This window comes from Myxocyprinus asiaticus, chromosome 37, assembly GCF_019703515.2.
Source record: "Myxocyprinus asiaticus isolate MX2 ecotype Aquarium Trade chromosome 37, UBuf_Myxa_2, whole genome shotgun sequence".
NCBI lineage: Eukaryota > Metazoa > Chordata > Actinopteri > Cypriniformes > Catostomidae > Myxocyprinus > Myxocyprinus asiaticus.
In genome coordinates this window covers 35,999,616-36,143,794 of record NC_059380.1, presented here as the reverse complement: position 1 = coordinate 36,143,794, position 144,179 = coordinate 35,999,616, and the positions used below count along the sequence as shown (strand labels likewise).

At 37.1% G+C, this 144,179-nt stretch overlaps 5 protein-coding genes across 14 annotated transcripts; 4 read left to right on the top strand and 1 right to left on the bottom strand.

Moving 5' to 3' along the window:
• The first annotated feature begins 55,796 nt into the window (after positions 1 to 55,796).
• LOC127427910 (nuclear ubiquitous casein and cyclin-dependent kinase substrate 1-like) lies at positions 55,797 to 71,227 on the top strand. Of its 2 annotated transcripts, none has more exons than XM_051675842.1 (8): positions 55,797 to 56,071; positions 58,924 to 58,973; positions 60,938 to 61,034; positions 62,338 to 62,384; positions 62,464 to 62,619; positions 63,336 to 63,488; positions 66,319 to 66,471; positions 68,555 to 71,227. In XM_051675842.1, exons 1-8 carry the CDS (start codon positions 56,055 to 56,057, stop codon positions 68,791 to 68,793), a joined length of 912 nt encoding a protein of 303 aa, XP_051531802.1. In that variant the 5' UTR covers positions 55,797 to 56,054; the 3' UTR covers positions 68,794 to 71,227. The 2 variants fall into 2 exon arrangements, with proteins under 2 accessions (XP_051531802.1, XP_051531803.1); XM_051675843.1 differs by having other exon boundaries at positions 55,798 to 56,071; positions 62,467 to 62,619.
• Positions 71,228 to 78,775: 7,548 nt separating this feature from the next.
• LOC127427876 (solute carrier family 45 member 3-like) lies at positions 78,776 to 90,128 on the top strand. 5 transcript variants are annotated; one of them, XM_051675765.1, is made up of 6 exons: positions 78,776 to 78,912; positions 79,383 to 79,462; positions 81,797 to 81,994; positions 83,390 to 84,205; positions 87,040 to 87,170; positions 88,481 to 90,128. In XM_051675765.1, exons 3-6 carry the CDS (start codon positions 81,853 to 81,855, stop codon positions 88,916 to 88,918), a joined length of 1,527 nt encoding a protein of 508 aa, XP_051531725.1. In that variant the 5' UTR covers positions 78,776 to 78,912; positions 79,383 to 79,462; positions 81,797 to 81,852; the 3' UTR covers positions 88,919 to 90,128. The 5 variants fall into 5 exon arrangements, with proteins under 5 accessions (XP_051531725.1, XP_051531721.1, XP_051531723.1 ...); XM_051675761.1 differs by having other exon boundaries at positions 87,040 to 87,305; XM_051675763.1 differs by having other exon boundaries at positions 79,383 to 79,469; positions 87,040 to 87,305.
• Positions 90,129 to 93,068: 2,940 nt separating this feature from the next.
• On the top strand, positions 93,069 to 100,371 carry LOC127427898 (Krueppel-like factor 15). The gene is made up of 3 exons (XM_051675818.1): positions 93,069 to 93,209; positions 93,894 to 94,916; positions 97,596 to 100,371. The coding sequence occupies exons 2-3, from the start codon at positions 93,958 to 93,960 to the stop codon at positions 97,762 to 97,764; spliced, it is 1,128 nt and encodes a 375-aa protein (XP_051531778.1). The 5' UTR covers positions 93,069 to 93,209; positions 93,894 to 93,957; the 3' UTR covers positions 97,765 to 100,371.
• A 3,564-nt stretch (positions 100,372 to 103,935) lies between these two features.
• LOC127427882 (ETS domain-containing protein Elk-4-like) lies at positions 103,936 to 142,200 on the top strand. Of its 5 annotated transcripts, XM_051675780.1 has the most exons (7): positions 103,936 to 104,054; positions 104,248 to 106,965; positions 111,647 to 111,864; positions 119,351 to 120,058; positions 122,321 to 122,524; positions 123,596 to 123,712; positions 142,054 to 142,186. In XM_051675780.1, exons 3-7 carry the CDS (start codon positions 111,658 to 111,660, stop codon positions 142,159 to 142,161), a joined length of 1,344 nt encoding a protein of 447 aa, XP_051531740.1. In that variant the 5' UTR covers positions 103,936 to 104,054; positions 104,248 to 106,965; positions 111,647 to 111,657; the 3' UTR covers positions 142,162 to 142,186. The 5 variants fall into 5 exon arrangements, with proteins under 5 accessions (XP_051531740.1, XP_051531739.1, XP_051531735.1 ...); XM_051675779.1 differs by lacking the exon at positions 103,936 to 104,054 and having other exon boundaries at positions 104,127 to 106,965; XM_051675775.1 differs by lacking the exons at positions 103,936 to 104,054; positions 104,248 to 106,965 and adding an exon at positions 108,670 to 110,301.
• LOC127427936 (major facilitator superfamily domain-containing protein 4A-like) lies at positions 127,562 to 142,172 on the bottom strand. Its single transcript, XM_051675888.1, has 4 exons — positions 142,041 to 142,172; positions 133,818 to 133,888; positions 133,618 to 133,738; positions 127,562 to 132,037 (listed from the first exon to the last, which is right to left on the bottom strand). Exons 1-4 carry the CDS (start codon positions 142,075 to 142,077, stop codon positions 131,916 to 131,918), a joined length of 351 nt encoding a protein of 116 aa, XP_051531848.1. The 5' UTR covers positions 142,078 to 142,172; the 3' UTR covers positions 127,562 to 131,915.
• Positions 142,201 to 144,179: the final 1,979 nt, after the last annotated feature.

Sequence of the window (144,179 nt, the reverse complement as noted above, 5' to 3'; positions counted from 1 at the left end):
CTGTTCAGCATGGTTATTCAGAGACAGATTTTCTCATATCCATCCATTGGACTGGTTAATTTCAGTCAACTTGAAGGATGCATACTTTCATGTGCATATAGCCCCTCGCCACAGGCCATTCTTGAGATACGCCTTCAAAGGGGAATGCATATCAGTTCAAAGTCCTGCCTTTTTACTTGTCCCTGGTTGCATTTAGCACAATCCATGAAACAAGCGTGCATGCACAGGGATCTGCTGCTTACACATCTGGAGCATTTGGGCCTCAAAGTCAATTCGTCGAAAAGCACATTCGTGTCCATTCTGCAAGTTTCCTACTTGTGATTAAAACTCGATTTGGTGGCCATGTTGGCACATCTGACCAATTAACACACTAAATCTATCCTTCAGTGCTTGATGCCTTTCAAGCCTAAGGTAGCCCTACTGCCTTGACAGTTTCGGAGGGCTTTGGGTTTGATGGCTGCCGTAACATACAGCATGAGGCCTCTCCAATGTTGGGTCAACCCGAGAGTCCCTCACCACATGTGGTGACATGGTCGCTTATGTCTCCTAGAGTGGCAAGCTATGTGGAGAACGCCTGCATTTTATTAGAAGGAAGTGGCACTTGGCTAAGTGGCTGGACACAAAGTTGTCAAAATGGACATGTCCAATACAGGCTAGGGTGTTCTGTGTGCGATAGGTGCTCGAATTACATGACACATAAATCACCTAAATGTGCTTGCAATTGGCCCATCGAATTCTCCTCTGGAGCAAGTCATGTCTCCTATCGATATGTGTGAGGCACATCCCCAGGCACCTGAACTGTGTAGCAGGTTTACTCTTGCATCAGGAAGTCAGGCCAGGGGAATGGAAACTTCATCCTCAAACAGTTCAAAGGATTTGGGAGGCATTCAGGGAAGCCGAGGTGGACTCGTTTGCAGATAGAAGTTAAATCGCTCAAAAAACAAGTTTCTTGTGGTCTGTCCAAACCAAGAAGGACACTTCTGCTCCTTCCAGCCAATCCTGCTACTCCTCCAGGGCCATCTCTACTGCCAGTAACTCCCTGTTTTCAATGTTGTAGTTCATTTTGCCTGAGATAGCCAGTGGGAGAAGAATGCACATGGATGGTCTTTCCCATCATCTGGCATCCACTGAGACAGCACTGCCCCAACTCCCACTTCAGAAGCGTCAACCTCCACAATGAACTGTAGACTGGGGTTTGACAAGACCAGGATGGAAGCAGATGAAAAGTGACCCTTAAGCTCCTCAAAGGCAGACTGAGCTTGGCTGGACCACTGGAACCATATCTTGGTTGAGGTAAGGGCTGTGAATGGGGCAGTGACCTGGCTGTAGTTCCTCACAAACTGTCAATAAAAGTTTGCAAACCACAGAAAATGTTGCAGAGCATTATGGGAGTTGGGGACTAGGCCATTCAGCTACTCCCTTGACCTTAGCCGGGTCGATCCTGATCCCCTCTGCTGAGATGATATAACCCAGGAAGGGAACTGATGGGACATGGAAGGAGCACTTCTCCACCTTGACATAAAGTTGATTCTCCAACAGCAGTAGCAGGACTCGTCAGACATGCTGAACATGTCCCTGGAGAGGCCGGGAAAAGATGAGGATATCATCAATATAAACAAAAACGAAGTGGTTCACCATGTCTCTAAGCACGTCGCTGACCAATGCTTGGAAGATGGCAGGGGTGTTGTTAAGGCCGAAGGGCATGATGCAGTATTCAAAGTGCCCTGTAGGAGTGTTGAAAGCCGTCTTCCACTCATCGCCCTCCCTGATGCGGACCAGATGGTAAGCATTGAAGACATTCAACTTTGTGAAAATGGTTGCCCCCTGCAACAACGCAAAGGCAGATGTCATTAATGGTAACAGATATCTATTCTTTATGGTGATCTCATTGAGGACATGATAGTCAATGCAGGGGTGCAAAGAACCATCCTTCTTCTCCACAAAGAAGAATCCCAAACCGGCCAGAGATGAGGAAGTATGGATGAGACCAGCTGCTAGAGAATCCTTGATATGCAATTCAATGGCTTCATTCTCTGGAGCAGACAGGGAGTAAAGGCACCTTTTAGGCTGAGAAGTGCCCAGAAGCTAGTTTATAGTGCAGTCATATGGTCGATGGGGAGGCAGAAATGCGGCCCGGGACTTTGCATAGAACAAGATACTTAGGAGGGATCGAGATTGGTTCACCACATTCTTCCTGGGGGACAGAGAGAGGAGAGATGGCAGACACAGCTGAACCAAGACAGTGCTCATGGCAGAACTGACTCAAACCTATTACCAAATTTCTTGCCCAGTCTATGTGGGGGTTGTGCTGAACTAACCAGGTGTATTTCCTCAGTTAATTTGGGATGACTTAAAAGTCTTTAACACTAAAACTTATAGTTCATACAAAATCATTTTGTTTAACCATTGACCCAAAACATTTAGTTTACTAATTTTAACCACTAATAGTTCTAAACATAAATAACTAATATTGGCATTATATTCATAAATTTTCTATTATAGCATAATTTCATGTACAGCTGCTTTGAAACAATGCCTGTTGTGAAAAGCGCTTTACAAATAAATTTGACTTGACTTGACCAGGGATGACCAAGCACAATGGGGACAAAGGGAGAGTCTAACAGATAAAAAATATTTCTTCTTTGTGATTCCCCACAAGCAGGAGACTCATCGGTTTGGTGGCTTGGGAAATGCTGGCCAGCAGCTGCCCATTGAGAGCACTTGCTTCGATGGAATGATGGAGGTTGGACACAGGAACTCCCCACTTAGTAACAAGGGCTTCGTCGATGAAGTTCCCATCTGCTCCCGAGTCCACCAGTACAGAAAACTGGGGAATATTACCCACGAAACTGGACTGATTCTGGGAGAAGAGTGCACAGCACAGGGAAGTTACTGGCCCAAATTACGCTCACTAATCCCCCTGACCTACTGGTGAGCATTGTTGTTTAGTGGGCAAGTCACTGCCATATGACCAGCCTTGCCGAAGTACAAGCAGAGCCCTTGGGTGAGTCGGCATCATTTCACCTGCAAGGTTAGGTGGGCATGACCAATATGCATAGTCTCTGGGTCAGGTAGAGGATCAGAATCAGGTTGAGGTGACATAACATGCAGCTGACTGTCCTCCTACCAATGAGATGCTCTGGCACTCCGGCCCCAGGACCACTGAGAGTCTGTTGTCAACCCGGATGGCCAGGTCCATCAAAGCATCGAAATCAGAAGATAGGTTGTGAGTGTATACCTTGCCTTTGATGTCCTCTGCGAGTCAATGCCGAAAGGCATCGGTCAGAGCAAGAACATTCCACCCACAGGTTGCAGCCAGAGTGTGAAATTCTATAACAAAGTCAGACACAATGCGATTGCGTTGACGTAAACCCATGGTCTGCTAAGCTGCCTCTCTGCCATACACCGACTGGTCGAATACCTTACATATCTCATTAGAAAATGTCTGGAACTAATTGCAGAAGAGTGATTTGGCGTCCCAGATAGCAGTGGCCCCGTCCCTGGCTCATCCCGTGAGAAGGGTGATACCATAAGCCACCCAGGCCCCTTCGGAAGCAAATGTGGTGGGTTGTAAACTGAAAATCAAAGAACATTGGGGTAAAAATACCTTGCAGGTCTTTGGCTCACCAGAGTGGAGAGGAGGATGTGGGAAATTCCCTTGTGGTAGGATCTGCTCTTGCAACCTCGAGGCACAATCTGGCATCCCCAACTGGAGCTGTGGAAAGATCATATTTGGCCCTAAACATGGCTCGTCTGACACACTTGGGTTGTCGCAGCCAGTGCTCAAGACCTTATTATAGTCCAGGGCCCCCTCATCAAGGAAGCTGTATGCCTTAAAAGTGCAAATTTTCGCTGTGGCGACCCAGTACATAGCCCCATATAGACAATATTTTGCTTTTTGGAAAAGTGTTTGAAACCAGGACTTGATCCATCCACACTTAAAGTGCACGTTGCTGCCATAGTGACCGGCCATGACCCCTTGGGTGGTTTGTCTGTCGGCAAACACCCTATGGTCAGTAGGTTTCTGCATAGTGTGAGCCCCACTACTGACCCGGTCTGGGACTTAGCGCTAGTACTGAATGTTTTTACGGGTTCCCGTTTGTGCCACTAGAGGCAGTAAGCTTAGACATACAGTACTCTCTTTGAAGACTGTTCTGCTACTCGATTTGTAGTACTGGCCACCCTCTTTAGGGCTTAGGCTATTACCCTGCAAGCATTCTCTCCTCCTCACTTTGAGTTAGATGAGGCTAAGAGGTTCCACATGCTCTGCCCTTTGAGGGCATTATGCATTTACATTGACCAAACGAGTCAATTCAGGCTGTCTGAACATCTCTTTGACTGTTAATCTGTAATCTGCATTAAACTGTAATTAAATTGATGTACTGTCACAGGTGTGCATATATCGACTATTTTGTGGCTTTGAATGGGGCTCATTCGGTTAGATTTTAGAGGCTGAACTCTGTTTGATAATCAGTATTTGACATACGAAGTCACAAGTGACTGTTAAACACTGTGAGAGAATAGTTAGTCTTTTCACTGTGACTCTCTAGTGATATTCAGCTATAAATAAAACTGAAATGAGATTGCACAGCCCCCAGTGTAATCAGGAGGACACATTTCTGATAGCACAATAGAAATATACATGTGTCTGAGCCGATGCATTGTTAAAAAGGCTCTAATTCTGCTCACACACAATACACTGTACAAGGACAGATAACAGGATTAAGGCTAGTTGTGAGTAAACATGAAGTGTGTGACTGCTGCTGCCACTGCTGAGGACAGACTCTCACGAGACCTAGTTGCATGTCTGCATTTGTGTGTGTGTGTGTGTGTGTGTGTGTGTGTGTGTGTGTGTGTGTGTGTGTGAGAAAGAGAGAGAGAGAGAGAGAGAGAGAGAGAGAGAGAGTCATATGTTTGATAGGTGTACAGGCAAGACTGCCCGAAGACAAGAAAAATCTCAGGTGAGATCTCACTAATATCTCAGCTGTTACTCCTAGGGAGCAATGAGATTAATGGAAAGAAAATAGAGACTTTTAGTGTAATAACCTACAAGAGTTTCAGAAGAGGTCTTAACAATATTTCAATCTGAGCTCGGATTTACCAAGATAAAGTCTGCAATTAAAGGTCAGAGATTTCAATATGAACTCATACATTTCTCCATGAATTCTTCTATGACCAAATTATAAGGGCTATCACTGTAAAGCAAAATTAAACCCATAAAAATGTAAAACTGAACGATCTTACATTTTTAAGTAAAATTTTAAAGCATTTGGTAAGATAAATTCATTATATTATTCAACCATGTTGAATTTAATTACTAATTAAGAAAAGTGTGTTAAAACTCTAAATACTCGATAAAATCATGTGGAAATTACAGAAATTATTGTAATTATTGTGACGAGTGAAATGTGTGGAAATAAAGATGTTATAGTAGCTACATTTTTACAGTGTAACCTGTTTTAAAGTGTAATTTGGATAAATCAGAAATGAGATCTTTCTTATATCTCAGATGTTTCTACTAAAGAGCCAGGAGGTTAAATGGAAAGCAACTGGAAACTTTAAATGGCAAATTCATTAAACAGTTGGGCCACTTTTGTGTGTGGTATTTCAGTGCAAAAGTCTGCATCTTATTCACTAACCACCCACAATCTAGTTAAACCATGTGCAATCAGTACTGAAATTGTGCTGTGTCTTGAGTATTTAAATTAAGTCTTTGTATTCTATGTAAGTCATTCTATGTATATTAGGCTTCTTATAGATTGCGCTTCAAAAAATACCCAATGCAATTTACATCACGCTATTACTGCCAAATGAAAGCAGGCGTAAAAATGAATTTAATTGTATTTAATTTTATTTATCAGCAGTAATTCCTCAAATAATGATCAAATGAGGGAAAAGTGAATTGTATAACCTGGCACATATCCAGATGCACGGTGTATTCAAGTGCACTTTTGGCCTTTTAAAGAGATCCACAGTAGTGGAGTGGTGCTATTCAGTCCCGGCAGGTTGTGTTTGTGTCAAATTGTGTTCAGCAGTGATTTTGTGGAAGCGTTTGTGCTGTTGTATGATCTGCAAGATTCGTTTAAAGAATCGAGCGATTTTTGTTTATGTCTTGTGGCTATACTTTTGAAACAGTGAGTATTTTGATGTTTACGGCCTCATTCACTTCCATTGTAAGTGTCTCGCTATAACTGTAACGAGTGCTGGCTGCTGGAAATGGCAGTGATGAAGACGATGACGAAGGAGTGAAGAGAACCCAAGTGCAGTTTATTTACAAACGTGATAATCCATAAACCCTAACTAAAAAACGTGAACATAGAACATAGACTTGACATAACATGACTTGACCATAAGTGAGACTTGACTTGAACCAACCTTACATGCACATTCACATTCATTCAATACTTGACAAGGGACAGACATGGGAGAACATAAACCAATAATTAAACAGAACTCTAACAAGATAATTAAACAATAAACCAATGAACATGGAGGGAAAACATGAAATCACATGAAAAGGGAACAGGAACTAAACTTTTCAAAATAAAAGACAAGAATCAACAAAATACACATGACAATAACCTAGACTTTTTTTTTTTTTTTTAAGAAAAGGAGGGGACGGGGCCTGAGTAGCTCAGCGAGTATTGATGCTGACTACCACCCCTGGAGTCGCAAGTTCGAATCCAGGGTGTGCTGAATGACTTCAGCCAGGTCTCCTAAGCAACCAAATTGGCCCGGTTGCTAGGGAGGGTAGAGTCACATGGGGTAACCTCCTCGTGGTCACGATTAGTGGTTCTCGCTCTCAATGGGGCATGTGTTAAGTTGTGTGTGGATCGCGGTATCTCTCGCGGTGTCATGCACAACAAGCCACGTGATAAGATGCGCGGATTAACTGTCTCAGAAGCGGAGGCAACTGAGACTTGTCCTCCACCACCCGGACTGAGGTGAGGAACCACGCCACCACGAGGACCAACTAAGTAGTGGGAATTGGACATTCCAAATTGGGAGAAAAGGGGATATAAAAAGAAGAAAAAAAAAAGAAAAGCAGGGGACAAGTCGAAATTATTATTATTATTTATTTTTTTGTAATCAACAATATGCCACAAATGCTGTCAATTGAGCTTAACTTGTATTAAACCCGGTATATTCCTTTAATATAATTTTAAAGAGATTGCACTCACAACCAGCTATTTTTAGCCCATTAAATATTGTAGGAATGACATTACTGGAAAAATGTTTTCACTATATTCACTATAGATTTATATTCACTAATGCCTGGAAATTAAATATGTAAAATTTTCTGATACTGTACATACAGGTTTTCCATGGGAAACCTGTTCCAAGACCACATTATCTGAGCAATCCACATTAATATAATAGCTCTATTCGCTTACAGTACATCAATATTTGACCCATTTGTATGTATTATTTCACTTAAGGAATTTGAGAAGAAACATCTGAGACAAAATTGCTACTTATTAAATATAACAAAGAAGTCCATTTAGTCTCCTGAGATATGAAAAAGCTTTCCATGCAAAAAAAAAAAAAAAGAAAAAGAAAGAATTCCATGAGTATAGCTATTCATCCAATGTATGTACAGACTATATGAGTGTGTATGGTTGTCCTCAAAAGTAGATCAGTACATCAGGCTGGTAAAATGGCTCTGTCTAGCAGAACTGGAGTGAGAGTGGTGTGCATGTGTGTGTGCGTGCGTGCGTGCATGCAAGTGGCGTGAGGTATCGCAGGCTTACTGCTCTGTGCAGGGGCTTCCGTGACTTGCCCAGGAGCCCCCTGCTGCGAGGGAGACCGCATGCTCCATTCAACCGCATTAAAAAAGCATGAGCACCAGGCTCAGATGGGGACTGGGGCACATTGATGGATAATTGCCCCTTAAGTGCTGTACGCACGTACACTCAAGTGCCCTTCTAGATCTGTGTTACAACTGATGAAAACTTTTATCCCTTATCTATTCATGCAACAATCAAAACAATGGTAAACCTTCATGCCATACCCCAGTTCCACCATTTGCTGAGCTAGGCGTTGAACTAAAAAGATCACTGAATTTAAAATCGTCACAACCACAGTTTAAGGGAATGGTTCCATACAAGTTCTATTAAGGAATATTCCGGGTTCAAAGTTAAGCTCAATCAACAGCATTTGTGGCATAATGTTGATTACTATAGAATTTTTTTTTTTTCTCCCACCCACGGCCACACCTGCCTTCTTTTCTCCTGATAAAGTAGTCAGCAGTGTGATATTGATGTTTGGCATTTTTAGAGGTGTTTGCTGTTGCCTTCTGTACATTCATTATCTCCATCACTCCTCCTCCTCTGCACTCCTCAGAGTTATTTATGGATTCTTCCAGAAATTCTTTCCAGCATCTGACTGTCACAAGTGCATTTAGGAAACTAATAACCACCCTTTTTTGGGGGTTACTGACACACTTATATTTAACTCAGGTGTTGGTAAGATTTATGATGGAAATCCTTGTTTTAATATCACTGATGCAACCGAATGATTCACTTTTGAAATACTGGCAATGTTTGGAATGGAATATTAACTTGCTACTTACTGAAGTACTGTGCAGTGTTCACTGTAAATTAACAGCTTTTTTTATTGTTAGTGAAACAGTTGCATGATGCAATGATAAATGTTATACATACTATACAGTATACTGCAGAAATAGTAAGAGTAGAATGCTTTTCCGAACATAGCCACTGTCTCATAGTTAATCCCATATCGGCATGCAAACATTCGGCAGCAGGGACAGTACGGTTTCTGCACAGGAGCACTCAAAGGAAAGCAAACAACTTTTGGTGTGAGCCACCTTGCTTTCAGCATGAAATCAAAGTGACATGCAACACAGGAGTCTCGCACGTCAGTCCAACTTCACTAACTCTCTCTCTTTCCTACCCTTGAGAAGAATGTAGCTGGGATCATGAATGACTGAGCAGCTTCCTCAGAATTTCTCACCCGCTGTGTCCATTGAGTTTAACAGACATGCAATTTCAAGCAAATTCATCTGTGCCAGAAATGCAATGTACTGTTTTTATTATTAGCAAACTAAAGAAAAACTTCTTTCAAGTTTTTAAAAAAAACTTTCTTGTAGCTTTTTCAAATCTTGTGACAGCAAGTATTGTATTGGATATGCATCATTCTTATTTTCTTCAGAATATGTAAAAATGAATGCACGGATTTAGTGCGATTATTATATATATATATATATATATATATATATATATATATATATATATATATATATATATATATATATAGATAGATATATAGATATATAGATATATATATATAAACATTTCTTTTGGAATAAAAGTGCATATTTTCAAACCATCGGAGCAATTCGAGCTTGAAGTACACATAACTTTGTTTCTTACGAGCCATATCAGCAGGGGGCAGTCAGCGCGCCTCAACAAACCTCATAAGCAGCGCCGCCACAGAATAAGAGCTAGGATGCGATTTTGTAAGGTTTTAAGCATCCGTAGTACACATATGTACATAGACCGACAATATGATTAAAAATAATGCAAGAACATGTCCTGTGAGAACAGGACAGATTGACGAACTCAGCTGCAAAATGGATTGCTGTTGACTGTAAGATTATGTTTAATGATATGGAAATAAATAAATAAATATAAAAAATATATTGACTTCTTCACGTAACACAACAACATGATGTAAATTTCCAGGAAGCGCTATGGTAAGAAACCTCTTTAAGTTTTTTGATTGAAACCTATTTCGTTGTAAAGAGTAGCTTCTCTAGTTTCGTTTGATATGCCGCTTTAAAGCATCCATTCATTTTTCACACATCAGCGTGGAAAAAAAAAACGTTAGTTATGTTGAATATTTTTCAACAATAATACATCTGAGGGTCAATTTGCTTCATTTTAATGTACATTTTGTTCTATTTTATTTTGTTATCACTGTACAATACAGTACTATTCATTAACATTAGTAAATGCATTCCTATAAATTTACGGTGCATTTTCACATTGAGAATATCATGCAAAAGCTGAAAAATTTTGCTTTTAGAGACTTTATATGGTTTTAGGATGAAAATAATGTGCATTTTGAACTGTTCTGAGACCAGTGCAGACAGCACACTGGAGGTTAAGTCATTCACTAAACAGTGAGCAAGGGAGCAAGGGTGTATCCGATAGCTTTCTATGCAGGTAAGCGCATTCAATCCGTAAATCCGACTAAAAGTTCAGTTTCAGGCTGTAGATGATGTTTGGACCACTGAACATGTTTGGCAGGCATGGGACAATGATAATCAGAACATAACAAAATATTTATTTTATTTATTTTAACATGGTTGGCAGTGATTTGATGATGTTAGCCATTACTCTGTAATCTCTATAATGTCTAAAAACATGAAAAACCAACGCTCCAGGACACATAATTATTATGAAAGAAATCTGACTTTCTAATAGCTTGTTATTACTTACAATTTTACAACTTAGTCACACTGTCCAGATATGTGGACATAAATGTTTAGGAGAAGTATTCCCTCTAGAATTTGTATTTATTTATTTATTGCTTGTTTATTGGTGCTACTAGTTACAAATCAAAAAGGGAAATGGAAAATGCACACAGCAGTCACATGGGGATCTCAGGAGGACATATATATATATATGTGTGTAATTATTATGTATAATTTATATTGAATTATCTTTATTTGAGGGTATTTCTCAGCAAATATTGATATATTTATATATATGGTTAAATGCAATTAATTTGTTAAATTTGTTTGGCATGTCATGTAATTAATTTGATAATTTTCTACTAAAAATCTATGCCATGTCACTATTTACACCATTTACAAAAATAAATGAATAAAATAAAATAAAATAAAATAAAATAAAATAATGCATTCGATTTGATGATATGCAAGTACAAACACTTAAATATGCTGCTGTGGCAATTGTCATAATAAATGTTTATAATTTTATCCATCCATAAACTTATCAAGAAGAATACAATTCATTATTACTGACTGAGAACTATTTTAAATGCACGCACATCCTGATAAGCTTTCAGAATCTAATATATTTACTTCTGTGAAGCTTTCCAAGACAGCGAGTGAGTATGTAGCTGAAAGTTCATTCATGACCTCTTCATAATCCTTTAAAATGCTATCATTTAAAATGTTGGGGGCAATTCTTTGACCATGGCTAGGCAAACATATGTTTGAGATATGAAAGCAGTGCTTTGATTGGGCAATAAATATGCAAATAGACCTGGAGGGATATACTAATAACTGATTGGTTTGAAGATTGGACTTATCCACAATGACAGGATATTGTTGGTGGGAAATTGGATGCAGGAAGGGACACTAAACACAATGAGACTATTGACATTATTAGTATGTAGGGTGCACCACCACCACAACAAATGTCATTACCGAACACACTCTGACAGCTAATCATTCCACTATTCAGCAGTTACTGTCAAAGTAGTTGGAGAAAATAATTTCAAGACCAGTGAGTAATGATTAAATGATTTTAGTAATGTTTTGTTTTTGTTTTTAGGCAGAACTATGTACACAAATCTGAAAACACAACATTTTCTAAAATGAGATGGGATCTATGCATAGATCTTTCCATGGAACAAAAAAGGACAAGTGAATGGATGGTATGTTATAAAACTCTTAGCAAGAACCCAGATGAACATTTACACTGGCAGCCAAAAGTTTGGAATAATGTACAGATTTGGCATGAGGATGAGAAAATGATGAGAGAATTTTAATGGTGCATTCAAGTCATGTCAGAATGATCATATTTACGAGATTAGTGCAAATGAACAGCGCCAAAAAGTTGTGACTCTAGTGAGATTTTCTGAGATGGGGGCATGCTAATTTAAGAAGCATTGTAAGAATCAAGCAAATTGGTGACTGTACAGTTTAGATTGAATGTATTTTTTGTGCTACTGATTAAGAATAAAGCTTGCCAGAAATTAAAACTAATTTAGCTAGTTTATTTAGCTTGTGCAACAAAATAACATTGCCAGTATACGGTGCATCCGGAAAGTATTCACAGCGCTTCACTTTTTCCACATTTTGTTATGTTACAGCCTTATTCCAAAATGGATTAAATTCATTATTTTCCTCAAAATTCTACAAACAATACCCCATAATGACAACATGAAGTTTGTTTGAAATCTTTGCAAATTTATTAAAAATAAAAAACGAAAAAAATCACATGTACATAAGTATTCACAGCCTTTGCCATGACACTCAAAATTGAGCTCAGGTGCATCCTGTTTCCACTGATCATCCTTGAGATGTTTCTACAACTTGATTGGAGTCCACCTGTGGTAAATTCAGTTGATTGGACATGATTTGGAAAGGCACACACCTGCCTATATAAGGTCCCACAGTTAACAGTGCATGTCTGAGCACAAACCAAGCCAAGAAGTCCAAGGAATTGTCTGTAGACCTCCGAGACAGGATTGTATCGAGGCACAGATCTGGGGAAGGGTACAGAAACATTTCTGCAGCATCGAAGGTCCCAATGAGCACAGTGGCCTCCTTCATCCGTAAATGGAAGAAGTTTGGAACCACCAGGACTCTTCCTAGACCTGGCCGCCTGGCCAAACTGAGTGATCGGGGGAGAAGGGCCTTAGTCAGGGAGGTGACCAAGAACCCGATGGTCACTCTGACAGAGCTCCAGCATTTCTCTGTGGAGAGAGGAGAACCTTCCAGAAGAACAACCATCTCTGCAGCACTCCACCAATCAGGCCTGTATGGTAGAGTGGCCAGACAGAAGCCACTCCTCAGTAAAAGGCACATAACAGCCTGCCTGGAGTTTGCCAAAAGGCACCTGAAGGACTCCCAGACCATGAGAAACAAAGATTGAACTCTTTGGCCTGAATGGCAAGCGTCATGTCTGGAGGAAACCAGGCACCGCTCATCACCTGGCCAATACCATCCCTACAGTGAAGCATGGTGGTGGCAGCATCATGCTGTGGGGATGTTTTTCAGCGGCAGGAACTGGGAGACTAGTCAGGATTGAGGGAAAGATGAATGCAGCAATGTACAGAGACATCCTTGATGAAAACCTGCTCCAGAGTGCTCTGGACCTCAAACTGGGGCGAAGGTTCATCTTCCAACAGGACAACGACCCTAAGCACACAGCCAAGATAACAAAGGAGTGGCTCCGGGACAACTCTGTGAATGTCCTTGAGTGGCCCAGCCAGAGCCCAGACTTGAACCCAATTGAACATCTCTGGAGAGATCTGAAAATGGCTGTGCACCAACACTCCCCATCCAACCTGATGGAGCTTGAGAGGTCCTGCAAAGAAGAATAGGAGAAACTGCCCAAAAATAGGTATGCCAAGCTTGCAGCATCATACTCAAAGACTTGAGGTTATAATTGGTGCCAAAGGTGCCTCAACAAAGTATTGAGCAAAGGCTGTGAATACTTATGCACATGTGATTTTCATTTTTAATAAATTTGCAAAGATTTCAAACAGACTTCTTTCACGTTGTCATTATGGGGTATTGTTTGTAGAATTTTGAGGAAAATAATGAATTTAATCCATTTTGTAATAAGGCTGTAACAACAAAATGTGGAAAAAGTGAAGCGCTGTGAATACTTTCCGGATGCACTGTATGTGGCCAAACAAGAATGATAAAATAAGACAAATGCATGCCATTGCATTGGTGCTGAAAATGTTTCCTGCTTTTTCAGAAAGTGAAAAGATGAAAAATTTAGAATGAGGCCCATTCTGTCCAACTAAAATCCCTTGAACGCTCATTACATCGCAATTACAACTTCTGAACTTGTAAGTACGAACTTTCCAGGAGGACTTGAATGCAGTTGAAACCACAACATAACTGAAATAGTGTTTATATTGGCTATATGTTGAACATATGTGGATTAGACATATTATTGAGAGAGGGAAAAAAACAGTCCATAAAAGCTGGAACATTGAAGGAGGGTCCTGAGCCATTTTTAGTGAACAGAACAGAGACTTGTGGGTGGGCTCTTTTCATTTGGTCTAATAAGCAACCACCCAGAACACCCTAGCAACTGCAGAGCAATGTGCTACAAACACAGAAAACAACTTGCCATAGTAACAACCTGGCAAAAAAAAAAAAAAAAAACTGTGGATACTTGTCTTTTTGTTTTTTGTCTTCCCCAGTGGAGACAGATGACGGAACACGCATTATCTGGCCTGCACTTCCCTTGTGATTTTGATTCAGATTCGTGATTCACGAAACGAATCATTCAGACCGCTTTTTTAAACGTTTTGATCGATTCAAAGGAATCAACTTTAAAAGATTCTACTCAAATGATTTTTGACGAATCAGACATCACTATTGCCGATCCGCATGCAATCTACGTGCACAGCTATGTTATTTTTTGCGGTGCAGTAGCAAAAATAACAAAAAGTCTGGAGAAATTTATCGCAGTAAAAGTATCAGATTTCTCTTAAAAATGTAGTGATGTAAAAGTCCAAAGAAATATTTATTCTCAAGTAAAGTGCAAATATTACTTTGTACTTCGGTACTATACACCACTGCTAGCTAGTCATGACTGTTTCCCAAAACCTTAGTAATCATGTTGCACATCAGTCATTCAAACCACGTTGGTTTAACAATGTCATTAATGACGTTACGCAGGGGTTGGAGTAACAACTTCCGCAGAGATCAAATGAATGTCAAATTATAATAGTTCATTTACATGGACACCAGAAAGCTGTATATTGCAAGAAAGCTGTGTAAGACACGAAAGTGGCATTGTGCTGCAACAGTGGGGTTTCACTCTTACATCTGTATACACACATGTGCAATCTTCAAAAATCTATAAGAATGTCGCTTATGCATTTACATGGACACATAAGCCGCATTCTCCTGCATAAAACTTCGTGTGTTAAACCGCTTTGTCTTAATACCTTAGCCTCATACGACCCCGCATCCTCATGCATGGACATTGTGTTTTGTCTTTGCTATATGCTATGCAAAATTATATTTTACTTAAACCGACTGATCTGATCAGAACAGTCTGGGCTGTCAGTTAAGAGTTAAACTTCTGATCCACCAAAAAATGTGACAAAACAATATGTGCATTAAAACTACATCTGGTAAGAAACCTCATTAAGTTTTTACATTGAAAGTCTCTAGTTTCATCCGATATGCCGTTTTGAAATTTTTAGCCAATTATCGCGAAACGGCACATTGTTAAACACAATGACTACTTACAAGGACAATAGACCTTTTTTTTCCATAGAAATCCTATATTCACTATGCTTTATATGGAGTTAGGATGAAAATAAGGTGCATTTCAAACTGTTCTGAGACCAGTGCAGACAGACAACACACTGGAGGTTAAGTCATTCACTAAATAGGGTGCAAAGGAGCATCATACAGCTTTCTATGCAGCCAAGTGCATTCACTCCTAGTATTTGACCAAAAGTTCAGTTTCAGGCTGCAGATGATGTTTGAACCACTCAACATGGTTGGCAGACATGGAACAATGATAATCAGTACATAGATTCAGAATTTATAATGCTACATTTTATTATAACATGGTTGGCAATGATTGGACGATGCTGGCCATTACTTGTATCAGAGAACAATATGCTAATTTCTGATTGGTAAAATGATTCAGCATTGGCTATCACTTGTTTGTTTGACTATGCAAAGAGAAAACATTGAGATTTAGTTGCCAAAGTAGAAAAAAAAAAAAAAACATATTAACATAAAAGTCAAATCAAGTCAAATAATTTGTATTTAAACCATTTTTTATTTGCGCTTTTCCCAATATATCTTAGCAACTGTTGCCACTTTTTTCCAATGAAATTCTGGAAATAATGTATGTTAAGTGGTTTTAAGATGAACTTCATAGAAATTATCCCAAAATATGTTAAATGTTGTTGCCAGGTCACTTGTAACAGTGACACGGAGTGCCCAGAGAGGACACACACAGTGTATAACATAATCTAGGACTTCCTTTACAAAAATAGAGTTCTGCCACTCTGCCACAAAATTTGCCACAAAATTTGCCACTCATTTGCGACGAATCCCAAGCTCATTTGAATGTGAAAATAATTAATGGGAAATTTGAGGCAAGTTTGACAGAATTTTTTTTATTTATTTTTTTATAAGGGTAGGAATGTTAAAATACAGTACTTCTATACCAAGTCAATACTAAAATAAAAAAGATGTCCTGATACCAGTGTTTCTGCAGTACTGGTGGTACTGAGCACAGACTTAATTCAACATGCCCACTTTGTCTGACTGACACAAGACTGCTTTCAAATGCTCACACTTATATTTGACATATTTGGGAAAAAATGAATGCACAATTAATCTAATTAAAATCACGACAGGTCCTAGTGTGTCTATTAAACCACAAAAGGATGGAATTAAATGTAAAAAAAATACTGTCTGCATGTGCTGCACACTTTTCAGTGAATGTGTGAAGCCACTCATATGCTAAAATCACTGCATTAAGACCATCACACGTGCTATGGTTGTTGCCATATATGACAGAACAATGTGCTTATTCACTGTGAAGCATGTAGTGCTGTAGACTGTGTTTATATAATTTAATCACAGCATTTTGCACTTTAAAAATCACACTGGGTCACTTAAACAACTGCACATCAGGAGGTGTGCAGCTACCATCAAAAACACAAACTAAAAAGTAAAATAAAACCTAGATTCAACTTGCAACAGAAATATGTTACTGTATAGAAAAATGTCAAATTCAGAAATACTCAAACCAGCCCATCTGGCACCAAAAATCATCCATGTGATTATCTAATCAGCCAATCGTGTGGCAGCAGTGCAGTGCATAAAATCATGCAGATGTTCACATCAACCATCAGAATGGGGGAAAATGTGATTTCAGTGATTTGGATCGTAGCATGATTGTTGGTGCCAGACGGGCTGGTTTGAGTATTTCTGTAACTACTGATCTCCTGGGATTTTCACACACAACAGTCTCTAGAATTTACTCAGAATGGTGCCAAAAACAAAAAACATCCAGTGAGCAGAAGTTCTGTGGACAGAAATGCCTTGTTGATGAGAGAGGTCAACAGAGAATGGCCAGACTGGTTTGAACCGACAAAGTCTATGGTAACTCAGATAACCGCTCTGTACGGTTGTGGTGAGAAGAATATCATCTCAGAACGCTATTCTGTGGTGCGGGTTGGTGCTGTTTTGGCGGCACGAGGGGGACCTACACAAAATTAGGCAGGTGGTTTTAATGTTGTGGCTGATCGGTATATGAATTAGCTAAAAAGTATTTTGAGCTTGTTCTGATAAGGTAATCATTACTTTGTAGTTCATATTCCTATCTCTGAGGGGTTGAGAATACCCAGATGAGAGTAAAGCTCATTCCTGTGAATACGGCCGAAGTGAATCGTCCATCATCTGCCGTAATTAATTAGCATGTCTGTTTGCTCATGACTCAGTGAGAGCCGCCTGTACTCTCATACTAAAACCGTGAGAGGAAGAGTGATGTTAAGTACACACACTACAGAGGGACCCCTGTGATACCAGCGTTGACTGTTGAAGATTGTGCATCCGATTGTGATGGTCTTTAATTAACAGAATCTTGAAAATGAGAAGTGATTTTCCCTCATCTTCCCAGCTGTCATGAGAATATTGGCATAAATTCCTCCAGTGTTGTGCTGGATGTAAGGTGGTTTTGAAGACAAGAAATTCCAATATCTTGTCTTTCGAATGTTTGATGTGATTTTTGCACAAACCCAACAAAAACATCCAGATGGTCATTAGCCAAAGAAAGTTTTAAGAGGAAAGCCAAAGCATTAAGCAAAAAATTTAAAACAGACCGCAGCAACTGATCTAACAGAGCACCGATTTGTTTATATTCACTCTGTTAAAAAAGGATAGTTCACCCAAAAAATTAAAATTCTGTCATTATTTACTCACAAATGCAGATGCAAAAGTGTGAATGATATTTTAGAGCTATGGTGGAGGAGGTTTTTAATAAATAACAACTTAAATTTAAGTCTGTTCCTTACACAAAGCTATCATATGGCTTCAGAATACTTGATTAGTGCTTTTTTTTTTATTACATTTTTAACGCTTGACAGCCCCTGGTCACAATAAAAATATTAAGAAAATCTATAAATACAAATTTTAACTAGTCTAAGCCTTTAAAAAGCATAGGCCTAATTAATGAAGCCCTGATTATTTATGTTCATAACTTAAAGAAAACAAACATATATAACAGCCTGGAATTCTACCCAAACCTATTATCATAAACACAGATCATTCTGTTTTTAATTTTAATAGCCCTATTTAAATTGGCCTTGTTGGCATGTGTGGTAGCAGTATCGTTACAAGTGGCTAATCGATGCTTATTGGTGATAATGAGGCAAAGATGCTTGTATTCTTCAGTGCAGTGTTCAGAACGTGCGTGTGACATTAATTCCAGCTTTGTTTGAGTTGGAGTCTCTGCGGACCACATGCGAGGCCTCATCTTTTTATTTCATTTTTTTATTCATCAGCTTCTAATTAGATCAAATGAGAAGGATGTTAAACAATATTAATGATTAAGTCAAAAATAGACTGAGAGCATTTCATACCTGGGTCATTCCTACTATGAAGTACACTGTCATGCCCCATGAAATGTCTAACTATATCAGACAAAATATTAAAGATGAAATTATAGTTCTTTCTGCAGGGCTTGACATTAATATTTGGGGGGTTCAAAATGTTAACAGATGAAATCCTGAGAAAACCTTGCTTATAAAATATGCATATTAATAATAAATAATAATACAGTATATTTCCATATTATGTATATTATTAAAGATGCACTCAGTAATTTCTTTCCTCATTTAAAAATTTTTCCTTCTAAAGAAATGAATAGTAATATTGAAACTTCTAAAGAAATGAACAGTGATATTGAAACATGTGTATGAAATAATGACCACTCATGTGAGATGAAGAGTTCAGTCATATCAGTAACCTTATAAAAGCTCTTTTATTCTACACGGGGTGGGGGCACCCTCATGGGGGAAGCCATGTTAGGAACACATAACCAGCTGAATACTACTTGCATAATCTCAGTAACTGCCCAGTTATTTGACACTTTCATTCATGGATTAAATTAATCATGGCTTACTGTGCATAGTGAATTTCTACAATGGCATTGATAACTGAAAACTATTGATTTTGAATTATGCTGCATCCCCACCATTAGGTGTTTCTAATCCAATGTAAGTCACTTTGACATACTTCAAAAAATTACTGAATGCACCTTTAACATATAGTATTAATATTACTATATTATTGTTATTTGTGTATATTATTACATAGGCTACTTTTTAAAACAGACTAATTCACATTGCAGAAAAAAAATACCTTTACAAGTCAGCTCTAGAGATGGAGATGTACCGGTAACAAGTGTTTAAAAGTTTCTCTTCACCCCGCAGCTAGGTAGTTCTGTTAGCATTATACAAAGCATGTTTGCTATTTCTGCCTTTCTTGTCAAAGGTGCTGTATTATGAAGGAGCACCACAATATGAAATGCGGCAAAACTAGATTGCTCCAATGCAGTGTGCTTGTGATTTAGACAGTTTTGTTGATTATAAACGGAGGGATAGTTTTATTACTTCACATCAGTCGCTTATAGGGACACGATACAATGTCATTTGCATGTTGAATTAACAGGTTTATAGATCTGTAACAATGTGCTTCCTCACTGCGCATACTCACACTAAACTCAACAAGCGTTCAATGAGCTGCTGAAAGCTGCAAAAGAGAGAGGGAGAGTGAGGGGAGTGTGGAAGAGCTGATTTATTTGCATAGACTCTGGAATTACAGTTTGATACAAAGACAAGTTTATTGATTTGATTTGTTCATCTGTGTGGATTGGTTTAACAATTCTAAGCTACATGTTAAAGTAAACAAAAGTGCACAGTAATTTCCTGCATTATGAACATGAAACATGCGGGAACGATTAAACTGCGTGCAAGTTTCAATCATGCTACTTGTCCGGTTGGGCGAGTGAAATTCTCTTTTACTTGCCCCCTCAAAAATCCACTTGTCCCGGACAAGCGTTAATGGTGAGCCCTGATTTCGTTTGTAATAATTACGTGAACAATGGAATTCCCTTTTTGAATAAATTCACTAATTTGGCTTGAGTGGCCATTTTTGCAAAAAACTGGCAAGTTATCAAGTAATATGCCTGAGGCTTCATGTAAAAGTGCAAAAAAAAATTGCAGACACCACCTCTCAAACTCATGATGGGAGTTATAAAAAGTTAACTTGACGTGAAAATGTGCGCACCACCAAAGAAGGTCTACCCATTGCGTACACACTCTTTTGCTGGTGTATGTGGATTGGCCAAGTTATGAACTAAAAAGACTTATCCAGGGCTGTCGCCAGAACATATAGATTGGGGGAGGGGGCACACTTTCATGGGCACACTTTTTAAAATCTAATGCACAGAGAGACCAAAACAATGTCAACACCACAATACAAGACAACCCAGTCAGTAGTTATAATTGAAATAGACGTTTTATTATAAAACATTTCATAACACCAAAGCACCATACAAACAAAATAGTCCAGCCTACAACAATTAGAGTAAAGTAATAAATTACACCATAGCCTATTGGCATTTATGTAACATATAAGCCTACTGAGCCATTATAAGATAAGAATAAGACCTTATTTACGCTAGCGCCATCTTTAATGGGAATGGCAACGAGGCTTTGAAGGATATATGTACAGTCTCTTCAAAGGGCTGTACAACAGTTTAAAGTGTTTTTGGATCATTCTGTGGACAAAACATTGAAAAAAATATTTCCAAGAACATTCAGTAGACAAAGAACTCCAGACAACATGAGTTTTGGAAAATCAGATGTGATCAAGGAGCTTTATACAGCTTTAAACCATATGTGCCATTGAAGAGATGGTAAGTCTATCCCTCACAGCCTCATTGTCATTTCCATTAAAATCAAAGATGCCACTAGCGTGAATAAGGTCTATACACGTAGTAAACATGCATCCCCACATCAACAGCTCTTCAATTCAAACAACAATAAAAAAATAATATATATATATATATATATATATATATATATATATATATATATATATATATATATATATATGTATATAGCTGCAAGCAGCGATTAACGGGGTTCAAGCCTTTAAGGTCCTTTAAGTAAATATGTCAAAATATAAAGTATTTATTAGACCATCTGTTTGCAACTAAAACAATGATAAAGTGTCTTACTTTTCAGAAACATCAGGTTAGGTAGCACAGAGATATGGTATTTTGTACATTTCTGACTGTTACAGTGCCACCAAGAGGCAGAGGTACCCATTTTTTTTTCATGTGTCCTCAGACTGACCTTCTACATAAGTGTTTTAAATTTGGTGATGATATCTCATTCCATGCAAGAGATTTAACCATTTAAGAAAAAGTTGCCACCCCCACTTTGTACGTTTTTGACGCACTGTTGCAAAGATACATCGAAAGTTCAAACTTTTTTTGATAATTATTGAGATTGGGACTCCAGAGAACCTTTCTGCACTGTTTGGCACACAGCCTAGGACTAGTTCAGATAGCTGCTAAAAATTGATTGGTCAATAGCGGCCATGTTTTTTAAGATATGCGACTGTCCTCATAGAATGTGATGGCAACTTGGACAAAGACACTGCATGAAAAATGTAAAGTTGATTAGACCATAGTTAGAGCCCTTTTTAGATTTTTTTATTATTATAGTGCCACCAAGAGGCAGAGATCCACAATTTTTTGTGTGTCCTCAGAATGGCCCCATACATATTTGTACCAAATTTGATGATAAAATCTCATTCCGTTCAAGAGTTATAACCATTTTAGTAAAAGTGGCCACGCCCACTATGTACGTTTTGGCGTACCATTTGACGATAAATTAAAAGTTCAAAATTCCTTTGCTAACTTTTAATATTGGAACTCTGCTGAATCTTTCTGCACTGGTTTGGTTCCGATTGGAGAACGCCTAGGACTAGTTTGAAAAAGTATTTTTGTTAAATAATCTCAAATATTTAACGAACGATTTGATTCACACCAATGGTTCTTGAGGCAAAGTTGTTCAGAAAGAGGAGGCTATCATATGATATGAATAAAGTGTTTCTTTCTGAAAGACAGCCTTATCCACATCAATTTACATGCATTTAAAATGTGATAGTGCCTCCCGGTGGCCAATTTCTTTTCACATTTTGTGCAGACCTCTCAGGCCAAAAGACAAATAGGCCTTCCATGTTTCATTTCGACACATCTTTTTTAACCTTGTGAAATAGCTGCTAAAAGCTGATTGGTCAATGGTGGCCATGTTTTTCAAGATATGCGACTGTCCTCGTAGACCTTGATGGCACCTTGGACAAAGACACTGCATGCAAAATTTCGATCGGACCAATGGTTCCAGTTTTATTACTTTATTATTATTATAGCGCCACCAAGAGGAAGAGGCATGCATTAATTTGTGTGTCCTCAGAATGACCCCCTACATAAGTGTACCAAATTTGGTGTTAATTTCTCAATCCGTTCAAACGTTATAACCGTTTTAGTAAATGTGGCCACGGCCACTACGTAAGTTTTGCTGTACCATTTGACAATAAATTAAAAGTTAAAAATTCCTTTTATAACTTTTCATATTGAGAATCTTTCTGCACTGGTTCCAATCGGGTGAACGGCCTAGAACGAGTTATAGTGGGAAAACGAGGGGGCAGAGCTAAAATTGGCCGGAGCTTGAATGACGCAAGTAATCACTGGGAAATAGACATTTCTAGCCCTTACGGCCCAAGAGTTATGGCCAAAATGTGATTAAATAAAAATAAAACAATCACTATAACGCCACCTATGGGGCGACCTCCCCCTGACGATAGGTTATGACCGCTGTTGTTGATTATGCTTTGGAACAAGCCATTGGCTGTTGAATTAAAATAATTAATGAGGTAGGTCTGTGCAAGGTGTGGAGACTATTTGTGGATGCTATTAGTTGTCATTTACAAGTAATTTTGGGTTCAAATTCTGTTTCAAGTTCCGTTTAGTGTTAAATATGCAGTTTTATGGTTAATGACAATGTGTTAAATTTGGGTAGATCAGTGTTCCTTTGACTTAGGTTTGATACTGTTGCTGCAAAATGTTTACGCAGGTAGAAGCTAAGAGAGTATATGATGTTAAAAGTCTAATATATCAATTGACCATATCTTGTTTAAGGGGGCCACAATTTATCATTTGCGGGGCAACTGCCCTCTAATGCCCGCCCTTGACGACAGGCCTGGAATGATCACAAATTCTGCTTTTCATTTATACATCACATTTAGGATAGAAAAGTATGGCGTTAAGTAACTGTTATGCAGCTGATAAAAGGCTATATTAATTTTATGCAACTAATTGAAAATGCATTAAAATATAAGCTGTAAAAACGTTGTGTTGGTAATGTGCTGTGCTATTTATGGAAGACTTTCCCGTGGCATCATTTGGATTGAGCCTACTTTTAATGAAAGCAAGGATTTCTTGGCTCATGATATTTTCGATTTCCAAAGGGCATCCGCATGGAATTGTGTTTTAATACATAAATCACATTTCAGCTGGTTTGAAAGACAACATTCAAATAATTAGGGATGTCCCGATACCGAAACTGGTTGTTTAAATAATCAAGTTATAATGAATAAAGTTGAAGCGCCTGAGTGTTTAAAATTTACATTTAGTTAAATGTGTTTGAAAAGGTACTGCATAACAGGAATGACCATCCCATAGTTAAAGCCCACAACAATACTGGCTGTTGTAATAAACAGAAGGCGGTCATCATCTTGGATCTTGCTGTTCTGGACTTGAAGGACAGAGCTCTATTAAACAGAAGGACACAGCGGGGTGAGAAGTGTTTAGGAGCTGGGCAGATGTCAGGACAGAGGCTGGTTACTCTGATTCACTCTATTTCTACTGTGCTGAGCTCAGTATCAACTTTCTTGCTGTGTCTGTCAGAGTTTAATGGGATTTAACACTTTGTGAAAGTGTTGTGAAATGTTATAGGAGTAGCTCATCCAAAAATGGAAAATTCTGTCAAATTTACTCACCCTCATGTCGTCCAATCATGTATTTTCTTTCTTTATGGGACACAAAAAGGTATTTTGCTAAATGTATTGCCAGCTCTTTAAAAAAAAAAAAAAAAGAAGAAAGTGAAAGGAGATGAGGGCGTTGAGCTTTAAAAAAAATGACAAAAAAGCACCAACATATTCTACATTTAGTCTATACATTTAATTCCAAGTCTCCTGAAACCATATGATAGCATTGTATGAAGAACAGACCAAAATTTTAATTGTTATACTCTGAAAATCTTGTACTCTGGCGAAGCTCTTTTATAACAACTTTTATGACGTTTTTGAGCTCGACAGCTCCTCATCGCCATTAGACAATCGCCAGTATTCGGTAATATGGTATACCGCAATAATCAACATGCAGGGTTATGTTATCGTGGACACTTCAAAATGCCATGGCCGAAATACACTTTAAAATTCTTATCATGACTGGTAATAATTATTTATGGAGGGTCAATTTTATTATAATTTAAACAAATGTTTTATTATATTTATGAAGATTTAAAATGTAAACAATAGCAACAATACAAAAAAACCAAAACAAACAATGTGTAGGATAAGCATGGCTGAAGGAGGAATACATCCAACCTTTTATTTCCCTTTTAAAATGATAAACTAAAGTCTGAAGTTTTTAAATATTTAAGACATCATGACCACTTGATTATATATTTACTTTCAAATAATTATTTAAGGTTTATTTTATTTTTGTTTGTGTGTAATTATTCTGCTGTTCGTTTAGTTTATTAAATGTTATAAATGTTAAAGTTTAATTTTCATTGCTACATTCTATGTGATCTTTTAATTTAAAATGCAAATTTGTTGTTTAAAAAGCTATTTAACTTGTAATTAAAAACAACAACAAAGATTATTGTTTATTTTTCAACCAGTTTTGCAATGTATTTTCAATACCGTGTATGTAACAATACCACAATAATACCATATACTGCAATAAAAGCTTCAGGAATTATAACAATATAAAAATTTGATACTCATTGGCATTCACTTTATTGTATCGAAAAGAGCAGCATGAAGAAAGAAAGTAATATAAGGTTGGAACTTTTAAATTGGCAGCACATTCAGACCTCAATGATAAAGTTATTTTTGATTGCTTTAATAGCACAAATAATAAATGTGTTTCTGATATACTGTATGTCTACTTGTTTGATAGTATTACGCATAAAAAAACAAAGTAACAGTTCTGTTGGGTTTTCCAGGTCAACAGGCTTCAGATTTTGTCTGACATTGTTTTACAAGTGAAGCTGACAAGGAAATATTTGGTATGTGTGAATTTTAAGTGCGAGACAAATAATTAATGTATGGAGAAAATACAAGTTTTTCTCACCTAAGCGAGAGAGGGTGGTATAGCCAGAACGCTTATGGATGACCTGTCCATCACCAGCTCTGGTTGTCCCAAAGCATCCCTCAACTGCATAGAAAGCTGGTTTACCCCAGTTGTTTTATTTTATCTTTCCATATGGGTATCTCGGAGTGAGCATGAACCACCAAAGAAAATATTAAACCATCACCAACAAAGCCCATTAAAAAAGAAAGGGGGGGGGGGGGGTCTGCTGACAGAGCCTTGGGGGACAGTTTGTGGACAATGTTAAATCTATGTCTTCTTCCTTCTGTTCTCTTTTATGGCTGGTGCAAAATGCCACTGAGAACCTCATAACCTGCAGTTGAACCCGCAGTGCTATACAGACATGACAGCATCAACTAAAGCTTCCATCCTGGATCCTCTTCATCTCGGAGGTGTTTGAAACATAGCGGGAGAACAGTGCTCCTTTGACAACAGAGGGAAAAGAAGGCTACGAATATAAAAAGAAGAACCTTGACAAACCCATGAACTATTGATGCGACCTTTTTGTTTTCTGGATTTTATTTTTTGCTCCTAACACATTGGCATCTCAGTTTTGCATTTATTTATTTTTTATAGTCCTCCTTTGTGTCCTACATCTCTGGTGGGATTTCTTTAGTGAGAGTCACACTTTGATCATGGTTTTCCTTTATTCAAAGACAGAAACTAAGGAAGGAAAATTCATGTTGGAGTTTTGACAGAAACATTATAATGAGATACTAGAATGGATTTCACACATGGTAAGATGGGAGGAATAAAGATAACGTCAACTTTAAATAACAAATCTTTGGTAAATGTAAATCTAAACTCAAAGGAATTCTAGCACACCACAGGTATCATTCAGGAATCGGACCACACTGATCGTGCTTTACGTTTCACGCTGTAGATTCAAAAGAAGTGGCTCAAAAGAGTAATTCTTTCTGGTATCGGACTGCACTAGTCACACCGCAAGTTTTGTGTCGTAGATTAAAAAGAAACAGCTCAAAAGATTGATTAATTCGGGAACTGCACTACACTGGTCACGCTGTAGATTTCACACTTAAGATAAAAAAAAAACAGGCTCAAAAGAGTCATTTGTTTGGGAATTAGACTTCACTGGTCAAACCATATGTTTCACAGTGTAGATTCAAAAGAACAGGCTCAAAAAAGTCATTTGTTCGGGAATTGGACTACACTGGTTGTGCTGTATAATTCACGCTGTAGATTCAAAAGAAGCGGCTCAGAAGAGACATTCATTGGGGAAATCGGACAACACTGCTTGTACTGTATGTTTCGTGCTGTGGATTAAAAAGAAAAGGCTCAAGAGAGTCATTCATTGGGGAATCAGACTACACTCATCATGCCTCGGTTTCAAGCAGTAGATTTAAAAGATCTGACTCATAAGAATCATTCGTTTGGGAACCACACTGCACTGTCGCGGTGTATGTTTCACACTATAGTTTCAAAAGAACTGACTCAAAAGAGTCATTCGTTCTGTAACGGACTTCACTGGTCACACTGTATGTTTCACACTGTAGATTCAAAAGAACTGGCTCAAAAGAGTCATTAGTTCAGGAATTCGACTAAACTGGTCGCGCTGTATGTTTCTCACTGTAGATTCAAAAGATTAGGCTCAAAAGAGTCATTTGTTCAGGAATTGGACTGCACTGGTCGCGCTGTGTGTTTTGCGCTGTAGATTTAAAAGAACCGACTCATAAGAGTCATTCGTTCGGGAACGCAATTACACTGGTCACTCAGTAAGTTTCGCATAGTAGATTCAAAATTACAGGCTAAAAAGAGTAATTTGTTCTGGAATGGGACTACACTGGTCACACTGTATATTTTGCGCTGAGGATTCAAAAGAACCGGCTCAAAAGAGTCTTTTAGGAATTGGCCTACACTGGTTTTACTGTATGTTTTGCGCTGTACTGTTGATCAAGTAGCGGGGCAGTGCTGTTGCTGAATTGAGCAGCAGGTATGACTGCCAGAGTGTGTGAAAATTGCATGTTTGGGAACTGTTTACAGAACCAAAAATCATAAAAATCACACAGTTTCAGATTTTTTTTTATTTTTATTTTTTTAATTGAACCAGTTCTGAATAAGAATTGGTTCTCGGTTCCCAACCCTAGAGTTGAATATGCATGTTAAGCTGGGATAGAGAAAAGTATTTTAACATCTAAAAAAATTACACATTTCAGCTTTAATCATCTTCTCAGTGGTGTTGTTTTAGGAAATTCTTTGAAGATAAAAGCTACATTTAGCTCAGCCAACTGCACATCAAACTTCATTTATAGCATCCATGGTGTGACAAGCAGTTTTAAGCTAATCTGAGTCACGCTTATAAGATATTACCCCAGGCATAAGCTGTTACCAAGAAGTGCTTCACAAATGTATCTCATACTTTTCAGTTTTTTAATCGCCTCCCTATCTGTATAGACTTAATTTACTAGACTTATATATTTACTAGACTTTATATTAGATTTATTAAAACCCAATTTCAAGCGGCCTTATCCTTGCCTGACCTCTAGCACCTCTGCTTTGTCGCTTGCGTGGTGAGTGCGCATTTAAAACCACTGTGTATCCCATTGATATTTCCTGACCGGATCATCAAAACCTGCGCTCTGTTCACAGCGGTGTAGGGTGACACTTCCCCAGCAGGCTTGAAAGTCCATCTTGAGCCCCTTTGAACTGAGCCTGTGGGTACGAGAAGGCAGGTAACATTCATAATAGCTCCCTTGTGTGAGACCGGTGGTCCCGACAGCCTGGGAATCGATTAAAAGCCCTCACGGCCCCCTCTTCCTCCTCCCGGCTGGTGTAGGGGCTCAGCATGCAAGCTAATCCTTAAGAATGTGCAGGTAAATCAGAGGGGTCTATTGTTTTAGTTCTTTTAATACCATTTTTACAGCACTTGGAATGGCTGCTGCCATGTGCATTGGGAGTATAGACTGATCACATTCATATAAACGGAATTACATATTTTCCAAATGTGACCTTTGTGCCGTTTCTCTCAGAATTGTTCATTGTTGTTGCATTTTGTTTGATCTATCTGAGAAAGCTTAAGTGTGGCAGCACCATCCGTTCCCAGAGCTGTAGGCCAGTTTGTCATAGCTGGATTTGTCTCTTTGCCCCACCTGTGTTTGGCGTGAAAGGGTACATTGGTCAGAAATGCCAAAGTTTCTGACAAGCACCATCCCACATCAGACATCAGTTCAATTTTTTTCACTTTCCTATGGCACTACTGAAAACGTGTTGTGTGAGCGACCTCAGAGATATGGGTTCTGGTCCCGTGGAAACCAGAAAGGAATCACGTTCACATAATCAATGATGAGTGTAAATCGAAGGTTGCATTTTCCCTCTAAAATTACATTTTATTCCACTGATGGTTATGTTTAAGGTTGGGGTTTGGGTCAAGGGGTAGAGTTAATAAAATATGCCTTTCACTTTATTGTATTACATTTGGGTTAGAGATAAAGGGATAGTTCACCCAAAAATAAGAATTATCTCATCATTTTCTCACCCTCATGCCACCCCAGATGTTAATGGCTTTCTTTCTTCAGCATTCACAAACAAAGATTTTTGGAAAACATTTCAGCTCTGTAGGTCTATACAATGCAAGTGAATGGCGATCAGACATTTGTAACTCCAAAAATCACATAAAGGAAGCATAAAAGTAATCTATATGACTCCAGTGTTTAAATCTATATCTTCAGAAGCAATATAATAGGTGTGGGTGAGAAACAGATCAATATTTAAGTCCCTTTTTCCTCTAAATCTCCACTTTAACTTTCACTTTCAGACTTGAGGATCTTATGGATTACTTCTATGTTTCCGTTATGTGATTTTTGGAGCTACAAATGTCTGATCACCATTCACTTACATTGTATGGACATACAGAGCTGAGATGTTCATTTAAAAACCTTTGTTTGTGTTCTGCTGAAGAAAGAAAGTCATACTAGGACGGCATGAATGAGAGAATTTTCATTTTTGGGTGAACTATCCCTTTAACTAAAAATACAGCTCGCTTTTGGCGCCACTCTGTGGACAAACTGGGGGTCATGCGCGCTCATGCGTTTAACAACACTTCCAGCTTCGGCCACTAGGGGCGATGATTTTAATTTGGGTAAGCACAGACCGATTTCAGCAGAAGAGCTTTCAATCTACTGTTGCCGAATTCACAGTCAGGGCGTTTTCCAAACGGCAGTTTTGTGCTCTTGTAGGGCACTGCTGGAAGGAGACACCACTCGAAGGTTCGTTCCAAACAAAAGTATGAAAACATTTTTTTTTTTCATGAAGAGCAAGACTATTAGTGTAGGGTACATTCATAAAGTACTTTCATGCTCCCTTTAGAGTGCCCACAACAAGAGATCTGTCTTTTGAAGGGAGTAAGGCATAGGGATGATCACTTTCAATTGGAATTCGCCCTCAGTCTGGACTTTGTTGTTACAAGAGCCATACCCTACCAGTTGAGCTACAGAAACACGTTGAAATTCAACCAGTTGGACCTGTCTTCCCAACATGATGTTATTAGTATTTGTAAGTATATTTATCAGTTTTTGTATAAAGTTTTGTTCTAGCACATATACATTTTTACTTTTCGATAGACTGTTTCATAATGACATCTCCAATGTTAAAAGTAAAAGGCTTTACATGTTAAAATGCTAAAGGTTGAAAAAATCTAAATCGCTCCAAACAGCCTCAGCCACTTTCATTGGATTCATTGCATGTTGACTGAAAGGAAACATTAGATCTAAATATCAAATGCAACATGTTTTTTTTTTCTTTTCTTTTTTCTCCCCAGTTGGAATGCCTAATTCCCAATGCACACTAAGTCCTCGTGGTGGCGTAGTGACTCACCTCAATCTGGGTGGCGGAGGACGAATCTCAGTTGCCTCCGAGTCTGAGACCGTCAATCCACACATCTTATCATGTGGCTTGTTGAGCATGTTACCGCGGAGACATAGCACATGGAGGCTTCACGCCACCCACCGCGGCATCCACGCACAACTCACCACACACCCCACCGAGAGTGAGAACCACATTATAGTGACCACAAGGAGGCTACCCCATGTGACTCTACCCTTCCTAGCAACTGGGCCAATTTGGTTGCTTAGGTACCTGGCTGGAGTCACTCAGCACACCCTGGACTTGAACTCGCAATTCCAGGGGTGGTAGTCAGCATCTTTACTCACTGAGCTACCCAGGCCCCAGATGCAACATGTTCTTAATAAATATCACAATGTCTCTTCATGTGAATAGCTGAGATGATTTTAATTTAGAGCTTTGAAAATCTAAAGTGCTACATAATTAACTTATTTTAAAATACCTTACAATTCAAATTGTCTTACTATCAATACTCATTACACAGTTTCCCTAAACATGTTGTACACTGACTGCTTCGACGTGCAGTCTAAACACAAAGACAAAAAGTTTGGTACAGTTTCAGGGGAAAGAAACCAAGACGAAGCAATATTGATTTCATTGCTGTTATTATTGTGTTACAGTTTGTTAGATAACAGCTCTCTGCAGTCGTAAAATCTGCTGTATTTTTTTCCATTTTGTTCTCCGCCATGGGAGATTGGGAGACAAGATTACATCAATAACGACAACAACAGCGTCGTTTAGACTTTTCCAAACAAAGTCTAAACCTACATGCATCTCTCGTGCTGTCCCACGGTTCCATGGAGAACTTTGATGGCTCATTCCTTTTAATTTGGGGTCCTTGAGTGAAGGGAGACAACGTAATTGCTACATCATTTCAAAGGGCGACATGCGATCCGAGCCTGTTCGAGAGATGCCCGCAGAGCAGTTTCCTGCAATAGACAGGCGTGGATGCTGTAAATTCCCACTTTAATATCTGCTTTGTTTTTCTCTTGTAGAAAGCCCTCGGTAAGCCACCAAGGGCTACAATTATTCATTCTACTAGGTATTTATAGATGCTCTCCTGATCGGGGAGTAAACAGGAAGGGCTGAGCACTGATTAAAACATAGCCCAAAGTTGGCTTGCTGCAGGGATTCGGGGAAAGCGATAGAGCGTCTATATCCGGCCAATTGGAGTGGACGCATATGAAATCCCATAAGTGATGTGCTGTGAGGGGGAGCCAGAGGGCCTGGCATGCATTACGTGACTGGCATAGACCGATGCTTGAGTTGGCACTCTTTGGCTGTCGACTTTAAACTGAAATCGGCCCTGATATTCATTTCAGAGACAGTTGTAGAAACCAGTTCTCTTCTGTAGAGCTCGGTGGACATTTGATTTGGTTGATTTACTCATCTTCCATAAAAATGTCATGTATTTATGTTATACTATATTTGATAATATATTGAATAATCTTTATTTGGGGTCCTTTCTTATCAACTATTGATAAATGGAATTTATTGCGATTCGGCAGGTCATGTAATTCAGTTCTATGAAAAATAGTTTTGACTTCATGTCCAAGGGGTTGATTTTTATTCAAACGAAAAAAAAATTGGCCAGAAGTTTGGAATAATATACAGATTTTGCTCTTATAGAAAGAAATTGGTACTTTTATTCACCATAGTGGCATTCAACTGATCACAATGTATAGTCAGGATATTAATAATGTGAAAAATTACTAATACAATTTGAAAAAAAAAATTCAGATCTTCTTAAACAACTTCAAAGTGTTCTCATCAAAAAAATCCTCCATGTACTGCAATGACAGCTTTGCAGATCCTTGGCATTCTAGCTGTCAGTTTGTCCAGATACTCAGGTGACATTTCACCCCACACTTCCTGTAGCACTTATCATAGATGTGGCTGTCTTGTGGGGCACTTCTCACGTACCTTACAGTCTAGCTGATCCCACAAAGCTCAATGGGTTTAAGATTCATAACACTCTTTTCCAATTATCTGTTGTCCAATGTCTGTGTTTCTTTGCCCACTCAAACCATTTTTTTTTTTTTTTTCTATTTCAAAAGTGGCTTTTTCTTTGTAATTCTTCCCATAAGGCCTGCACCCCTGAGTCTTCTCTTTACTGTTGTACGTGAAACTGGTGTTGAGCGGGTAGAATTCAATGAAGCTGTCAGCTGAGGACATGTAGAGACTCTGATGTACTTATCCTCTTGTTTAGTTGCAAATATGGGCCTTCCACATCTCTTTCTGTCCTTGTTAGAGCTTTAGTGTACACCTTTGTATGAAATCTGCAGTTTTTTGGCAGTTTCAAGCATTGTATATCCTTCATTCCTCAAAACAATGATTGACTGATGAGTTTCTAGAAAAAGTTGTTTCTTTTTGCCTTTTTTGACCTAATATTGTCCTTAAGATATGCCACTCTATTGCATACTGTGGCAACTCAAAAACAAGCACAAAGACAATGTTAAACTTCATTTAATGAACCAAATAGCTTTCAGCAGTGTTTGATATAATGGCAAGTGATCTTCTTGTACCAAATTAGCAATTTAGCATGATTACTCAAGGATAAGGTGTTGGAGTGATGGCTGCTGGAAATGGGGCCTGTCTAGATTTGATCAAAAATGACTTTTTTCAAACAGTGATGGTGCTGTTTACATCAGTAATGTCCTGACTATACTTTGTTATCAGCTGAATGTTGCTTTGGTGAATTGAAGTACTAATTTCCCTCAGAAACAGCTAAATCTGTACATTATTCCAAATTATTGGATGCCAGTGTATATAAATCCTGCTATCGGTCTATGAGGAATTAGCTGACAAATAGCGCTTCCCTGTCTATCACTTTGGGCGATTTAAAAGAGCATGCTCATAAAATGTGACATCATCCATTGCAATGGGGTCAACTCTGCCTTACCCTTACATTAAGATTTCCTTAGTAAAACTTGCTCTTATCAGTTTTGTGAATAGCTTTAAGCAAAAACACTTAGCTAGGAACTTTGGAGAACTCCTAGTGGTAAGATAAAAATCTTTCTGAATATGAGCCCTAGTTTTTGCTTTTATTTAAAGAAAAAGAGGGATGAGTCGAAATTTATTTTTGAGGTTTTCAACATTATGCCACAAATGCTGTCGATTGAGCTTAACTTTATTGAACATGGAATTTTCCTTTAAAATTTTAATTTCCATCAGTGTCATTTCCACCACAGAATTCTATTACAGTTTTTCTCAATCGCTTTGGCTTTTTTTTGAAACAGTCTTAACATTCTCTAAACTGTAAGTGCAATGGTCACAACTGTTTTATGGGACATCACAACTCTATTGCATGTCTGCAAAATGTAGTAACTCACCCAAAACATTTAATTCATGCTTCAAAACCTAGTTATTGTGTAAGTAAATTGGCCAATGCCACCAAAATGAAAAGTTTTTTTGTCATGTGAGCCAAAATGTTTAGGTGTTTTATCACCATGGCAAACATCCCTGGAAATGTTTGTTATATACAAATTTCATTTTTGTTCTAAATTTTTGTTGACACTGACTGCTTGTTGTACTATACAAGAATGTCAGTTTTGCTATTGTGTATCACACTGAGATTTTTAGATACCGATTTCAACAGTAGGTAAAAGTTTACTGGGAAAAGTCAATCCTGAACAATACTGTAGTACACAGAAAAAGGATATGCACATTTGTATGTATACAGTAAATGTATTTTTGTAGCAATGTGTTACATGTAAACAGAAAATTCACATTTGCATGTCAATTTTTACACATTTCTTACATGTAAAGTCAATTATAGTGAACAGAAAATTGCCACAAAATGACATCCACAAAAAAGAAAAAAAAAAAAAACACAATAATGAAAAAACCTGCGGTAGTTCTGTAAAAAACAATAAATTGTACGCCTCACAGTATGTAACACTACAAGTTCCCATCTTCTTGGTGGACATCCTGTCGCTCTTGTTGGTCTGGCCAGAGATTTAGCAGACATGTCACAGTTATTTATGGAATATACATGTATGTCTGACAGATTCTGATAACTAGATAATTTTGCATGTGATGGCTCACACGATGAACGAATGTTTAGAAGTTGTGAAGATTATGACAGTTTCACTGAGAATCAACTCATCAGTTTTGATCAACAAGCCATGTGCATTTAGTTATTGTGCACATTGTAGACAATTGTGCATACTCTTTTGCACACATGTGCCAAAACACGTGCAATATGCTTAAATGAATAAGAAATTCAAATCTGGTGTGAACAAGAAACTAACTGTTCAGAGATTTTAATATATTGTTTTGAAAAAAAAATATTCTCATTCGAGAATTGAGCCAAAGCGATTGAGAAAAACTGTGAACACAATACAGAATTTGAGATGTGCTGGAAATTACACTGTGGTGGGAATTTTCATGACTTTCAGAAAAACAGTAATATAAATCTTCTGTGATGCATCGACATACAGTACACTGTTAGACATTGTTAGTAGCCCCCCAAAAAAATAGTGAGAAAAGTCTTTCTAGAAATCCAGTGTTAAAAGTCGCAAAGTTAGTCCTAGCACTTTTTGCCTGTCAAATTTGTCACAAGCTTCAAGTTTAAATCTGTCCAGAGTTAGGTTTTCATTTCATAGACAGTTGTAAAAACCACTTCTCTTCATTAGCGCCAGGTGGACCATCGGTTTGGTTGCAATATCACGGCAGACTAGGTTTCGATTGGTTTGACGAACAAGCCTCGAGAACTTCTCTAAAACAGAGAGATGTCATATTTGTCTTTAAGAATTATAACTGACTTTGCGAAAGTTTATTATCTGGTAGGAGCGCTCAAGAGAAGAGAGATGGGGGGAAAATGAAGGAAAAATATGGCAATGAAAATGATGTATGGGGCTTCAATCTGGGAGCCATGTGATACATCACTCTCAAGCTGTGCTCCTCAAATCTGTTTTAATGAAGTACACAGAGGAATCACAGCCAGATCTAATAGATTCGGGGGGAGATACGTCTGGCTTGTCTTCACAAATATGAGAAAGCGCAAAGCTGTATTGTTGCTCAGTATTAGTTCTTAAAAGAGCTATTAATACAAAAGCAGCAAGCGGCCATCGAGCACTGTTTTAACCCAGCAGATGCGGTGAGAATGCTAGAGTTGATTGATGCCATGTCATTTGTGGTTTGCTCAAGGTAAACTTCTCATTCCCTTTAGGAATATTAGAGTGAATAGATCCCATCCTATGAACAGGGTTGGGAGGGTTACTTTTAAAATGTATTCCACTACAGATTACAGAATACATGCTGTAAAATGTAATTTGTAACGTATTCCATTAGATTACTCAAGGTCAGTAATGTATTCTAGATACTTTAGATTACTTCTTCAGCACTGGTAGATTTTTTCACTTGTTTTGACTATAAAAACTCTGCCAGTACAGTAAGACAAAATACACGTTAAAAATACATTCTCTGAAAAACCTAAATATCTTATGCAGTGTTGTTTCTAAAACAAGATAAATCAAATTGATCTTGTTTTAAGGATTTTTCGATATTTTTACAGGAAAACAATACAACAATTATTGTCAAGACTACGATTTTTGCCCTAATATCAAAGGTCTTACTAGAAAAAAGAAATTATGATCCAACTTGAATTTTCTTGATAAAAAAATATGATCGTGCCTGGTAACGTGCATGTAAAATGACTAGAAATAGAAATATTTTACACAATCCATACGACTCCAGTGTTTAAATCAATATCTTCTAAAGCAATATGATAGTGTGGGTGAAAAATAGATCAATATTTAAGTCCCTTTCAAAACTGTAAATCTACACTTTCACTTTTACATTCAGCCATTGGTTGGGGCTGGTCAAAGGTGGACATTGATAGTAACAGAAGGACTTAAATACTGATCTGTTTCTCACCCACACTATCATATTCCTTCAGAAGATATGGATTTAACAACTGGAGTCATATGGATTACTTTTGTACTGCCTTTTAGACCTTCAAAGTTCTGGTCACCATTCACTCGCATTGTGAGATCCAACAGAGCTGAGATATTCTTCTAAAAATCTTAATTTGTGTTCTGCAGAAGAAAGAAAGTCATACACATCTGGGATGGGAGAATTGATGAGGAAAATTGGGACTGGAAAATGTTGCGAGCTAGATTAAATCTTACGTCACCCACATGAACAATTTAACTCAATGTGTCTGTGCAAGTGTGCTAAAAACCATAGGTTTTTCTATTTTAATGTTTTATTATTATTATTATTATTATTATTATTATTGTTGTTGTTGTTTAAAATTTTAAAGGGATAGTTTACCCAAAAATGAAAATTATCTCATCATTTACTCACCCTTATGCCACCCAGATATGTTTGACTTTCTTTCTTCTGCAAAACACAAATAAAGATTTTTAAAAGAATATCTCAACTCTGTTGGTCCTCACAATGCAAGTGAATGGTGACCAGAGCTTTGAAGTGCCAAATTAAGATTTGAAGTATTACTAACTCAAACAATCATGTACAGAACTGAGGTTGTGGGAAAATCCCTTGCACCTGAATAATTAAAGCATGTTTGTTTGTTCGAAAGGAACTTATGTGGGCATTTAATTACATGTTATTAAGAATTTGTTGAGAGAGATGTTAGGTTTTTTTAGTTTCATGTTAAGTCACCATTAGGGTGATTAATGTTCCGTAAGTGGTCAACTTGGATCCTGTTCAATCCATGTAATTTGTCCTTTGCGCATGTGAATATGCAAAGCTGAAGTACAGCTTTATGTGCTCTTCTATGAGGAATCAAGTTTAATGCCTGACCTCAGTTATTATTTTCTTTAGAGCCAAGTAAATTAAGTAGAAACTGTGACATAATTGTTAACTTGAAACAACTTGCTATTAGTTGCTATATCTTATTTGTGCGACATACATTTTTAAGTACGTTGAATGAACTGATATATTTGTGTATATCCAATAAAGGTTTTTTTAGTTGTGCTGACATAAAATGACCTTTTAGTTAAAAAGCATAATGCAAAAATGCTTCGTAAATCCAACACATAATGTTTTTCAGTGTACATGGTTACAGTGGTGGTTTGGATGAAATGATGGTCCCTCTCATTTAATAAAAAAATAATAAATCACTTTTGAGACATTTCAGCGCAAATACATAATTATCCAGATATACAGTATATAAAATATCATCAATAGCAGTGGTGTAGCCAGGGGTGGGCCAAATTAGACCCAGGCCCACCCAGAATATTCAATATTATTCTTTGACTTCAAATATGTTTTTGTAAAATAAAAAAAATAAAAAATAAAAAAAAGGCATACATTCTGATTTCTGAAAGTGTGAAAGAACTGTTTGAATGCACCACTTCCCGGTTATTAAGGAAACTTTGGTCAAAAAACTTTTTTTTGCCGAAAACATGGCCTATCCATTTTACCTGGCTACGCCCTTGATCAATAGGCTGAACAATATTGAGATATATTTTTGTAGCTTTATCAGTCAGCCCTACTAAATATGTAAACAATGCAATTAACCTTAAAATTACGCCACGCACATTGTCTGAACCATATGAGCAATTCTTTCATCTTTGATGCATCATAGATACTACACTCAAGCTGGAAAATATTTGCGAATGCTGTCAAGAAGTGCAAACATCCCAGGGTGACTCCAGTCCGACTTCCTAAGCAACCATTTGGCCCGGTTGCTAGGGTGGGTAGAGTCATGTTGGGTTAACCTCCTCGTGGTCGCTATAATGTGTGGTTCTCGCTCTCGGTGGGGCACGTGGTGAGTTGTGCATGGATGCTGCGGAGAATAGCGTGAGCCTCCATACACGCTTGTTCTCCGCGGTAACGCGCTCAACAAGCCACGTGATAAGATGTGCGGATTGACGGTCTCAGACGCGGAGGCAACTGAGATTCGTCCTCCTCCACACGGATTGAGGCGAGTCACTATGCCACCATGAGGACCTAGAGCGCATTGGGAATTGGGCATTCCAAACTGGGGAGAAAAGGGGAGAAAATCCCCCCCACCAAAAAAAAAAAATAGAAGGGCAAGCATCACTCAGGCTCTGATATGACAACATCTCATTTTATTTTATATTTAGCATCCCGCTCATCGACATCAGATTGAGTAACTGTCTGTGATATCTGTTTTAATTGCTGTAAATTAGCATCTGGCTGGAGCACACATGTGCGGGGGGCCGTTTGAAGACATGCCCAGTCTGGTGGCACACTAGGGCTGACGGACTGACAGCGAGGGGCTCTCTGAAATGCAAATGTAGGCGAGGGAAATATGATGGCCATCCGACATGGATGCACATTTTGACATTTAAATGGCAGCCGCTGTGACAGAGGTCGTTGGCTTGCTGACAGTGACATCACATGACCCCTAATCACCCTTCTGTATCCAATACTCTGCTCATCTCTTGCCTGTTAAATTGAAAATTGAAGTGTCTCACAGCGCATATTGGTGGATTAGTTATCACCTGAGTGGGAAACAACAACAAGGCAATTACAAGACCAGTAAAGGTGCTACCTTTATTGAGACAAATGTGAAAAATTGTAGGTGTCCTGGTATAGCATATATATTTAGTATTATTACAAGGGCTGTGAATTGATAACGAGATTTGCCGCTCCAGAATTGTTTAATCTTCAAACATTCTTCAGGAGCTGCTCTGAGTGTAGATCACTTCTACGATCTGAGATCATTTGTGAGCACAAAAATTAGATATAAAGAGCATTTGATGGCCATAATTTGCATGCACATATAATGCAAGCCATATGGTGGGGAAAAATGTATGCTGCAATAATTGCATACATTTTTTTAATGCGTTAAACAGTTCGCATTAATCTCAGAAATGATTGCTTTAATGTACATTGTTCGTCTGTACATTGCTCAGCAATTCACAATATGTACTCTGCTTTGCCGTTAGCGATACAAAGACAGACAAAATAATTAACCATCTGTGTCTAAAAAGATAAAAAAGTTATTCAATATTAACGTCTTGTTTACAAATAGATTTGTCTTGTTTTATCCATTAACCTCACTAAATTTTGCTAGATTTTTCTAAAAAATAAAAATAAAAATAAAAAATCATTTTGCTTGTTAAGTAAATGTATCTTGTTTTAAGGAAGTTTAGATATTTTTTTTACTGGAAAACAAGAAAGAAATACTGATTAAGAAAAAGATTGTTTTTGTTGTTGTTGTTGTTTTTTTTTTTGTTTGTTTGTTTTTTTTGCAATGGATGCTTGTGTTCTGCCCTTTCTGGTACTTTTTCATTTTCCAATTTGCATTTTTTCCTTTTGATTTGACTGCTTTCACCAGAATATTGGAGTGCAAATAGCAGTACTTTGCAATCCTAGTGACTTCGTTTTTGTTCCCCCTCAATAAAGCACTTGACATAATCTAATTAATCCTAGAATTAATATTTACAGGGAATGGTGCTGACCTAATGGCACATTAAAATGCATGTTAACAGCATTTTACACATGGTTCATTTCAATTAGTTTCAATAGTCTCAAGTAGCCTAGAATAAACCCTATACTGTATCCCTACAAACACAACAATAACATTTTATCTTTCGTCAGACGTAATGACAGTTTAATTGTCTAAGTAAATAACTTGTGTTTGTCCCGTGACACCTTGAGCACTTGAAGGTTTCGGCACTTTTTTTTTTCAAATCCTTAACTGACTTTTTGAATTTTTGTCTTATTTAAAAGGAGAAAAAGCAATTAACTGAGAAGAGGAGTGATATTACCTGTGTTGACATTGTTTATTTATCTGGCAGTGGCGGATTTAGGCATGGGCGACATGGGCAGTTGCCCAGGGCTGCATCTTGTGGGGGGGGCGGCACGAGGCACGAGGGGGTGGCACCACCACCCCCCTCCCCCCCACCGGTCAACAACTTAGGGGCGTTCTCATTTACAATCACCACCACCCCCTATCCGTCTGTCCATCTGACAGTCTGTCTGTCTGTCTGACTGTCTATCTGTCTGTCTGTCAGTGTGTACATCCATCCATCTAGCACTCTTTCTTTTCCATCCGTCCGTCCGTCTATCTATCTGCCTGTCTCTTTGTAAATCTATTTGTCTGTCTGTCTGTCTGTCTGTCTCTATCTATCTATCTGCCTGTCTGTCTGTACGTCCGTCCGTCCGTGCATCCGTCTAGCACTCTTTCTTTTCCGTCTGTCTGTCTGTCTATCTATCTATCATGTCTGTCTGTCTGTTGGTGTGTATGTAAGTCTGTCCATCTAGCACTCTTTCTTTTCCATCTGTCTGTCTGTCTATCTATCTATCTATCTATGTCTGTCTGTCTGTCTGATTGCAAAAATAGTACCTTCTATGATAACCAACTACATCTTTTTGAAAATGAACTATTTAAATGTCTTTTTAGACTGTTTTTGGTGAAAACAAAACTGTATTTTATTTGATTGTTTGCTGTGTGATTCTGACATTTTAAATTACGATTATTTGACACCTTAATTTTTACAACACTTAAGAAAAGCAACACTCAATGCTTTAGTTTTGATGCAGCCTGCTCTCTGAACCTCTCAGTTGGTGTGTTGTGTGTGTCGGCCATCACCCTGCTGTGTGTGAAGATCGTAGCTCAGCTGTGATTGAAACGTGTTATAGATCCACGGCAGCGCACAAAGAGCAATCAATACAGACAGTAAGAGGCTACACCTCTATCTGCCGATCTGACGGAGAGCTCGTGCTCACAATCCATACTCTACAAGCCAGGAAAACTTCAAGGTCGAAACACTTCACGAAAAACGCACATGGTCTATTTCTTTGAAGTACAGGCAAAAACTTACAAAGGAGACAGTTGATAGAATTGTTTCAGACAGTTGGTGAAAGTTGTTTTCATATGAAAGATTTTGAGTACCTCCCTAACCTGTGAAAAACCTGCACAACTTTTAAAAGTAAACCATGTGGGATATTGGGCAGTTAGCCATTATCAAAAATAAAACCTGACTTTTAACCAACTGGTAACAAGGTGATGTATGAAGTCAGTTCCCCACAAGTTCATACAGGTGTCCTAGCAGAGTAACCACAGGTGTATTTCAGCACATAAACTTTGGACATGTTCCACTAACGTTTGACAACCAGATTTAGCAAACTATTTTCTATTATACTATTTTGATCTATAAATCTATTTTAAACATTATATCTATTGTTTTATCATTTAAAACTTAACACAATCCTTTTTTTAAATGTTTTGCATGACAAGTAACATCTTTAAAATAAATGTCACATGGTTAGATTTTTTTGTCATTTAATGTAATGACATTTATACATTTTGGCATTTATAACCCTAGTGTTGTTGCAGACCTGAATGACGTTCTTTCTTATGTCGAACACAAAAGATTTTGGGCAGAATGTCAGCCTCAGTCACCATTCAATTTCATAATATGAAGAAAAAAAAAAAAATGCAGTGAAAGTGAATGACACTAACACTCTGCCTAAAATGTCCTCTTGTTTTCCACAAAGAAATAAAGTCATATGGGTTTGGAACAATAGGAGGGTGAGTAGATGATGACAGAAATTTCGTTTTTGGGTGAACTATCCCTTTAAGTGTCCAAATACCTTTGTTACCACTGTATATATGCCCATAAGTCACAGTTCCTTTTTACTATTAAAACATTTAACATTAAGAATTAAGTGAATTTGTGCAAAATATATATATATATAAATAAATAAAAATAAAACCTTTTTGAACTTCAGGCAATTACATGTCACAGGGGTTAATTTTTATTTAAACAAAAAGATTTAAAATACAGTTGTGCTCAAAAGTTTGCACACCCTGGCAGAAATTGTGACATTTTGGCATTGATTTTGAAAATATGACTGATCATATTTTATTTAAGAATAGTGATCATATGAAGCCATTTATTATCACATGGTTGTTTGGCTCCTATTTAAATCATAATGATAACAGAAATCATCCAAATGACCCTGATCAAAAGTTTACATACCCTTGAATGTTTGGACTTGTTACAGACACACAAGGTGACACACACAGGTTTAAATGGCAATTAAAGGTTAATTTCCCACACCTGTGGCTTATTAAATTGCGATTAGTGTTGGTGTATAAATAGTCAATGAGTTTGTTAGCTCTCATGTGGATGCACTGAGCAGGCTAGATACTGAGCCATGGGGAGCAGAAAAGAACTGTCAAAAGACCTGTGTAACAAGGTAATGGAACTATATAAAGATGGAAAAGGATATAAAAAGATATTCAAAGCCTTGAAAATGCCAGTCAGTACTGTTCAATCACTTATTAAGAAGTGTAAAATTCAGGGATCTCTTGATACCAAACCAAGGTCAGGTAGACCAAGAAAGATTTCAGCCACAACTGCCAGAAGAATTGTTCAGGACACAAAGAAAAACCCACAGGTAACCTCAAGAGAAATACAGACTGCTCTGGAAAAAGACGAAGGAGCACAATACTTGTTGACCCCTCTCCAAACATAGCGCTTATGGTTGTGACCATAAAGCTCTATTTTGGTCTCGTCACTCCAAATTACAGTGTACCAGAAGCTGTGAGGCGTGTCAAGGTGTTGTCGGGCATATTGTAACCAGGCTTTTTTGTGGCATTAGCGCAGTAAAGGCTTCTTTCTGGCAACTCGACCATGCAGGTCATTTTTTGTTCAAGTATCGTCGTATTGTGCTCCTTGCAATAACCACACCGTCTTTTTCCAGAGCAGTCTGTATTTCTCCTGAGGTTACCTGTGGGTTTTTCTTTGTATCCTGAACAATTCTTCTGGCAGTTGTGGCTGAAATCTTTCTTGGTCTACCTGACCATGGCTTGATATCAAGAGATCCCTGAATTTTCAACTTCTTAATAAGTGATTGAACAGTACTGACTGGCATTTTCAAGCCTTTTATATATCTTTTTATATCCTTTTCCATCTTTATAAATTTCCATTACCTTGTTACGCAAGTTTTTTGACAGTTCTTTTCTGCTCCCCATGGCTCAGTATCTAGCCTGCTCAGTGCATCCACGTGAGAGCTAACAAACTCATTGACTATTTATACACCAACACTAATCGCTATTTAAAAAGCCACAGGTGTGGGAAATTAACCTTTAATTGCCATTTAAACCTGTGTGTGTCACCTTGTGTGTCTGTAACAAGTCCAAACATTCAAGGGTATGTAAACTTTTGATCAGGGCCATTTGGGTGATTTCTGTTATCATTATGATTTAAAAAGGAGCCAAACAACTATGTGATGATAAATGGCTTCATATGATCACTATCCTTAAATAAAATACATTTTTTTTGCATGATCAGTCATATTTTCAAAATCAATGCCAAAATTTCACAATTTCTGCCAGGGTATGCAAGCTTTTGAGCACAACTGTATATATATATATATATATATATATATATGTCACATTAAAACTGACCTGAACATTTTTTTACCAGGCTTTCATTATTTATATTTGGTTCTTTTTTTTAAATGTCTTTTAAAGATTTGACTGTTGTAGCCTTGTCCCAGACCCAGACTTTTAATATTAAACAATGCAATTTCATTATAATAATAAAAACGTTTTTCCACATCATTTCCACCACACCAAACAAAGTTTCCCCTAATATTTTTTTTTTTTTTTTTTTTTTATAAAGTAGTCTATGGTTGGATAAAGTTAGTGTACTTCTTAACCAAGTCAACAAAAGTGTCAGTAAAGAGTATGCTTGAGATGTTTAAAAAAAAAAAAAAAGAAAGAAATTCTAATCAAGCTGTGATTTTGCCAAATCATGCAAAATGTGAACATATTATTTAATTGTGAGTATTAAGGATACATATAATGTTAGCTATTAAATAAGCCTTAGCAAGACAAGGCTAAGACTTATCTAAATGTGCCATGATCACATTATAGTGCTTACCTATTACATTTAATACACACACACACTCATTAAAGGAAAAGTTCACCCAAAAATGAAAATTCTCTCATCATTTACTCACCCTTATGCCATCCCAGATGTGTTTGACTTTCTTTCTTCTGCAAACACATACAAAGATTTTTAGAAGAATATCTCAGCTCTGTAGGTCCATACAAAGCAAGTGAATGGTGGTCAGAACATTGAAGCTCCAAAAAGCACATAAAGACAGCATAAAAGTAATCCATATCCACTCTGATGGTATAATCCAATTGCTTATAAGTGATCTAATCGATTTTAAGTGAGAACAGACCAAACTGTAATTCCTTTTTCAATGTTCATCTTGCCACTGCAGTCTCTAGGCACAATCATGATTTCAAGCTCGAATACACTTCCTAGTACTTGACGCATGTCAAAAAAACTAAAAGAAAAAGCCTCTTAACCCAAAGCATTTGTGATTTTGTTTGCCAAGACCATGGATGCTGTAAAGAATGATGGCAAACCTTGAACAAGAGTGCAGGAAAATACATTATAACGTGTTCCCCATCAAATTTATACTTGAATTCACAGCTTGAGCAGAAGTCAATATGAAACCGGAACGCTTCAGTGTCTACAGCGACCTCTACTGGAGGAGACTCCAATAACAGCATTCAAGCACTATTATGTCAAACACCCAACATCTCTATCATTCTCAGTCAGACAGTGAGAGATAGAGAGAACTAGACAGGGCAAGCAACACAAAGCAAGTGTTGCAGTGTGTTTCATTTGTGCCTAGCCGTAGGCGGCATCTAGGGCACAAAGCTGTGCTGATGAAAACTGCTTTGCAAACAGTGTAATAGATAAATAATTAGGTGGGTTGAAGTTGGGGTTAGTGTGGTCTTTGCCACCTCTACAGGGGCATCACAGTTTTTGATCACAGATTAACACATGGACGTCCTACGGCAAATACAGAGATGTCCTTTGGTGAAACAATCTTTGATATGATTGTTGGTTTGGTATTGATATGGTCGGTGACATGAAAGAATATTGAAAATGCTTGAGCATTTCATTAAAGGAATAGTTCACCCAAATATGAAAATTCTCTCATCATTTACTCACCCTCATGCCATCCCAGATGTGTATGATTTTCTGTTTTCTGCTGAACACAAACAAAGAGTTTTAGAAGAATATCTCAGCTCTGTAGGTCCATACAATGCTTACAAAATTTTTAAGCTCCAAAAATCACATAATGGCAGCATAAAGGTAATCAATACAAGTCCAGTAGTTAAATCCATATCTTCAGAAGCGAAATGAGGGGTGTGGGTGAGAAACAGATCAATATTTAAGTCCTTCTGTTACTATAAATTCTCCTCCCTGCCCAGTAGGTGGTGATATGCACAAAGAATATGAACTGCCAAAAAACAAAAGAAGAAATCAGTCCTCTCGTGAAAATGCATAGCAGGGCTGGTCGAAAGTGGAGATTTATAGTAAAAAAGAACTTAATATTGATCTGTTTCTCACCCACACCTATCATATCCCTTCTGAAGACATAGATTTAACTACTGGAGTTGAATAGATCACTTTTATGCTGTCTTTATGTCCTTTTTGGAGCTTCAAATTTCTGGCCACCATTCACTTGCATTGAATGGACCAACAGAGCTGAGATATTCTTCTAAAAATCTTTGTGTTCAGCAGAAGAAAAAAGTCACACATCTTGGATGGCATGAGGGTGAGTAAATAATGAGAGAATTACAATTTTGGGGTGAACTATTCCTTTAAGAATTTAGGTGAAAACCAAACAGGCCCAATTCTCATGACGGTGTCTAATTATCTGATCAACAGCAATAACAACAATTGGATCAAAGCTATTAAAGGAATAGTAGAGTGTGATGCATGTTCATTACGAGAATTTACGCTGTCTTTAACATTAAACAATACAAGATCTCTGATTAACATGCAACCTATTGTGAATGAGCTTCTCCCATAGCACTCATGAATGCGCAGTTTGAAATTTGAAGCACAGCATGAGCACCCTGATCTAAAGAGTTTTTTAGAGGTCTTAAAAAGAGCAGCACTTCTGCGGGATCGTTCCGAGCTCATTAAATTTCAGCTGTGTCTGTGTGCACGTCTGGGACGCAACTCGCAATTCTACGCAAGCAATGATTATTTAATCAAAAGAAGTCTGTTTCTAATTCAGAGTAAAAATGCAGAGGCACACCGTTCAACCCCGAACCCTCTTTTTCTCGTCGACATTCTTTTTCATCATACGGTTTGAAGCTTGATGTCTTAATTGAATATGTTTACAGAGAAGCAGACTCCCTTTCAATCTGGGTGACCCTGTTTAGCTGCAGAGGCGGCGTCCTCTACTTCACCCCAAAATCTCTCTTTCTCTCTCTCGCTGGCTGCCTGTTCTCGCTTTGATCCTCCTCTGCAGACACCAGAAGAGATGGCAGCTTCTCAACGACATATGTGCCACTGAGAGGGTGGAAAAAAGAGAGACTTTTTAACAGTTTTATCACCAGGTCAGATGCATGCTATTGCACATGCTCAGTGGCGTACGGGACACCCCCGGAGCCACCGTGGTGGGGCCCCGAACTTACAGTAGAGAGAAGTTGACACACTTTATTCACACATAAACATGTAAACACACCTGTGACTTTCTGAAGAGATGTTGAAAGATGACAAAACCTGACATAAACATAAACATTTTGAGTTGAGAAGAGCAGATTTTCCCAACAGTAGGCTGATGTTTATACGGACAAACAGTTATGGCATAATTCACCATCTCTTGTTTACCTGCATGAACATATGGAAAGAAATGCATTTCATTTGCCTTGCCAAGGAAGCAGCTTAAAAATGAGCTGATTTACATTCCGTAGATTGGGAACCCTTGAAATAAATATTCTCCAGATACCCTTTTGATGGCTTACTTTAGACATTTGAACAGACCCCTTACTCTAAATATTAAACATTGGGTGATGTGTCCAATCATGGAAGTAGATGGTGTCAGGTTGCTTAGCAGTTTCAGGTTACATTTAAATGAGCAGGTGCTTTGAAACCCTCTCTTCGGTGCAGTGCTGACCAGCATCTGCATTCTGAAAGCGGCAGAAATCCAGATGCAGCTCTGTCCTATCATTGAACTTCTGATAGGGCTCTCTACTCAGTGCTTTGGGGAGTTTATTCAAATAGGTTTCAGCTCCTTGCAGTCTACTTTACACATAAACACACACATTCACACACAGGCAGGGGATTTTGAATTTTAAGATGTACTTATTTACAATCTCAGAAAGACTATTCTTGTGCAAGAACCCTACAGAAAAAGAGCAGACTTGGGGTAGAATGAGGGCAGTCCCCAGCACACTCGCTCCAAGCCAAAAAGAAGTTGAAAACAGCTGATCCTTTAAGGCCCCTGCACACTTCCTACAAAATTGAAGAACAAATGGGTTTGACGTCATTTAGAACTAAATCTGGCCAAAAGGAAGATGTTTTTCAGTTCGTTTCGCTGGTTCGTAACAGCTTGCCAGGGCGAACTTTAGGAAAACTGGCTGCTAAACACCTTACTGCCATTGATCCACGTCATCGGTAGGTGTGACCTGGAGCTTCACCTACTTTGAGGCCTACAGCTAATTCCCATTCAGTCAGTTAAGATCAGTCAACATGAACAAACTGGCGTGCAGTTATTAGCGAGCTGGTGCAAACTTACCTACATCTGTACGATCATTCATGTAGAGACATTTTCGAAGAACATGTCATGCAAAAAATAAATAAATAAATAAATAAATTTAATTGGTCTACAAAGGAACTAAATCTACTCAAATTCTCTCAAGTACCCATTCACTCATGTGCCATCTGCTGCCAAAAGCCATTCACACATCTGCCCAAAGTAAGACATGCCTATCATAATTTTTTTGTCTGTATTCTACCCATTAACACTCTTTTATACCCCTGTCTTTGCAGTAGTATCAGTGTCCTCATAAATTACAATAACAGTGTAATCGCCGCATATTATGGCCATGTATAGTTGGTTAGCGCATTAGCGCAATGAATGCACCGGGTAAACATTACAAATTACACATTATCCACTGCATTTATATTACTTTAAACCATCATCGAGTGGTTAAAACAGTTTCTTTTACTGATCTCATGTGAATTCAGCTCATAGAATGAGGAATGAAGTCACTGATAACACATTTTAATGTCATATTAGTTGATGTTTTACATGTAATCTTGAGCGTCCTCATATTTAAATGTACCTTGTGGCAGAATGATCTGCCCCTCCGGCTCGTCATCGTCGCCCCGCCCCTTAGGGCCGCCCTTCAGCCAGGCTCACGATGGGAGTTGGGCAGGAGAGCAAGAAGAGGTGCGTAATTAATAAGCCTCATTCTGACAGCGGTGAATAATGCTTCATCTTCGCTGTCTTTAAAATGCAAAGCGCACCTCTTCTCGGGGAGCCGGCTTCAAATCTTCATGTGTGCACACTGGCATCCTCGCACGCCCACGACCAGAGCTGGGAGGGTTTGGGCGAGATGATGCGCCGCCGGACCCGCTCCTCAGACCCCCCGGGCCGATTAGATGAGTCGCCGGGGGAGAACTGCACACGTCGTGGCTGACGGGCTAGAGGCCGGGCTGCTTTCCCCTCTCACCTGCCACGGGCCTGTCAGGCCACCAAGGACGCCGCCGCCCCTCGCGCTGTGGACCCTGGAGGGGAGCGTGTGTGGCCGACAGACCCAGCTCATGCCTGGGCCATTCCAAAGACACTACCCCGCCCTTCACGGAGCCCTGTCTCACTGCCAGGATGCCAGATTCCCCCTTTGTTATGAACACTATTCCCTCTGGAAACTTTATTATCCCATTTATGGACATTTTACTTTTATTATTTCCAATAAATGCCTCTCCGAGGTTTGACGCCACACCCATTATGTCTGTCTCTTGCTCACCCCGCCACCTCTAAATGCCTCCCCCAGCGGTGTGGTTGGTGTCTGAATGTTCGCAAACAGTATGTCGTTGCTCAGCTGTTTTGAACGAAGAACTTCGCTGTGAGTGTGCTGGGGCCTTTACAATGAGAGGACAGCAGGGAAAAGCAAGAATGTTTTTCTTATTATTAATAATGTCTTTCTGATGAAGCATGTCAGGTTAAAATATCACACCAACTGGCTCAAAATCGTAACTCATATTGATAAATCTTATAACCCATTAGGTCTAAATGATGGATTTCTCTTTTGACATAAACACTCTTTTGAATTGTGCATCTATCAACTTATCGAAATATGCATATATAGGAGAATAAATAAAAAATAAAAAAACATGTTCAGGTCATTTTCACCCCAATATCAAAATAATTGTAAAGTATAAATATAAAGTATAAAAGAAAGCCTATTTTTAGGATAATTAAGATTAAGCTTTAGAGATAAACAATTGAGCAAATCTTTTTTTTTATTACTGTAACAGTTGACATCTATGATATGATATAAATTATATGATATAAATGTATTAATACTATATATACTTCAAATAAAAAAATATATATTATTATTTATTTATTTGTTCATTTATAAAAATTTTTTTTTTTTTTTTTTTTTTACATGACAGTACTGAGAATGAGATTTCATGCATGAGATCCAGCATGATCACACGGGAAGTCGGAATGTTGCTTCCAAATGATCCAGTACCCTGACATTGGCCCCATTATGCTGAGTTACTGACAAGCGGCATCTACCGCTATCATCAGACATTTTTGTATCGGTTCAAGTTTGTTTACCTTCTCCAGTGGCACGACCAGAACACCCGGGTTACTTTCCTTTGCTTTTTGTGTGAAATATAACCTGGACATGTTCTTGACGAGTTTTGTCAAACTCACTTATAGATATACTGTAGCACACATGTATCTAACACACTTTTCACACTAACAGTATTAAAATAAAATGAAGAGTCCTTGTATGGACTGAATATACTGTAAATGTTAATTGCTAATTGCAAGAAGCTTCTAGAATTTTTTCTCAGATTTGCTTTTCACAGATTGCTTTAATCCTTAAAATAATTGCTTTCCGTGATCATCCCCAAAAACATTCTTTAACATTTACGCAAAGTAACGTTGGGTTTTAATCTGCAGTAAACTCCAGATGGCTCGCAGTAGGACTTTGAAACCAACAAGAAGAAATGGCTGAAAAATTAAGGACCATGGAGCTTCAACACCCTGCACAGCAACTTATTTAAATTAGAACAAAGGCATTTCAGGATGAAACATTCCACTCAGCCAGAGGACATTTTAATGCTGGAATATACTCAATGCTAATGCCTTTGAAGAGAGAGGTTTTAAGGGATTCTTAAACTGTATTGAAGGGTTTAAAAACTTCCACACAGTAAGATAAAATCTTTAAATTATTAAATCTTCAAAATTTTCATTTCTAGCAGTCAACTGCAAAAAGAAGGCAAGTTTATAAGGTTTATTATGTACTATGGCTAAAAAAAGGAATACCATTAAATCTGTTCAATTGGATAAAAAATTTAATCTTAAAGGTCCCAATGTCAAGTTCTCAATGTCAAAGAGATGTTCTACAGGAGCGTAAACTTGATGTTTAACTTTTAATAACTAGTTTGTCTTCAATTTTGCATACTTCAGAGTAACCATGGTGTGTATTTTGATTGGATCCACAGTGTTTAGTTTCTGGTTTCTTTACTGACTGGCTTTCTTACTGTTTATTCTAAAGTGGTTCAAAAAATTTAAAGTATTCACTTCAAAATAACATTGGTACACTATATGCCATGTTTTAGAGGACAAACAACTTATTGCAGTGGCATACAGCATAAGGTTCTGAGTTCATGAGAAGTACGTAAAAACCAACATGATCACACAGGAAGTCGGCATGTTGCTTCAGAGATTTCCAGATCAGCCACATTATGCAGACTCACTGACTAGAGCCATCTCCCATCCAAGATTTTTGCATCAGCTCCAGTGTGTTTTTCTTCCCTTGTGGCATGACTGGAAACGTGTTGCGTCAACAGCATGGGAGACCCAGGTTCGTATCTCGCGTTGAAACCAGGAAGTAATCGCAGTCCCATATTCAGTGATAAACATGATTCAGAGGTTGCATTTTTCTCTCTAACATTACATTTTTACTCCACTGATGGTTAGGTTTAGGTTTGTGGTTTGTGTTTGGGGGGGGGGGGGGGGTACAGTTTATAAAATATGCATTCCTCTTCACTATTTTACAGTCTGTACAGCTGAAAACAACTCACTTTTGGCTCCCCTCTTCTTGGATGGAAAATTGAGCTAACGCATGCCAATACACCCAGGCCACTGGGGGCAGTGTTTCGCATTTTGGTAAGCACAGAAAATTTTAGCTAAAGAAATGTTAACCTACTGGTTACAATTTCATTGAGATCAGTCTGGTAAAAACAGTGGCCCCAAAAAGTATTTAGCCACTTAGGCCACTCTTAAAGATGTCCATATTCCAAACCAATTGGCATCTGCAAACAAATGATTTCATTTTTTTTAAATGAAATTTTTTGAGCCATTTTTGCAGTTACATAAAGGAGCACTCAGTAACTCTTTGAATATGTCGTCATGGACTTACACTGACACCTATAGGCGTGGATGCAGCATCATTCAAAAGCAATAGTTTTCAGTTACCAATGCCATTGTAGAGATTCACTATTCACAGTCATGTTCAATTTTATCCATGAGTGAAAGTGTCCAATAACAGGGCCGTTACTGAGATTAAAGCCGAAAGTATACTTCGGTTTTGACGCGAACGCCTAGCATCCGCATACAGTTGAACGCTAGCCATTTGACTGTACGTGCATACAAAGGTGGTTGGAGCATGCACGCTACGACTGCCATGAGATACTGGACTATTTCTCTTCAGGAGTTTAGACCCATAAAGATGTCTTTATATTTTTTCAGACTTGAGTTATACAAATGCAGGTATCTCCTGACCTCCCCACACACATGCTCTTGATGTGCATATCTACTGTTGTTGTTTCTGCCTTCATCTTCTGATGTTTGCCCTTACAAAAATGTAGAGTTCTGACAAACTTGCAGCAAGTTTGCGGCAAGTTTGCAGCATTATTAAACTCTTCGCGATGAACGAAGAAGGAAACTCTTCATTGTCGCCAAAGGTTTGCTACCACTACCGGTGAAGAGCTGCAGACTTCCTGCAAGCATTTGCGGCAAATTGAAAGCTCATTTGCATGTGAAAATAATGAGTGGCAAGTTTGCAGAAAGTTTGATAGAACTCATATAAAGCGACAATTATATTTTCTTTTAGTGCTTCTTCGTGACAGCAACAGCTCAGTTGTGAGTGTTGTCACCTTGTGGACCAACTAATTAGTGCAAATAATTCTAGGCGCGTACACATTCTGTGTGTTCAGAGTACGCGCGGTTAGAAAATTTAGTGCCGTACTCGAGCACTCTGCTGATGACAGAAATTGCATCGCGCATCCTGTACGCCGACACCTAGCATTCATGTCAACCGAAGTATACTTTGGGCCTATGTGAGTAGTAATCGGCTGGTCATGTGATTCTAGCATGGGATATGAAATAAAACAGCTTTTGGTTACTGATAAGACTGGAGCCTTCGTGTTATGTGAGTGCTCATGATTTTATACATAAGTTTCAAAATTGCAATTAATTTCTTTAAAAGTATTTTTTTTTTTTTTTTAAATAAATAAAAAATCATATAAATAAGGAAAACAAAAATATTAAGTGCACCTTTAAACTAACTGGTGTTAGGGTGATTTTGAATGGACTTCATACAAGTCAGTTCCCCTCAAGTTCACACAGGTGTCCTAGCACAGTAACCACATCTGAAGTTCATCACATCAACTATGAACATGTTCCACTTAAATTTGACAACCAGAAAGAGTTCAAATACACTTCTGTGTTTATTTTGAACAGTATATCTATTGTTTTATCATTTACCAACCATAAACCAACAAACTTTTTCTTTTGCTAGAACGTATTGCAAACTTTCTTTAAACAAAATGCCACATGGTACGATATTTTGTGATCTAATGCAATGCCATTCAGACATTTTTAAGTGTGGCTTAAGTGTCCAAATACTTTTTGGCACTGACATGCACAGAACGGAAGCTGCAGGGGCGCAAGCCCCTGCCCCTTTCCTTCACAAATCTAAAGGTGCCCTTCACAAATTTATAGGTGCCCTTTCATGCAGAGGTGCCTTTAAGAGCGCTGAAATTTAAGTGGAGGCGTCTACAGCACATCACTGATTTTTGGGACCACTGTAGACTTGTTGCAAATGTGCCCAGGTTAATGGATGCTGACTACCACACACAAAGCCCACATAGAAGTTAAACACAGTCAGTCAGCCCCAACATGATCAAAGTGGGCTCAGTTTGCACAGGAACAGCAGCAGTTTTGCATGCAATGCACGTTCCATTTGAAACACGAAGACGGTGCTATGTAGGCTATACTATAAGAACACAAAGAAAAAACATAACATAACAGCTCTGTTATTAAAGTGATCAAAGTAGCCTAATAAGACTGGATAAAAACATGCAAACTGTGCCGTTGCAGTGCCATGCTGCCCTCTTGTGTCCCTTTACAACCTTCGCAATTTTAAAGTTCTAGAAAAATATTAAAAAGCATTGGAGTGAGCACATTTACATGTTGCAGACAGGGTGTGCAATACTGTGGCACTTGATGTCTACCGAGGTGAATCTCACAAAACACATTCAGGTCATATTTCACCATAGAATCAAAAGAAATAATATGTTACATAATGAAAATGAAGATTATTTTTATGACCATTAAGACTGTTTGCATTATGACATTACTTTTGTGACAGTTGAACAGGTTTTCCTCCAAAATTCTCATTACTGTATCACATAAATGCATCCAGGCGTTTTACTTTTGAGTTTTTTGTAATTCCAATTATTCTCAATGGTTGTTCTCATTATATTCAGAGTAATATTTGTTTTACCATATTTTATAATAAAATGTGATATATATATATATATATATATATATATATATATATATATATATATATATATATATATATATATATATATTATATGATTGAATGATTTAAATGAGCATAAACTAATAGCAGTACAACAACAAATACTGCCATGATGTATAAATACATTACAGTATAAATCATAAGAATAAGATGTTTTGCATTATACTTTATTCAAATTAATGTCATAATGCCAAAACATTATAAAAAATAAATAAATACAAATTTTATAAAAAATAATAATAATAATAAATAAAAAAATGTGTATATTAAAATATTTATTTAAATCCTAAAAATAATGTCCTTTTTACGCAAAGTACAATTTATAATTGATTTCTTTTGATTTTGTGGGTGAAATATGACCTGGACATGGTTTAGCAAGGTTTCACAAGATTCACCCAGCATTTACATTTTACCGGTGGGTTCTAACAACCTCACGTAACAGAAACTATTGCACTAATTGCACTATTTTGAACTTTGTTCATAAACTGTAAGCGATTATAATTAATGTGGTCCGATGTGACAGTCTGTGAGAGCATTTTTAACATGTCCTACTTTTTTGCATCAGCGAATTTAAGATGTGATTTCTGAGTGCATTCCAAGGAGAGAAGTGAGTGGTTGCTGTGGCAACAGATGACATACATCCAAATAAACACAAGCAATATGATAAGAATGACCCTTGATAGTAGCAGACTTCCAATGCAGAAAATCATACAGTGATCATTTTGGAGATTATAGAACGTCAAAGCTATGCAAACACTGATGGATGGGCAAATAAATAAATAAAAAATCAAAAGGATGAGAACCTTACCTGGTTGCCATGGAAACGTACCTTCTCCTCACTTCAATAACTGCTGAGCCGGGAGGATTCCAGAGTCTGCAGCGAAAGACTGGGGGAATAAAGAGAAAGAAATCTGTTTTCCAAGAACAAGAATAAAGGAAAAGACCTACACAGTCACAAGTGATGTGATGTGTGCTTTCAAATGCTTTCATGTGGTTTTAAGTGATTAAGCTTCTAAACAACATGCACTGCATTGCCTGTGATGGAATACAAGATGCCTTCCATTCATGTTATTCAGGAGACTGAATGTCAAGTAGCCTACACTGTTATATACATTATTTTCCATCACAACAGAAATTGTAATTATGATTATTCTAACTTTATTAGAATATAGACATAAAAGATGAAATATTTACATTGCATGCATATTAATATTATAGATAATAATGTGTGAATACAAATAATAGTATGTATTAAAGTAATGTACTATTACTATCATTATATTTGTAATAATATTAAAGATTTCAGTGCAAGCCAGCTAAAATTAATACTTGTGGGGGGCATTTTTCATGCCTTTTTCTATTCTCTCATTTATTTAATCTGCATGTTCTTTTATATAAGCCTGATTTCAAAAGAAACAACAACAAAAAGTTATTTTGCACTCAAACTGGGACATGTTACATATCGTAAGGGCCTCTTTTTGTTTCCGAGCCATGCTTTTCAACCTATCCGCAAACGAGGGGGAGGGTAATTGCTTTGGGCGGACTAGTTTTGATGGACAACCGCAACGTCCAATCCCAGATCACATCATCTTTCAAACTGACCAATAGCGTCACTCTCTGGGCAAATCTTGCCGCTGAGACAGAAAAATGGGAGGAGTTTTTACCCAATCCCCGCCTACTTGCCCAATAGTTAGGTTGCGCAAAGGCTGCAGTTTCAGTTTGTTTCATTCACCATTTTGAGTAGCTGAAGGTAAAATTTAAACTAAAAAACATTCGTAGAGCACGAGCACTTCCCGTATTTTTTTAATTCCTACCACTGGGAGAGGGCGTTGTTTTCGCGACGTCACCAATATCTTCCCTTGTATTTTAAAAGACCACATTTTATTTGCATTTCCCCTGCTTTTTCTTTTGCTCTCTTACAATTTTAACCTCTACAGTATTCCTGCAAAATGGCAAGACCAGTGAGGTACGTGGGTTTACATTCTTCCTGCTTTCGCGCTGCGTTGCATGCACACTAGAGCTACTAGGCTTCACGCATGTGCTGTGCATGCTTAGATATGGGATACAATAGCTTTATTTCTTAGCTTTTTGTTGTCGTTTGTGGATGCATGTTGCTTTCGTTGTCTTTCCCATTGGCGAGGGCTACCTATGTCTTTTTTTCTTTTATTTAAATGGCTGTAATGTGCACGTTTCCAATGTGCATCAGCCAGGATTCTGCTGTGATCTTTCTCATGCATCACACACATATGTCAAAGAATATATATATATATTGATTGTTTGAGAATAACCAAAAGGCTTCACATGTTAGCCACTGAGAATATGGCCTCCCATTCATCCTCGCCAATGCTTTAGGAGGGGTCATAAAATCCCACACTGGAGGCGCTCATTGGCCCATACAAGTGATTTTGCATCGTTTAATACCGATCCAGACAGGCAAATATATTCGCACATCCCACAACACACCTTCTGATGGTGCGGAAATAAAATACTGCGACATTTGTTTGTTTATCTTTCAGGGAAACGCATATTTTTTAGGTAGCGTTAAATTAACACGACGCATGTGACGTTGGAAGGGGGCGGGGTAGGACGAAGCGACCACACCCCCGGTTTAAAGTGTAAATCAAATTTGGCGCACGTTTTGACATAAATTAAATTAACAGACCAGTATGTGATATTTGGGTTATATTTTGGTTACAGGAATCACTGAGGGTTGAACATAAAGCGATATAATGTGTGAATATGGTCGCGGGCCTTCGTCATGTATTGACTGTACAGAGAAATGTGGCACGCGGCCCTTATGATCAATCACCATGGAAACCGTAGAGTTAGTTGAATTATATACTACATTTATTTGTTACTTTATTTAAACTGTTATAATTTGGTAGCAATAACAAATGTTACATTACTAATTTAAATAAATAAATGGTCAGAAAGATTATGAAACTATGGCTTATATTTGTAAGGGGCAAGGCGCATTGTTCCTTCCCATAAGTACTAGGTTGTTAATAATCTAAAATTAACCCTTTTGCGTCAATTAAAAAAAAAGTTACTCAGAGGTCCTTAGAGGACAGAAATGTCCGCGTCAAAAACTGCCATAATAATACTATATATTGATATTATTTTCCACTTTCAATGAGTACATTTTTTTAACCAACATCAGTCTTGATCATAATTACCAAATATTCATCCATTTTCAGGATTTTAACACTTTAAATGCCAGTTTGTTTATATAATGCACACCACACACAAAAATTTATTATTTTCCATATGCTAAATGCTAAGGGGATTTTTTTTGTTTTTGTTTTTTGATTATCACAGTTTGGTATATGTCAGTGATTAGCAACAACATTGATTTTGATGCATTATTATTTTTTGTGCAGTGTCAGATAAACACTCAGGTCCTTAGAGGACAAAAATGTCTGCGTTAAAAAACTGCCATAAAAATAGTATGCAAATACTATTATATAATATAATAATAGTATATTAATATGTATTCATATATAATTTTTCACTTTCTCTGATCTAGATTTTTTAATCAACATCAGTCCGGATCATAACTACCAAATATTCATTCATTTTCAGGATTTTAACCCTTTAAATGCTAGTTTGTTTACATAATGCCACTGTTGTTTTTTTACACACAAATTTCTCAATACACACATGCAAAACACACTCTGACATCCATACCAACACACCCACACAATTTTAGCTGCATCATTTATTCAGTTGTCCTGCAGTGCTCTATAATACAGCAAATAGTAAATAGGAAAAAAGCATGTATTTGCTCCATAGGCTAAACATGAGAAAAATGGTGCCATCTGGTGGAAAATATAAAATAAAATAAAAATATTTGAAGCCAGGGCTTCAAATTCACGATTTTATGCTTTAATGGCACTGGGATCAAATATTGCTGTTTTAATGGGTTTCAATGGGGACATTTTTGTCCTTGAGGTCCTGAGTGTAACTATTTTGTGTACACAGTGTATTATAGATGTATTATAGGAACTGAGGTTAAAATATCAAAATTTCCCCAAAAATACACACCTTTGGCAAAATGTATGCCGTTGGCATCAACACAGCCAAAATGATCGAAAAAAACAAAAATGTCCCGAAGGTCGCACAAGGGTTAAAAAAAGTCTAATTTTTCTTTGCACACAGTAGTTTATCTTGACCATACCATTTTCTTATAGGCCACCAGTTACCATGGAACAAATATTACCATTGTACTATAAATACCATTGCCAGTTAACAAAATACAATGGTACTACCATGCTTTTTGAGCATATATTGATGTACGTAAGGTATTGTAAGTACCCAGGATATATCGAAGCATCATTGTATTACCATCTTATACCATCTCAATACTTTTTTGTAAAGGTTAACTGTGTTTACCATGGTTACACTTCTTAATGCTTCATTATTTTTATGTTCTCTAACACGTTTGATTTTTTTGTTTTTGATTGAAGACTAAGTGTTGTAGTTTATATCCTCAAAAAGTCCAACTTGTGATCCTTCTAATTTCTTAAAGTAGCTTGTGGTTTTTCACGCATCATTCTAGCCAGAGTGGTTAAATAGGACAAGACTGCTGTATTAATGAAACTCTCATTGAAGTGCTTATTGAAGAACTGTTTAACAACCATTAATTCAAGTAAACATAATGAAGCGAGATGTGTTAAATGAGCTTTCGTTTCCTGAAGAAACGCCGACCGTCTTCTGATGTTCTTTAAGCTCTTGAAACACAAATCAACATCACAAGCACAACTGCATCACAAATGTAATGTTTGACACTGTTGTTACATTGTTTTGTCTCTCTTACAGAAACAGAAAGGTGGTGAATTACTCCCAGTTTAACGAATCTGACGATGCAGGTAAAACTCAGCAGTTAGAAACATTTAAATATGTGTCAATACGTCTTGCAAGTTCGTTTAATTTTCGGTAACATTTCCATTTCAGAAATGCACACACTGGGTGTTATTCATGAGACACAAGCAGAATAAATTGTGTAAATTGTCCTATTAAAATCAATGGGACAATTTACCAGGGTTTCTACGGTCATGGAAAACCTGGAAATGACCAGTCATTTTTAAAGTGTAGTGATGTCCCAATTGTGAGTGAATTGTTCTTTAGAGTCAGTTCTATTCAACTTATTAGTCAAAACAGTTCACAAATGGGTCTAAGTGATTCATTTGCAGGTTGTTCTGGATCAGAATGATTTAAGAAAAAATAAAAACTACAGTAATCACAAATGCCTGCAAGAGTCATGGAAATTCATTGGTCTAAAGGTGTGTGAACCCCGATTTCGGCAAGAATGGCATTATTGATGATTAGCACGCAAATTCTGCTGTCATTTCATAAATAAGACCCATTGGGTGAATCTCTCGAAAGACTATCAAGAGCAAGTTTGGTTTATTTTTCTCCTGCAGATTCACAAATCACATTCCCATTACTGTAATGCAATAAGTAACCAGACCAAGTACAAATAAGGGAGGATACATCATAGTAGTATTTGTTGTACTGATGTTAACTGATATTGTGTCTGGATGAAAAAGCATGTTTTACAGTAATGAGAGACATTTTTTGCATTATGGTGATGATAATTTCAGGAGATAATGTGCTAAATTGACAAATGTCTCAATGGGAAAAATCTTAAAGGAATAGTTCACCCAAAAATGAATATTCTCTCATCAGTTACTCACCCTCATGCCATCCCAGATGTGACTTACTTTCTTCTGCAGAACACACACAAAGATTTTTAGAAGAATATCTCAGCAGGTCCTCACAATGCAAGTGAATTGTGACCAGAACTTTGAAGCTTCAAAAAGCATATATTGGCAGCATAAATGTAATCCATTCGACTCCAATGGTTAAATCCAAATATTTAGAAGTGATATGATAGGTCTGGGTGAGAAACAGATACATTTTTAAGTCCTTTTATTCTATAAATCTCCACTTTCAAACAGCCCTCACCAGAGGACAGAGTTCTTTTTTCTTTTTTTTGCCGATTCGTTGTGCTTATCACCACCTACTGGGCAGGAGAAAGAAAAGAAAGAAGGGAGGGATTAAAGAAAGAGAAAAATTAATGAATCATATCTGCACAACAGCACAGTAGGTGGCGATGTGCAGGAATAATGAGAATCGCCAAAAAACAAAAGAAGAAGAACTCAGTCCTTTGGTGAAGCCCAGGAGGGCTGGTCGGGAGCGGAGATTGATAGTAAAAAAGGACTTGAATATTGACTAGTTTCTCACCCATGCCTATTGTATCTCTTTTGAAACATTCTGCTTAAAGGTATAGTTATATATATTCTCCTCCCTGCCCAGTAGGTGGCGATAAGCACGAAGAATGCGAATCAGCAAAAACAAAAGAAAAGGATTGTGACATTGGATATTGATAGTAAAAAAAAAAGGACTTAAATATTTATCTGTTTCTCACCCAAATCTATCATAGTGCTTCAGAAGATATAGATTTAGCCACTGGAGTCATATGCATTACTTTACTGCTGCCTTTATGTGCTTTTGGAGCTTCAAAGTTTTGGTCACAATTCACTTGCATTGTATTGACTTAACTGGGATGGTATGAGGGTGAGTACATGATGAATTCTAATTTTTGGTTGAACTATTCCTTTACTGGTCCAATATAGGCTTCATTTTCATTATGCAAAATAATCATCTTTTGATTTTAGGCTTATTAATGAGAGATTTCAGAGAAAGATTCACCCTATTATTACATTTTACAGGTCAACTTGGTGACCTTTCATAGACTGTTTTGTTTGAAGATACTCTGATTGTGCAGTTTTGTATTTCATTGTTTGGTCCATCTCGTTTCTGTCTCTAGATGAGGACTATGGGAAAGACAGGGAAACTGTAAAGAAGGTCCGTGCTCCCCCTCGTGAAGTCAAGCACAAGAAGCCCAAGAACTCAAAGGATGACAGGCAAGAATCCCTTCAATTTCAGAACTGTGGTGTAAAACTTTATATTTATATGATATATTATAAATATATAGGAAGTAATGCATTTTATATGATTTAATTTAGATTAAATGGTGTATGGATTAATCCCATAAAAACATATTTAGGTTATACTTTAGCCAGTTTCTCCCCCAGATTTTTTTTTGGGGTGGGGGGTGTAATGAGATTTGGGTCACAATGCAAAAAAAAAACAACTTAATTCTACTAAAAAAATAGGCTTAATTTACTTTCATAGAAAAGACAGAAATAATAAATGATTTGTTCTTAAAGGAATCGTTCACCCAAAAATGAAATGCTCCCATCATTCACTCGCCCTCATGCCATCCCAGATGTATATTCTGTTCTTTTGCAGAACACAAAGATTTTTAGAAGAATATCTCCGCTCTGTAGGTCCATTCAGTGTAAGTGAATGGTGACCAAAGCTATGAAGCTCCAAAAAGCACATAAAGGCAGCATAAAATTAAACCATAAGACTCCAGTGGTTTAATCCATGTCTTCTGAAGAGATCCAATTTTGGGTCAGAACAGACCAAAATGTAACTCCTTTTTCACTTTACATCTTGACATCAGCGGTCACCTTGGCGATCATGATTATAAGCTCGATTACACTACCTATAGTGCCATCTACTGCTCTGCACATGCGTCAGGCACTAGGAAGTGTAATCGAGCTTGAAGTCATGATCGTGCCGAGAGACTGCAATGGCAAGATTTACAGTGAAAAAGGAGATACATTTTGGTCTGTTCTCACCCGAAACCGATTAGATCGCTTCAGAAGACATGGATTAAACTACTGCAGTCTTATGGATTACATTTATGTTGTCTTTATGTGATTTTTGTAGCTTCAAAGTTTTGGCCACCATTCACTTCCATTATGAGGAGCTGAGATATTCTTCTAAAAATCTTTATTTGTGTTCTGCAGAAGAAAGAAATTCTGACACATCTGAGATGACATGAGGGTGAATAAATGAGAGAATTTTCATTTTTGGGTGAACTATCACCTAAAGCTAATTTAATTTCTTGTTTCTTTCTTTTATTAAAGGGGTGAAATATCACCCGGACATGTTCTTGACAGGTTTCATGAGATTTCACCCATATGTGTTTGTGGCTCAAGGATTAGTTCATCTTTTTGAGATACATTTCCTTCTTATGACCCACATACGTGTTGGTGGTTAACTAGGAAATAAATCTCATGCACAATGGTGTTCTTTTGACTAGATCAATCTGACATTTCTGATGGCCTACAATTGAGTCTACCTCTTGTTTTGCAGTGAGGATTCAGATGACAAACTCTCCAAATCCAAAAATGATTCTGCAGGTAACTGTGACTGTTTCATTGAAATCTGACTCATAAAGATGCATAAAAGATGATTCAGTTCTAATGTTATGTTGTCTAGTAGATGACTTGGGTAGTGATGAAGACAACAACTTTGGAAAGGAGGAAGAGGATGAAGATGGAGGAAGTGACTATGATGATAAAAAGGGCAAAAAGGCAAAGAAAGCAAAGGTGGAGAAGCCGGGCAAACGGTCACTGAAGAGGAAACGAGGTGGAGGTAAGCAACAACAAAAAATTGTCACCCTGACTTTTGACCATCAACATTAAAGGGAAAAATCTGTCACCGTTTACTCGCCCTCATGTTGTTCCAAACCCTTATCTTTCTTGCTTTTTGTAACACAGAAGGAGATATTAAAGCAATATTTAACTAGCAAATGAAAATTCGCTCATCATTTACTCACCCTCATGTCGTTTAATATGTGTATGACTTTTCTTCGGCTGAACACAAACGAAGATTTTTAGAAAAAAATATCTGTAGGTCCACACATTGCAATTGAATGGTGGCCAGAACTTTGAAGCACATAAAGGCAGCATAAAAGTAATCATGAGACTCTAGTGGTTAAATCCATGTCTTCAGAAGTGATATGATAGGTGTGGATGAGAAACAGATCAACATTTAAGTCCTTTTTTACTATCAATCCCCACTTTCATATTCTTCTTTTTTCGTTTTTGGTGATTCACATTCTTCATGCATATCGCCACCTACTGGGCAGGGAGAATTTATAGAACTATCCTTTCAAGCCAGATGTTAGTCTGTCATAATTTCTGTTCATTGTATGGAAAAAGGATGCAATGAAAGTGAATAGTGACTGAGACAATCATTCTGGCTAACATCTCCTTTTGTTTTCTTTTGAAGAAGAAAGTCATACGGGTTTAGCTAACTGTTCGGGTGCATGTTGTTGAAATTGTATGTGTTTGACATTTTCTCTGCAGATGACAGTGATGATGATAAAGAAGTGAGCAGGAAACCTAGACAGGTGAGGCAGGCTGCATCGAAGGCTGTGTCCAAACAGAGAGAAATCCTGCTGGGAGATGGAGGCAGTGAGGATGAGGAAAAAGATGAGGAAGAACAGCCGTTCATGGACCGTAAGTGTGCAGCTTTAACTGTAAACATGTATAAAAAAAATAAAATCCTAGCAACTTGGACTGGGTATTGATACAGATTTCGATTCCAGCTCATATGGGTATATTTAAATTATAATGTCCGTTTTGCTTACATAGAAAATAAATTCTCTCTCAGCTAATGCTGGGGGACCTTCTAACTCGGTACATTATGAAAATATTAATCTTTACATTTTTATTTTAGCATTATTTTTTCATCATTTTGCTCACATCTTAGCGTTTTAAAAATGTACATATTCCATGTATTCCATATTGCAGACTATATTTTAGATGTTTATTGTTTACATGTGTAATTTTTACTATTTAAAAGTATTTACTAAAACTGAATTAATTATAACATTTTAACTAATTAAAGTTTTTAAACCAAGTTTTCTGTGGTTAATCATGGTACATGGTACATTTACATATAATCATATATTTACTTTATTTTTTGTCTTAACGAACTTGCAAGAAATTGGTTAATAATCGTTTATATTCATTTAAATATAAACATGTTAAAATGTTTTTTTTTTTGTTTTGTTTTTGTTTTTTTTTTTGTGGCGGACAGTGTTAGACATTTTTACTGGCATAAATCTTTGAATTAAGTATACTGTAATATATGTGTATATCCCATAATATCAGTGGACATGCAATAATTAAAAGTTGGGCAAAATCTTCTGCTGTTTTCCAGTGGACTTTTTTTAATAATAAAATCAAATGAGCAGATTCATTTCATATCAAAATGTATTGGCAAGAGAAACTTCAGTGTGCATTGCCAATGCATTACTAGATACATACAGATATAAAACATATTGAATGCTTAAGTTTAATTTGCTGAAGCTTAAAATCTTAAAACTATTATTTTCTCTGGCTGCTGTTCAGTCTCTATCATGCACACGCTGAGTCTCTCGCGCACAGTTTCACTTTTGACAGTGGTTCAGATGAAAGTGAGTGAGCTTTTTAGGGTGATGCGTAGAGTTATGGCAGCTTGTCTATCTCTCCCATGCCTGGTTCACTGCTTGCGGGTGAAGTCTCCATTCTCTGTACAGTAAATCCGCTCCTGTGTTTATTATGCCCGGGACATGCGTCACATGTAATAAGCGTGCACTGCTCTACACATCAGTATCTGTGCTAGAATGTGCTGTCGAGTCAAGCATGTACCTCCTGGAAATGTGTGTATATATCAATTTTAGCCACAGGTACAGGGGAAAACATTAGTAAAGTTTCAGAAAGTGAAAAAAAAAAAAATGGATACTGCATTAATTGTTAATTTACTTTTACACGTTAAACATCAACTATTAAACGCATGAATGAACATGTTACATTTTCCAGCCCTAGCATTTACATTGATTTGTTGAGCACATGCTAAAACGGTACTGTTTCTTCGAGAATAGCGGCAGTTCAGCGAGTCTCTCATGGTGAGTGAAATCTGAACATTTACCAGCCAGGGGCTAATGACAGACATTTTTAGTCGCATAGCGCAAAATGTTTGTTCACATGCTAAAGACCCCTTTAGATGAGAAGCACACACATCTGAAGCTATTTTATTTAATGTAATCCACTAAAACAACAGACAATTTTTCTCTAAATGTTGCGTTTGTGTTTAGATTAAATTTCACCTACATCTGGGAGAAACAGGGCACCGGTTTGGTTCGCACTTTCTTTGTCTTTTATAACTTTGTTGCGCTGTAATATCATGCAGTAACACACTGACATAGTGATTGATGTGTGTCGCCATGAAATCAGAGACCCTTGAAATCCGAACACAAGTACTGCTCCACAAATCCTTTTTTTAATAATAACTGATTCAAAATCATGTCTTGAAGCATTGGAGGCTACTAAAACTGATCACCCAACAGTCGTGAAGATTTTAATCAAACTGTCATCTCTTGAAGCAAAGAGTTTTAATATTATTTTCTGCTGGGTACCTAGACACTCAGGAATCTCTGGTAATGAACAAGCATACAGAGCTGCCAGAGAAGCACTATCTACTGAACCAGTAAAATGCCCTATACCTTCCACAGATCTGAAACCAACTCTGAATGTATATATCAAAAACAAATGGCAGTCGGAGTGGGATCAATGTTTAAACAACAAATTATGGGAAATAAATCTTGTTGTTGGAACAGGATGTGTTCCCTTTTAATAATCGCTGGGATCAAGTCATTTACACACGATGCCGGATAGGACATACAAGACTCGCACACCAATTTTTACTATCAGGAGAAAATTCACCAAAGTGCTCATCTTGTCATAACCCACTATCCATTAAACATATTTTACTGGACTGTCATACCTCTACACATCTGAGGAACCTGTATTATTCAGTTGATACTTTTCAAAAGGTTTTTAATCAAGTGTATCCAAATTTAGTTTTACGGTTTTTAGGAAAAATGAATCTTAAACACCTTATTTAACTCTATATTTTTAAATAACTAAACCTGGCATGACGTAAAAAATGAAAGAAACAAACAAACATCCGAACACAAGTGGTCACAGGGATGCATTTAAGTGATGGGTGTAAACAGTGATGTTTCTCGCCTGACCACATGTGATCGGATCACCCAAGATGCATCTTAATACCAGGTGTAAATTGTAGAGGGTTGACTAAAAGAGTGATCTTGGGATTTAAGAATCAATCCCGAAAAAATCATTCAAATGAAGATCACTATGCATCTGAAATCGATATTTTTACCCAGCCCTATTAGCAACACCCTGACAACCACCCACAACATCTCAACACCTTTTGCATGGGCAAAGAACCAATCACATTTTCTTCAGGAAACGGTAATATCTACCACTTTCTCTGTTGCAGAAGAATCAGGCAGCGATGAAGACTTTATGGTCGATGACGATGATGACAGTGACTACGGACGCTCCAAAAAGAAAGGCAAAAAAGTTATTCAAAAAGGAAGGAAAGTGGAGAAGAAAGAAAAGAAGTCTCCTAAACCCCGGCTAAAGGCCACAGGTAGCCACTGGCACTTTTAAGATAAGGAGTTACAGTGTCCCCAAAAAGTTATTGAACACTTAAAAGAGCACTCAGTAATTGTTTCCCCATTAAAAAAAGTTTTACTCCTAAAGAAATGAATTGTAATTTTGAAACATATAAAATTATGACCACTCACATGAGATGAGGACTGTAGTCATATCAGTAACCTTATAAAAGTGGTTTTATATGGTGGCTCTCATGGTGGCTGCCGTTTTAGAATCACATGACCAGCTGAATACTACTTGCTTAATCTCAGTAACCGTCTTGTTATTGGACACTTTCACTCTTGGATTAAATTAATCATGGTTGATTGTGAATAGTGAATTTCTACAATGGCATCTGTAACTGAAACTATTGATTTTGAATGATGCTGCATCCACACCACAAGGTGTCACTGTAAGTCCAAGATGACGCCAACAAAAAGTTACTGAGTGCAACTTTAAGTCACACTTAAAATGTCTGGATGTCATTGCATTGGAAAACAACGTACTTAACCTAGCAGCTCTGCAAACAAATGATTCTGGAACTTTTCTCAAAACTTCACTTTTCTGAGCCATTTTTGCATTAAAGGAATATTCCGGGTTGAATACAAGTTAAGCTCAATCGACAGCATTTGTGGCATAATATTGATTACCACAAAAAATATGTATGTATTTTGACTTGACCCTTCTTTTCTTTAAAAAACACAAAAATCAGGGTTACAGTGAGGTTATTGGCAGGGATGTAAACTACACACCTTTTGGCTAAAGTCACCTTTTTTTTAAGCTGATTTGCCCAAATTGCATGGAACAATTTTCTGCATTTTACTTACTAAAATAGTTTGAGACGGGTACTTTTAAGTGTAAAAACTTAAAGCTTTAAATATAACAAGCAAATCAACTGAAAATATACCCCTGGAACACCTGTAATAACTTTCTCACCTTTTTTACATCTCATGAGTTGCATCCCTGGTGTGAATAATTACTTTTATTTCATTATGTTGCTCACAACAACAAAAAAAATGTATGGCTTTAGAATATTTAATTGGAATATAGTGCATGAGTCTTATAGACTACTTTTATGGTATATGAAGAAAAAAAAAATCTAAATTTTCATTCTGTGGAAAAGAGCGTTGAAATTGTGCAAATATCTCCTTTTGTGTTCCACGGCTGAAAGTCATACGTGGTTAAAACGACTGTATAAGAATGGTTCAAATATTTTAATAGCCCAAAAATGAAAATTTTCTCATCATTTACTCACCCTGATGCCATTCCAGATGTGTGTGACTTTCTTCAGCTGAACACAAGATTTTTAGAAGAATATTTCAGCTCTGTAGCTCCATACAATGTAAGTGAATGGTGACCAAACTTTGAAGCTCCAAAAAGCACATAAAGGCATCATAAAAGTAATCCATTCGACTTCAGTGGTTTAATCAGTGTCTACAGTAGTGATCCAGTAAGTTTTGGGTGAGAACAGACCAAAATATTAATCATTTTTCACTTTACATTTTGCCATTGCAGTCTCTAGACACGATGATGAGTTCAAGCTTGATTCCGCTTTCAAGTGCTTGACGCATGCACAGAGCGCTAGATGGCGCTAGGAAGTGTAATCTATCTTGCAATCATGATCATCAAGGAGACTGCTAATCTCACGATTTATAGTGAAAAAGGAGCTATATATTTTGGTCTGTTCTCATTCAAAACCGATTGGATAACTTCAGTAGACATGGATTAAACCACTGGAGTTTTATGGATCAGTTTTATGCTGCCTTTATGCTTTTTTTTGAGCTTCAAAGTTTTGGTCACCATTCACGTGCATTGTATAGACCAACAGAGTTGAAAAATTCTATAAAAAAAAAAATCTTCATTTGTGTTCTGCAAAAGAAAGTCATACACATCTGGGATGGCATGAGGGTGAGTAAATGATGATAATTTTTATCTTTGGTTGAAATATTTTTGAAACTTTACACTTTTGTTTGACAAATTTTACTTCAGTTTTATGTAAAAGCCTTGCACAGATCCACTATATCAATAGTAGTACAGTCTTTTAAACAGCCTTGCATATTTGTTTGTTTGTTTGTCAGTGAACCCCAGCCCTGCAAAAGGTAAAGGGAAAGGTCGCCCCAGTGCAGCTAAAGCGCTGGAGAAATCCTCGCCCAAAGATGACGAAGAACCCGAGAGCCCTCTGGAAGATGAGGAAGAAGATGAGATGGAGAAGAAAGAGTCTCCTCCCAAAAAGACAAAGGAAGACGCCCCTGAGGATGAGGAAGATGAAGAGGAAGAAGATGGCTCAGAAGAGGAGGCTCCATCTGGGGAAGATTAGCCATGTTATTAATGACTTCCCCTGCTTCTCTTTCCCTTTACACTATTTCCTATTTTGTTTTTTTTTTTTATTCCAAGGTTTGTTTGTTTTTGTTTCTTTTAGTGTTTGTTGTGGCCTGGCACAATGGTTTGAACGTTTTTTTTTCTCCTTGCCTATAATTTCCATATCGCAAAGGACATTTTCCCAGAACTTGTGAGCATATATATCTCTATATATTATTGAGTAAAATGTGTCTGAGTCTGTTTATTTATGGGTATGAAATCCCAAGGGAAGCCCGATTTTCCAACCAGTAGGTTAGGCGCTCACCCAGGGAAATAACATGATAGTTTTCTTTGAAAAACTTTGTCAGCCTTTGCGCAAAAGCTCATATTTTTTTTTTATGACATGTATAAAGCTTAAAGTTCACTCTGTCATGTTGTGACCAATCATTGGGCTGGAAACACGAATTTGTGTTTGAATTGTTCGTGAAACCATTTTTAAGTAATTCGTTGCTGTCAATTCAATGTGGCAATTACAGAACAATGCATCTCATTCATGAAACTCAAGCAGAGCAAATATCTGTGTAAATCTTTCATAATGCCGTTCTTGCATAAATTGCATAAAATCATTTTCTGTGTAAATTGTTCGTAAAACCGTCAATTTTGCGTAACCGTGGATTTACGAACAATTTGCGCAGAGATTCGTTTTGCTTATGTTTTATGAACCAGGCCCATTGTTACATAAAATGTCGTATTCAATTTGTTCATCAAACCATTCTTATGTATAAAAAATAATAATAATATTTTGGAACCTTATTATGAACTATTTCTACAGAATTTTTTTCATGCATGATGCCCAATGAGTTTGCTGTGTCGTGACTTCTCTAGAAAGACATTTGTTAGACAATTTTTTTTTTTTTTTTTCTGTTATTAGTGGCCAGGGTGCTCTCTTATCCCAGTACTCAAGTCATTTTGTATTTATTCAATATGCGCTACTAGCTTTTTATTTTTATTTTTTAAACGCAGATCAACCGCCGAAGATGGAAAAACGCATCTACACCAAGAACTAAATTCATGTTTGGAGAATTACTTTCACCATATTATCATATTTTATTTTATTTTTCCCAAAGGTTTGGTTTTTATTTCTGGAAATGAAAGGTAAAACTTTTTAATTTTACCTTTTAAAGAAACTCGATTTGTGAAGTTTGAACTGTACCATTATGCATTTTGACGTTTCATAGGAATATTCCAGGTTCAGAACAAGTTTAGCTTGTGGCATGCTGTAGATTACCACAAAATGATTTGAATCTGAAACTCAGTTTGTTAAAATATGCATCAATAGTTAGCACCTATAAGTCAGTGGGGCAAGCGCACAACGGTTGCCCCATAAACTTCCATTGTAAGTGTTCGAACACACTTTGGTTTTTACAAACTGAGCTATGAATCAAAATAGTTTTTGGTGTTAATCAACACCATGCCGCAGATACCCTTGATAAAGCTTAACTTGTGTTAAACCCAGAAATGTTCTTTTAGGAATTTAGATTTGTTTGCAATTGTATTGCATTTTTCTTTGTCCACTAGATAATCTCGTATAAAGGCTGCAGTACGAATGCTTTCATCTCTTTTGTCAGAGAAGGCCTGAATGAGCGTGCTGAACCCGGTCCTTTAAACAGTTGATCGTACCGTCAGGAAATGTGAATCTAATCTGAAGTCGTGCACATTGTTGCTGCCCTACAAAGACTTTTTTTTTTTATATATATATATATAAAGTTAAACGTTACAAACCAGTGCTAGCTTTAACACATACCTAATTTGTCCGGAGATTGTATTGCAGAATGTCGGGGAAGGTCTTTCATTTAGCAAATTACGTAAATATTGTCGCTATGTACGCCCCGGATCAATTGTATTTGTCAGGACAGAGGCATATTTGCACTGTGACGATGGAGAAGAACTGTACTATTCATACCTTATGTGTGTTTGCTCGTAAAATATATTTCTGTTGCTGCTTGTTTTTTAGTTTCAGACACATATATGATGTATATCCCATGATGCATTAAAGGGGCTTTTCTGTCTGCAGTGCATAAATTGCATCCTGATATGGTTCGATCTTTCTGCCAGGCATCTCTGAATATTTTCCACTCGTGCTGTCTAAATTGGTTTTTAACCTTGCAGTCCAAAAACACGTATGAATGTTTTGTCTTTTGTGCTTTTACATTTGATTTTAAATTGGTTTCTTCTTTTTTTTTTTTCCCTCCTCAGATTTTTTTGTAATGTTTGTTTTTTTAAGAAAAGAAATAAAATGTATCTTCATTTTAATGACAAACTTTGTATGTCTTTTTCTGCGAAAGACTGTGCCTAGAACTCCATCTTTGTTATGTCTTACCTTTAAGCTCTTATGGTGAGATTGCATCATTTTTCACAGCTGGTAATTCCAATAAATCAGTAATCAAATATGATACCATAACTATTTGTTTTTAATCAAATTGATGTTCCTGGTTACATATTAGTCAGTTTAGTGGTCATATACTGTAATTCCACATTTGAGAGAACTGTTTTAACATCATAAAGTGATGACATTATTGAATCACTTACTTACAAAGTTTTAGCAGGTGCTTCCTCAATAAGTACATGCTTGTCCGACTCATATTTGTTAACTGGAAAACAGGCTTTTGTCATACTTTTTCCATCTCTTTTATGAATTGCACTGTTCTTTTCATATTCAAGAAATTGATGCTCCTATAAAATGCTGTCCCAGATAGGCTCTGCATGCAATGATGTCGTATAATAGTAATAATAGGTTCTCTAGCAGATGCAGGCTTTTTTTTTTTTTTTTTTTAACACCATTCTACCTGATTGGTTGTGATTCTCACATTTAATTTATGCATTACCACAGTATATAAACAGTTGTTATTGTAGGCCTAGCATTCACACACCTGGTGTCACTGTTTTCACATTTCAAAACTGGCTTAGTGCAAGTCGGTGACTTAAATATTTTGTATATACAGTACCATTAAACTGATATTATACACCTTTCAAAAATGCACTATGGTAACCATAGTTTTTCAGCCAAAATAGAAATACGACAATTGTTGCTACTACAATAAAACTAAGGTAAATTGGTATAAGCCACATCATTCCTTCATTCATTAAAAATAAAAGGCTAATAATAATAAAAGATTAGGAACGCTTATTAAACGGTTTGAAGGAGATTCTATATCAACAACAACAATGGTCTGTTGTAGTCATATATAGTTGAAAATGAACTTATTTTAGGAAAAGACAGCTTCTTGCTGTCATGGTGTACTGAAAGCGAAAGTTTAGTAAATTGAAAAATATCTTTTTATATTAATGAATTAATAGGTTTGATCAGGGGCGTAGATTCCAGGGAGGATGGGGGGAAGGTAATATTTATTATTAAAAAAAATATTAATAATACAATTTGTGTGTGTGTGTATATATATACACTATATTGCCAAAAGTATTCGCTCACCCATCCAAAGAATTGAATTCAGGTGTTCCAATCACTTCCATGGCCACAGGTGTATAAAATGAAGCACCTAGGCATGCAGACTGCTTCTACAAACATTTGTGAAAGAATGGGCCGCTCTCAGGAGCTCAGTGAATTCCAGCGTGGTACTGTGATAGGATGCCACCTGTGTAACAAGTCCAGTCGTGAAATTTCCTCGCTACTAAATATTCCACAGTCAACTGTCAGTGGTATTAAAACAAAGTGGAAGCGATTGGGAATGACAGCAACTCAGCCACGAAGTGGTAGGCCACGTAAAATGACAGAGCGGGGTCAGCGGATGCTGAGGCGCATAGTGCGCGGAGTTCGCCAACTTTCTGCAGAGTCAATCGCTACAGACCTCCAAAGTTCATGTGGCCTTCAGATTAGCTCAAGAACAGTGCGTAGAGAGCTTCATGGAATGGGTTTCCATGGCCGAGCAGCTGCATCCAAGCCATACATCACCAAGTGCAATGCAAAGCGTCGGATGCAGTGGTGTAAAGCACGCCGCCACTGGACTCTAGAGCAGCGGAGACGCGTTCTCTGGAGTGACGAATCACGCTTCTCCATCTGGCAATCTGATGGACGAGTCTGGGTTTGGTGGTTGCCAGGAGAACGGTACTTGTCTGACTGCATTGTGCCAACTGTGAAGTTTGGTGGAGGGGGATTATGGTGTGGGGTTGTTTTTCAGGAGCTGGGCTTGGCCCCTTAGTTCCAGTGAAAGGAACTCTGAATGCTTCAGCATACCAAGAGATTTTGGACAATTCCATGCTCCCAACTTTGTGGGAACAGTTTGGGGATGGCCCCTTCCTGTTCCAACATGACTGCGCACCAGTGCACAAAGCAAGGTCCATAAAGACATGGATGAGCGAGTTTGGTGTGGAAGAACTTGACTGGCCTGCACAGAGTCCTGACCTCAACCCGATAGAGCACCTTTGGGATGAATTAGAGCGAAGACTGTGAGCCAGGCCTTCTCGTCCAACATCAGTGTCTGACCTCACAAATGCACTTCTGGAAGAATGGTCAAAAATTCCCATAAACACACTCCTAAACCTTGTGGAAAGCCTTCCCAGAAGAGTTGAAGCTGTTATAGCTGCAAAGGATGGGCCGACGTCATATTAAACCCTATGGATTAAGAATGGGATGTCACTTAAGTTCATATGCGTCTAAAGGCAGATGAGCGAATACTTTTGGCAATATAGTGTATATATATATATACAGTATCTATATATATACATATACAGGGTTGGGGAGTAATGGAATACATGTAACGGGATTACGCATTTAAAATACAAACTATAAGTAACTGTTTTCCACTACAGTTACAATTTAAATCATTGGTAATTAGAATACAGTAACATTCAAAAAGTATTTTGATTACTGAAGAGATTACTTTGCATTTTATTGTCATTTGTTTCATTTAATATTTAGTCCTTTCAGTTGGAAAACATTTATACACAAATGATGTGATCCAAAGTGCATTTGAACAGCGGTAAAACACTTTCTTATGATGTGTTACATTCATACGAGCAGACAGAGAAGTACATTTGAAGTAAGTTTGGAGCAGAAGAAATAGAAATAAACCTTGTGTAAATTGTCAGCTTTACGCTAAGCTAAAATGCTATTTCTAGCCATTTTACATGCACGTTACCAGGCACGATCATATTTTTTTATCAAGAAAATTCACGTTGGGTCATAATTTCTTTTTTTCTAGTAAGACCTTTGATATTAGGGCAAAAAACATATTTTTGATAATAATTTTTGTATTGTTTTCTTGTAAAAAAATATCTAAAAAATCATTCAAACAAGATCCATTAGATTTATCTTGTTTTAGAAACAACACAGCATAAGATATTTAGGTTTTTCAGAGAATGTATTTTTAATATGTGTGTTTTGTCTTACTATACTGGCAGAGTTTTTATAGTCAAAACAAGTGAAAAAATCTACCAGTGCTGAAGAAGTAATACAAAGTATTTAGAATATGTTACTGACTTTGAGTAATCTATCAGAATATGTTACAATATATATATATATATTTAAACATTATTAAACTCAGCGTAATACAGTTTATATTGTTTGTCATTGATTTTTTACTTTCAATATACTTTGTTACTGTATGTACTGTATGTTTTGTTTCATTAGCCAAGATATTTTTTCTAAATAAACTGTTATTAGATTGGTTCTAATAGCAAAAAGATCTCTAAGACTCGTGTAAACTTTCACTGAAACAAACACCTTCCAAATATAATTAAGTTTAAAGTGTTATTTTTCACATATGCATTTTTTTTTTTTTTTTATTCCATCCCAACCCACATGGGATAAATATGTAAATATATCACCACCACTTCCACAGTTCATTTTGTTTGGATGATAAGATTTTAATCAAATGTCTCAGCTACACTTCATTGATGCTTCATTGTTTGGTATTGTAATTTGAGAAAAGACCTATATATTTTGGAATGAGTTCTCGAAAGGAAATGTTCCACTTCTTCATTATTTGTCATTATTTCCCTGTTCTTATCCTTTGATAACCATATTTTCGCATAAAAGGTGAGCAGTTCACATGACATTTTGAGCAGTGATAGCAGAGTTGTGAAATTAGATTTTCCACAACATGTTTTTAATTCTTGTATAAATACTTTATAAGTTTACACCACTTGCTTACTGTAATTTTCCTTACCAGACTCAGTTTTGTTTGTTGTGTTTCCTATTATCATTAATTGTTATTCTACTTAGATTCTCATAGATTCTCTGTATCACATTAAAAGAATTGTCATGCAAATAATGTGCAAAAAATCTTATAAATCCTAAATATCAGTGTGGGGATTAGTCAAATAAAAATAGCGACACTAAAAACATAATTACGTAATTACAACTTAATTCAGTAGTGTAACAGTAGTTCAGCTATTTTCACAATAGCTTTTCCAGTAAGGAGCTATATTTTCAGACAAGTAAATGTTGAAGTGTCACAAAATGTTACATTTGTCACACTGTATTGTGAACGCAACAATGGAGCCAAGGGAGCAATCAAACACACTCACCTAACAGTCTCTCGCTCTCTCATGTTCTCTCTCATTTAGCGATGAATCTGTGACAGTTCATGTAAATAAACATGTTAAAATAAACGATTCCCTTACATTTCGCATTGGGAATTCTGATTCAATTTAGTGAGCCAGATCTTTTGAATGGTTAATGTAAAATAATTAATTGATTCACTTGAGCAGCACAGAGCCTTAAATGAATTGCCTTCTTTTCTGAAGCAACATATTTAGTGTATTGCTGCTGTTTATCAATATATTTTGATTCAGTTATATTAAATAAGATGTTTTCTAGTTTGTTAATGTATATTATGTACAAACTTATGTTCAATTTATCATGTCACTGATGACACAATGTTTAACTCTTACAAAAATTGACCATGGTTCCCTTTCAAGTCTGTCATTTCGATGTTGCGTCAGTAGCTGACGTTATGGAAAGCACCGCCCAAGAGTGACGATCTTTGATACACTTTAGAATCACGGCAATTTTATTGGCAGGTAGTGCTTCACTCCCAGCCCCCTATGTGCACATCTTCGTGAGCATAAAAGGCGGAGCATGGTGCTCATCTGATCAGAAATTTTTCCTTCAGGGTCGCAGTATCATCTTTCGTACTCCAAGCGGCCAAGACTTCACTTCACCGTTGATACTGCACAGCTTCAGTAAGTGGATTATTTTCTACTTCCCTGTTGTGCTTCAATGGAAATTGTATCTTTTTTCACTAAGCGTTTGAAATGCTAATGCCTTGTGATTGTGTTGTGTGTTTTACCGTAAAAGCACATAAAAGAGCCGTTTGCATCACGTCTTTTTCAAGATGGCATTTCGCAAATGTTTACACAAGCATGATAACGAAGCAATAAATCTGACAGGCACAAGTGCTGCTTTATAAGCGCTGCTTGTTGAAACCAATTGCGTTTTCTGTGAATACATGAAACTCAAGACGTTTGCTCTCGGCTTGCTTTCATTCTGAAGGAGGAGCTTCCGAGGAACCGCATAAGGGAGGTGAGTGAGGATGGGAAGAGCAAGGAGATTTGAGGAGAATTTGTCACCGGCCCAGCATTGCGTGCCTCCTCTCCTCCATATCAAGCGGCTTCTCCCATTCAGTGCAAGCGCTGTGGTTGCCTGCGCAGATCCCACACTGACAGTGCTCGCAAAGATTGATTGGGTTTATTGTGGGCACATGAAAACCGAAGCTGCTCCCCTCTCCTCCAGCCAGACTCCTTCTGTGGCTTTCAAGGGACCTCAAGAGGGAGGCGCGCAAGGACAGGATATAGAGCAAGGAGAGTTTAATGATGATTTGCCACCTCATTTTAATGGCATCCTCTCTGCCATAACAGTGCAAGATGCTCCGATTTTGCACTCAGAGGTACAATGCCTCCTCACCAAGATGTGATGAGTAATGTGCCAGTGTGCAGAAAGTCTTCTACATCCACTATAAAGAGACCTGTGCAGCCAATATTTAACTTCTTGAAGGGGCGTTTGTATGCAGGACTCACTCCATTCATGCTCAAAGAGTATGTCACTGTTGTAGCGACTGGCCACTACCTTCTTGGTGGTTTGGTCACACCCCTCAGGGCTCAGGTAGTTACCTTACAAGCTTTCTCTCCTCCTCCATTTGCATCTGACAAGGCACAGAAGCTGCACATGCTCTGCCCTGTGAGGGCACTCCGCATGTACATTGACTGTGCGAGTCAAACAAGGCTGACAGATCAGCTTTTTGTATGCTTTGGAGGTTACTCAAAAGGCCTAGCCATCTCCAAGCAAAGAATTTCTCACTGGGTTGTGGATGCCATTGCACATGCTTATGAATCGCAAGGCATTCAATGTCCTATGGGAGTTTAAGCTCATTCTACTAGGAACATGACCTCCTCCTGGGCGTGGTCTAAAGACATGTCCTTGGAAGACATCTGCCTGGTTACGGGCTGAGATTCCCCTAACACTTTTGCCAGGTTTAATAACTTGGAAGTCTCATCCTTCTCTTGCCATGCTCTTACTGCGAAGGAGGATTAATTCTTCAATGTTCACTACCATACTAGCAAGTGCATTGTTTTTTGACTATTGGTCTCTCGTGTCTTTTTAGCATTACTAGCAGCTAAACTAATGTTAATGTCCTACTACCCTTTTTGCTAGTGGCATTATGTTAACTGACAGTCATTGGAGGTCTTCCTCACCACTGGGTGAAAGGACATAATTTGCAGTGCTTCACTACCTGGTTTGGCTGGTGTCACTGCCACAATTCTACCTTACTGTATATGGTCACTTTTATCCTCCCCTTCCCTATTAGCAATACGAAGGGGAGGTTCTGTCAATGCCTTTAACTACCCTACTGGCTAGTAAGCATTGCTAATGTGTGGGGATCAGTAGCACACTGTGATGGTAAATGATTCCCATAGTGTCAGCAACTGACGCAGCATCAAATTGACTGAACTGAAAAGGAACGTTACAGTTACGACTGTAACCCTGATTCCCTGAATGGACGGAACGAGACGCTGCATAAGCTGGGCGCACTACTGATTACTTGATGCAAAAGTTTCGAGAGATGCGAACTCTTGCTTACAGTCAAAAATCTTGATCAGATGAGCACCGTGCTCTAACTTATATGTTCATGGTGATGTGCGCATTGGGGAAACACTATCTGGCAACAAAATTGGCCTGATTCTAAAGGGCTTGGTCACTCCTGGATCGTCACTCCTGGGTGGAGCTTCCCATAGCATCAGCAACTGATGAAGCGTCTCATTCCCTCCTTTCAGGGAACCAGGGTTGCAGTAGTAACCATACAGTTTAACCATAGTAATATTGTAATAACCATGACTTTAGTAACCATGTTTTTTTGGCTGAAACCATTGTTTTGATACAATTAACCATGGTTTACTACAGCAATACAGTAGCATCCATATAGTGACCATGATTCTCTCGTTGAAATAATGTAGTAGCCATGACTGTAGCAACCATGGTTAATTTTGTTTTGTAAAAGTGAAGCTTGACTGTAGTCTAACTACTTAAATTTATGAGATGCTTGTAACTTGAAAACCTACAGTTTCAAAGTAGCTTTCCCATCACTGCTTTAAAATGAACTTAATGTTCTTAATGTTCTTTATGAAAACTATTTCTTTCTTTATTTGGGAGTTACATATGACCCAGACATGTTCATATATCCATGTTTCCATTGATCATGGTATAAATATTGGTGGCATTGTACTTGCTTGTTTTGATTATTGGAGGGCTTACCTCCCCTCCACCCCATATATATACTTGAATGGAATTATCTATTGCAGGAAAAAAGTAGACACTTTTTGTTACATACTACAGGACTTAAGCAACACAGTTTGACTTAAACTCATAATTGTATATGCAACAAACTCTCTAAGAATGTAGAATGGCTAGCATTGTATTTATGATGTGGCTTTATGGTCGTGTGTGTTCACACTGTTTTCCCTCCCACTTCCTGACATGCTATTGTAAACCGCTCCTCAAAGCTGTACTGATATCAGTACTGCAGTTTGTAAACGTTCACATTGGAATCAAGAAAGACAATACCTAGCCACAAAAGAGGATTATTGAGATTTGACTTCATAACGTACTTTCATAAGGAAGTAAAATGTATGTATTAAAAAAATTTTTTTTACCGTTTACAGTACTTCTAAATCGTATGTTTTTTTTTTAATATAACATTGTATTACATATGACAACTACTGGACCTATATCTGATGGTAAAACCATAAAGTTATAAAATGTTCATTGTCTTTGTACAACTGATATTGATTGATATTGGTGATAGATATTGGTGCATTAAATGTCATGTCCTTTGTATTTCTGTTAGTTAATACAGTTGATAAATGTTTGTGATTATTTCTATTTCTTCACTAATAAGAGAATTGCTTTAATACTTAACTGCACATGGTATTAAATATTTAACTGTATGAATAGCTTAACTATAAAAGTTACTTAATAAATAACTGTTTAAATAGGTAAATTTACATATATTACTTGGGTTTTCTATAAATAATAAAATAAACAGAAGGTTCAGTGACAGATTTTTAATGGTTTCACACTTCTTAAATTTATCTTAGTATAGGTGTAGTCGTACACCATCAGATTTTCAGTGCCTTTAGGATTCGCTGCCGTACTTGAAGTGCCAACGTCGTCTCAGGTAAGATGTGAGTGCTTTTACCTGTCATAGACCTCTGTTATGTACAACACAGGATATGCTTAAGACTTTTTAATTTTAAGCAAGACATGTGCCAAATGCATTGAGTTGACAAGAAAATAAAAGAATGCCACACCTACATTCAAATGAATTTGTGCATGTTGCATCTAAAGATATGCCTGCTTCCTTCCTTGTAAGCTCTCAACATGCTGCTTCAAAGGGAAGTTAGCAGTTACAGTCATCATAAAAGTTCACAAGAAAAAATTCTGAACTTAAGTGACCTCACAGTATTTCTATACAAAATGTAAATTGTAGGATTATAAATTAAATAAGCTTTGCAAAATATGCAAATAATATAGGTAGTAGAATCTTTAAGGGGAATCACACAAAAACATGAACAATTAAACACATTTCCCACTAAATTATCATTTCCATAATGTGTGTATGGTCAGATATTTTACTTTTGAGATCTTTGTAATTCCCATTATTCTTTATGGTAATTCTAATATGATTCCCACTGCTGTAATACAGTTTTATTTTATTTTTTACAGTGATTGATTAATAAATTAATTTGCGAAATGGTACAATATATTAAATATTTTAGATTTACGCATTTTATTCCATAACAAAATTCAATTAAATTGAATTGCGTAAACTTTAACAAAATTACAAAATATATATTATTTTAAGTTTATTAATAAAAATGTGTTTAATATTCAATTTGATGGAATTATGTTAATAAATTAAAATGAGTAAATTTTAAAAATAGGCTAACATATGTTTTTAGTTAGTTCACCCAAAAATGTTAATTTTGTCAATATTTACTCACTCCCTTGTTGTTCCAAGCCTAAATTACTTTCTTTCTGCTATGGGACAAAAAAGGAGATATTAGGTAGAATCACAGCCTCAGTCACCATTCATTTTCTTTTATTTTGGGGTGAAAAATGAACCTGCCATTTTCTTGACGGGTTTCATGTGATTCACCTATTGAGTGAAATGTGAGATTTACTGTTTACTAAATGGACTCAATTTAAAAGGGTGGCATTCCAATGTTTCTGTTATTCACATCAATGTGGACTTTCGAGAATCTCAAGTTTCTCCAACGAATGGAAAATGAAAATATGCAGTTATTGAGTTACTTAAACAGGAAGTAACTAAAGAGAACAACTTAAATTTCCTTCCAGAAAGTCATGACTAGATTGTTGTAGGTTACTAGAAATCACAAGCAATGCAAAAACTGAAACTGGCGAGGCAAAGAAATTGCACACACCTTGGGAAAATAATTTGTCTCATATAGTGTTTGTTTGTTTTTGTTATTTAAATTTTGATAAAAAGCAAGATAGATTGTTTTCAAGGCTATAGGTTTGATTCCCAGGCAATGCACATACTGATCAAATGTATAGCTTGAGTGCATTTAAAGTTGCTTTGGATAAAAACATCTGCCAGTTGCATAAATGCAAATGTGTTAAATTCACAATCTATGAAAAACCTTGCTTTATTAGATTTGCCGTGATTGCATTTGGGCCCAACATAGAAGAAAGCAAGATCATTGATCTTTGTCTCTCTTTAAAGTCAAAGATCATCAGTAGAGTGAAAATCATTATTACTTTATATGTACAGAACAAACAGAGTATGTGTGTTTTTGCCATCTGTTCTGTGTTGAATAAAGGGGTTTCATATTCTGTACTCACACACCCTGGTTCTCAAGGGTCACAATCACACACTTAAAAGTCAGAATCAGCAAGTTTAGGTTGGTTTACATCCTTGTGTAATGATTCAAATTAGACCCTTTTATAAAAGGGAAATGTGGGCGCATACATTCACAATTAATGTAAAATAGTGTATTGCTGTATATGCCACTAAAATGTGTTGCTGTTGCTCAACAAGTAAAGAATTAACCTAGTAATGGCAAGGTCATGGGTTTGATTCCAGGGAATGCACTCACTGGATAGGCAGGGTTGGGGAGTAACGGAATACATGGAATGAGATTACGTATTTAAAATACAAAATATAAGTAACTGTTTTCCACTACAGTTACAATTTAAATCATTTAAGTCTTACTGTACTGGCAGAGTTTTTATAGTCAAAACAAGTGAAAAAATCTACCAGTGCTGAAGAAGTAATCCAAAGTATTTAGAATATGTTACTGACTTTTAGTAATCTATCAGAATATGTTACAAATTACATTTTACAGCATGTATTCTGTAATCTGTAGTGGAATACATTTCAAAAGTAACCCTCCCAACCCTGTGGATAGGCATAGTGATGGATATATGCATCAATACTGAGAGTATTCAAGAAGGTGGAATGACTAAACAAATACTTTCACCTTTACAGAGGACAGAGCAAAGGAGAAAGAGAGAAGAAGAGATGAAAGAGTGAAGAATCTGGACATGCATGGCAAGATCTCACAGTTGTTCTTGATTAATGCATTAACGTGTGGCCTGGAGGTATGCCTGGCTGCTGGGACCATCTACATCCCTCCAATGCTGCTGGAGGCAGGGGTAGAGGAGCGTTTCATGACCATGGTGCTGGGTAAGTAATTGGGCTGATATTATGAACTTTTATTATTGGTGTTTGCTGTGATGCTATGGTTGTTGCTATTCATGAAGATGAATGACAGGCCTACCTCAGATCATGCACCGGCCATATCTAGCCACCAGAATATCACAGGGACACAAAAAAATCATGGAAGAATTAGCGGGCCCAGCTCCGACTTTGTGGTAGCGAGTTTTGCATGGGCAAACACCACCATATTTTCTAAAGAAAATAGTGTTAAATGTTTTGTTGGCGTGGCCTATTGATCATAGGGTTAGATCTGGGTTGGTAATCATAAAGTTTGCAGGCTGGGGTTTCAAGTTTCACACAGCGAAATTATGTGAGAGTTGTGTCAAGTGACAAAATGTGTGACTTGCTCTATCATTTTGAGTCACTTTGACACAGAAACACATTTTAGGGTTTATGCTCTAAAGCAATAATGAAAGCATTACAATTATTATAACACACATAATCACAACAACGGTTTGGGGTGGAAACATAATAACTGGATAAGTTAGGTTTGTCAAGACAAACTTTGATGTTGGCTTAACAAAGCCTCATCTGAAAGTTTTAACTAGTTTTAAAGTATTATGGTTACATAGATATTACAGTACAACAAACAGATAGCTAATTAGCTACTGTAAATAGTCAGACAGACTGATAGACATACAGACAGATATGAATATCTGATAGATAGATGGATGGATGGATGGATGGATGGATAGATAGATAGATAGATAGATAGATAGATAGATAGATAGATAGATAGATAGATAGATTGACTGATTGATTGATTGATTGATTATCCACACTAGAACAGCATTTTCCTCTACCGAAAATGGAGACTTTCGAAAACTCTCTCCATAGCTGCGTACTTCGGAAAACGATGACGTTAGAAAAATGTGTGCTATGTCTTTTCTCACTGATCGGTATACAGTTTTCCAGTAGTGAGTAATCAAATATCTCATAGAACTACATTGATAAAATGTTCAAACAGGCCAAGACTAAAGTCCATCTGTCAAAAATTCAAATGTAAACAAACCCACATATGGCACTTAAGTTTTGTCCCTTAAGTTGCTCTCCCTATCTTTGTATAGAAATCCAATTCCTCAGTGATCAACAACTTTGGTTGTTACCTCCAAAATAAATATGCTGGAATAGAACATTTGACCTGATCCATCATTCTGAGTCAATTTGACCCAGAAACACATTTTGAGTTTTATGATATCTAATAAAGTTAAAAGCAAAGTCTTGGTTTTCTAACAATATAATTAAGCCAACATACTGTTATTCTACAGACTTGGTTTAAGGTTTTCCCAAAATCTCTAAACCTGTTTTGCATACTAGTATGTATTTTCATAAATGTTCTACCATTTTAATCTTTTTATTCAGGTGTGGGACCCGTGCTGGGGTTGATCTTTGTTCCTTTAATTGGCTCGGCAAGTGATAGTTTGAGAAGTAAATATGGCCGCCGCCGACCCTTCATCTGGGCATTGTGCATAGGTGTCCTTCTTGGACTATTGATCATCCCTCAGACGTCCACCCTTGTCACCCTATTTACAACACAAGAATGCCATTGGTTGGAGGTCCCACTACTGGTTCTTGCCATCTGCTTGATGGAATTCTGCGGCCAGGCCTGCTTCTCCCCTTTGGAGGCCCTGTTATCAGATCTCTTCCCTGGAGAAGATGAGAGCCGCAAGGCCTTCTCTGTGTACTCCCTAATGCTCAGCCTGGGTGGATGTGTGGGCTACCTGCTACCCGCAGTTGACTGGACCACTTTGGATGCTGTGGTCTACCTGGGTGGTCAAGAGGCCTTCATTTACATTGTGCTTACCTTTGTCTTTCTTGCTTGTTTGATGAGTACAACCTTTATCTCTGAAGAGCACACTGGAGGAGAAAGGGTCAGAGAAGTCGAGGACTCCAGAAAGCCTGCAAACCCTAGGACTTGTTGGAATGCCTGTGCAACGTTCCCCAGAGTTCTTTTCTGCCGAAGAACACTCTCTACCATCCTGTCTGTGCTTCCTCGGCTCTACACGCTCTGCAGTCGAATGCCAAAAGTCATTGCAAGGCTGTTCGTTGCTGAGCTGTGCAGTTGGATGGCTCTTATGTCCTTTATGCTGTTCTACACAGACTTCATTGGAGAAGGATTGTATAAAGGGGTGCCCAGTGCAGAGCCTGGATCCCTAGGAAGGATACGCTATGACGAAGGTGTGGTTTAATAATACTGTATACACGTAAAAATGTACTGTACATATTTATACCTATTTTTAAGATTTAGGCATTTTAATTGTATAACAACTTTCCACCAATCTTGAACTGAATAATAATGTACATATTATGAATTGAGAGTACACGTGAATTATTTCATTTTAAATTAATATGGACTATTAAAACAATACAGTTTCGCAAATGGCAAAGCAACTACATTTTATACTTAGCAAAGTTAAGCATATTTATAAATCTAATTTTAACCATATTTTTAAATATTTGCATTGAAAAGTGATAATTCTGAAGCAAATGATCAGTGTTGGGGAACGTGTTACTTCTAAATAAAAGTCACTATTCATTTTTCAAAATATCTGTAGCTCAACTGGTTTAGCATGATGCTAGCAAAGGCAAGGTCATGGGTTTCGATTCCCTGGGTTGCAAATTGGCCGAAGTTTAGACATCTCTTGTCCGAGGGCCAAACATCCCGTATACAAGGCATTGTGTCCCACACTGAAGCGGCAAAATGCTCAAGGGGGACCACTTGGTGGGTAGATGTGGGCAGGGCCGGAGTGGGATTCATATTCAGCCCGGGATGTCATGTCCAAATCAGCCCACACCCAAAAGGGGGGTTGGAGGTGAAGATAATAACAATAAAACAAGATCACAGCAAAAATATGCAATATATGTAATTACTTGAAAATTATTGAAGCTCTCCATGTCATTATACCACATACAGCATTCACTAAGATTTTCACTTTGTCATAAGACATCATTGTATGTGTTGTAAAAATAAGTGAATGTTAAAGGGATATTTGATCATTTCCTCACCCTCATGCCATCCCAGGTGTGTATGACTTTCTTTTGCAGAACATGAATGAAGATGTTTAGAAGAACTGTTGGTCTATTCAATGCAAGTATGAGAAGCAGTGAGAAGCAGGTCAATAATTAAGTCATTTTTTACTATAAATCTCCACTTTCACTTTCATAAGCACTCTTCTCTCTTAAGAGTTCTTCTTCTGTTTTTGGTGAGTTACATAAGCATATCGCCCCCTACTGGGCAGGGAGGAGAATTTATAGTAAAAAAAAAAACGTAAATATTGATCTGTTTCTCACCCACACCTATCATATCGCTTCTGAAGACATAGATTACACTACTGGAGTTGTATGGATTACTTTTATGCTGCATTTATGTGATTTTTGTACCTTGTGAGTTCTGATCATCATTCACTTGCACTGAAAGGACCAACAGAACTGAGAATTTTTTCTAATTAGCTTAATTTGTGTTCAGCAGAAGAAAGAAAGTCATACACATCTGGGATGGCAAGAGGGTGAGTAAATGATGAGAGAAATTTCATTTTTTGGTAAACTCATTTATTTTAAAGACTATCTAGGCATATAATAACACTATAGAACTGTAAATGTTTATAACTCTTTCAAGATGTACAGGCTCACACTTTAAATGGTCAGTGCTTTGTATTTTAGATAATTAAAATAGCAACAGATCCATTGAAACAATTAAGTTTGGGTGATTGTTTTTACATTTTTACATGCCATTCAAAAACGTTTCATTTTATAATGATAAGAGTGAAATAAAAGACTGAAAATAACACATTTGTACTTTTCTTTTACTTGGAATGTAAATGTTCACGACAAAGGCAAAATGGTTACTGTCTCTTTAAGAGGGTTTTATCGCATGATACAACATTGAAGGCACTCTGTGCAGTTTGTTTAATTGACTTTAATCTTTTGAGAGCTGTAAAGTCCCATTATTTTCGTACCGTGATGTGCTGTTGCATCTGTATTCATTTACTTGAAGTATTCTGTTATTTTGTGACAAAAAATAATTTTGCTATTATCATTCTGCACTGCTAAGGAAGAGGATTTCAGAGATTAATTGATTGAGACTGTGAGACTGCAGTCAGTATTAAACTTGTATGATCTTGTACCTGAAGCACGTTCATCCATTCAGCTATTAGTAGCCTATCTGTTCTCGATGGATCTTCCGTGATCCTGTGGCAATTGTTATGCGCCATATGATAAAAGTTTGTCAATCAACATACGGACCTAACCTGCCCAATTTTTGACCAGCCCAGCGGGAATTCTCCCGATCTTCCCTATTGCCACTCCGGCCCTGGATGTGGGTCCCCGTCCCATACTGAGGAGCTCAAAATGCTCAAGCATTGCATATTCGCATGCTGAAATGTTGACAACATTACAGGATATGCAAATGCTGATAAAATGTATATATCTTGAATGCACTGTAAGTTGCTTTAGACAAAAACATCAGCAAAATTAATAAATATGAATACATTGTTACTTTATATGGAAGCAAAAATGTAAGTTACTTTGCATTACTTTATCTCGCCATCAGTTGGCTAAGGCTTTGTCTTGTAAAAAACGGTATGCTATGTTTGGATTTCAGGGTTTTTTTTTTTTTTTTTTTTTTAATACATTTTATTTGAAATTATATTTATTTATTTATTTATTTTTTGCTGTAGACAAATGTTGGTTCCCATAGTTTCCTTGCAATAACTATACCCCTGTATAAACATCATACCACTTGATATATAGCTTAATTATACTGGGAGTGAGCAATCTAGCTTTGACACGTTTCGTGCAGTATACAGTGTGTGACAACATTATTGGGATGAGAGAGGTGTTAAATTGTAACATATCAGTGAACTAGAAAAGTAACTAAAGTTGCTTATTTGAAAATATCCAGGTACTATAATGTAAAAACATATTAATTTAGTTTGGGAACGTATACCCCCAACCCTTCTGGTGATCATTTGTTGAAGCTTATAACAGGAATGTGTGCCTCTTTGTCACTCCAGGTGTACGAATGGCAAGTCTGGGACTTTTTCTGCAATGTGTGACATCTGTGGTCTTCTCGTTGGTTATGGAGCGTATGGTGTTGCGGGTTGGTGCTAGAAAGCTGTATCTGAGCAGCATGGTACTCCTTGCAGTGAGTACAGCTATCATGACTGTCTCTCACAACATTACATTAGTCACCATTATGGCTGCTGCTACAGGATACACCTTCTGCACCCTGCAGATTCTGCCCTACACGCTAACATGCCTTTACCACTCAAATACACAGGTAATGGGTTTAATTGCACCTACAATTAATGCTCACATATCTTACACGGTGTCCAGACAAAGTGTGAAATGACAAAATGACAAGTGATAAATTCAGTTTCTTCCATGTTTAGAAATGGTAGTCGTAATGAATTTTTTAGGGCTGTTGAATAAATGCGTTAATTTAGGGCGACTATTTGGTTTGAAAAGGCGCGTTGCCTTAGCAGCTGGAGCGCTGACTGCCCCCTGCTGCATCAAGGTGGTGCATCAAGCTTGAATTGCTTTAATAGTAGAGACATTATTTAATACAGAATCTATGAGCAGGACGAGGGCATGATTAATTGCGTGCATTTTTTTGCGCATATATATTTTTTAAATATAATCAACTGCACTAAATTAATGCTTTAAATCGACAGCCCTAGTTTTTTAGGTTAAAGTTTCATTTTATGACAACAAAACTGTTCCATGGCTCTGCTGAATATTGGTGCAGGAATCACTGTCAGAGTCTTTTTGTTCTGTCCAAATCGGTGAAGGAGTGCAGAACTTTAACCCATTAAGTATTCATGGAATGGAACTTCCTTTTTCTTTTTCTTTTTTTTTTTTATTAAGAACTGGTTCTTCATCCCAGACCTATTCATGTTAAGTTTTTTTTTTTTTTTTTGTTCTAACCAGCCATGATCACAACAAGCAACATTCGTGTTCAGTCCCTTGGTATTTAATTCTGTTGTGTCATGCTGGTTGGCCTTGCCAACAGTGAAATCTCATCGTTACAAAATCCTGCACCATAGCTGTAAATTAAACATCAACTGTTCCGAATGGCTGTGTCGATTTTGTTGCATCACACACATTTTTGCTTAAGGACAACAAATTACTTGAACAAATTACTGAAATGAATTGCTTGAAACGTGTCACTTCATGTCTGATTAGTCCACAGTATTATAATCAAAAATAGTTCATTAACCAAAATAAATAAATAAATAAGAAAATAATAAACTTTTAACTTATATGTATGTGTGTGTGTGTGTGTGTGTGTGTGTATATATATATATATATATATATATATATATATATATATATATATATATATATATACACTTTATATTATGAATATTGTTTTAATCGTTTTTTTTTTTTGTTTTTTTTTTTGCTTAAGCATCCTCAACAACTCTAAAACAAACATTTTTACTTACTTTTCAGGTGTATTTTTCCAGTGACAAATGCAAACTTTATATCAGTGGGAAGGATCTGCTGTTGGTCAAATCTGCCGACATACAGTCCTTGACCAAGCCGAAAAGGACCAATGGGTGCGTCAGTGGCTACCCTGGTGGCCCGCCCAAAACGATACCCTTCCAAAATAATTTACCAACCTCAAAACCACTTAATCTGCATGTGTCTTTCTCCATTGAGTCACAACCCACACAACCCCCAGCCCTCAGAGGCATGGGTACAGACATAGCCATATTGGACAGTGCCTACCTGCTGTCTCAGGTAGTGCCTTCTCTTTTCATGGGCTCCATTGTGCAGCTCTTTCACAGTGTAACTGCATACATGGCCTGTGCGTCTTTGCTGAGTGTGGTGGCTGTGTATTTCTCCACTAAAATTGTCTTCGAAAAGACCGATATGGACACAAGTTGACTGTAATGTCACCTAGAGACAAGGACTCTGGATTGTGACAAGAAACTTAAAAGGCCATAGAAGGCTTAAAAAATTTAAAAGGCATCTGATTCTGTTTTAAGTGATGTTTGAATGTTTTAGTGTACTGTATTTTAATATATTTGGAAAGATTGATGGTGATGTGTCACTTTGCAAGTACTTAATTTTAAAAAGCATTGCTTGTAAAATATTAAGTAAAAATGTGGCCTTACAGTAAATGTAAAAGGGTGTTGCATTATCATTGTTAATAATAGTTCAAAATGCATTTGACAAAATGATGGTTATCTAACCTCTAGTGTCTTATTTCCATGTGGCCATAAGCAATATTGAACAATTTTATATCCTTCAAGAACAGCAATTACACAAATTACGATGAAAGTATTAATTGATTTGTGTCTGATGAACTCTGCAAGTGCAGAAGAGTAAAACATGTTAATATGTATAACACATATTACTGTCAGATAAACCTGTTTACTCTAACATGTTTATGAAATTATCAAGGCAAACCTATAAGAAGAGTGATGTTTACATATCTGGTTCATAGATTATTCATTGCCTAAAGAGTACATCAAATCTTAAGATTAGCTGGTTATGCTTCTCTTTATCATGGCTTTTGCTTAATTTATTGGAAAAACAGGACTGGACTTTCTTAGATGTCTCAATAATTTCTCTATGCATTTAATTTCAAGTATCTTGATTAAGTTATTCTGTCATTTTATTGTATTTCAATTGCATCTTTACTATTTGTTTTGGTTCTAAGAGATAAAGTTGCTTTTAAAATAGCAACGTTATCTAAATGATAAAAGCTATCTGCAACACAATTATAGTGTTAGTTTGAAGTTCCTGATTATTGTTCTTTATGGTAAACTGGCTATACATGTAATTGCATACTACCATACCACTGCTATGCAGTATTGTGTGCAGTATCCAAATTTTCTTTTATACATTTGCCATAATGCAATATTCTTAACTTGACCTTCCTTTTACGTCGCTATGTTTGGAATGGAATACTACAGTTTACTACTATGTCAGTACTGTGCAGTATACTACACACATTTTTTTAATAATAAGTGGAACAGCATGCATTATGCAACAATAAATATTTAAACAGTAATATATGATATTGTTGTGACATGACCACCATGTTGCGAGTAATCATCAACTTGGAAATTACGGTTGTTTTGCATTTTTAATGTTTATGTAAAGTGTCTTAACTTTTTAGTTGTTTGATCAAATAATGAATAAAAAAATGTTTTTTAAACATATTTCACAGCAGACATTACTTTGTTCATTCATCACACTGGAAATGGACCATTAAGTCGATCATATGGGTAATATAGTCATATGGCCATTTGTTCCACACATACAGAACATTTTCAAAATTTGCACAGTATACTTATAATATACTGCAGATATAGTGTGGGTGTTTGCAAATCTGAACATACAGGTGCATCTCAAATTAAAATGTTGTGGAAGAGTTCATTTATTTCAGTAATTCAACTCAAATTGTGAAACTCGTGTATTAAATAAATTCAGTGCACACAGACTGAAGTAGTTTAAGTCTTTGGTTCTTTTAATTGTGATGATTTTGGCTCACATTTAACAAAAACCCACCAATTCACTATCTCAGAAAATTAGAATACATCATAAGACCAATAAAAAAAAACATTTTTAGTGAATTTTTGGCCTTCTGGAAAGTATATTCATTTACTGTATATGTACTCAGTACTTGGTAGGGGCTCCTTTTGCTTTAATTACTGCCTCAATTCGGCGTGGCATGGAGGTGATCAGTTTGTGGCACTGCCGAGGTGGTATGGAAGCCCAGGTTTCTTTGACAGTGGCCTTCAGCTCATCTGCATTTTTTGGTCTCTTGTTTCTCATTTTCCTCTTGACAATACCCCATAGAGTCTCTATGGGGTTCAGGTCTGGTGAGTTTGCTGGCCAGTCAAGCACACCAACACCATGGTCATTTAACCAACTTTTGGTGCTTTTGGCAGTGTGGGCAGGTGCCAAATCCTGCTGGAAAATGAAATCAGCATCTTTAAAAAGCTGGTCAGCAGAAGGAAGCATGAGGTGCTCCAAAATTTCTTGGTAAACGGGTGCAGTGACTTTGGTTTTCAAAAAACACAATGGACCAACACCAGCAGATGACATTGCACCCCAAATCATCACAGACTGTGGAAACTTAACACTGGACTTCAAGCAACTTGGGCTATGAGCTTCTCCACCCTTCCTCCAGACTCTAGGACCTTGGTTTCCAAATGAAATACAAAACTTGCTCTCATCTGAAAAGAGGACTTTGGAACACTGGGCAACAGTCCAGTTCTTCTTCTCCTTAGCCCAGGTAAGACACCTCTGACATTGTCTGTGGTTCAGGAGTGGCTTAACAAGAGGAATACGACAACTGTAGCCAAATTCCTTGACACGTCTGTGTGTGGTGGCTCTTGATGCCTTGACCCCAGCCTCAGTCCATTCCTTGTGAAGTTCACCCAAATTCTTGAATCGATTTTGCTTGACAATCCTCATAAGGCTGCGGTTCTCTTGGTTGGTTGTGCATCTTTTTCTTCCACACTTTTTCCTTCCACTCAACTTTCTGTTAACATGCTTGGATACAGCACTCTGTGAACAGCCAGCTTCTTTGGCAATGAATGTTTGTGGCTTACCCTCCTTGTGAAGGGTGTCAATGATTGTCTTCTGGACAACTGTCAGATCAGCAGTCTTCCCCATGATTGTGTAGCCTAGTGAACCAAACTGAGAGACCATTTTGAAGGCTCAGGAAACCTTTGCAGGTGTTTTGAGTTGATTAGCTGATTGGCATGTCACCATATTCTAATTTTTTGAGATAGTGAATTGGTGGGTTTTTGTTAAATGTGAGCCAAAATCATCACAATTAAAAGAACCAAAGACTTAAACTACTTCAGTCTGTGTGCATTGAATTTATTTAATACACGAGTTTCACAATTTGAGTTGAATTACTGAAATAAATGAACTTTTCCACGACATTCTAATTTACTGAGATGCACCTGTAGGCTAGTCTGTCTGGGGGATCAGAAGGTTCTTTCTCAGCTACTGCCATCTTGTGGTTATATAACAGCTGTTTTCATTTATGCAGTTATTGCCAAAACAGCTAGATTTACACCCACATATGCTCATTCATTGATTTAGTTGTTAATTCATTTATTGTTTATTATAACAATTGTTTCTACTCTAGTCTCTTCAGATTTCTAAATGTAGTCTAGCATGTTGCTGTGTTTTGCCCAACCATATGGTGTTTTGACCATTTTATCATACATTATTCCATTTTTGAATGAATGACTAACTAGTCTTGAAACTGACACTACTAGTCAAAATTTATAAAAGTTTAAAAGACACACCAATTCCTTTTTTATAACTATTTTCCATATTTTAGAATAATACTAAAGCCATCAAAACTATGCAATAACAAAAATGGAAGAATGGGAATTATGCAGTGACCAAAATGTTAAACAAATGAAAACTAATATTTATATTTGATAAATTTATAAATCTTATGTTTTAGCTTCTTCAAAGTCGCCAAGCTTTGAATAGATCACATCTCTCCAACGTATCCATTTCGATCAATAAATAATAAAAATAAAGAAGATAATAATAATAATAATAATAATAATAATACTTTTGAATTTTATTTTAAATAGGCCCAATTTATATTTGTTAACAAATCACAACATTTAAGCATACGACTTGGATACGACTGGAAACAGTTTTAAAGATACAAATTCAGTCAAATGTGTCCAAACTTTTTTTTCTATGTGAATCACAATAAAATTGTTTAATTTTTTTTAATGTATTTTTTTATCTTAAATGTGTCTATTAAATAAATAATTATTACAATTATTTATATTTACACTTTTAAATATTACTCCCGCTACGCCTGCATTAAAATATGCCATAGTGGCACTGGCACTGCAGAAACGCATGGTGGTGATCTGTCTTACTCTCGTTTGGATGTTTTTCCAGTCCTTATAAATAATTCATTACTCTTTTTACTCCAACCACTCACGTACCTAGTTTTGGGGCGAGCCCCTGTCCGCGCCACCAATCAGAGGCGAGGAATCGGATCCGTGCCCTCGAGTGCATTGCGATGCGTGTCATGTGACAGGCATCGCTGAAAAATGCCAACATGGATCCGTGGCAAGGACGATGTTCTTCCCAAAAATAACAGCGAAAGGGACATCGGGACTCAACCTATGTCGCAAATCCACACTTTGGACGTTTCAATCCATATTAACGCGAGGTAATGAGACATAAATATACAAATGTAATTGTTGGCAGGCCTGTTTTCCTGCCCCGCTGACGCACTTTTCTCAAACACATGTCTTGTGCCTCGTGCATATGCACGGTGTAGTTGAGAATTGGTGTAATAGATAGGCAGTTTCTTTTCGGGTCTTTGATCGTGTAGTTTTCCGATGCATACTGTATAAGTATGCACCGAAGTCTGTAGTGTTTTATGTTGTGATGTTTTTCTTTTCAAACAGCCCCTCCCCTTTTTAGCCCATAAAACTCAGTGGGTTAATCTCTGCAAGCATGGCAATGTTTCTAATGGTTATTGGTATTGTGTATGCACATGTTGTCTTAAAGTATTTGGATACTTATGGCACACTTGTGAAAATGCATTTCCATTGCATTAGATATAAACACAATATTCAAAGCAAGTGGCATATACAAACAAACGGGGGGGGGGGGGGGGGGGTGCTTAATTGTTATGCAAAAAAGATGAATGGTGACTGGTACAAAATAAGTTTAATTTTCTGTATGCAAAGAAAATGTTCTACTTTTATGATTTTGGGGTGAAACCTGGAAATATTTTCATGAGATGCACTTTTAAGTGTGGCTAAAATGTCCAAATACTTTTTGGTGCCACTGTTCAATACTGTTTTTCCTAACTTTTCCCATTTCTTACTGTCATTCTTTTTTGCAGTGTTTACAAACCGTGGTGCTCATTGGTGACACCTTCACCCTTCCTCTGATCTGCACACCAACAAATGGTCTCCATAAGTGACAAAGCGGTGGCCACTGCTAATGAATCGTTTGCGGACCACGCCCTGGCCACCGTGCCCTTCCTTGAGGTGGGTGGTAGCGAGAGCAGCGAGCGGGGCAGCTCCATTTCATGCTCCAGTCCTGAAACCGGAGACGCTGGAGCTCAGCTCAGCTTCAGCCCAGGCGAGGAAGATGAGGAGGAAGGGCCGCTGCAAATTTATTTAGACTCAACTGAGGACTTGTTGGTCCAGCTGCCCAAGCTGCCCGATTTTATATCGGAGCTCCACAGCTCCTTCTCTCCAACCCTGGAGGACATTGAGGAGTTCCTGATGGAGAAGATGGAGCTGGTGAAAGATGTTCCTCCAAGTCCAGAAGAACAGGCAAATGACGAAGAGCCTCCAGTACAACCGTCTTCCCCTAGTGAGCACAGTGATGCAGGGCAGAAATCAATTACTCCAACACCTCCTGCGACTCAGAGTGTTACCGCCACACCGAGTGCTGCTCCAGTGCTTGTTGGTGCTCCATTGGTGCTTCAGTTGCAGCCTCTCCAGATAAGCCACGCCCTTCCGCCGCCAGACGCTCAAAGTGGCGTGACTAACGGGATCCAATTGGCCCACCTGGTGCTTGGTGTCCAAGGGGCACAGAACATTACCCTACTTTCACCACAGGTGCCCTCGACAACTCTCCTCCCCATCGTGGGTGAGGCCATGAACCAAGACCAAAAGTATGTGAAGATCGCCCCCCTGCCGATCACAGTCAGAGCAGTTGGAATCGCTGGCACGGGCCTGATCAAAGCCATCACACCACGTCCATCCAGGTCCTCCACAGAAACCCTGAGGGTACATAAGTGCTCTCACCCAGGGTGTGAGAAGATGTACACCAAGAGCAGCCACCTGAAAGCTCATTTCCGCAGGCATACGGGTGAGAAGCCATACCTGTGCAGCTGGCCAGACTGTGGGTGGAGGTAAGGAGCGTTGATACTATAATTTATTAATACTTGAAAGTCAAAAGTGTGTCATTAATAACTAGGGATATCCTAATAAATTTTTTTTGAGAACGAGTACAAGTATGATACTTCATTTTTGGCATTCGTCGATACCTGTTTTGTTTTTATTTTATTTTTTTTTCTGAATTCTGTATCAACAGTTTAGTTACATTTTATCATCAAATTGTTGTCTAAATAAATACATTCATTAAACTTAAATTAAATGAAAATATAACAATTAATTTTCAACATAATATTGTAAAATTTTTATGAAATGAAATGCTTTTATACAGAACCTCACAGCACAATTCAAAATACAACATTGGAGTTATGTTTTGTCAAATAAAGTGCTGCATAACAGTGCATCACAGATGTGAGATATTGCTTAAATATAATACTACTGATTTATTATTATTATTATTATTAGTTGTAGATATTACATTCTATATTTCATAACTGTACTGTAGTGATCTATTTTGTACTTTGTTCCCTTTAAATTGAGCTTTTATTTTGGCAGAGCTTTTATTTTGAAGTGTTTCTGTGTTGTTATGACAGTAGCTTCTCAATACGGAAAAGCCAGTTGCTACTCGCTATGTTACTCAAAGTGATTATTAAACCACAAAAGGCTGCTATTTAATTAAATAAATATGTGTTCTGTATGCCTCGCGCTGCAAAGTAAATTAGTGTTCTGCTCAATGTCATCTGCTACAAACAGAGCGCGTAATGCTCATGATGGTATTTTCCTTGTATGAGTCAAGGATCTCTAAATTGTACGAGCACTTTGTGTGTTTAAGTCTGTACAACAACGGCTCTATGCACTGCACATCCTAACTATATATTTATCGTTAGCTCAACTTTTTCAGTTAAATAAGGACATAACGCAATTTAATTTGTGCGCTGAATATTTACGGAATGACATTCGTTTGTGAGATGGTATCTTTTTTTGGTAAAATGTCTCAAGGGAATGCATTCAAGATTTCCATAAAAATGTCAATTTTCTATAAAATGTGCTTGAAGTGGTAAAAATTTTATGGATATTATTTATACGTGGGCTGGAAGAAATGTGACATTGCAAAGCATATTCTGCCATTTTTCTTAAAATAAATTACGCAGTAGTAGTAACGTGGTTAAAAACTGCAGAGACTATAAATGCTTATTTGATGGTGATTATAACTGATAAAATCAGTGTAAGTGAATAGAACTGTTCCTAAAGTTTCTACAAATTTAATATTTAAAGATTTGGATAAGGAAAAAAGTGTTTTATACATTCTCTCTAAGTTCCTTCTGTTACTACTTTAAATTCTGTTAAAACAATGTTTTACCATCTTTTTGGATCATTTCTGTACAATTAATTTAATTTCAAACACACAGGACTAATAGTCTTATGGTGCGTTCACATCATGTCAGAAATACAGTAAGAGACTCCAACTTGTGAGAATCATTTGCATGTTGGAATTACCGTAATTACGGGATTCTGACTTGTAACAGTAATTCCGACTTGTGAAAATCATTCACTCTGTCGAAATTACAGTAATTACGAGATTCCGACTTGTAAAAATTGTTCACGTCATGTCGGAAATACTGTAATGACGAGATCCCAAATTTTAAAAACCGTTTACGTCATGTTGGAATTACGAGATTCTGAAAACATTCACCTCATGTCGCAATTATGGTAATTAGGCAATTCTGACGTGTTAAATCATTTACATCATGTCGGAATCACCGTATTTACGAGATTCCGACTTGTAAAAACCGCTCGCATCATGTCGGAATTACCATGATTATAAAATTCCGACTTCCAAAAACGTTCATGTCATTACGGAAATACTGTATTTACGAGATTCCAACTTGTAAAAACTGTTCATGTCTTTGTAAAACTCGTAATTGCAAGTTGTAAACTCAGAACTCCTTAAAGCTACAATGTAAAAAAAAAAAAAAAAGAACCAAAATGGTAGCATCCAGAGGCGGACTGGCCATCAGGATTATCGGGGGACCAGCCGGGAAACGGGACCGCGATACGCCAAAGTGGGCTGCGATATGATGAAGGGTGCTGCGTAACGGTGCCGCGATATGCAGAAGGGGACAGTGAAACACAATAGCCACCACACCCCCGGTCGACAACTTGACATCGCAAGCACCCATTCCCCCTACTCCTACCCCCGCTCGACAAATTTTCTCCAGGACTGATTTTTGTTCCCAGTCCGCCCCTGGTAGCATCCTCAACAGTTAAAGGTTGTTTACAAATTTCTGTTTGATGCAATTTTATATTAGCAACTGTTACGTGAAGCACTTTCTTTTGTACATTTTGCAAGAACATGTAGAGGTGAATTAATGAAGTGATTCATTATTTTACTGTAATCAACAACAAATAATTTCCGATGTCCGAGGACGTGAATAGCACTAAGTAGAATCTCCCAGTTGGTATCTCATAATTACTGTAATTCTGACATGATGTGAACATAGCATGAAGTTAGAAAAAGTGTAAAGGCTGATAATATGGGGCGTGGCAATAGTTGTGAAGAGAGGATTGATCAGTAACATTTTTAAGGCGGGCTTAGGGAAGGGTAGTGTGCAAATTAACATCAAAGACTGTAGTTGTGTCCTAAATTAATAAAACAAACAAGAGTTTCTGATGTGTGTGTGTTCTACGCTTTAAAGGTTCTCTCGCTCTGATGAGCTCTCTCGCCATCGGCGCTCTCACTCGGGAGTCAAGCCTTACGAGTGCACAATGTGCGACAAAAAGTTCGCCAGGAGCGACCACCTATCTAAACACACCAAGGTGCACCGTGGTCCACGTGCTGGCAGACTGGTCCGGACAAACGTCTGACCCTTGGATCCTCTAACAGACATGGAATCTCTTGATCAATCAAGTTTTCGAGAGAAAGCTATGATATCGAAACAAGCTCACAAGCTGTAACCCTCCGCCTTCATTTTTGTCTCTCTTTCCTCCCCCACTTTTTTATAGTTTATCCAGATGTTTGTTTTTCTTGGTGCTGCAGTCAGCAAACTTGAAACTCAGGGATGTGATTGTTAAGCTCAGAGAAGATTTCTGACTTTTTGGTGGGCTAAAGTCAGGCTCATGTTTAATTTCATCACATTTTCATCCATTATTTGTCTAAAGCTACAGGTTTAGCTGCAGCAGATTATGGGATTTGTTTTATTGCCTTTAAATAGAGGTTACAGAAAGTGTGGAGATTTAACGGGCAATATGGAATATAATTAGAGAAAAAGAGTGTCTTGTACATTTTGTGAATATTATGTTATAGGTCTAACCAGGTGAACATCCAAACAGAGTTTAATATTTTTAGTTGGCTCTAGTGTCTTAAATAAAGCAAAAATGCTGCAGAATTTCCCTTCCTTTTAAATTAAATGGAGAAAATATGCACTATGATTTAGGCTATGATAATATGGATTATCATATCAAATATGGGTGTCATTATTGAGTCTTTTGAAACAATCAAGAAATGCTCAGGTCATATTTCACCCCAAAATTTAAAAATAAAAAGACATTTAGCATCAATTACATTAATTGAAGCCTATTTTAGGACCATTATATATTTTTTGTATTGTTTTTATAAAAATGTAACATGGCTTAGATGAACATTTTGGGGGGGGGATAATTACTGTAATGTAATGCAAAAATATGATTCTGTTATTGTTCTTGTTACTACTACTAAATAATTATTTAGATTGTAAAGTACATTTGTAAAGTGTAATTATAAGTATATACACTCGCAGCCAAAAGTTTGGAATAATGTATAAATTTAGCTTTTATTCACCAAAGTGGCATTCAACTGATCACAATGTATAGTCAGGACATTAATAACGTGAAAAATTACTATTACAATTTGAAAAAAAAAATGTTCAGAACTTCTTAAACTACTTCAAAGAGTTCTCATCAAAAAATCCTCCATGTGCAGCAATGACCGCTTTGCAGATCCTTGGCATTCTAGCTGTCAGTTTGTCCAGATACTCAGGTGACATTTCACCCCACACTTCCTGTAGCACTTGCCATAGATGTGTCTGTCTTGTCGGGCACTTCTCACGCACCTTACAGTCTAGCTGATCCCACAAAAGCTCAATGGGGTTAAGATCCAGAACACTCTTTTCCAATTATCTCTTGTCCAATGTCTGTGTTTCTTTGCCCACTCTAACCTTTTCTTTTTGTTTTTCTTTTTCAAAAGTGGCTTTTTCTTTGCAATTCTTCCCATAAGGCCTGCACCCCTGAGTCTTCTCTTTACTGTTATACATGAAACTGGTGTTGAGCGGATAGAATTCAATGAAGCTGTCAGCTGAGGACATGTGAGGCGTCTATTTCTCAAACTAGAGACTCTGATGTACTTATCCTCTTGTTTAGTTGTACATATGGCCTTCCACATCTCTTTCTGTCCTTGTTAGAGCCAGTTGTCCTTTGTCTTTGAAGACTGTAGTGTGCACCTTTATATTAAATCTGCAGTTTTTTGGCAATTTCAAGCATTGTATAGCCTTCATTCCTCAAAACAATGATTGACTGATGAGTTTCTAGAGAAAGTTGTTTCTTTTTTGCCATTTTTGACCCATTGTTGACCTTAAGACATGCCAATCTATTGCATACTGTGGCAACTCAAAAACAAACACAAAGACAATGTTAAGCTTCATTTAATGAACCAAATAGCTTTCAGCAGTGTTTGATATAATGGCAAGTGATTTTCTAGTACCAAATTAGCAATTTAGCATGATTACTCAAGGATAAGGTGTTGGAGTGATGTCTGCTGGAAATGGGGCCTGTCTAGATTTGATCAAAAATGACTTTTTTCAAACAGTGATGGTGCTGTTTTTTACATCAGTAATGTCCTGACTATACTTTGTGATCAGTTGAATGCCACTTTGGTGAATTAAAGCACCAATTTCCTTCCGAAACAACAAAATCTGTACATTATTCCAAACTTTTGGCCGCCAGTGTATCATCATAGTATTTGTTGAACTGAATTTAAATTAGCTGATCTAAAAGTAAAAACAATATATAATTGTGTCAATATAACATTACGATGCAGAAATGCTTAACTGTCTTTAAGCAAAATATAATTTATATAATTTCATTCTATTAATTATTGACATTTTGTTTAAATAAAGATTTTTGCTTTAATGAAAACTTAGTATACAGTATGTAAGGGTTGTTTCAGAATATAAATATCATAAAAATCTCATTCTCAATACTGTAACCTGAAAAATGTTTTTTTTTTTCTGTAAATCTAATTATTAAATGATTATTTCAGTTGTAAAGTACATTTGTAGAGTACAATTGTATATATTATCTACTTCACGGTAGTATTTGTTGCATTGAATTTATCATTATTTTTATTTAAAAAAAACAAGTTAATTATTTTTTATTACTGTATTAGTTTTTATTTTATTTTTTATTATTGTAATTAAATTTTTTTTGCATTACAATAATGAGTAGGCTATAAGATTTATTCACATACCGGTAATGAGAATTTTGAGGGAAGTGTACTTAATTTCACAAAGCCAAACATTTTAATGGTCCTAAAAATAGGCTATAAAATATCATAAAATATTTATATGAATATTTGGTGTTATATATATAACCTGGACATTTCTTTATTTGATTTATTATAGCCTATAACACTATTAAATTACTCTCATGGAATACAGCTCTTTTGAATGAGTTGTTACTTAATGAAAGTTTAGGTCCAATGCAATTGTTTTTTAGACGTCACATTATTTATGTTTTTACTTTTTTAGTCCCCACCCCCCTTCCCCTCGCAAACCCAATCACAATCAGGAATTTACTTGGCCCAATCACATCCCTGCGCTAGCTGAAAGGTATTTGTGCATCAAGTTGCTTTCCACGTTTTCTTGTGCCTCATCTCTCTCAGTCTGTTGAGAGTGAATGCCAAACCAGAATCCCGCCTGTTTATGGGACTATGGATACTTATGGACATGGATGGATATTGCGGATAATAATGTAATGGATAACATCACTACATGTAAGAATAAACTAGTGTACTGTTAAACATATAAGCTAGAAACAGTTTTCTCTAAGATCTGTAATCACACAAAGAAAATTGTTTCCTTTATGTTGTCGTAATGTGCTTTGCATTAGATCAATGCATTTTCTACTTAGTGACGTCACAGCTGATAAGCTAAAATCGCTGGGGACAGGTGAACTTGTCACAAAAAAAACTGGCAGCTGATCGCTTCCTGACGAAATGAAGCTATCTGGACATCATATAACAGATACGTCATTGAAGACTTGTACTTCTTTTTCCATGGGACTATGGTCAAGTTCCAATTTGAGTAGGTTCAGATTAATCTACCACATGGAGGTGAATTTTCTGTTTCCTGTTGAACTCTTGACATCATGCTGCCTTTTTACTTCTGGTCTTAAAGGGATAGTTGAAGATTCTGTCATCATTTGCGCACCCTCATATTGTTCCAAACCTTGCCTCACTAATTTAAGTGCCCCAGTAACATTGTTTTACTGTATTTTTTGGTTAGTTTCTGTAAAATTCAGTTTAAAATTATCCAAACACACAGGACATAGTCCTTCCATAGAATTATCATAATTATGAGATTCCGACTTGTAAAAATCATTCACATCTTGTCGGAATTACTGTAATTATGAGATTCTGATTTATAAAAACCATTCACGCCATGTCAGAATTCACATAATTTCAAGATTTCGATTTCCCCCCCCCCGCCCCCTTTTCACCCAATTTGGAATGCCCAATTCCCAATGCGCTTTTAAGTCCTCATGGTCGCGTAGTGATTCACCTCAATCCGGGTGGCGGAGGACGAATCTCAGTTGCCTCTGCGTCTGAAACCGTCAACCCGTGCATCTTATCACGTAGCTTGTTGAGTGCGTTGCCACGGAGACATCCACCGCGGCATCCACGCTCAACTCACCACGCGCCCCACCGAGAACGAACCACATTATAGCGACCACGAGGAGGTTACCCCATGTGACTCTACCCTCCCTAGCAACCGGGCCAATTTGGTTGCTTAGGAGACCTGGCTGGAGTCACTCAGCACACCCTGGGATTCAAACTAGCAAACTCCAGGGGTGGTAGCCAGCGTCTTTTGCCACTGAGCTACCCAGGCCCCCAATAAGATTCCGACTTTTAAAACCTGTTCACATCATGTTGGAATTAACATACTGTAAGTACGAGATTCCGATTTGTAAAAAACTTTCACGTTATCAATATATTATGATTTGCGAGATTATGATTTGTAAAAACCATTCACATCATGCTGGAATAACCTAAATAACGAGATTTCAACTTGTAAAAACTTCACGTCATGTCGGAATTACTGTCATGTCGGAATTACTGTCATGTCGAAATTAACATAATTACGAGATTCCAACTTGTAAAAACCATTAAAGGAATAGTTCACCCAAAAATGAAAATTTGCTGATAATTTACTCACCCTCAGGCCATCCAAGGTGTATCTGAGTTTCTTTCTACATCAAAACAGAATTTAAGACTTTTAGGATTTCATTTCAGGCCTCCTCCTCTAAACAATGCAAGTGAATGTACTCCATTTTTTGACAGTCCAAAATGCATATTTAGGGTGCATCAATATAATCCACACGACTCCAGTCGACAAATAAAGGTCTGAACCCAAACGGTTGATTATTTTTAGAAACAAAACAATACTTGTATACTTTTTAACTACAAATGTTCACTTCCGTACATCTCTGTGACGTGCGCTCATGAGAGGGATGACGTAAGCACGTTGATAAAGTCACGCGTCATGTGGAGGAGGAGTCAGGAAACGCGTCATTGTTTACATTGTTTTTTTTTTAATTATTATTATTTGGATAAATTGTTAAATTGTTTTTAAATAGTTTTGGACTGTTTTGGTTCCTGACTCCTCCACCTTGGATGGCCTGAGGGTGAGTAAATTATCAGCAAATTTTCATTTTTGGGTGAACTATTCCTTTAAAGTCTTCGTAGAACTCATAATTAGAAACTTAGAATTCTATGGGTTCCCCAACTTGGTTGTCATGACATCATGTAAAAAAAATAAAAAAATAAAATGGAATCAGACATAACTCATTTCGTTCCAAACCTATATCAATTTTGTTTCTCCTGTGGAACATAAGAGGTGAATCTTTGAAGTATAATTTAAAAAATAAAATTGACCACTTATAAACCACAAAAGACAGAGAGTCATTCAGGTTTGAAACAACATGGAGGTGAGTAAATGATGACAAAATATTCATTTTTGCATGAACTATTACTTTAAGTTTAACTACTATATGCATTATGTTCTGCTTTCTTTGCAGCTCTATTTTCTTATTCATGTACGCTTCCACAGATTATTGGGTTCTCTACATACTTAATATTTGGAATCAATAATACTCGAAGGTTTGTAGCTGTTAGATATCTGAGTGATCAAGTAGGTTCATCATCCTTTATCACACCAAGAGCACTCTGATTTACAGTGTTTGAACTAGTACTGTCACGTACTCATGTTTTTATATGCTATTTTTCCTTGTTCTCTTTATTGAAGAGATCTGTCTTTTTTTTTTCTTTTTTTTTTTTTAATGAAAAGGGCTCATCCTTGATTCTCTGCTGCCACCCTCATCTTAATAAATTTTTTTTTTTTTTTTTTTTTTTATTAGTTCCTGTACATGCAACATCATGTTAATGCATTAACAGTTTTCATTTACCAGCCCATCCAACTATAGCTGCTGTCATACGCTGGTCAAATTTAGGTTCTATTTTGGAATAACTGAAAAATGCTATTTTCCTATGTAAGAAAATAAAGTTAAAAAAAAAAAATACAATCATTTCAAAAGCTGTGATATGTCACATGTTCAGTTTAAATACAAATTGTTTGGCATGCTATATTCTCATGCCATTTGGCCCGCAAAAATCTAATTTACAGTAATGTACTTACAGCTGGAATAAATGTTTAAATACGCACTGTTTTGAAGTGTATAGCCACAAAACTTTATCCTTGTTATCCATTCTAACATGAGACAAATGTGATGTATTCATTTACTAACTTTGTGTAAAGTTATATCCAAATTCTCAACTCCTGTCATGACCATGTAAATACTGCAACTTTCACAGGCACATGCACAGGGATACCAGAGTCCATCTGCAGGTATAGATCTCAACAGTTGTGTTCCAGATGTAAAAATCCTATTCATTTTTTCCATAGACGAATACATTTTTAACAGTATATTTATAAACCTTTAAAGACAGACCTACCATGAGCTCTGAGGTTGTTAATCAATGGTATATACTTCTGTTAAAGTCATCAGTCCAATTAATTTCAACTTTAACATGTTTAATAGCGGAATTTCTGGTGAAGAACTACACTACCCATGATCTAAGAGAATGGTCCGCCAGTCATAGAATCGCAGCTAACAAAGCACGGCAAACAAGCGCTGCAGAAGCCGCCCACTCGCATGACGTGCTGTAAGTGGTGAAATTGAGTCGGTCTTCCTACATTCTCAAACTTCATATACATTTGCATTTATCTGAATATTTTGCAATAAAATTAAAAAATATATTGTTTACAACTTTAAATCAATTATTGTTTTTTTTTTTTTTATTTGATCACATGATTCGCAATGCTTCATGTGAACTACATCATTGTAGTTCATGTTCTCATGAAAGACGTTAACACAGTCCTTTGTCACAGACCATTGTCGTCTTGTCCTACTGTATTTATAATTTTTTGCTTCAAATCAAAATTTGCAATGTTGTGATTCACCTCGAAGCTGGTTGTTTTCCTTCATGGCTTAGAACTCTTATGTAGGGTTTTATGAAATCCCAGTGGAAGAAATGAATAGGAAAAATACTTTCAGAATCAGAACCAAATCAGCTGAAATGTGGGTGCTGGCACTGTTGCACTCTATTAATGTATAACCTGAAGTTAATTCGCCTAGAAAAGTATCCCACCACTAAAAGTTTGGCAGAACTGTAAAATGTTTAGACAACTTTACAGCTCCAATAACACACATTTTTGAACAGAAAATGTATATCAGGCATTAAACTAGGAATGCTTTACCCCATGTACTTGCATTGCATGTGCACTAGTATAAATGCAATTTTTATTTTTTACCATCTGGAATACAAATTTGTCTGTTAATGGGCAACACAAATGCTGTCAATTGAACTTGTTTCTAATTCTAAAATTGTCCTTAAATTGCCCTGCACCATTTTGGAGTTGTATGGGCAATTTAATTGATATTTTTATTAATAAGAAGTGATCAGAGGTCAAGTTTGAATCAATGTACGTAGAATGCAATTATTCCCCGACAAATGATTATTGTTAATATTAGAACACATTTTTGGCAAATAACCGTATACAAACGTTCCACGAAATGTTCCAGCAAAAGCGTCCTCTTCCACAGGAATGCTTGGCCTTCTGCATTTTTTTTTTTTTTTTTTTTATGTATTTCCGCAGTGTAGGAATCTGTTTGGAAGACGTGGTCACACAATACTGAAATTACTCTTTTATTCTGCCACTCTTAATATGAATGAGACCATTATAAATATATGCATGAATAAATGGAGGTGGTGCCCTGAGGGTGTGGCAATGGGGTTTAAATGTAATGTTTTGTGAATATTATTGTTATGCATAAATAGAACTGCACATTTTTGTCTTCTGATATCTTATTGGGTTCTTCTGAAGGTGTGTTTGGTCATAGGAACTTGGTAATGTTGTACTGTACAGAAATATGAGAAAATTAATGAGCCATTTCACACAACCACATTTACCACCTTTAAAATATTGTTATTTGACACCTACTGTCTGTATCTATTTATCTGTCTGTCTGTCTGATGTATCGATCTATCTGTCTGTCTGATGGATCTATCTGTCTGTCTGTCTGATGGCTCTGTCTGTCTATCTATCTGTCTGATGGCTCTGTCTGTCTGTCTGTCTATCTGCTTGTTTGATGGCTCTATCTGTCTGATGGATCTACTATCTATCTATCTGTCTGTCTGATGGATCTCTGTCTGTCTGATGGCTCTGTCTGTCTGATCTATCTGTCTGTCTGTCTGATGGCTCTGTCTGTCTATCTGTCTGATGGATCTATCTATCTATCTGTCTGTCTGTCTGATGGCTCTGTCTGTCTGTCTATCTGTCTGATGGATCTATCTATCTGTCTGTCTAATGGCTCTGTCTGTCTGTCTGTCTATCTATCTGTCTGTCTGTCTGATGGCTCTGTCTGTCTGTCTATCTATCTGTCTGTCTGATGGCTCTGTCTGTCTATCTGTTTGATGGCTCTGTCTGTCTGTCTATTTATTTGTCTATCTGTCTGATGGATCTATCTATCTGTCTGTCTGTCTGATGGCTCTGTCTGTCTGATCTATCTATCTATCTATCTATCACAGTAATTGTACTTAATATGTACTGGTTCTTTAAACAATTTAATAGACAGTAATAAAAAAGCATCCTATACTTGATTATTTGTGGCATGGAATGAGACAGGCACACATGCTTTACATGCTTTAACTATATTTCACTGTCTCGAGTTCATCTCTCATGAGCTGCAGAACTTTCATATGGAGGATACTAACGCTTCAACCATCTCAAACGGACTGGACCTCATTTATTACACATCTGTGAACTCTCACTTATTATTATTAAGTGTTTGTATGCTCTGTCAGAGTGAAAGTGTTCTAATCTGGTGGTCTTGATGCGTGTTGCTTCCTGTTTTATGTTTTTGTGGCTGCAGCTAAAAATAAGAGTACTTGAGATGGAGAGACAGTTACCTGTGCGTTTCCTTTGTCTTTTTCTCTGCCTCTTTTAGTCGTTTTCGTTTGTAAATACAACAGAAAACCGCGTTAAATCCGCGATTTAAATCAACTCGTGTTAGCTCAATGAGTCCGAACTTTGCTAAGACTCTGTTAGCTAGCAGGCTAGTACGCTAAGCTAGCGGGCCACCACATATTTTAACACGATGTAAGCATACGGGGTTCTGCATTCTGTATTTTGTTTTGTTGTTTTTTGCTTTAATTGGTCGCAAAATTGCCTCAGGAGAACACAAAGCCTCTCTCAGGTGAGTTTGACAGACAGCTCTATGCTAATGTGCTAAACCTAAGTTCTAACAAAACAGTTTGCAGTTTTCATTTGTTGGGCATTCAGGCTTGTTTTTACTTTATTAGTATAACAGAGGAATTTGTGGACGGAAAAGAATCGTGAATGATGTACTCTGACCCGTCTGCACGATTAAAATGTGGTCGAATTGACGTGGAGGTCTTGCATTAGCAGCCATAAACAACCCTATAAAAATGCTGCAATTCATTCTAATAATTAAACATCAACTTTGGACTTTAGAAAGACATACTTGTTTCCTTAAATATTAACGCACAACTACAAATATTCTGATGTGAGTATAAGGGTTCTTTTATTAAATATTTAGTAGGCAACTCATTTTTATCGTTCTACCAAGCTTTGATTTTATAATATGCTGGTTTGATACAGTATACTCTTATTTAAGATGATAGATAAGGAGTATAAGTCATTTTTTTACTAGATTTAGTCTTAAACACTGGAGTTAGAGATTTAACTAGTGTCATATTAATGAACAGCAGCATGCAACATCCCACAGTTTTGAACTACAAGAGAAATTATAAGATAGTCAAGATGATAATTTAAGGCCAAGAACTTTCAGGTACACTGGCGGCCAAAAGTTTGGAATAATGTATAGATTTTGCTCTTATGGAAAGAAATTGTTACTTTTATTGACCAAAGTGGCATTCAACTGATAACAATGTATAGTTAGGACATTAATAATGTGAAAAATCACTACCCCACGCTTCCTGTAGCACTTGCCATAGGTGTGGCTGTCTTGTCGGGCAGTTCTCACGCACCTTACAGTCTAGCTGATCCCACAAAAGCTCAATGGGGTTAAGATCCATTACACTCTTTTCCAATTATCTCTTGTCCAATGTCTGTGTTTCTTTGCCCACTCTAACCTTTTCTTTTTGTTTTTCTTTTTCAAAAGTGGCTTTTTCTTTGCAGTTCTTCCCATAAGGCCTGCACCCCTGAATCTTCTCTTTACTGTTGTACATGAAACTGGTGTTGAGCGGGTAGAATTCAATGAAGCTGTCAGCTGAGGACATGTGAGGTGTCTATTTCTCAAACTAGAGACTCTGATGTACTTATCCTCTTGTTTAGTTGTACATCTGGCCTTCCACATCTCTTTCTGTCCTTGTTAGAATCAGTTGTCCATTGTCTTTGAAGACTGTAGTGTGCACCTTATGAAATCTTCAGTTTTTTGGCAATTTCAAGCATTGTATAGCCTTCATTCCTCAAAACAATGATTGACTGATGAGTTTCTAGAGAAAGCTGTTTCTTTTTTGCCATTTTTGACCCATTGTTGACCTTAAGACATGCCAGTCTATTGCATAATGTGGCAACTCAAAAACAAACACAAAGACAATGGTAAGCTTCATTTAATGAACCAAATAGCTTTCAACTGTGTTTCATATAATGGCAAGTGATTTTCTAGTACCAAATTAGCAATTTAGCATGATTACTCAAGGTGTTGGAGTGATGGCTGCTGGAAATGTGGCCTGTCTAGATTTGATCAAAAATGACTTTTTTCAAATAGTGATGGTGCTGTTTTTTACATCAGTAATGTCCTGACTATACTTTGTGATTAGTTGAATGCCACTTTTGTGAAATAAAGTACAATTTCCTTCCGAAACAACAAAATTTGTACATTATTCCAAACTTTTGGCCGCCAGTGTATATCTGTTTAAATGATCTATGATGTGGTAATGTGGTAAATGAACTAAGGTGTAGCTAAATCTTTAACAAAAGCATAAACATGGTATCAATTTACAATATTGTTGCATTCCTTGTAACATCAGCTAACTACATTATAGTTAACATTGACTAATAATGAACAATACTTTTACGGCACTTATTAATATTTGTTAATGTTAATTACAACATACACTAATACACTTTTTTAATTAAAAGAGCAAATGTATTTATTATAAAATAACATTAATACTGTGAAAACATATTGTTCATTGTTAATTCATGGTATCTATATCTAATGTATACAATATACTAACATTAACAAATAGCACCTTATTGTAAAGTGTTAAAATGTTATAATATTGGCTGCAATGATTATGAGCATGAGCAACCCTAACTTAATGTGAAATCTTGGATCAAATTGAAATACTAACGTATACTTTAAAATGTGACGACCTATTTATGTTAAGACTAAAAATATGTAAAGTACAAAACAGCGTTAAGTGTAAAGAAAGTACCGGTACTCTTGGATGGTTTTTGCCCTAATTTCAATGACTGACGGCATACAACATGCCACAATTTTTTACTTAAATTGTAATTATGGTGATGATATCTGGGTTCACTTTGGCTAAACTCATGTGTAGTTTCATATTCCCAGACCTCCTCTCCTACAGTCTGAAAGTAGCTTTCATGTCTTGCCTGTGTGTTTCTATATTTGTGTATTATGTTCTGTCAGATTGTATGTGGGAGATTTTTCTCTCTCTCTCTCTTGCTTTTTGGCAACTCCCAGCTGGATATTGGATGAGTCAAGGCAGATTTAGTTTTAATTTAAGCAGCTTACACACACACACACACACACACACACACACACACACACACACACACACCCCCTTTATGTACAGGCAGTTTGCACTTACCAACAATGCCAGGATTACTCTGAAGTCAGTACCATATTAAATATGGAGTGCATATTTTTCATGTTTTTAGGACTGAATAATAGTTGCTCAGTATTTGGTCTGTTAAGCCTGTAGTTTGGCTTAAGCAACTAATAATTTCCTAAAGTCAGTCATGGATGTTTGCATATTCTCCATGAGCGCATTTAAATGTACATCAATGCACTGATAATTACCAAAAAGTCAGTGTATACAAAACCTTATATCATGCAAGAAAACTGTGTTTACATCATATTTGAAATCATCGGGTTATTCTCTGCTACTGACGTCAAAACGTAAACAGTACAACACTTGCGCACATTGGAAGAGCTGCTAAGAATGGCGGGAAACACAACTAACAATTTATTTTTTACTGATATAGAACGTTTGTTTTAAATTGTACATTGTAGTTCCTCTACCGTCCCCTTAAATTCTTAATTCCCATGACAAACTCCATAAACATACAAGCCATCAATAGATAATTGTTTATTATAATGAATTATAATTATTATATAATTGAATATAATCGCTTATTACATGACTCTCTGGAATGCTCGATTTTGATTGGTCAATGGGGCCATCTAGTGGTCTGATATTTCTGAGTAACAACCGCACATCCAGGGATCAGACTGGTCATCTGGGTATCGCTTGTCATCTTTCCTGCTTCTCGGATCACTGTGCGACATCTACAAGTAAGCTAATAATATAATTTTAAATAAAAACTCAAATCAATGTTTCATGTGCATATATTTATTTATTTGGCAAGAAGTCTTGTAATAAGATGCATAATGAGCAGTCAGACAGTCATTAATTAGCAACAAAATATACATCAACAAAACTCCGATGCAAACCAGAGGTGTATTTCAGCAGTTCGCGATTTCTTCCATGTCACATAATTACAGAATTTCAACACAAATCAATATTTTATGTCCATGTATTTTTTTATTTGGTTAGTAGCCATGTAATAAGCAGTATAATGTACAATCAGCTGGTTGTTACCACAAAATATACCCCTCTAGGGTGATAAAAGATCTGTATTTGCTGGGAAGGTGTTTACATGCAAGTTCTGTATTTGCTGGGAAGGTGTTTACATGCAATGCAAAATCGGGGTAATGGGCAAATTTTTTTTGCCAAAATAATTTTTTACAAAAAAAGTAAACGAATTGAGAGTGAAAAGTGAAAAAGATTATGCTTTATAACATGACAAAGTGTGAGGTCATATAACCGCCTTAAAATTTTTCCTGCATTGGGGTAAGGTCATAAATGGTTTAAGCAAAAAAACGATCGGCACATAGTTTTGCCCTTTACCCCAATTCTGTGTTGCATGAAAACACCTTCACTGGTGTTAATGGTGTGGCAAGTGCTACAGGAAGCGTGGGGTGAAATGTCACCTGAGGATCTGGAAAAACTGACAGCTAGGAAGCCAAGGATCTGCATATCTGTCATTGCTTCACGTGGAGGATTTTTTGGATGAGAACCCTTTGAAGTAGTTTATGAAGTTCTGAATTTATTTTTCAAATTGTAATAGTAATTTTTAATGTTATTAATGTCCTGACTATACATTGTCATCAGTTGAATGCCACTTTGGTGAATAAAAGTACCAGTTTCTTTCCATAAGAGCAAAATATGTACATTATTCCAAACTTTTGGCTGCCAATGTATATTTTAATGCAATATCTAGAGAGTATGACTGATATAATATATGTCAAATAAGATGTACACAGAATTGCTGAATTAAAATAGACACTTCTTTTGTACAACTTAAAATTCACAAAAAGAAATGTGCACTATCCTGTAGAATATTCAGTGGATTGACTATCTAGCGGGGCACAGTTATCAGCTGTTGATGATAATCTCAAAATGGTAAAATCAGGTTTATTAATTGGCCAAAAATGTGCCATTTTGAGATTATCGCTGACATATCGCAATTGTTTGTCTTTCAGCCTTAGTCAGGATATTTGCCGGAATTTGACGTGACGTGTGTCATCCAGGCTGTGAGCGTAAACTGAATTGTGTAACATTCCCCACTTCTTTCAGTAACAGAGAACATGGACAGCTCGGTGACCTTGTGGCAGTTCCTACTGGAGCTTTTGTTGGACTCCAACAATGACCAGCTCATCTGCTGGACCAGTGAGGACGGAGAGTTCAAACTTCTGCAGGCGGAAGAGGTGGCCAGATTGTGGGGCGCCCGCAAGAACAAACCCAGCATGAACTACGACAAGCTCAGCCGGGCTCTGCGTTACTACTACGACAAGGTGCGTAATATCTCTAACACTGTTTTCTGAAATGACTCTGCAGAGAAGACTTGTCAGTTCACAAAATTAACACCCAAAATGAAATTCAGTCATTATTTACTCATCCTCATTTGTTCTTTCTTTAGAAGAACACAAAAAGAGATGTTTGGCAGAATGTTCACACTTAATACTGCTCCTTCCATTCAGCAAAAGCATACATTGACCACAGACTCTCAAGCTTTAGAGAAAAAAATCCCCAGCTCCATTAAAGTAGTTTATAGTCTTCTGAAGTCAAACGGAAGCTTTGTGTGAGGAACAGAACCAAATGTAAGTGGTTATTCACTGAAATGTTAAAATCTCGTTTGCACTTCTGCATATTCAAAGTTGGTGCTTCATACACTATATTGCCAAAAGTATTCGCTCATCTGCCTTTAGACGCGTATGAAGTGACATCCCATTCTTAATCCATAGGGTTTAATATGACGTCAGCCCACCCTTTGCAGCTATAACAGCTTCAGCTCTTCTGGGAAGGCTTTCCACAAGGTTTAGGAGTGTGTTTATGGGAATTTTTGACCATTCTTCCAGAAGCGCATTTGTGAGGTCAGACACTGATGTTGGACGAGAAGGCCTGGCTCGCAGTCTTCGCTCTAATTCATCCCAAAGGTGCTCTATCGGGTTGAGGTCAGGACTCTGTGCAGGCCAGTCAAGTTCTTCCACACCAAACTCGCTCATCCGTGTCTTTATGGACCTTGCTTTGTGCACTGGTGCGCAGTCATGTTGGAACAGGAAGGGGCCATCCCCAAACTGCTCCCACAAAGTTGGGAGCATGGAATTGTCCAAAGTCTCTTGGTATGCTGAAGCATTCAGAGTTCCTTTCACTGGAACTAAGGGGCCAAGCCCAGCTCCTGAAAAAAAACCCCACACCATAATCCCCCCTCCACCAAACTTCACAGTTGGCACAATGCAGTCAGACAAGTACCGTTCTCCTGGCAACCGCCAAACCCAGACTCGTCCATCAGATTGCCAGATGGAGAAGCGTGATTCGTCACTCCAGAGAACGCGTCTCCACTGCTCTAGAGTCCAGTGGCGGCGTGCTTTACACCACTGCATCCGACGCTTTGCATTGCACTTGGTGATGTATGGCTTGGATGCAGCTGCTTGGCCATGGAAACTCATTCCATGAAGCTCTCTACGCACTGTTCTTGAGCTAATCTGAAGGCCACATGAACTTTGGAGGTCTGTAGCGATTGACTCTGCAGAAAGTTGGCGACCTCTGCGCACTATGCGCCTCAGCATCCGCTGACCCCGCTCTGTCATTTTACGTGGCCTACCACTTCGTGGCTGAGTTGCTGTCATTCCCAATTGCTTCCACTTTGTTATAATACCACTGACAGTTGACTGTGGAATATTTAGTAGCGAGGAAATTTCACGACTGGACTTGTTGCACAGGTGGCATCCTATCACAGTACCACGCTGGAATTCACTGAGCTCCTGAGAGCGGCCCATTCTTTCACAAATGTTTGTAGAAGCAGTCTGCATGCCTAGGTGCTTCATTTTATACACCTGTGGCCATGGAAGTGATTGGAACACCTGAATTCAGTTATTTGGATGGGTGAGCGAATACTTGGCAATATAGTGTATGTGGTTACAAGACACCCGACAACCAAATGCGTTTGACAACAATGCCAAACCTTGCGGGATGTGTGATTTTTATTAAAACAAACAGGTTTCAACTTTTTCATTTTTGTTATAAGAAGGACACATTAAAACAGACTTGGAAACATTTTTTGGTACTTTTCAAATGCTTTTTACGTACATATTTTAATGATTTAGCCTCATCCTAGACCCAGACTTTCAATACTAAAGTATGAAAATCCATTATAAAATGATACGTCAGATTTCTTTTGGCTTTTTTATGAATAAAATTCAATTAGCGAGCAAGTACATAATACTGTAAATCTGTGTTGAAAACACTTTCCTCTTTACTGCCAAAGAAACAAATGAAGGAAACTGTTTTTTTTTTTTTTTGTTACATTGATTGCATATTTCTGCATGTTATTATTTTCATGTTATTAGGGTATATTTCATCACCATCATTATTGAATCCTCTTTTTTGTACTTTTAGTTTACAGTTTTATTGTGTGCATTGCATAGACCTACTGTTGTAGTATTATGGTTTACTTGCATTGTCCATGGACACTGTAGATTTTAATACAAAAATAAAGGAATAGTTTGCCCAAAAATCCTCTCTTTAAGTTGGGATATATGTAGTACAATACAAACATGAATGTGTGGTGATTCAAAAACTTGAATGATCATATTCACATATGTAAATAAGTGCATTGTTTATCTTCTTCAAAGCAACTAATCTTACTCTGTTGTAAATGTTTAATCGAATTACATTCTATCAAAGTGAAAATAGCATGTCATGACTACGGCTCTGCAGGTGAATATTTCCAAGTGATCACAGTCAAAGTCCAGGTAGCCTCAAACTACCTGACTGAGATTCATCCATGCAGAAAAGCAGTGCCGAAACATAACTGACGTAAAATATTTCTTTCCAAGCTATTTGCAATTACAGGTTTCAACCACAGATGTTCTGCTCTGCTATTTTTCAGTGATACAATAAATGACAAACATAAAATGAGAACAGACAGTTGTGTTCATTTTGTTCAATTTCTGTTTGTGATATTCCCGTTTTTAATCGTTATGGTGCTGACACTTTTACTCTGAGGAACACACAGCATGGTAACCAGTACAAATACAGTAGAAAAGAATGCATGATGGTAAGATGAGGATCATTAATCACTCATAAACGTTTCTGATCAATGTAAATGGAGCCCTTGATCATTCGCAACTTAATGAGCCAATCAGTGTCTTCGTCCGACAGCTAGAACAAAGTAGTTTCTCTTCTGTTCAACCAGTGCAATGTAATCATGTAAAAACTTGTAAAAACGTGATGAAGTGAAGATGCGCCGTCAGTCTCACCGCCATGTTTGTAGTTTTTCACATATGACAATTGTAGTTCTGAAGCGAACAGTCAAACTCCTCTTCTGTCAAGCAAGGGATTGTGGGTCATATTACCCGTAAAGTGTTCACGGATCCACACTTCGAAAATCTACTGGAAATAGTAGACCATCCGGGCAACTTTGGGACACTCATTTCCACATACTATTAGGACACCCTAATTCTAATCTCAGATACTGTTAAGGTGGATAGGGTCCGGACTGGGACGCAGGGAACAACAACTTCAGTATTTATTGTGTGAAAATGATTGTCGCACAGTTGTTGTGTCATTTTAACCTCACCAAACAATTTTGCCAAACCAAACACAATATGAGACAGGTGATGTTTGAAGAAAACAAAGACAAGTCAAGGTCAATTTGTGAGAAGAATATTTTATTGGCTGCCATTTCCAATCAAGCTGTAATTTTGCTAAATTATGCAAAATGTGTGGAAAATTTTAATTGTTTATATTTAGGATACATGAAATTTGCCTTCGCAAGACAAAGGAGGTGGCCATTTTTGTGTCTTGTTGTCCTATTTTTAAACGGCCATATGTTTATTGTAATTTTTAGGTTTGGCCCTCTCACCAATTACACACACTCCTGCTCTCCTGTGGTTTCTTTGTTATTGTAAACACACTGCAATCAGGTGTCCGCTGCTCTGAACTAAAAAGAGGGTCATGCGCGTCTGTTACCGCAGTGGGCAGCGTTAAGTAAGTCAGCAGGGGTTTGTTCCTGCGTAGAAGCTGCATGTTTGTGGGTTTGGCAAGCTCATGGCATCTTTAAGCCTCAACTTGGCACCCCTGGCAAGGGCTATCGTTTTTAAGTCGGGTTCATTTACTTAATTGCATGTTATTTTGTTTGGTCAAAAGTGAGAGTGGGAAGGAGAATGCCACTGATTGGCTGTTAAAAATGAACATGTGAGGGTGTGCAATGATGTTGTTGTTTTTTTCGTCTAGTTGATTTGTTTGAACAATTGTTTGTTTTTTAAGTAGATATTTTTTATATTCCAACTGTATTATGTACAACCCCAGTTCCAAAAAAGTTGGGACAGTATTGGAGACAATTGGAGACAGGTCAGGACTGCTGGCAGGCCAATCTAGCACCCATACTCTCTGCCTACGCAGCCATGCACTTGTAATCCAGCCAGTATATGGTCTGGCATTGTCCTGCTGGAAAATGCAGGTACGTCTCTTGATGGCAGTACATGTTGCTTCAAAATTTGTACATATCTTTCAGTGTTTCCCCTAGGATTTTTTTCAGCAGCAGTGCTGTTGTGCGCACGTCCACAAGCCTGCAACGCCGGACCCGTATTAATGCGTGTTGGTCAAAGAATAGATTAAAACAGGGGTGTCAAACTCAATTTCAGTCTGGGCCACATCAGGGTTTATTTGTGCCCTCAAAAGGCCCTTTGAAAATGTGGCACCTGCTTTGGTAGCACCCACGTAAGTAATATTACATGTTATGTTCATTGAAATGCACATTTGACAGTACATCATTGATTTTGAGGTTGAGATGCAGATGAAAATTATGATGTTAACAACAGTAACATCTGTGGAAAAATGAACACCCAATTTTTAAATGGCTAAATTATAGTCCAAAAGAGAGGGGAAGCTCGCACACAATGTGTAGAGAAAGTCTTAACATTTTTTAATTTATTGAGAGGCCCAAAAGTGAAAAAAGTGCTCAGTGCAAAGACAAAACATTTTCGATTTACATTGTCATCAGTGTCCCGTTAAAAAGAGGGAGTATTTACCGTATTTGTCCTAATAGAATTGACTTAAAAATATACAAATGTTTGCTAAATGTTATAGACATATATTGCCTCTTTATTTGGTATACCGGCATTCACATATATTACTAAAGTAACAAAGACAAGTTATTAAGAATCTACGTGAATATATCAGGAGATGGAGATGGACACAAATTACATAAAAATTACATATACAAAAATTACCCATTAAATTATTATATCACAACCATATACCCATAGTATTCATTATTCGAAGAAGAATTGTTGTATGCATACAAATCAGTAAGGAATTATTTTTGTGTCATATATACAATATACTTCAAGAAATGTCAATACAAATGCTGTTCGTGCATAATTCAAAAACATGGGCATAGTACATCAATCACCTGATATTCAAAAATGTCTGCACGTATTTCCAATAGTAAACTGTACATAGTTATATTTGCAAATATACCATGATTCAAATCATAAGCATGTGCAAATAGAGATGCGTCATAATAATCCTATAGAAAACAGCTGAGAGACAAATCTTCATTCTTCAAGACTTTTTCTACACATTGTGTGCAAGCTTCCCCTCTCTTTTGGAATATAGTAGGTTTTTTGGAGCTTACGCACCAAAGCTACTTGGAAATATAATCCCTTTCAGTATTTGGTGCAGACGTCTGTACAGCTTTTGTTCTGCTGTTGGTTTACTACTAAATGGCTAAATTGAAATATTCTGACAGTGTGACTAAGTTGGGTCTTCTTTACAGATGAAATGCAGTCATCTCTTGGAATTTCTGAGCACAGATTTTACACAGATGGAAAACTGATAGCTTGGTCCATAATTATCAAAATGCACCACAGTTCTTCCATAGTATCCATAGTTTTAATTATTTATTATTATTTGTAATAGTTCATGGTAACCATAGGTAAAACCATACATGGCTCCTCACTACCATGGTTAGAAACTATGGTTTCTATATAAAGAACTATGGCATTTTTGTAATGAAAAAACAGCAGTCTAAATACATTTAGAAAGTTTTTCTGCCACAACTACTATAGGTAATACAGTACAGTTAGTGTTACTACAGTAAATCCATGGTAAAGTTTTGTAAGCATTGCGATCTGAGAATTGAAAAGCTTTCTAATTGATGTTTTCTCCTGTTTTCTTTGCCAGTGCCATTTAGAATGTGGGGTCTGTTTGTTTTAAACTAGTTTCATCACCGAGACATAAGACTTTTGCAACAGACAATTCTGTACTGCATTCAAACGTGTTTAGTGAGCCCCACTGCAAATCTCATTGGTTCACAAGCGCATTTAAAATCGTCTATGCGGTTGAGACCTGTCTGCAAATTACCGCACCTTCTCTGCCCTCGTGCTGCTATGATTAAGCCGTGTGGATAATTGACCTGTGTTTCATTCTGCTTTTGAAGCGAGCAAAATGCGCTCCAAAACATAAAGATTACGGGAAGGGTCATTAATATTCACATGGAAAGCGCTAATTGATTGTTCAGTGAAATGCTGCGATCCCCTGCTGTGTCCTACGTTTCAGAAACGTGCTCACGGGGCACTTGAAATGAAGCGAGTTTGACACGTTGTTATGCGGTGACATCACTGTGAGTAAGTGCGTGTATTTGTGTGTGTGGTGGGGTCCCTTTCGCAGTGTAGAAAGCACACAGCAGACTGGAGCTGGCAAGCATTATGTTGCATCAAGAATATTAAATTAACCATGTGAAATCCCAAGAGCGGCGCTCATAATTCAGCAGTGGCGCAGCGCTGCTACAAAATGCAAATGGGGAAACATTAATACTACCTTCCAAGATGTGCGAGTTTTCCCATGCCATGGGCACTGTCACACCCCTATAACATGGTAGACACTTGCTTTTGAACCTGACACTGATAACAGCTTTGCTGGTTCTTTTCCTCTGTTCCAGAGAACATGACGGGTGTTTTTTCCAAAAACTATTTGAAATGTGGACTCGTCTGTCCACAAAACACGATTTCACTGTTATACTTTCCATCTCAGATGAGACTGAGCCCAGAAAATTCGCCGGCGCTTCTGGACAGTGTTGATGTATGGCTTCTTCTTTGCATTGTAAAGCCTTAACTTGCATCTCTAGATGCAGCGGTGAATGGTGTTCTTGACTGACAAAGGTTTACCGAAGTATTCCTGAGCCCATGTCACAGTGACATCTGAGGGATCGGAGATCTCACACATTCAAAAGTGGTTGTCGGCCTTTTACGCACCGAGATTTGACCAGATTCCTTGAACCTTTCAACTATATTGTGCATTGTTGAGGATGAAATGCCCAAAATCCTTCCAATTTGTCTTTGGGGAACATCGTTCTCAAAGTGATTTGCTGATGCATCTGTTGGCAAATTAGCGAGCCTCGACCTATCCTTGCTCTTAAAGAACTAGGCTTTTTTGGAGGCTCCTTATACTAGAACACGATTGCCCCACCATTATAACATCATCTGCTTCACATCACCTTATTATTTCAACTCATCTGGTTATTTTTAGTCCTAAATTGACCCTGTTTCAACTTTCTTGGAATGTGTTGCAAGCATCAATTGCAGAAAAAAGTTTGTATCTTCAGAAAGCAATGCTGTTGATTAGGTAAAACACGAAGCACATGAAGAAATTGCTCTTCTATTGCCATTTTGCATACTGTACCAACTTTTTTGGAATTGTGGTTGTACAACAAATAAATTTTTTTTTTTTTATATTTGTATAATTTATTAATATTTTTTTCAATTCCTCCCATAGAACATCATCAAAAAAGTGAATGGCCAGAAGTTTGTGTATCGTTTTGTGTCATACCCTGATATCCTAAAGGGTGACCTCATGGCTAGAATGGAGAGTGCAGACGGGAGCTCTGGTGGGCCTCTGCCCCTTACTGACAAACCTGCAAACATCACCAGGGATAAAGACAGTAAAGCAGCCTCGGACCGCATCAGCGGACCACCAGGCCAGTCCAAAGTATCCAGTCGGAATGACTACATCCACTCCGGCCTGTACACATCCTTCACTCTGAACTCTCTGCAGTCAGGAACGCAGCTCTTCAAATCCATCAAGATCGAAAACCCAGGAGAGAAGCTCATGGAGAAAAAAACAGTTCAGGAATCGCCCCAGCCACACTCCGTCATCAAATTTGGGACCATGAATCAGAGCAGACAAACCATTCAGTCCACATCAGAGAGGTCTGAACTTCCCGGTCACCCTGCTCAACCCAAGCTGCCCACTCCAGCAGATCCTGAGACCAAACAGACAGGCGTCCCGCAAGTAGTGTGTGCATTTGTGGAGAGTCCCTCCACAGAGAATTCCATGATTGACTTTCCACTCTCAGGAATCTCCTCTTCACTGCTCCCTCATTCTGAATCACCCTCTTCTTCTCCAATGACGGATTCACAGGAGCTGGTGATTGACAGTGAAATTGAGTCTATCTCCTCCCAGCCTTCAGATTCACAGCTGCAGGTGTGACACAATGCTGATACCAGCATCGCAAAAATCATTTTCTTGTGTGGTATTTATTTCTTGTTGTCCAGTGAATGTTTAAACATCCTTAAAACAAGATACATTTACTTGAAGAGCGAAGTGACATAAGATGTGTAGTCTTATTTCAGAGAGGTTTTTGCTTTAAACAGAAAGTATCTGCCAACAGGGTGAGAAAAATAAACTTGTTTTTGCTTTAAATCAAGTTTATTTTTCTTACGCTATTGGCAAATAGTTTAAAGGGATAGTTCACCCTAAAATGAAAATTCTCTCATTATTTACTCACCCTCATGCCTTCCCAAATGTGTATTACTTTCTTTTTTCTGCAGAACACAAATGAAGATTTTTAGAAGAATATCTCTGCTCTGTAGGTCCATACAATGCAAGTGAATGGTGACCAGAAATCATAAGGTCCAAAAATGACATAAAGGAATCATAAAAGTAACCCACACGACTACAGTGGTTAAATCCATATCTTCAGAAGCGATATGATAGTTGTGGGTGAGAAACAGATCAATATTTAAGTCCTTTTTTTACTATCAGTCTCCACCTTTGACCAGCCCCAACCAGTAAGTGGCTGAAAGTGAAAGTCACTTCCACACCAGAATGTGGAAGTGAAAGTGTAGATTTACAGTTAAAAAATAACTTACATATTGATCGTGGTTTCTCCCCCAGACCTATCGCTTCTGAAGATATGGATTGAACCACTGGAGTCGTATGGATTACTTTTATACTGCTTTTTTGGGCCTTTGAAGTTCTGGTCACCATTCGCTTGCATTGTATGGACCTACAGAGCTGAAATATACTTTCTAAAATCTTTTTTTGTGTTTTGCAGAAGAAAGAAAGTCATACTCATCTGGGATGGCATGAGGTTGAGTAAATGAGAGAATTTTCATTTTTGGGTGAATTATCCCTGTATAATCCTCAATAAAATTGTATTGGATTTCTCTAAAAAAAAAATTTAAAAATGAATAAAAATCTTATGTCTGTTTGCTTCTCAAATAAATTTGTTTTTATTTTATTTTTTCCATTTTGAAAGCAGTAGCTAATATTATTTCCAGCTATCCTACTTTATGGATGACTTGAGACAATCGTGGGCATTAAAATGTATCTCAAGATGCATTCTTTTTTGTACTGTTTCTATTGTTCTCAGTCCAGTTGTTTTTGAACGCAAGAGTGTGTCCTGTATGTGGGTCAGTGACGTGGTGCTCACTTTTTTTTTGGCTGGATCTATTACGTTATTCAATATTACTTTAAAAATGCAATTTAAACAAAACAATTACTTGAATACACTTCTAATATGATGAACATGTTTTAAACTAAGTATTTTTTTTTTCTTTTTTTTTTCTGGGGCTTAAAGTAAAAAAAAATAAAAAATGTCTCAGTAGTGTAACCGTCTGGAGACAGTAAAATAAAAAGTCTTAAAAACAGAACATTTAAAAAAGAAATGCTGGCATAAGCAGTTTGGAATAATCTTTTATTATGTCTTAAAAAATAAGCAGTGAAACAGTTTTGTTTCAAAATATTATTAATACAGTAAAAACTTTTGTCCACCAATACAAAGTCAGGTGGTGTAACCAACATGTAGGTAGCCAAAAAAAAAACAAAAAATAGAGAAGGCCCCTTTAGACCCTCATGACTGTGTGTTTTAATTTTTTAATTATGGTATAATTTAGAAAAGGCACATTTTGTTTAGGTCAAATGGAGTAACCCTAAGAAAGCTTCTTGATATTCGTATCTCAAATATTCATGACTTTTTATAAAAAAAATTTACTTTGAAAAATGTTTGAATTTTTTTGGTATTATTATTATTATTATTATTATTATGCGTTTTTTTAGGAATGTAATACCTTTTACATGATGGTTACTCCACTTGACATTTTTAGTTATTAAAGCTTTTCTTTTTCTTTTTTTTTTTTTTTAAATGCTATAAAAAAATCAAACATTTATTAAACTAACATAGGTTAATTAAACTAACATAGGTAACTAACTAAGGTTACATTTCTATGAATTTGACATGTGTTTTTAAGCAAGATTTTCAAAAGATTCCTTTTTTTTTTATCACATTGGACAACCATTGGACAACCTTTGTCACTGACCCATGTATTCGCCTTATGATAATAATGTGTCTGCTACATGAAGAATAATATATTTTCAAAAAACATATTTTCAAATTTGCCTCACTTTATCTCTCTCTCTCTCTCTCTCTCTCTCTCTCTCTCTCTCTCTCTCTTGGTGTCTCAGGTCCAGCCCGCCTTTGTTTTCAAGGACAAAGTACCAGCTTCTGATATGTCACAATCTTTACCCAGCAGTCATAGTGGGAAGTCTAAGAAACCCAAAGGCTTGGAGTTGATGCCCGCTCTGGTGGTGACCAGCTCTGACCTGAGCCCTCTCAATCTGTCCAGCCCCTCCCTCCCTACGGCCTCTCTGACCCCAGCATTCCTGCAGGTAAGTGATCTCCTGACCTTCCTGCACTTAGATATACAAGGATATGCTTAATTTTTGCTACTATAAGATTTTGATTCTTTAGAATCATAGACCATCTGCAGTTCCCTGACAAACCCATGTAAGGTCATCTATTCCATTTCACATTAAGTATAGCCAATCCTAGTTTCACTGTTTTCTTTTGTTCATATGGGTATACTTTATATACATGGCACATAAAACCAGGATATACACTGGCCCCAAAAAGCATTTGGACTGCAGCATATGCTCCAATATCAAAATGGGAAAACAAAAACACCAAAAGAGGAAAAAAATAGAGATTAGTTACGACAGACAGAAAAGATGCCAAATTTACTATTGCTCCCTCAGCAGCTGTATTTGAAACCCCATCACAGCAGTGGTGACTATTTTATTTTAAAATTAAATCCGGGGTAATATTAAACAATAAATATTGTTATAAATGTACAAAAAAAATTAAAACATTAGCTAGATTTACGCTGCAAAATAAGGTGGAAGCGCAGCATCAGAGTCTATGAAAAAGGTCCACTTGGTTGTGTTGAGCATTTTTACATTTTAAAGGCACTAGAGGACAGTAGTGCACCACTTCATCCAGTGGAACTCAGTTGAGCTGATTGGGGTGGGGATATCAAGACACTCATTGGTTATTATGTGAATGTGATCATATGGTGAGGTTTAGCTGGATGCTACTTTGATTGATCACCTCGTTAAGACTTCCCAATCTTTGCATTTATGAGCATTCATACAGCTCACCCCAGAGAATCACCTCCTGCTGCGTGTTCTGCGAGATGAAAGATTATATATTCTTTAATTTAAATCTATTATTTATGGTTTTTCATGAATTGCAGAACCCTTGCCCTTTGATTAATTCTTATAGCTTTTTAAAATCTCGTTAAGATACTTTTAATTAAACTTTTATATGTTGAGGTTATGCCTCTTCCAAATGATTTGTGGTATGATGCTTATGAGTGTATGGAGAGTTGTTCTTAATGAATGCGGACTGGAAAAAAATTCCCCTTTGAGTAAAAGTATGAAAAAAGTTTGTGTTTGTTGCAGACGCCGCTGCTGCTCACCCCTAGTCCACTTTTATCCAATATCCATTTCTGGAGCACGCTCAGTCCAGTTGCACCCCTCAGCCCTGCCCGAAGACAAGGCACGCATACACTCTTTCAGGTCAGTCGCTCAAATTCAAATTATCCACCACCATGGTGATTCAATCTCATCAAAACCCATTCTGGGCGTTTTCACACTTCGGTTGCTTAGTCTGAACCAGAGTTCGTTTCCACCTCCTTTATTCTCAGAGGTCTCTTTTCATATTATATTGTTTGGATTCGAACCGCCATATGTTTTGCACCATCAATGTGTTCTTGTGAAAAGCTGTGCATTAGGGCTGTCAGCAGTCCTATGTAGCAATGGATGTTTTTCCATTGTTAATGTTTTTCTTGAGGTCAGGATCCAAATGTTAACACACACATCATAGACAATGGTTTAAAAAAATGGATAGGGGGCAAATACAGTTTTTGTTCCTGCTCGGGTTTACAACTGTCCCATTTTAGCTGGGACGTCCCGTATTTTGGCCAAAAAACAACATTGCAAACGGGATACCTATTGTCCTATATTTTTGTGGGCAGCGAAATGTCCCATGGTGAAGGCTTTGTGTCCCGTATTGAAGCATGAAAGGGTCAGGCAGCGAGACTATTGAAGAGGACCCCCGTCCTGTGTTAAAGCCAATAAAATGCTCAAGCATCCCGTATTCGCCTGAGACATTCAATACCTTATCGCATTGTGGTCGCTCGCAACTGGTTTGGGATACCGGACCTTAGCGCATCTCTTTGGGTGGGTAAAGCCAACGTCTGTATTATTTAAAAAGAGTTTTGCACTGCTTTGTCTGCCCTGTAACAAGTACATGACACATGGGTGCGTTCCATTCAGAAGTGATCATCCTTATGCCCTATTCCCCACATAGGCTTTACCTTCCACTGTAGGAGGGCTGAAAGGTATAATAAAATGGTCATTCTGAACTCGCTTATTAAGTAATTTTTATTGAAAACTCTCTTGTAACGATCTTACAGTGTGGCCATCATTATTGTTTTCCCTTCCAAGAGGCCTGGGAGGACATCGTTTTTGCCATTTGGAACACAGTATATGTCTTCTCGTGGCAATCCCTGATGAAACAACACGTCCCACATGAAATCCAATCTGACCGTTCAGACTAAGACGCATTAACAAAAATCTGATTTAATCGGACTCCAAACCGCCTAAAAATATGGTTTGGATCAGGCTTGTTGTTGTCCTATTCAGACTACAAAAACCTAAATGGATTTGAGTCAGATAGGCCAAAAAATCTGATTTTTTGGCCTTTCTGCCTGTGTGAACAACCTATTTCTGTTGAGGGGAAAAAAGCTACAAGAAAAAAGCCTCCTAAGTCCTCAAGAAGGTGCAGCGAATAAATATAAACCGAACAGCACTGTTTTATATTGTTTATTGCAAAGAACATATCTGGCTGTTAACAAAAGTGTGTTCCATTTTAAACTAAAGTGCATACAATTATAAAATCTTAAGATTTAGCCAGTTCATATTCTCAAATCTTAAGTAAAAATTTAAAACGATTAAAAAATAAGCACTTCAGTAGACAGTTCTAAGTTAAAGCAAGATGCAAAGACCACCACCTACATCATTGTCAGTGTTTGACAAACATCCAAAATTAAAATGTTTTACAGTTTTAGTATTCAAATGTGCATTTTAATCTTAAATTCAACTAAATATATACATTTTAAGCCTTAGTGTGTACCACTGCATCTATGTAACGACTCAAAAAATGGAAAAGACAGAAAACATGCTAAAAATGGAAATGCTTGTAAGCAAGTTGAAACCTTTTCTACTCATTTTGTAAATTATGATAATACTACAAACAAATTCATCCAGAGTGGCTAAATTAGGATAATCAGACCAGATTGCTTTACACTATTATGAACCACACTGAAGTCCAGATTAAGGCAGGGTATCGCCAGCCACTTTATGGTACGATTTGCACTGCGATACATGCGTCACAATGAAAAATATCACAATAGAGAGATTGTGAGTTTGTGCTTATTTTGATGACCAGCTTTTCATTATAGAAATGTTGCAATATCGTGAGAAAAACATATATCGAGATAGGCACAGCCCTTGTCCAGATGAATCGTAATCCAGACCGTTTTCAAGTCGACTCTTGTGTGGGTCCTTGGTGCACGGCGAAGTTCGGAAAACAGTTTTCACACAAACTAAACGTTTCAAACTCTGAAATCAAATGGACTTAATTCACGCCAAAAACTTTAGTGTGAAAACGCCCTAGGACACATTCAGATGCTCAAAGTCTGACAATAAAATACCAAAATTCCAGTAAAAATGCTTCCAATTTTTCTATCTCTCTTCTTTTTCATGTATTAGTTTCCTTCTGTCCTGAGTTCATCCCAGTTCACTGTACCAGTGCATACTTTAGATGGCACCAACACACCTGGCCCTCTCTCCCCCGACCCACAGAAGACATAAAGGGGAAGATCGATTTGCACACTTCATCTTTGCCTCATATTCTTGATTGACAAAGTCAATCAGATCAACCTCGTTCTGTTAACCTGATCTGCCCCAGTTCAGATTAAGATTTATGACCATCGATAGAGTGTCATGAGTATCCGTTTGACTCTTGAACTTTTATGATGTCACAGATCAGTTTGGATACCGTTCACTTGTTTGTTCAACAAGCCATTGCATTGTGTCTACAGGATAATGTAATTCTATTGTTTCTTTTTGTAAATGTGCTGGTCTTCAGAAATTGGCTTTAAGGGAATTACAATGGTGACTAATGGCAGACGGCTGTTGACTTACCTTACACAGCTGTTAATAAGCTGCCAAAATGAGTCATGTATTTTTTTTTTTTTTTATTGCAAAACAACCAGTGATTGGGATGCTGATGGAACTTTCTTGTGTTTTGTCCCTCGTTGAGCTTTTTGGAAGGATTTGTTCAGATACGGAATAAATTCTCGAATGACATAGATACCGGGTGTTTGTTGATGATATCCCTGTTATAAGATGGATAAAGAGGGATCGTTTTATATATAATCCAAGTTCACCTCGCCTCAACCAATGTTTGCCTTTGGTTTGGGACAGCCCTCAAACAAACCTGCCTTGCCAAGCCAAACCACCCCTTTTTGCCTTGTGATTTTGATAACGGTGACCTCTGTTTTATCTCGTACCTTTCTTCATGCTGCACTTATTGCAATGTATTAAGAGTGTTTGTCACTTTAACTACCTGAACAGCACTTAAAAAAGCAAGCTGCACTAGGTCTTATCAAGGACACTCCACTCTTATAAGGTAAAACCTTCATTCAAGAGCCACATGAACACAATCTCCGCATTAGAGATGATCATGTTTTGATATGGAAGATCTTTTAGGCCAGAAGCATACTTTAAAGGAATATTCTGGGTTTAGTACAAGTTGAGCTCAGTCATCAGCATTTTTGGCATGTTATTGATTTCCACAACAAATATTTTCAACTCTTCCCTGGAATATTCCTTTAAGGAATAGTTCACCCAAAAATTACATGTTCTCAATTTAACGCCTAACATTCGCCTAACAGTGTTCTAACCATGACACATTTTTAAGAGGACTGTTTAGTAGGCCAAATTGGTGCCACCATTGCTGCAACGCTTGCCCCAACGCCATCAAAGCATTACCTTAATACCGCCAGATATGAAGCTGCGGCGATTTTCATGTAAATCTTTTTGTAGAAACCATTTACCTTCTCTGAAGACTGGAACCAATTAGGAATGATTTCAGTTGTGTGTGAAAACCAGAAGAGTTGCTTTACTCCAGTAGGCTGCTGATTCACCATTAAGCTAATGGAGCGTGCACAGCATAAAATGGATTGGAATGGCATCAGCTCAGTGCTTAAAGCAGTTCGACCTCATCCCACCATTAGGACTGTTCACTTGGTGGAGATAGGTTGGAAGTGTTCCGTGACTGGATACCTGTCTGTAGAACCCAAGCCAAATGCTTCAACCCATTCCTGCACATATCTGCTTTTCTAAAAACATTGCTAAATGTCTGTACCAAATTGCGCAGCCATTGGATCTGATCTCAGTGCAGTTTTCAGTTTGTTCTATTGTGGAAAGTTTCTTTTGTGCAATGTTACGTCTCCACTTATAAACCAATATAGAAAATTAATGTCCAAATGTTGCACAATATATAACCCTACCTCTAAGAGTATCTCTTAAACAAACACAAGCCATGATCTACAACTGACGTACATTAGATTCAAAACTGGAATGAAGCTTAAATGCTGACACTCTTTAACAAAGCAGAAACTGAGTTCCCTGTAGGATCACTTCAAGTGCAATGATAATAATAGAAAGGGAAATAAAAAATAAATAAAACATATTGATAAAACCAAAACAGGAAATGCATCTTATATCCAGGTCTCAGGAATTGTAAATGATTACCCACAATCTTTATACTTTCGCAAAGCGTTACGTGCACAGAATTTTCAAAACCGGCATAATCTGTATTAGTGTCATAATGTGAGGTGAAATCCAGTAGAAATGTTTACGTGAATGGCGAACTCACACCCATGCTAACAGGGTGCCTTCTAGTCATGTTGTCTGTTGCAAATAAAATATAATTAGGCAACAGTTTCATTATTTGTTTCACTTTTCTGAAAGGCTAGTTTATTGTCTTCTGGTGCTGAAAAGAGCTACGAAACTAAAACGTAACTTCAGCTATTTAAAGAAATGTTTTGATTTAAATACAGTACAACTTAAGCTCTATCAATAGCATCTGCAACAGAAAATAATCTAGACTTGTCTCGCAGTTTGTAAAAACAAAACGTGTTAACAGCTACGCCATTACAATGCATGACTTCCATTGTAAATGGATTTCTGTCAACACGTTTTTCCGTGTGCCGTTCCGTCTCGCGCACAGCCTTTAATAGTATGCTCTTTTTACCGCAAACCCATACTGATGCGTTCAACGCATGTGCACTACGGATTCTTTGCGATACTTTTTTAGTACAGTCAATGGCGGGTGCATAAGACACAGACTGTCGAAGTCTAGGTCATCTGGGCTGCACGCGTACGGTTCGCGCTTACTGTGCTTATAACGGATTTTGCGTGCGCACTGTGCGAGATGTAGTGGCACGTGGAAAACCAATCTATACTTTGGCCTTAACCTAGAATAATTCTTTAAGGTAACAGGCTAGATCATAAACAGTTTTGAGGACAAAAATTTGTGTCTTGCGCACTGTGTGCGAAGCGTAGCGGCACGTGGAAAAACGAAGTACAGTTTGGCCTGAAATTAGGCAACAGTATTGTTATTTGTTTTACTATTCTGAAAGGCTAACTTCTTGTCTTTTGGTGCTAAAAAGAGCTATGAACTAAAACATAACATCAGCTATTTAAAGAAATGTTCTGGGTTAAATACAACTTAAGCTCTATCAATAACTTCTGCAACAGAAAATAGTTTAGACTCCTCTCGCAGTATGTCAAAACAAAAAGTGTGAACAGTTTCACCCTTACAATGCATTTCTTTCATTGTAAGTGGATTTCTGTCAACAAATTTTTTGTCTAAATTATTTATGGCATGGTGTTGATAGAGCACAAATTGTATTTAAAGGTTAGGGTAGACTTTGTTTTTCCATGTGCCGTTCCATCTCGTAACACAGCCTTTCGAAGTATACTCTTTTGAACGTAAGCCCATAAGGATGCGTTCAACGGATGCAAACTACTGTGCCTATGACGAAATTTGCGATCTGTGCACTGTGTGTGAGATTTAGCAGCACGCGGAAAACCTAACTAACCTGGAACAATTCTTCAAGGTAACAGGCCAGATGATTTACATAGTTTAATAAAAACTAACATCTGTTTAGGATTGGTATATTCAGATTCTCTAGAAAATGGATCCTGGAATATATTGTTTACTCATCTCTGTACTTTTTTGAGTACTTGTTTAATACAATAAAATTAGTGTTTTCAGGCTGTACTCATGGATCATAGCAAACATACAAACTTTTATAGCCATGTTAAGGCCACTCTCATGATGCAATCGCAGAAATACCTTTTTAACTGACACATTCATTTTGAAACTAATTTGTAATTTAGTTTGACACCAGAATTAGCAGGAATGAAATGTTAAAGAGGTGTTCTAAAACTTCTCATTGTAGATACAATAACATGTGATGAGATGTCAGTAGAATTTCACTGTTTTTTTGTAGTATTTTCACTTTTGATTTGCATTCCTTCAGTGTTCAGAATTGTGAGCACTGCACATGCAACTGCCTTCTCATTGAGGGCAAATCAAGTTGCTTAATGCCTTGTACATTTTGAATAATGGATTTTGTGCAGTGTGCAATGTTGTTTTTTAAACTTTTTCCATTATTTTAGTTAAATGCTCCCTTACTCGATAAGTAGCTTCATGTTTGGGGAAAAAATCAGCTCAACTCAACAACATTTTTCAATCTTTTTTTATTCTGTTAAATAGTCATTTGTTTTGTTTCTTTGAAAATTGAAATCGTTCTGTGTAATTGATAAAAATGGTTTTGTTGTATTTGTTTAGCTTACAAGCAATGATATCTTGTTTCGTTCCTGCTCTGTTTATTAAGTTTTTTCCCCTTGAGCACATTTAACTATTGTAGCCATACTGAACATCTGTTGTACTTAATGTGAGTCTTAAGCACTTACATTTGTCTATTTTCCCCCTCTTTCTTCTTACTGGCGCTTTGTATTTTTTTTATAATGGCTTCTAAAACTAATCTCATTTTATCAGTGATTTTCCTGACCCCGAACACACCAAACTTTTGTTTCTGAATTAAACATGAGAAAACTATGCATTCAATATTTTTGCTGCACAGAGTGAAATTTAAAATAATTTTAAGGTTTCCAGGCCAATTTAAAACTTTATGATCTAGACGATATATACAGTACATATAGATGATTTATGATCTTTTTAGCTTCAGATAATCAGTTATTAACAGTAATTTTTCTCATGAAAAAGATTAGATTCTTACACCAGAATCAAGTCAGAAAGCCAGTTTAATAAAAAATATAGAGAAATATTACATTTAAAAGACACTGCCCTCTAACTGAAATGAACTTCTTTTTCTTGCCAAGTGTTTACACAAATCAAGACTGCACTGCATTAGGAACACCATGTGTGTTTCTCATTAGCAGAAATAGTGTATTTTGTGAGAGAGAGAGAAAAAAAGAGGAACTATGTACAAATCAAATGTGTGAAAAAGTGTTACTTTTATGGTACAAAATTGACACCAAATGTTTTATTCAGCATTTTTGTGCAAAATGTATTTTTGTGCGTTTAGCAGCTCAGATGTTTACAAATGTTAATTGGCGTACCTGTTGTACTAATCTGTGGATGTTTGAGGGCAAGAAGATTTCTATAAAAAAAAAATAAACAATACAACTGTAATTATCATTTGGCTTGTGTTTCCTTAACAGATACAGCTGCAAACAGCCAACACCATTTATGCTGTAATTGTGTTAACGTTAGCATGTTTGACACCTGCATAAACCAGAAAAGAAAAAAGCTCTGTAAAATTTCACAATGGCTAAATGAAATACGCTGACACAGCAACCACCAACAATCAGGTTCACCCACACATTGGAGTCACAGACTTTAGAAGGACCATTAGACCTGAAGCTATACAACACAACGCAATGAAACTTTTACAGGAAGACAGTAGGATGTCCATTTGACCTCAATATGTCCACCACAAATGTGTTGAGGACGTCAACTTTAGCAAAGAAGAATTTGACAACTTATGTGTGAACAAGACAAATGGTCAGGCGAATTTGAAGAAGGGTACAATGGAGAGGATAATCCCAGTAAAATTCCCAACACTTTAAGTTTGCTTTAGAATGAAAAAATTAATAATAATACAATATTAAAAAATACTGCATTCTTAGTATTGACACTTTGATCCAATAAGAAACCATCTTTCCTGATCACCACTAAAATTCAAGTGCTGATTGTTGGAAAAAGGCTGACCAATGAGCACAATTCAATTTCTATTCCACAATTTATTTTGACTAAGTTACCATTCCATTTAACATGATAAAATTGTGACGTTTGTGCAATAACACATTTCATTGTTCATTTATCATCAGTAAATCTTTTTAACACTCTGATAGAAGGACCAGCATCCTTGGTGGCCAAAAATGCTGTCCATCCGAAGTTGTAGATTATTATTGGTTTGCATCATTGTCCAAGAATATATTTGATTGTTGCAGTTCATTTAGCAATGGGAATCTCGAAAGTGCCCAGAGTCAACGACTCCATCCCTTTACTGTTGTCCTCTCTGCATCAATGTTCTGTTTGGATAGTCTCAGACTGTCATTGCTCGGGTTCGATTGATGCTTTTCGCTCTGAGATTTCCCATGAGTTCAGTATTGCACCAGGGCAGGTTTTGATCCCATTCTCCTCAAGTCTTTCCACAGGGGAATTATTTGGTAAAACTGCACAAAGAAAATTCAACAAGATACATTAGCAAGTGAACTTTGCATACTGCAAAACAAAAAACAAAACAAAACCAAGTGCTATTTGCGAACTAAATAATATCAGTTTTAGATGATAGATATTGCAGCCAATGTCAGAAATTAACTTTTTTTATTATCATTATTATTATTATTAAGTGGCAAAATTTTCCCCTTGGTTTGATTTTAAGGGACTTTTTTTTTTTACCTTTATATTACCTTTTCCCCCCTAACCATTTAAAACAAAGTGTCTACCTTTTACTCAAAAAATTAAATCAACATCAACTAAAATGTTCTGCTATAATATATATAACTTAGACTATAATAGAATTAAGCCAGACTATTAAGAAATATACAATTAATTATGAATGCATCTTTTGCCCCTACATTTTGAATTTCTGGGAATTAAATTTTTGTCAATTTTAGTGGAATGTTTTCGCCCCTGAGCCTCCCTTAATTTCTGACACTGATTAGAGTATCATTCAACATAAGGTGGCCAACACAAATTCTCTATACTTTTCTCACACTTTCTCTTTTGCACCACAATAAATAAATAAAAAAATAAATACATTCTTAATCAGTGTTTTATGTCTGTTTTCCAGGAAAAAATAATGAAACATCCTTAAAACAAGATTACACAAGATGTAAGACTTATCCTGAGATAATATTTAATTAAGATGTATAAGATTTTCTGGTTTTAATAAAAAAAAAAAAAAAAAAATTCTGTGAACATTTTGTGAGGTTTATGCATTAACAATTAATTCAAGAATGGAATAAAAATTAATTCAAAATATACTCTCAAAAAAAGTCATATCTTACAAAATATGTGGAAATTCTTTATTATTATTATTATGATTAAATAAATGAAAAACAAGAAAGAAACACAGATTAAGAAAATTATTCTTTGCTAGGTGTTTGTGGGATGAATCTGCAGAATGGGTTTAAACATGGTAAAATGTGACTTTAGTCACTGGACTTAACTGGAGCCAAGAGTATTAAAAACTTTATGGTGATATCAAATTTGCTGAAACAAAGTAAAAAGTAAAGTAAAATAATTTAAAGTAAAATGTGATTTATGGCTGTTCGAATTTCTCCAGAAATCTGCAGAGCTTTCTGTGAGCACACGTTCCATGAAGGTCATCAGTTTAAGATGATAAGAGAAGTACAAGATTTTAGTAATTTTACAATTTCACTCTGTAAGGTGGATCTTTTTTTTTTTTTTTTTTTTTTTGTAAAGCCAGTAAAATGCATTAAATTATGTGCAGGTATCTGCAGGCAGAACTTTGCAAAAACCTCAGTGGATTTCTGCAAAATTGTAATGCCCAACATTCATCAAGTTCTACACATTCCTCAGCCCATGCACAATCGTTTATGAAACATTTAGGTTAATGTGATTACACTCTCAGTCACCATTAAGACTGTACTATAGTCTCAGTACTGTTTAACACATTTTACCATGTTTGAATCCATTCCACAAAATCAGCACAGAAAATGTGGAAAAAGTCCATAGATTCCGCCTGGACCCGATTATGTGGTTTCACGTGAATTCAAAGCCAACAAACCTTCCATGGATTTTTTGTGATTGTGCTGGACGAAGAAAAGCAAAATGAAGAAAATGAATCCCATGCAGCCAAAGATCATTCCACACAACAGGAAACTGAAACTGCCACGATTGTGCATCACCTGCGACAGGAAACAGTCTCAAATCAACACGGTTACAAAATACCCAGAGCATGCAAAGCATCGATTAGCAGAGCCTTACCGATCCTATGAGCACCTGTAGTAACATCTCCCCTATCCCAGCACTGGTCACCAGGACTGTAGTGGCACAACCTAAGAGACGACACAAAACAAAATGAGTTCAGATGTGTATAATGACCCTTTAAGGATAGTGAGTTAACTCAAGAGGCCATCATGGCAATTCCAAAGGCAGCTATTTTTTATCTAGGCAATAGGCATGCAAGTACAGCTCTGAAATTTCCAAAGCTGTCTGTCAAGATTACGTTTCAATTAGGGCTCTCAATTTAACATGTAATTTAGTGTGATCAATTATATAAAAAATTATGTGTTAAAAAACGAACGCAATTAATCATGTCCTGTACCTGTACATTAATTCCGTATTTAAGAAATCTTCCTACAATCAGAGCAATTCAAGCTTGATGTACCACTTTAATGTTTTTGCGAATTTGTGGCAGTAGAGGGCAGTCAGCGTAATGCCAGCTATACAGGTAACATGCCTCATCAAACCAATGAGAGCAACCGGCAGCACATCCTTCCAAAGATAATGCACATTTGGGCTCATAGAAAGCTGGAACAGTAATGTAGGGCTCTCAAGATGCGTTTTGCAATTTTAACTTGACACAGCACTTATGACTAGAGACGCTAAAAAGTAGTGAGACGCAACCCAACAAAAGTGATATGCTCCAAAAGCGTCCATCTGACGCAAGAGAAAATAGACCAATTATTAAAAATAGTGCAGACAGAAGTAGGCCAGTAATAGGGTTATGTTCAATGATATGGAAAAAACAAACAATATTTAGAATTTTAAAGCCTCTTTTTATATTGTCTAAATGCTTTACTTTTTTTGCTGCCACAATATGTATACAATGAATTTGAATTATTATATTTATCATACATTATTACTCTATATTTATAATTTTTTATTTTCTTATTTTTGTGTGTGGATTTTTTCCCCTTTTTCTCCCAATTTGGAATGCCCAATTCCCAATGTGCTCTAAATCCTCATGGATTACTCAATCCGGGTGGCGGAGGATGAATCTCAGCTGCCTCTGCATCTGAGACCGTCAACCCACGCATCTTATTACGTGGCTTGTTGAGCGCGTTACCGTGGAGACATAGCACGTGTGGAGGCTTCACACCATCCATCGCGGCATCCACGCACAACTCACCACACGCCCCACCGAGAGCGAACCACATTATAGCGATCACGAGGAAGTTATCCCGTGTGACTCTACCCTGCCTACCAACCGGGCCAGTTTGGTTGCTTAGGAGACCCGGCTGGAGTCACTCAGCACGCCACGGGATTCGAACTAGCGAACTCCATGGGTGGTAGCCAGCGTCTTTACCACTGAGCTACCCAGGCCCCTTATTTATAATTATTTTTAACAATTTCAATAATTATGTTTTTAATTATATACTAAATTATCTTTATTTAGGGCCCTTTCTAAGTAAATATTGACGCATGCGATTAATTAATCGGCACTTGGTGTAATTCATTCGATTAAAACTTTGAGTTAATTGACGGGCCTTGTTTCAACACCATGTCAAAATCAGCAATAAAATCTGACAACAACCGTATCATAATATCAGCGTGAAATCTAAGCAGAATTACCGTATTTGTAATTTTTTTTATTTTATTTAAGATATTTTGCCACAAATTTCTCTGTCACTTTATAAAAGTGAGACAAATGAGGCCGATGCAAACATTTTGACAAATCATAAAAAAAATGTTTTGCCTTTCCCATTCATTTCCTATGGTCGGTCAGTTTTGGCCGGGAACAGTAAAGGTGTCATTTTTTTATGACTACTTATACTTGTCGAATCAAGTCCAGTTGTTTTTGTGTGTGTGTGTTCAGATGGCAAATGGTGAAAAAAGTCACCAAGGAAACCATTTTTATTACATTGGAAAAAGTCATTTAATAGGAAGGTTAAATACAGGTTCACTCGCAACAAAGATAAATATGGTTTGTGCAGACCACAATGCATTTTGTTGTGGTGAATTGCTGGCTGCTGATAACACAAAATAATTGAAATTCAAGAAAATGTAAAATGCTAAATTGTACATTTTTAAGTCAGCCTATGTCATGTTATTTATTTTGCATATTGTTGGGCCTATGGGCGAGAAACAATTTTGCCGTCGTCACTTGATTGCCAAAGTAAAATCTGTGTTCTGAAGCCAAACCAGTTGAGAAACACTATTTTAAAGTACAAAAAAGGCAATTGATGATTGAAATGTGGAACTTCCTTTCCTAGGCGCCATATTGATTGTTGCGATTATTCCCATTCATTTTTCAACAAGTGGTCCATCTCCTTATGAGACCGTTTCTGGATTTGTACGACTTCTCTTTTCCCCCGCATGATTTAACAACGGCTAGAGCTGCAACCAGTCAGTTAATTAAAAATCCATACCTGCAGGCACTGGTGGGGTGACTGACATTCTTTCATTACTGATATTTTTTATCGCTTTACCCTAATCAAGCCCCAGAGCTGTTGTGTACAGAGGGCGCTTAGTAATTAGCCAAATATTTCGAAATAATTCCTCCCAGTGGCTTTGACTTCTGGGTTTGAAAGGATTGTCTCTGGTCCAAGACACAAGACCTGTCAAGTGGAACCTTCCCGTGATGTAAAAGGCCAACAATGGAAAGAATTAAGGGTGCAGACAGGAGTGGCAACAATAACAGAGGTGGGTGGCTCCTATTGCCTTGAGTGCAAATACCGAACTGCAAAAGCATCAGTGGTTATTGACATATCAAAGAAAGCCACAAAGAAAGACAATTTAAAGGATTAGTTTGACCAAAAATAAATGTTCATCTTTATGTCAATCCAAATCCATATGACTTTCTTTCTTGGAAGACTAAAGGAGGAATTTAAGAAGGATGTACAGTAGTCGTTCTTTTCCATGCAATTGCAATGGGGTTTGGAGCTTTCAAACTTAAAAAAAGGATGCAAAAGCACCATTTATTAAGTCATTCAAAAATACATTCAAGATGCAGTTCACACAAAACAATTATTTGTTAAATACATATCTGCTATGACAAACATGCTTTTCATTTCTGAGTTCAAAGTCATTTTGATAATTCTCTGGGCCACATGTTGAAACTATTGTTTGGAATTTGTATGGAAATGTCAGCATGAGTAGTTTGGAGAGCATTTCATAGAAAAAATAAGCAGTGAAACTTTTTGTTAATAATGTGTATATTTTATATATATATATATATATATTCCAATTTAATTTAAAATTGTTTACATTTACATATATAAATATACTGTTGATATATATATATATATATATGTGTGTGTGTGTGTGTGTGTGTGTGTGTGTATATATATATATATATATATATATATATATATATAATATGTAAATATCAGATATTGTAAAATTTTTATGAAAAGGCACATTTTGTTCAGAAAGAAAACTTTCTTAATTCATGACATTTGTTACATATTGTTTACCTTCAAAAATATGTTTGAAAACATTTTTGAAATTAATAATAAAGTTGTGTACACATGTATTCAAGGAACAAGTACAGTATTTAACACCTTTTACTATTTTGCTAATTGAATTTACCTTTTATATCTATTGAAAATGTTAATGTCATAACATCAATTATTTTGTAGAAAATGCTATTAATGTTTTTCCAAAAAGGTATGAAACCAACATGGACACAATGAATACATTTCTACAAACTTAAAACATGTATTTTGAACTAGATTTTAAACGGATTCCTCATTTTCAAAAACTTTATTTGTCAATGACCCTTATATTCCAAATCTTCCGAATCCATATATCAATATTTCAACATGATCTCGTGAGAATTTGAATGTATTCTTATGTAAAGTTTGGTTCAAGCAAACGTACATTCTCTTACATTTGCAAAGACACCGAAACGTACAATACTGACATATTGACAGTAGGGCTGCAACTGACGATTATTTTGATAATCGACTAATCTAACGATTATCAGAATGATTATTCGACTATTTGAGCAATTATTGCAACGATTAATCATTAGCTCTTAACCGACTATTCAGCTTGTGCCACGACTTAAAAGGTTGTATTAAATGTGCTTACTAACAATAAAGAGGACAAAATCATCTTTTAAAAATACCTCTAAATGACATTCAGTGAATAAAAAAAAAAAAAAAAAAAACTTTTTATTAAGTTTAATTCAGTATAAAAAATAAAAAAAACACTGCAAAAAATCTTATTGTTATCAAGTGTTTTTGTATTGTTTTCCATTTAAAATGGTCTAAAAATACATTTACTTGAGAAGCAACATATTAGATATTTAGACTTGCTTTAAGAGACAAATATAAGTGTATTTGGTATATAAGTGTATTTTTTCACATGGTTATACTTCTACGAGTGCAGTAAAGACAAAATACACTTATATTCAAGATATTCTCTCTAAAAGCAAGTCTAAATATCTTATATGACGCTTCTCAGGTGAATGCTATTTTTAGATATTTTAAAAGATTTGTATTTTTAATATTATATTCAACATTCTCAGATAACATTTTTGTTCTTTTGCAGTATAGCTGCTAAAGAAAATGTAAGTTGTTTTAAAGGAGTTTTAGATATTTATATTGGAAAACAAGCCAAAACAAAAAGAAATCAAAAACTTACTTTGTTTCAGTGTATAATGGGGCGAAGACTCTCTCACCTTTCTGTTCACTTCAGTCCATCTTTAACTCTCAAAAAACAAATTTCTCTTATTAATAAAGCTGTGTATTGCCAATATTCTTCACGATAAGAAATGCACAGTGACACATATACTGTATTATGATACATAAGTCACGAGCCATCACGTTATAATCTAGCTGCATTAAGCATGTGCGCTTGAGGGATGAGTGTCCCTGCGGCAGAGTGTGCATCAGTCAGGTGCAGATTCAATCTCTCCCCCTTAGATCGAGACACTTGCGCAACTCATAGAAGAGGCACTGACCAAACAGAGAAATGCCAGTTTCGGAGTTTGTAGTTATTTACATGACCTGCTTCCTTATTATTGAAACTTTAATAAAGCTATAACGCATTAAATATAACTGCATTTAAGATGTAATGCCGGGGTGTTTCCTTTAAAGAGCTCCGGCTCCGCTTATTCCACAACTAGAGTACTTCTGTATTTACTTATTTGGTATTTTTGTATAATTCCCTCATACTTTGCGATCTACATCACCTGAAGCTGTTTGGAAAGTTTACAGTGCATCTAGACTGTGAGCTGTGTAATTCTTCCTCCTCTCAGTCAGGCGTGAGCTGCAGTGCTGTTCTCGTGCGCCATCATTAGAGTTTCTTATGATCTCATGTTACATTAAATGACGTCAAACGACTATTCGACAACGAAAATATTTGTCAACAATTTTTTTATTGTCGATGTTGGAATCGTTTCAGCCCTAATTGACAGCATTTAAAAGTCATAATTTTAAGTATTAACACCAATAGAAATGTACAAGTGTTTACATGTACTGTTTGAATTTATTAATATTGAATTCAAAGAATTAATCAGTTAATTACATTTAATTTATAATCAATGAGATAAGTTAAATGCCATCACATTTATTAAACATAGCTGGCATTATAATATGACATTTATAATGTTTCATTCAGTTCTGTGTGAGTTCTGCTGCCCTATACAACGTTTTAAAGGATTATATCACTTAATCAAGACTAAACTTTAAAAAAAAATGGTAAAATGAATAAAAACTCTTTAAAAACTTAAATGTTATTTTTGTTAGCCATGGGACAAAAAAGGAGTTTTCAGAATACGCTAAAAAAAAAAAAAACACAAAAAGCACCATTAAACAATAATAAAATTAATCCATAAATGTGTTAGCTATAATGCAAATCTTCTGATTAATTTCTGTGAAGAACAGACCCAAATTCAAGCCTTTTATTCAACGATCTCTGTCTGCATCCGCCGTCGCGTTGGTTTCGTTTTCAAAATTAAAAAATTGCTACCTCAAGAAGCATTACGACCACCGGTTTTACGGCAGTGATGTTGAATGCTCATTGGCTCTCAAGTGTCTCATGACAGTTTGCGACATGCCGTATTCTGCGATCATGTATATGTTTGAATGGGGATATGACAGCGTTGTTACGGAGTTCATCAGGAGAAGATTTTCAGAGATTAACAATTTAAATTCTACTCTCTACCTCACAAAAAGCTATTGGAGCACATCGGATGCAGCGCATCGCCCTTTGGACTACTTTTGTACTGTATTTTGCCATTTTTCTGAATAAATTATTGTGAATTATTGTCATCTGCCAGTTACGTGTTTTATATGCTTAAATGGTTATTGTTAGGTTTAGGAGGAGGTGTGGGATTAGCGGCTGTAAAATATATATAAATGTATATATTGTAATAAACATTATTGCTACTGTACATTAATCTACTTGTTACATGTTTTTATATTGTTGAAAAGTGGTTATGTTTAGAGGTTGGGGTAGGGTTAAGGGATCTAAAATATCTATAAAACAGCGTACACATATTTATAATCGATTTGTGTATTCAAATATATTTGTAATGAATCTGTCAATATTTTACGCTCCTAAAGCTGTAAATACGTAAACATTTTTATAATTTAGATGCTTTCAAACGTCCATATTGTATGTTTTAGTGTCTATCCAAATGTACAAACATGTACGTTTAAATGTTACAGATATTAACATACAAATAGCTACGTGTATATTAATGAGATCAGGCTGGATATTTTTATATTTTAATAATCTAGGTCACCCTGGCTGTCCTTGGCATGTGCAAGAGATTTCTTTAGAGAAGTAACAATATCAGTAATGATGGTGAATTCTTTGGAGTTGGATCTGTTTAATGAATCAGTTGATTTGGTTAGAAAAAAAACAATCTGAATGATTTGTTTACAAATCAGACTGATCTGTATCTCAAGTTTACCTAATTCAATGCTTCGGTTGTAGAATTTCTCGAGTTAACAGCTCACTAAAGGGAACTTAATCAGTGAATAACGACTCAAATTTTAGTCTGTTCCTCACACAAAATCATGTGACTTGGGAATATTGTGCATAGACCACTTTCATGCCTGGCAGACATCTCGGCCTGGATGAAAGAACACCACCTGCAACTTAACCCAGCCAAGACCGAACTCCTTGTCTTTCCAGCCAACCCTGCTGTTGAACACAACATCACAGTGCAGCTGGGTGCAACTACAGTAACGCCTTCCAAAACGGTCAGAAATCTAGAGGTAACCATCGATAACAAACTAAATTTCACAAATCATATCTCAAAGACTGCAAGATCATGTAGATTTACACTCTACAATATCAGGAAGATAAGACCCTTCCTCTCTGAACATGACACACAACTTCTTGTTCAGTCACTTGTCATAACAAGACTGGACTACTGTAATGCTCTCATTGCAGGCCTCCCTGCATGTGCAATTAGACCCCTGCAAATGATCCAGAATGCAGCAGAACGTCTGGTCTTTAATCAATCAAAGAGAGCGCATGTTACACTACTCCTTGTCTCTCTTCACTGGCTGCCGGTTGATGCACTTATCAAGTTCAAGGCTCTGATGCTGGCATACAGAAAAGTCACTGGGTCTGCTCCAGCATACCTAAAATCATTTCTGCAGAGCTACGTGCTCACTAGAAGCCTGCGGTCGGCTAAGGAACGTCGCCTTGTTGTGCCAACACAAAGAGGCACCAAAACACTTTCCTGGACTTTCGGCTTCATCTTACCACGTTGGTGGAATGACCTTCCCAAATCCGTGAAGCTGACTCACTTTCTGTCTTCAAAAAACGGCTAAAAACACATCTTTTCCACGAGCAATTAACCAGTCACTAAAAAATAAATAAATAAAATAAATAAATAAATACATTTTTGTTGTACTTTAATCTGTTTTGAATGCTATTCTGATGCTAGTGAAACTTTATAATATGGCACTTTTCGTACCACTGTCTCCTTAAGATGATTCGCTTGTGTTTTTCCTCTTTTGTAAGTCGCTTTGGATAAAAGCGTCTGCCAAATGAATAAATGTAAATATAAATGATACTTTTATGGTGCTTTTTCGTTCTTCTAAAAAGCTTAAAAGCTCCAGTCTTCATTTATTGCAATTGCATGGGAAAGACTGACAAGTACACCCATCAAAATTCCATATAAAAAGTTATATGAGCTAAAAGCGACATGAAGATGATGACAGAATTTTCACTTTTGGGGGTGACCAATCCCTTTAACAATGAAAGAAACAATGGCAGTTTGTTGTTATACTGTACCTTTGTATTCTAGGATATCTTCGGTGAGTGCAAGCATGCAGGGGAAGATACTGCTTATGAACAGACCAAGACTGCAGGTGCCAATGAAGAGGAACACACTACTGTTAGAAAAAATCAGTAGCAGTAGTAGTGTGACTATCACACCCACCTACAAAAGAGCACAGAAGGGAAAAGGTTTGCATTTGGAGACGATCCATCAATGAAGCATTTATTATCTGAGGTGAACACCCTGCTTTATCTCCTGAGGAATGGAAATTAAGAGGCCTGGTGTCATAAACACTGAGCAAATAAAACTGAACTGAGAAAAAAGAGCCTCAGCTACAATTCAGGTAAACAAATCTGCCAACTGGTAAAGGGATGGGGCAGAGCAGGATGCAGGACGAGGATGTTTGTTCCTGTCTAAAGTTTCCCTTGGTGCATTTTAACATGTGGCACACCTTTATGGCCATAACAACATTGCAGGTTTTGAAAGCATGGGCCATTTTTAAAGTTTAACTCAACACAGTTCTGTCAAGAGTGTGTTTGAGTTTTTCTGAGAAGTTGTTGATTCAACAGCGATTCATTTCCACCTTATTTAGCAGTGTACATCCAGAAAACCTTTTATATTTTCTTTTTTTTAATTTTTTATAATTTTGTGTAAATTTAGGACAGGGGTCGGCAACCTATGGCATGTGTGCCAGCATCGGCACAGGTAGGGGTAATCACTTGCACGCCAGCAACGGCGAGAGTAGTAGACTCTTTTATTTATCTGAAAATCCGCACCTGCATTCCAATCTACATCTTAATGTAATCCTTCATCATGATCACGCAGCATGTTTTCATGAGCTGAATGGGAGGCTAAACTGAAAGTTAAAATAGTGACGAGACTGCAGTATACCCAACAGACACGTGCAGCACGTGCGAGCCATTCGCGCATCACAAGACGGCAACGCTTCACGTTCGGTTATTCATGCAAGTAAACATGCATGCTTTGCTTAGGTCAGGCTGCACGGATGACAGTCTACATTCCGTGTTTCATTTGTTTCTTTATGCTTTCAGAACAACACGTCATGTAATTAGGAAAACACCACTAATAATTCTTGAGATTTCCAACCCAGCATACAGCTACACCCTCCTTAAACCATGGTCACAATCAAAATTACATTACATGATTAAAAGAGAAATCTGAGTCTATTCAAAATATAAATTAAACCTGGAAATAAAGTTTTAGGATTTTGCAGGTGCGATTCATAGAAAAGGGCTAAAAAGCTGATCGGCTTGTGATGCGCAAATGGCTTGCACACAAAGCGCAAGTCTCGTCATACTTTAATAGTGTTTAGCCTCCCATTCAGCTGATGAAAACACGCTGCGTGATGATGAGGAAGGATTACATCAAGATGTAGATTGGAATGCAGGTCAGGTGTGAAAAACTTCATATAAATAAAATAGCCTGCTCCTCTCTCGCTGTTGCTTGTGTACTAGTGATTACCTGATTACAATGACATAAGAAATATTTAAGATTCCACACAATTTCATGAACAGTAATCAAATAAGTAAATTTGTGACATTAACTGTGTTAAATCATTTTGTACAAAAGAACATGTTCCCTATCTGTCACTCACTAGACGTTGTGTCGATGTAGTGACACTAGGGGTCACTCTTGGGAGCCCCAAACACCTCTGCTTTTTGAAAAAAGGCCAATGGGAATTGGCAAGTGGAATTTGCATGCCACTCCCCCGGACATATGGGTATAAAAGGAGCTGGTATGCAACCACTCATTCACATTTTCTCTTCGGAGCCGAGCGGTTCTATTCATCGAGCTGAATTCGTCCGCCGAGTTCATTCACCTCATCTGCTGGATTTACGGTGCATTTCAGCGGCTTCTCCCCCTCTGCACCCGTGGAGTGCAGAGAACACCCCTGGGCACTTCGGCAGAACAGTGAAAAGAGTATATTCTAAAAAAAGAGTATATTTTCAATTCTAAAAGAGCGGCACACACGAAACGTCTTTTTAAAGATGCCTTTGCGTTTGTGTGTTATTCCTGGTTGCGGTCGTTATCTCTCCGCTTCTGACGGCCAAGATCGCTGTCTTACGTGTCTGGGCGCTACCCACGCGGAGACTTCGTTCGTGGATGGGTCTTGTCCTCATTGCGAGAACATG

What these genes read in the sequence shown, in the direction of transcription:
- LOC127427910 (XM_051675842.1), top strand. An exon ending in ATCCAAAAATGATTCTGCAG is followed by an intron (nt 62,385 to 62,463) that starts GTAACTGTGACT and finishes TATGTTGTCTAG; the next exon opens with TAGATGACTTGGGTAGTGAT. An exon ending in GAAGAGGAAACGAGGTGGAG is followed by an intron (nt 62,620 to 63,335) that starts GTAAGCAACAAC and finishes TTTTCTCTGCAG; the next exon opens with ATGACAGTGATGATGATAAA.
- LOC127427876 (XM_051675761.1), top strand. Translation starts at nt 81,853, where the DNA reads ATGCATGGCAAGATCTCACAGTTGTTCTTGATTAATGCATTAACGTGT. An exon ending in TTTCATGACCATGGTGCTGG is followed by an intron (nt 81,995 to 83,389) that starts GTAAGTAATTGG and finishes CTTTTTATTCAG; the next exon opens with GTGTGGGACCCGTGCTGGGG. An exon ending in AAGGATACGCTATGACGAAG is followed by an intron (nt 84,206 to 87,039) that starts GTGTGGTTTAAT and finishes TTGTCACTCCAG; the next exon opens with GTGTACGAATGGCAAGTCTG.
- LOC127427898 (XM_051675818.1), top strand. Translation starts at nt 93,958, where the DNA reads ATGGTCTCCATAAGTGACAAAGCGGTGGCCACTGCTAATGAATCGTTT. An exon ending in TGGCCAGACTGTGGGTGGAG is followed by an intron (nt 94,917 to 97,595) that starts GTAAGGAGCGTT and finishes TACGCTTTAAAG; the next exon opens with GTTCTCTCGCTCTGATGAGC.
- LOC127427882 (XM_051675775.1), top strand. Translation starts at nt 110,160, where the DNA reads ATGCTCGATTTTGATTGGTCAATGGGGCCATCTAGTGGTCTGATATTT. An exon ending in TGCGTTACTACTACGACAAG is followed by an intron (nt 111,865 to 119,350) that starts GTGCGTAATATC and finishes TTCCTCCCATAG; the next exon opens with AACATCATCAAAAAAGTGAA. An exon ending in TGACCCCAGCATTCCTGCAG is followed by an intron (nt 122,525 to 123,595) that starts GTAAGTGATCTC and finishes TGTTTGTTGCAG; the next exon opens with ACGCCGCTGCTGCTCACCCC.
- LOC127427936 (XM_051675888.1), bottom strand. Translation starts at nt 142,077, where the DNA reads ATGCTTGCACTCACCGAAGATATCCTAGAATACAAAG. An exon ending in AGATATCCTAGAATACAAAG is followed by an intron (nt 133,889 to 142,040) that starts GTACAGTATAAC and finishes GTCGTCTCTTAG; the next exon opens with GTTGTGCCACTACAGTCCTG. An exon ending in TCACAAAAAATCCATGGAAG is followed by an intron (nt 132,038 to 133,617) that starts GTTTGTTGGCTT and finishes TTCTTTGTGCAG; the next exon opens with TTTTACCAAATAATTCCCCT.